The 144,179-nt window shown below is 43.7% G+C and overlaps 3 protein-coding genes across 5 annotated transcripts; 2 read left to right on the forward strand and 1 right to left on the reverse strand.

Annotated features, from left to right (window-relative positions):
- Nucleotides 1-14,525: 14,525 nt before the first annotated feature.
- On the forward strand, nt 14,526-47,149 carry LOC129860361 (ATP-sensitive inward rectifier potassium channel 12-like). The gene is made up of 2 exons (XM_055930697.1): nt 14,526-15,220; nt 41,302-47,149. The coding sequence occupies exon 2, from the start codon at nt 41,475-41,477 to the stop codon at nt 42,807-42,809; it is 1,335 nt and encodes a 444-aa protein (XP_055786672.1). The 5' UTR covers nt 14,526-15,220; nt 41,302-41,474; the 3' UTR covers nt 42,810-47,149.
- Nucleotides 47,150-67,923: 20,774 nt separating this feature from the next.
- LOC129860362 (mediator of RNA polymerase II transcription subunit 24) lies at nt 67,924-102,661 on the forward strand. 3 transcript variants are annotated; one of them, XM_055930698.1, is made up of 26 exons: nt 67,924-68,035; nt 68,810-68,940; nt 69,043-69,125; nt 80,557-80,595; nt 80,707-80,780; nt 81,069-81,292; nt 82,791-82,902; nt 83,008-83,158; nt 83,312-83,425; nt 83,552-83,605; nt 87,688-87,773; nt 87,893-87,979; nt 88,216-88,315; nt 88,612-88,754; nt 88,951-88,988; nt 89,093-89,175; nt 89,570-89,748; nt 90,029-90,128; nt 90,476-90,651; nt 92,288-92,552; nt 96,230-96,411; nt 99,470-99,563; nt 99,713-99,812; nt 101,522-101,602; nt 101,855-102,003; nt 102,191-102,661. In XM_055930698.1, exons 2-26 carry the CDS (start codon nt 68,811-68,813, stop codon nt 102,305-102,307), a joined length of 2,961 nt encoding a protein of 986 aa, XP_055786673.1. In that variant the 5' UTR covers nt 67,924-68,035; nt 68,810; the 3' UTR covers nt 102,308-102,661. The 3 variants fall into 3 exon arrangements, with proteins under 3 accessions (XP_055786673.1, XP_055786675.1, XP_055786676.1); XM_055930700.1 differs by having other exon boundaries at nt 83,552-83,599; XM_055930701.1 differs by having other exon boundaries at nt 83,552-83,599; nt 87,691-87,773.
- A 20,438-nt stretch (nt 102,662-123,099) lies between these two features.
- On the reverse strand, nt 123,100-132,997 carry LOC129860363 (leucine-rich repeat-containing protein 3B-like). Its single transcript, XM_055930702.1, has 2 exons — nt 132,438-132,997; nt 123,100-124,955 (listed from the first exon to the last, which is right to left on the reverse strand). The coding sequence occupies exon 2, from the start codon at nt 124,870-124,872 to the stop codon at nt 124,075-124,077; it is 798 nt and encodes a 265-aa protein (XP_055786677.1). The 5' UTR covers nt 124,873-124,955; nt 132,438-132,997; the 3' UTR covers nt 123,100-124,074.
- Between the last annotated feature and the right edge of the window lie 11,182 nt (nt 132,998-144,179).

Genomic DNA, 144,179 nt, shown 5'->3' on the forward strand with positions numbered 1-144,179 from the left:
AAGAATTCTGAGAAGGTTAGTGAAAAAAATAATATATTTTGGCGATGTTGACGTTATCGCTCTCTTTGGCTAGAATCAATGCTGGGCTGCTATGTGCTATGTGCTATGCTAATATAACGATTTATTGTGTTTTCGCTGTAAGACACTTAGAAAATCTGAAATATTGTCTGTATTCACAGGATCTGTGTCTTTCGATTAGTGTATGCTGTGTATTTTTACGAAATGTTTGATGATTAGTAAGTAGGTAAACACGTTGCTCTATGTAGTTATTCTAGTCCATTTGTGACGGTGGGTGCAATTGTAACCTATGCCATCTACCTGAAATATGCACATTTTTCTAACAAAACCTATCCCATACCATAAATATGTTATCAGACTGTCATCTGATGAGTTTTTTTCTTGGTTAGGGGCTATAAATATCTTAGTTTAGCCGAATTGGTGATAGCTACTGGTGTTGGTGGACAAATAAAAGATGGTGGATTATGCTAATGTGTTTTTAGGTAATAGATTTACATCTTTACATATTGTGTCTTCCCTGTAAAACATTTTAAAAATCGGACATGTTGGCTGGATTCACAAGATCTGTGTCTTTCATTAGCTGTATTGGACTTTAATGTGTGAAAGTTAAATATTTAAAAAAAATATTTTTTTTGAATTTCGCGGCTCTGCCTTTTCAGTGGGGGTGGGGGGGGAGTGCCGCTAGCGGCACCCTCAGCCTAGACAGGTTAATTGGTTCGTTTAAGCCCTTGACATTCCAGGAAGTGAATGTGAGCCCCGCCCCCCTCTCATTTGTAGTTCCTATGGTGGCCTGCATAACTTGTAACTCAATAAAAAGGTAAGAAAGCGCACCAAACCATCACGATCAGCATATGTAGCAGCTACACCCGAGCAGTATCCAACCAGCCCCTCCCCCCCTGCAAGCCCCTTTACTTCCCACCCTGTTCCCCTACTTTCCCCACTATTTACCCCCCCGCTCAACCCACCTTTAACAGGCATACACAAATAGGAGAGAAAATAAAATAAAAATAAAAATAATAAACACATTGTCTGGCCGATGCCAAAAAAGCACGGCGCGACCTCGAACAAGAGGTGAAACAAAAATAAAATCCCAACTGTACGTTCACCTCTCACTATCCTAGAACTTCTACTAACATATGAACTGAGGAGGCTCCCGCGAATAAAGTGTCCAATTAGCATCTAATAAACCTAAAGAGAATAAGTTGCAACCTAAACATATTGCGCACTTAAGCGTCATCTTGGGTCTATCTATCCCTGAGATAAGCAAGATATAGCATCACAAGATTATTTTGCTAAGCACTGCCGGTCTAAACATGAACCATCAGCAACCAACTTAGACAGCCGTACATTTACATATTGTGGGTTAGATCGGAAACAAGAATTTTTCAAAATTAAACGTATCCCCCAGTCAGAAAATAAATAAATAAAAAGGTTATATACATGTATACATACACACACATACACATACTTACCCATATACATATATATATATATATACATATATACATATACATACATACACATACACACACACATATATACATACAAACACATACACACACACACACACATCCCCAAAAAATACATATAAAGGTATATATTTAAAAATATATATATATACATATACACACACACACACACCCATACATATCTACATATGCGCATATACACATACATACCCATACATACAGAAACATTCATGCCCCAGAGTAATAATCTACACTAATTTAAAATATACACATACATAATAGTAACATGCTAAGAGAAAATAATTATAAAGTACAAATAATAATTATATGTACGCACACCTACCTAGACACTACAGAGGGCTGGTAGGGATCTAATCTGGAGAGCGGCCCTCGGCTATATCAAAGGCAGAACGGCACAAAACATCCACTTGCTATCCAGGTGTCTGCCCCTTCCCCACCATCACCCCCAATCCCCTGAAAGCTTTAAATAAATGGTATTGTAATAACAATAAATGTAAGAATTAAAAAATAAATAACGAAACAAAACAAAACAAAAAAATGGGGGGAATATAAGTATATTCATCCGAAAGTGTCAATGATCAAACCTGGAAGGCATCCTAAATAGGCATCGCTCTGAACACAGCCAGAATGAAAGTGACTTTAATTGAGAGCCAAGACCGCCCTCCACAGCATCTTACATGTTCGGTAGCCCTTGTTGAGACCGTTCAATACGGTTTCACCCGTTATGGTTTAGTATGGATTCGATTGAGCAGACCCTAACACACAATGACAAGGCACTCTAACCTGTACGGGGGATTGGCGTATGTTCCCGGATAAACTTCTCTGCGTCCAAAACCGAGGAGAGCCACATCTTCTCACCAGAGGGCGGGGTAATTCTTAGTCTTGCAGGGAAGAGCAAGGCTGGGCGAAGATGGAGTTTGTAGAGTTTGGCCATGACATCTCTGTAGCCGCCACGGTCCTTTGCCACATCGGGCGCATAATCATCATAGACACGGAAGGGGTGCCCTTTATGTAACAGGTTGCCCCTCATTCGGGCCTCGCGCAGGATAAGATCCTTGGTCTTGAAACTGTGACAACAGATGATTACTGGGCGAGGGCGTTGACCCGGTCCAGGCACTGGGACAGGGGCGCGATGTGCACGGTCCAGCTGGGGGTCCGAAGCCAAAACGTCCGATCCCATTGCATCCTTCAATAGCTTGGCGAAGAAGTCGGTGTGGCGAGAGCCCGCCTCTACCCCCTCTGCCAGACCAACAACGCAAAGGTTATTACGTCTGGAACGGCCCTCCAGGTCGACCACTTTCACAGAAAGCCTCTGCACAGTGCCCTGTAGTGACGAGCACAGCTTCTCTAACTCGTTGATCCTACCAGCGCTGAATTCAGAAGCCCTCTCAAGGTCCACAATACTCTGGCCCTGCGAAGCGACCGCTCGAATGGTGCCCTCGATTTTGGTGTCCAGTTCAGCAATAGTAGCCTTAAGATCCTCAACTAAAGCAACACGTAGTTCTCCCAAAGCCTGGGTAAGTTCTTTAAGTGTCACGTTGTTGCCTGTGCCTTCCGCCATGTCTGTCTCGTTGTTTGGTGTGGAGTAGGCCTCCGATGTGGATTTATTGTCCTTTGGTCGCTTATTACTCGGCATTTTTACACAGAAAGTTACGATGTTGTATTAGAAAGAAACGATTGTTGTAAAAAGTATCATAAAGTAGGTTAAGTTAGATTATTTCGCAAAAAAGTTGCAGGAGCCTCTCACACGCAGCCGTTCACTCCAACATGCTAGCTCCGCCCTCCAAAGTATTCCCTTTTGAGATGTAACTTTAAGGCAAAATGTGTAGACTTTCACTGGCAACTCTCACTGCGTGTTACAATAGGGTTGCCTTTCTGCCCCAACGGACAATACATTATCACAATTCCCCATCCCTGGTCGATCATAGACTGGCCAGAACACAGGAGTGCGCGGTAGCTGAGCCACGCTTCTCATCATGAGAGCACTCTAGGCTTTTTCCCACCACAGCAACTTCCTAAATAACATCTCGCCCTCTCGCCTCGCCAGCTCAGTCGCCATAGAATTAACATGGAAGTTACATCGTTTGTATCACAGGTCCGTAGAGGTCAGAAAGAGCCACGGACCATGCTAATGCTAAAGTAACAAAACTTTCAGCCTGTTTATGCTAGGAACTATGCAAATGCTATATGCTACGACAACAACACTTTGAGTTGGTTGTTTACAGTATGCTAGGTAGACCTAATTGTGTGCGGAACAGGTGAACCTTTGGCTGTATCCTGTCTATTCGAGCATTTCAGTCACAATGTTCAGCTTGATGAGGCTAGTTTCTCTGGCGAAAAGTGTCTTGAGGTTCTTTTATGAAAAGTGGCTAATCCATCACCAGGGGAAAGTTTCCTTCCCCATCTTCCCACATTGATCTGAAAATACCATCACTATGGCTCATAATGGTCCCATACTGGTCTAATACTCAACCATACTAAGTCAAAATGGCTTTCAATACGTTTAATAGTATGATATTTTGTAGCACATTCTATTTTCATATTACTAAAAGACAGCTTTAGTGTCTTTTCATCTAATAAACCAATTACAGTCCCTTTTTTTTTCATTATCAAGCTGTAGTCAACGCATCAAGTTTACACATTCACAGATGTGATGAATTCCCAATCTCAAAGCCAGGAAACTGCTTGAACACAGTGCATACATTGTTGACAGAGACTTTGTCAATGAACAGTGAGAGAACTAAAAGATCATATACAGTAACGGCAGTTATTTTTATGACTGAACAGTGAACACTCTTACTGCAGTAGTCATCTATGAGTATTGTTGGGAAATAATCACCTTCACCACACCAGCATCAACCCAACCAAACCAGACACTCAATTTCCTTCAAATGTAATCGAATGGGAACATCCTCTGCTATAACTTTATTTGCAATGAGAAATACTTTTTCAGCTCGTACATTTAGAAACGGTGGTATATTAAGAGCTGTCATATGAATGCAAATGCCGTAACAAGGAGACACAATTAGTTGGATGGAAGATTCTATCGTGGCTGCAGTGTGAGTCCTGGGCAGGACTCAGATCAGTGTTTATGGAGTTGACGAAGCAAGATAATATCTTTTCGACATAATTTAGAGTTGAATGGGAAGAGATTGCATAAGAGGTCAGTGAAAATCCAATGGCCGTGCCAGTGAAGGGCGAGTGGTGTGCAAGGGTTAGTCATAGCAGATAAATGACTAATCGGATCAAACCTTGATCACTATCCTCTTTTTGGACACAAAGTAGAGCAAACAGAGAGAGAGGGAGGAGGGAATGAGAAGGCTTGATGTCATTATGCAATAGCTTTAACCGTCTCTAGCCTCACATGCACGGCTCGTCTGACTTTAATAATGCAGAGTACAGTACACTACACACAAGGTTCATCTTGGCACTTGTCATCAAAACTCCAAAGTGTGGTCAATAGATTCTCTCAGCAGTAAAGTCCCAGATGTATCCTGGCAGTACCATGAACGATAACAACGGTGATGTCACATCATTAATCATGTTTAATTCACACAGCCATAATACAATAATGGGTGAAACGAAATGAAGGGAGTAGAAATTAAATGTCCCTCCAAGCCTGAAATAGCGCTGTCAGACAGGCGGCATGGAGAGTAATGTAATTGGGGTGCTTAGTGACAGCCAGAGCAGGGGAGGGAAGGAGGGGGGACAGTTCAGCACTCTCCTGGGCCTTTACACAATAGAGCTATATCCGGGTGTGGGAAGAGGAGATGATCTGTTTTTTTTTGGCTTTCCTTTCGTCATTTGTAGCAGGTTACTCAGCGCAGATGAAAGGTAAAGGGGGCAGTGTTGGTATTGTAAGAGTTCAGCAGTGTAGCTGTTGAGGAGTGGAAGAGGAGGAGAAGGCGAGATAAGGAAAGACGACACAGTATTAGTGTAGAGTCGTCCACAATTCCAAACTGAGGATACTCCTTAGTGGTTAAAGAGTTCTGATGTCTACACACACCTCCATGGCTTCCATTGTGGTCACATACTTTTGTTCCTTTGTTTACTTAGAAATTGGATATCATTTATAGCGCTTCCCACTGGGCACAGATGTCATTTCAACGTCTATTTTTGAATGACATTTGTTTGAGTTGTCAGCTAACGTGAATTCAATGTGAAATCAACCATGACAGTGAAAGGTTAAAGTTCCCTGACGTTGAGGACTTTTTGCAAATCCAATCAGTTTTGACGTTGATTCTACATCATCACATATATATATATATATTTTTTTTTATGACGTGGAAACAATGTTGATTCAACCAGGTTTTGGTCAGTTGGTTGTGTAAAAGATGTATCGTTTCATTTACAAGGAGGACTTCTGAATATTTGTTATAGTTTTTATTTTAAGGAGGACTGACTACTTCCCTGTAGGAGCCCGCTGAACTGCATACAGCAGTTTTTGAGGCAAAAATAAAGTCAAAATAAAATGGGCACAATAGACAACTTACATCGCAATTAACAACACAACACATCGCAATTAACAAGACACCTACCTGGATGGACAAATAAATATAGATTCCATGTTTATTAGAAGGGCTAAATTGTCCACCTTTCCATGTCTGTGTCAAAGTTCCCAAATGAGATTCCCGGACTATGATTGAGTGGAATACATCCATCAGCCATAATAAATGAATAGCCCTTAGTAGAATGACAGACAGAGTTTGTGTCCCAAATGACATCTTATTATATAGTGCACTACTTTTGACAAGAGCCCTACGGGCCCTGGTCAAAAGTACTAGACTATTAGTGGAATAGGGTGCCACTTGGAATGTAGACAGACTGTTGACTCTGGGGAAAAGGATGACATGACACAATCACTATCATCATTATTATTATAAAATGTTTATTCAAAGGAGCCTGGTTGATTAATGCAAATTAGACCTTGCTGCTGAGTACAGCTGGCTGGCAGAAGTGGGTATCTCTCTTTCATGCCTTGTTCTCCCTCTCTCATAGTCTCTCTCTTGTATCTTGTGCTCTCTCTCCCCTCTTTTTCTCTGTCTCTCTCTTCTCCTGTCCTCTCTCTCTCTCTCTCTCTCTTTTCTCTCTGATGATGAGTCATGGTCACAGTGGGTCTCTGCTTAGGTGAGTGCGGGTTGGCTGTAGCACTCTCTTCTTTTTCACTGTGGTGATATTCTCGTGTTTGACACCAGGAAGAATAACATGGCTTGTATGTTATGGTCATGGTCACTCACACCTCTCCTTAGGACACCAAATCCAATCATGCAGAGGATGTGCGAGGAGTGGATATACCACCTGTCTTCAATTGGTGTTCTTCTCGTTTTCTCTATTCACACTTCATACTGAGGCATTGAAGCAACAATACAGTGAAGTCTAATGCAAACTAACGCGATGGCACATTGAAGAACCCTATGTCCTCTAGACCTCTAGCTAATTTACAGCATGATCGCAATGCAATGACACTAGATGACCATTAAGAAGAAGCAGGCTTTTCCTGACAACATTGAAAGATTCAATTACAGGATAGGCTGAGTTTGGGGGAAAAGAAAGAGCACCCCCAAAAAACATTTATTATTATTATTTTTTAATAAAGAAAAGAGAGTGAACGAGCACCAAAAAAAAGTGTCACTGTGCTGATGATTCATACGTGTTAAAGGTGGGCGGGAGCCCAGTTAGGCTGTATTCAGAACCTTCTCACTCTCCTCCCCCTGAGTAATTGTCATCTCCTTTAGTATTTGACTGATCAATGTGAGAGCGTGCTAGTCTCGCAGAGCGTCATCAAAGATAATAATGTCCCTGCTTGGAGTTGTCAAGGGTAACGCAGAAATATATTTCACAACATCAATAGCCAGAAGAGCTACAGGTTGAAACCGTTGGCATAGCACACCCACCCCCCGCAGCCCCTTCAAGGAGGGTGGGCACGAGCTTTGGAGCCCCCCCCCCCCCCAGATAGTTCATGAACAAGTCGTGAGCCATGAAATAAATGTTTAGCATTACAGGAAATTAGCTCTTAGATTCTTGAAAGTAGGACACTCCTGAAACTTGATTTTTATAGTTTAGCCAAATTTTATAAGTGAAAAGATTTTGGGGGGGAATTTCCCAAATTCTTTCAATATTATTCATTTCCATGTCGTCTCTATGCCTGGACATGCCCTTGTCCAGAGAAAATTATCGCAATTTCAAACTCTCCAATATAGTGTTTAGAATTCTAAAAACGGGCAATAATGGATATTATTAACAGAAAAATGATATAATGTAGTTTCTTGCAATAGCCCTCTGTGAGAATATTTCTCTCAATTGTGATTCCTAAAAGATGTGTCCGGAGATTTTTTAAACTCCGTCAAATTAATAAAAAATTCGAAATGAATCAGTAATGAGCATGGTCAGCTATACCATAAGGCCCCTTTATTCATGTCCTCATTACAGTAGTGCAGCAACCTATGGCCTGTTAACCTGTTGGGGATGGGGGCGCTGTTTAGACTATTTATGCTAATGTGGCTAATTTTTTAAACGGCTTCCCACAAAATCCTTGATCGTACAATATGCATATTATTATTATTATTGGATAGAAAACAGTCTATAGTTTCTATAGGAGTTGAAATTTTGTCTCTAAGTGGAACAGAGCCCATTCTACAGCAATTTCCCTGACATGGAGTCAGATTTGAGAAACGTTGGCCACTTTTCTGAAGTCATTTAAAAGGGCTCTGTCGTTGCTATGACTATACGGACACTTCTTACGTCTTCCCCTGGATGCCTTTACGTGATGACGATTCCAACGGGCTCGATTGCTCGTTCACAGGCCCTACAAATGAAAAAAACCTTTAGCTAGCAAGTCTTTTCTTGCTGCGTAACGCGCGTGGAAGACACCGACCCTCTCCTGTTCCAAGCGTTAGTTTAGCCTGTTATATTTCTCCGGTCATCTTTTCACTCGTTATAGGAGTTACAAACATCACAAAGTAGTTAATTTAAAGCGTTTTATAGCAATTTATATCCGTTTAGTGCGATTTTGGGACTATTATTTTTGCAACGATGTGAAAAGTTGGACACGCTTTTCAGTTCATCCCGAACGTAGTTGACATTTCCACATGGCAAGAGGACAGCTTTCCACCAAAAGACGATTTCTCCCAAGAAAGGATCCTTTGCCCAAGATACTGATGGAAGAACAGCTCAAGGTAGGACATTTTTATTATGATAAATCGTGTTTCTGTCGAAACATTTTAGTGGCTTAGGACGCCATGTTTTTTGACGTAGCTTCGCTTGGCGCAAACTGTATTGAAAAGTAAGGATAAATTAAAAAATGTAATAACGCAATTGTATTAAGAATTAAATTGTCTATCAATCCCTGTCCACCCTATATTTTTTAGTCACGTTTATGAGTATTTATGTATAAGAGTAGATCACTGTCTAAGTGGCGCAAGGACGTTTTCTTTACCAGCTTGTCTACATTTCACATTGTCTAACCATGATTTTGGTGGCTAAATATAAACATTTTCGATCAAACTGTATATGCATGTTGTAATGTGATGTTACAGGAGTGTCATCGGAAGAATTCTGAGAAGGTTAGTGAAAAAATTAATATCTTTTGGCGATGTTGACTTTTATCGCTCACTTTGGCTAGAATCAATGCTGGGCTGCTAATTGCTATGTGCTAAGCTAATATAACGATTTATTGTGTTTTCGCTGTAAGACACTTAGAAAATCTGAAATATTGTCTGTATTCACAGGATCTGTGTCTTTCGATTCGTGTATGCTGTGTATTTTTACGAAATGTTTGATGATTAGTAGTTAGGTAAACACGTTGCTCATTGTAATTATTCTAGTCCATTTGTGATGGTGGGTGCAATTGTAAACTATGCCATATACCTGAAATATGCACTTTTTTCTAACAAAACCTATCCCATACCATAAATATGTTATCAGACTGTCATCTAATGAGTTTTTTTGTTGGTTAGGGGCTATAAATATCTTAGTTTAGCCGAATTGGTGATGGCTACTGGTGTTGGTGGACAAATAAAAGATGGTGGATTATGCTAATGTGTTTTTAGGTAATAGATGTACATCTTTACATATTGTGTCTTCCCTGTAAAACATTTTAAAAATCGGAAATGTTGACTGGATTCATAAGATCTGTGTCTTTCATTAGCTGTATTGGACTTTAATGTGTGAAAGTTAAATATTTTAAAAAAATATTTTTTTTGAATTTCGCGGCACTGGTTTTTCAGTGGGGGGGGGGGGGGGGGTGCCGCTAGCGCCACGCTGATCCTAGACAGGTTAAGTTATCTTCTTTAAAAAACAACAATATTGGAATCACCATGGTCACAACCATAAACTGTCAAATCCATCTGCCTGATAGAATATGCATTTTTTTGGTCAAATATGTTACATTTAATTACGTTTAAAATTAAAAATAATAAATTGCTACTGTGTATAACTGTAATGGGTGCGTGTTGGTGGCAGGGAAGTCAGGCGCAGGAGAACGAACTTGGTATAAACGTAGTCGTTTAATAAGTGCTGACCAAACTCCAAAACCCCAAATATATAAAAATAACAAAGTGGCTACAAAATCCGTCGCACACCAACACATACTAGCACAATCACATACAATAAAACAATCTCCAACAAGGACATGAGGGGAAACAAAGGGTTAAATACACAACATGTGGGATTGGAACCAGGTGTGAAGGAAGACAAGACAAAACCAATGGAAAATGAAAAATGGATCAGTGATGGCTAGAAGGTCGGTGACGACGACCGCTGAACGCCGCCCGAACAAGGAAAGGGACCGACTTCGGCGGAAGTCGTGATAATAACACTTCAATGAAAAATAAAAAAAAATGGTCAACTCCATCAGAGTGCTGTAAGATTTGACAAAATGGTTATGTTTTATTGTGGATTTTCAAATGAGTAATTTCCCATATTTGTTTTGATCTTGAATATTTTTAGAGGCAAAAATATGTCTGTTTTGAGTATCTTTTCTGAACTCCGTCAGTGGTTGTCAACTCAGTCACTGATGGAGTGAATCTTTTTTTGTCAATATTCTAATCCCTGTTTTGCAACATATGCTTAAACAATTGAAATATTTGCTGTGCTAGACCTAAGGGATAATGTTTGCTTTATAAATGTAGCTTAATGTTTTAAATCTAGAAAAACGGACCAAAATGCTAATGAAATTAGCCCTGGAGCATTTAATAATTATGAAAAACAAAACAAAAAGAAGTTTACATATTTGAATAATCTCTTGTTAGAATTAAACAATCAAGACCTTTAAACATTTGTTGGCCAATAATTGTAAAAATGAAATGCCTTTTATCACGTCTTAAAATGTTTTCCTTTCCATGGTGTGATAGCTGATACCTTAGGCTATGAAAATAAATATTTCAAATTTGTTATAATTAAGACATATTTGTGGGAAAAAAGTTGAGATTGTCCCGTCTTTCAAGAATCCCTGAGTTCTAAATGAGCAACATTTTCTCTCAGCCTCATCGCAAAATGTGTGAAATAGCATGAGATTAGCTATAATAGTGCACATTTTTCTCTCAGCCCCATGGACACCTTGCGGGGGCCCCGCAAACTGCGTTACGCCACTTGTTGAAATGGTTCCTAAACACCTTGAGACAAACAAGGCGCTGCCTCATTCTTCTGCTTTCGAATAAGGATAGAAAAGGATTTATGGTAATGTATGTAACCTCCAGACAGACCTCAGACAGAGTGCTTTGATAGAGGCATTTGAAATTGAAAGGCTCTTACTGATGACTCACTGTTTTTCTTTATTCCGGATACAGAAGAGAAGCAAACAGGAGATTAGGCTACCTGTTGATCTCCTTGTAAAACATAATAAATAGAGTTCAACACAGAAGGAAATGACTGCCGTGTTTTTACTTAAATTCCACCTTCAGGAGAGTACTGGTTCAGCTAGGATGCCATACCTGTTGCGAGGATGCCAAAACTTTCATGCTGTCCGCAGACAGACACACACACACACACCCTGGGTCACTACAGATTACACCCTGGAAAAGTGTGAAGGGTGTCTCTCCACACTAAGTCACGCAGCTCAGCAACGTGGTCTATCAATACACTGTATCCACTCCATCGGCACAGCGACATACTCCCACAGAGCACCAAATAATGCATGAGATATATTTAAGGCAGGCATGCATGTTGAAAACAGTCAACGTCCTCACCATCCTCACCCCTGACTGAAAGGGCCAGTGCAGTAACCTGGGAACACAGGTGTTGTTATCCCAACAAGATGAGGCATTCACACACAAAAATATACAACTGTCATGAAGCATCCAAATAAACTCAGCTGATATGACCATGGTGAATGTAGACCTACAGGTAACTGCCAAAGTAAAGGAAACACCAACGTATAACGTCCATAGGGAGTTAGGCCACCACGAGCCGCAAGAACAGCTTCAATGCGCCTTGAAATAGATTCTACAAGTGTCTGGAACTCTATTGGAGGGATGCGACACCCTTCTTCCATGAGACATTCCATCATTTGGTGTTTTATTGACGGTGGTGGAAAACCCTGTCTCAGATGTTGCTCCAGAATCTCCCATGAGTGTTCAATTGGGTTGAGATCTGATGACTGAGACAAACACACACACATCAGTGGAGGCTGCTGAGGGGAGGACGGCTCATAATAATGGCCAGAATGGAGTGTTTGTGCTTGATATCCATTCACTCCATTCCAGCCATTACACTTCATTCTGGCCATTATTATGAGCCGTCCTCCCCTCAGCAGCCTCCACTGACACACACACACACACACACCCTTTTAACCCCTTATTGTCCTTTGAGAGCACTGCTTCAAAGTCACCAAGATCTCTTCTTTTAGCCATGGTAGTCAAAATAATAGACAATTGGGCATTGTTAGGCATTGACAATTACATGAATGATGCAAAGAGTCAATAGTTGCAGTGTTGACCGTTCTTTTTCAAGACCTCTGCAATCCGCCCTGGCATGCTGTCAATTTAACTTCTGGGCCACATCCTGACTGATGGCAGCCCATTCTTGCATAATCAATGCTTGGAGTTTGTCAGAATTTGTGGGGTTTTGTTTGTCCACCCGCCTCTTGAGGATTAACCACAAGTTCTCAATGGGATTAAGGTCTGGGGAGTTTCCTGACCATGGACACAAAATATTGATGTTTTGTTCCCCGAGCCACTTAGTTATCACTTTTGCCTTATGGCAAGGTGATCCATCATGCTGGAAAAGGCATTGTACACCACCAAACTGTTCCTGGATGGTTGGGAGAGTTGCTCTCGGAGGATGTGTTGGTACCATTATTTATTCATGGCTGTGTTCTTAGGCAAATTGTGTGTCACGCTTGACCATGGGAGAGAGAGAGGACCAAGGCGCAGCATGTAAAAAAGACATCTTCTCTTTATTTAGGAGAAAACGAACGAAGCAAAACAACAAATAGACGACCGTGAAGCTAGAACCGAACGAAATGCAAACATGCAACCTAGACACAGACACAGACCTAGACACAGACACAGACACAGACTAAGACACAGACACAGACACAGACTAAGACAATGACTAAATCAATGACCCAACAAACACATGATGCCTATGGCCGCCTAAAATATGGCTCCCAATCAGAGACAAATGAAAGACACCTGTCTCTGATTGAGAAACCACTCAGGCAACCATAGACATACCTAGAAACCCTCACTAAACCATAGACATACCTAGACATACTCACTCAACACAAAACCACACACACAAAACCCAACAACCCCTTAACCATATAACCACCCAAAACGAAACAAAACACAAACATTCCCCATGTCACACCCTGACCTAACTAAAATAATAAAGAAAACAAAGAATACTAAGGCCAGGGCGTGACATTGTGAGTGAGCCCACTCCCTTGGCTGAGAAGCAAACCCACACATGAATGGTCTCAGGGTGCTTTACTGTTGGCATGGCACAGGAATGATGTTAGCGCTCACAGTGTCTTCTCCGGACAAGCTCTTTTCCGGATGCCCCAAACAATCGGAAAGGGGATTCATCAGAGAAAATTGCTTTTCCAATCCCTGTACCTTTTGCAGAATATCAGTCTGTCCCTGATGTTTTTCCTGGAGAGAAGTGGCTTCTTTACTGCCCTTCTTGACACCAGGCCATCCTCCAAAAGTCTCCGCCTCACTGTGCGTGCAGATGCACTCACACCTGCCTGCTACCATTCCTGAGCAAGCTCTGTACTGGTGGTGCCCCGATCCCGCAGCTGAATCAACTTTAGGAGACGGTCCTGGCACTTGCTGGACTTTCTTGGGTGCCCTGAAACGTTCTTCACAACAATTGAACCGCTCTCCTTGAAGTTCTTGATGATCCGATAAATGGTTGATTTAGGTGCAATCTTACTGGCAGCAATATCCTTGCCTGTGAAGCTCTTTTTGTGCAAAGCAATGATGACGGCATGTGTTTCCTTGCAGGTAACCATGGTTGACAGAGGAAGAACAATGATCCGCACCAAGCACCACCCTCCTTTTGAAGCTTCCAGTCTGATATTCGAACTCAATCAGCATGACAGAGTGATCTCCAGCCTTGTCCTCGTCAACACTCACACCTGTGTTAACGAGAGAATTACTGACATGATGTCAGCTGGTCCTTTTGTGGCAGGGCTGAAATGCAGTAGAAATGTTTTTTGGGGATTCAGTTCATTTGCATGGCAAAGAGGGACTATGCAATTAATTGCAATTCATCTGATCACTCTTCATAACATTCTGGAGTTTATGCAAATTGCCATCATACAAATTGAGGCAGCAGAATTTGTGAAAATTAATATTTGTGTCTCAACTTTTGGCCACAACTGTACACTACTACACTGTTCTGGGCATTTGAATGATGCATATATACATCAAGTTGCTGTCCACTGACTGTGCTGTACTGTGGGAGGAAGGGAGAGAGAGAGAGGGGGAGGGAGGAGAGGAGACCACACGGTGGCTGCAAATGGCAGCTTCTGTGACACAACAGAAGAGGGGGAGTGAGAGAAGAGAGGCAGGGAGCGAGTGAGTGAGTGAGTGAGCAAGAGACAGTGAGAGAGTGAGAGAAAAAGAGAGAGAACTGCAGCCAGGAGAACTAGATCAGATTGCAAAGATTGATAGAGGGGCTGTTCAGCTAATAAGCAGAGTTAATTTTCTCTCTTTAATTCTACAGTTTTATGGGAAATGTGACGAGGGACTTAAAATGTCTAAAGATTGTGATTGAATAGAAGTGCTGAAGGAGTTCATAAGATGGGGATACAAAGCCTTTTTTCACATTGGGAAGTTCTTAGATACCTTTTTTTACGTCCAGCAGCAGAGGACAAACTGAGGACGGATTGAATCAGTCAAAAAAAGAAAACGCACCAATTTTTCATAGTTTTGGTCTTTGCGGCGACCGACTGACACCTGGTGCAGTTCACGAATGTGCAATGCATGTCGGGGAAAACTCCCTGACTGAAAACAACAGAGGAAGGATAGAAAGCAGAGATAGAGATCAACAATGAAGAAATTCAAAGGGTTTCTGTGCCTGTGGCTCAAAAGGATGGAGTGGTTCTACCCTTAAGGAATCACAGAGAGAGAGAGACCAGCTCTGGTGGCATAAACTCAGAGGGAAGAATGAGGCTTCAGTTTGGCTAGCTGGTATATGAGCCAGGAGGATACTGTATTTCTGCTCTGAAGTGGGGGAAGAAAAGAACCAGGTGGATAATATATAAGGTAAGACAGGAACTATTCAAACTTCACGTCGAGTTTGATGCTGCTCTTTTGACAACTGCTTTTCCTCATCGTTGGTGCGATGTTGGTTGGAATAGCAGTAACGTTATTGGGTTTAGTGTAATTGTAAATGCAATGTCTCTTATCTTGTCCAATCTAAATTCGTATAGTACAGGTATGCCGCCGTGTACGAGAGAAGGCAACTCTTCAAGTCGATATAGTGACGCTTCCTCATTTAACATCACAGAATATGAGTTGTGTGTGTGACCCTCCTGACACTTGCATACAGTATCACGTCACACCTACGGCTGGTTTGAGATAGGACTGTATGATGCTTAGCATTTACCTGTTCCAGACAGTACTACATAAGAAAAGATGTTGCGGTCTCAAACATGATACACATTCTACCCTCATAATTACGAGTAAATGTCTAAGTCCACTGACGATACATCATTCTCTGAGGTAAATCCATTAACAGAACATAATGATTGAGGACCACTAGTTGCATTTGTGACAGGAGTTTTTGGCAAGATGCGCACTTCAGATTTTCTGAACGGATAAAAGTAGATACAGTTGAAGTCGGAAGTTTACATACACTTATGTTGGAGTCACTATAACTCGTTTTTCAACCACTTCACAAATTTTTTGTAAACAAACTATAGTTTTGGCAAGTCGGCTAGGACATCTGCTTTGTGCATGACACAAGTAATTTTTCCAACAATTGTTTACAGACAGATTATTTCACTTGTAATTCATTGTATCACAATTCCAGTGGGTCTGAAGTTTACATACAACTAAGTTTACAACAACTAAGTTAACTGTGCCTTTAAACAGCGTGGGAAATTCCCAAAAATGATGTCATGGCTTTAGAAGCTTCTGATAGGCTAATTTACATAATTTCCAGACTACGGTTTGCAACTGCGCATTGGAACAAAGATTGTACTTTTTGGAGAAATGTCCTCTGGTCTGATGAAACAAAAATAGAACTGTTTGGCCATAATGACCATCGTTATGTTTGGAGAAAATAAGGGGATGCTTGCAAGCCGAAGAACACCATCCCAACCGTGAAGCACAGAGGTGAGCGCAACATGTTGTGGGGGTGCTTTGCTGCAGGAGGGACTGGTGCACTTCACAAAATAGATGGCGTCATGAGGCAGGAAAATTATGTGGATATATTGAAGCAACATCTCAAGACATCAGTCAGGAAGTTAAAGCTTGGTTGCAGATGGGTCTTCCAAATGGACAATGACCCCAAGCATACTTCCAAAGTTGTGGCAAAATGGCTTAAGGACAACAAAGTCAAGGTATTGGAGTGGCCATCGCAAAGCCCTGACCTCAATTCCATAGAACATTTGTGGGCAGAACTGAAAAAGTGTTTACGAGCAAGGAGGCCTACAAACCTGACTCAGTTACACCAGCTCTGTCAGGAGGAATGGGCCAAAATGCACCCAATTTATTGTGGGAAGATTGTGGAAGGCTACCTGAAACGTTTAACCTGTAACGTTCGTTGTTTGAAAGAGACCAAGGCGCAGCGTAATTTGTGGTCATCATATTTATTTAAATGATCTCCAGCAACAAAATAACAAAGTGAAACCAAAACGAACGTACCGTTACGTAGGCTACAAGAGCTGTACAAAAACAATATCCCACAACATAGGTGGGAAAAAAGGCTACCTAAAAGGCTACCTAAAAGGATTCCCAATCAGAGACAATGATAGACAGCTGCCTAAGATTGGGAACCACACTCGGCCAAACACAAAGAAATAAAGACATAGAATGCCCACCCCACATCACACCCCGACCTGACCAAATAGAGAAATAATACGGCTCTCTAAGATCAGGGCGTGACATGACCCAAGTTAAACAATTTAAAGACAATGCTACCAAATACTAATTGTGTTTGTAAACTTCTGACCCACTGGGAATGTGATGAAAGAAATAAAAGCTGAAATAAATAATTCTCTCTACTATTATTCTGACATGTCACATTCTTAAAATAAACTGGTGATCCTAACTGACCTAAGACAGTTAGGATTTTGGATTGAATGTCAGAAATGGTGAAAAACTGAGTTTAGATGTATTTGGCTAAGGTGAATGTAAACTTCCGACTTCAACTGTATACTTGAATATTCAACTGAGCATAAAACAGACATTTTTATAATCACGAAAATGAAAGGAGTTCATTTTGGATAATGCATACATTGTACCCTTGATAATGTATGGAGCTTTGTCCAGCTGACAGCTGTCATGAATTAAATCCATAGGAATGCTGTATGATCTGAGTGCATCTCCCAAAAGTACTGTACTCAAGATACAACCAAAGAGTTTAAAATACCAAGAGGATTCAAGTTGATGTACAGTTGGGCTCTGTTTCCCCGATGGATAAATGACCACATCCTGCCTGCCTGTTATCTCAATAGCACACCAGCACACCACAAACATTATCTTCATGTTACACTCATAAATGATGCCAATAGAATGTATTAAAATAATGAAGTCATTATACGTACTTGATCTCATATTTGAACATGTGTTCGGATATTAAAAACTCATTTTAAATAGCACTTAAAATGCAGAGTACTTCAGGACATTTCAGATGTGTGTTATTTCTCCTGACCTGCGCAGCATGTTGCACTAAGTGCAATACAGATGTAAATCTATATAAGAGGAGATGCACAATAAAGTTTATATTTTAAAAAGTACTCTGTGGTTCTCTCGGTGAATAGAACATCATATAAAATACTACGTGCAAATGCCCCCTAGTGGGATTGACCTGTAATCACTTAACTGATCAAGAGAATACAGGTGGTTAAAAAACTGACCACAGGAGATATACAGCCAGCTTGTCTTCTCCAGTAATACATAAATAGAAGAGACGATGGAGGATCATCAAATCAAATTAAACGGGGACAAAAAGAACACAGATCTGCCCGAAAGCATTGAATGACTATGATACACGATGCATAAACACAAACACGCCAATGCACGCACAAACACGCGCACGCTTATCTCTCTGGTTCCAGCTGAACAACAACTTCAGATGGCATCTGAAACACAACATATTATCCCAGTCCACGGGACGATAGAGTGTGACTCAATCGGTCTGTCTTTTATCTGGAGAGACACATACTGTTAAAGAAAAGAACTGACTTGATCAAAGGGTGACCTTTCCATTGCCATGGTCAAATCCATCAAACTGTTCATCTTGAATAAAGGTCACTGTGATGGAAAGAGAATAAATGATAGTATTTCTATTTGTCTGTTCACTACATTGTTATATTGTGCAAAGCATTCAATGTAGTAACACACTTCCCATGTAACTGCCCATGGCAGATACTGTACAGTACTGCACCACGGTTAAGATGGGAGCTACTCTATAGGAAAGTACCTGTAGGTCACTTGAGACTGCACTGGTGAAGAGGGTGCATAGGAAAATACACTGACATCTGAACCTGAACTCTTCCGCAACAATGGATTATGGCCTCGATCACAGTCACCGGTTCAATTTCCTACCTCCTTGAGATGGAGTGCCCCCCTTTCCCCTAGGCCTAAACTTCTTCAGATCAATCGAAAGCAATAGCCCTTACCTGCACCCTCAATTCACCTCCATACGTGGTGTGTGTGTGCTAAGAGAAGCAGCTGTACTGAAGTTATATGTGAGTAATGACCACATCGTGCTTTCCATACAGACGCCCTCGTGAGTTCTATCATTTGGTTGCTATTTCAGACACAACAAAGTCATCCCGAAGTCAAGTTATTTTAAAGTGAAAGGAACGACAATGAACAACTTACCGTAAATAGAAATGCAGCAAAATGGCGTCGCACAAGTGTGCGACTTCCGTCACGTGCCGTGGTATTCCTGGCATTGACTCTGCAGACCTGTCATTTCTCACTCACACGCCGTCATACCCCCCCCCCACACACAAACAGAAACATAAGGGAGTCTACTGAATTTTAGCTATAACACATACATTTGCGACAAATAGGACCATAAACATAACTATCATTTGTCTGCTCATGCATGTGTTGCATTTACAACATCAGACAAGGGGATTGGTGACACTATACTTCATAGGCCTAATATACCCTACTTTCAGCTGCGTTCTAAAGATGTCACAAAAACTGTTGATTCTGGAAAAACCCAGGGCATTTTAACAAGGCATACCTTCTCTGATATTTCTGAGCGACTTCCAAATCACAGTCCATTGCCTGAAAACCTATTCATGCAGCACGTTACTAAATGCTTTTTTGACCTGGAGGCACTTATCTAATGACGCGAAACACACACAGGCGGTTTTACTTTCATTTGAACAATTCATGTGTTACCTGATATACTACTACAGTATGATATGGGTGTTGGTAGTCTAAAGGGGATAAGAGGCCAGCCTGGTCATGCATGTACTGCAAAAGAGGATACAGGATAAAAACATAGTGAAATGTTGAAACCATCCGTATACTATGTGTTTTTTGTGATATTGGTGGTCGGTTCAAGTGATTTACAGTGCATTCGGAAAGTACTCAGACCTCTTCCCTTTTTCCAAATTTTGTTACGTTATAGCCTAAAAAAAATTGTTTTTTAAAATCCTCATCAATCTACACACAATACTCCATTATGATAAAGCGAAAAAAGGTATTTTTTTAATATTTTTTTTTAACAAAAAAAAAGGAAATACCTTATTTACATAAATATTCAGTTCCTTTGCTATGACACTCGAAATTGAGCTCAGGTGCATCCTGTTTCCATTGATCATCCTTGAGATGTTTCCACAGCTTGATCGGAGTCCACCTGTGATAAATTCAATTGATTGGACATGATTTGGAAAGGCACACACCTGTCTATATCAAGTTTCAAATCAAGTTTATTTTATATAGCCCTTCGTACATCAGCTAATAGCTCGAAGTGCTGTACAGAAACCCAGCCTAAAACCCCAAACAGCAAGCAATGCAGGTGTAACGACTGTCGAAGTCGTCCTCCTCCTCAGACGAGGAGGCGAGAAGGATCTGAGGACCAATGTGCAGCGTGGTAATTTTCCATGATTTAATTAACACAAAACAAGACACTATACAAAATGACAAAACAAACTAACCGTCACAGTCCTAGCTGGTGCAGACAAAACACAAAGACAGGAAACAACCACCCACAATCCCCAACACAAAACAAGCCACCTATATATGATTCTCAATCAGGGACAACGATTGACAGCTGTCTCTGATTGAGAACCATATTAGGCTGAACACAGAAACAGACAAACTAGACACACAACATAGAATTCCCACCCAGCTCACGTCCTGACCAACACTAAACAAGCAAAACACATAAGAACTCTGGTCAGGACGGGACAGCAGGTGTAGAAGCATGGTGGCTAGGAAAAACTCCCTAGAAAGGCCAAAACCTAGGAAGAAATCTAGAGAGGAACCAGGCTATGAGGGGTGGCCAGTCCTCTTCTGGCTGTGCCGGGTGGAGATTATAACAGAACATGGCCAAGATGTTCAAAATGTTCATAAGTGACAAGCATGGTCAAATAATAATCAGGAATAAATGTCAGTCATAGCCGCTCATTAAGAGTTGAAAACAGCAGGTCTGGGACAGGTAGGGGTTCCATAACCGCAGGCAGAACAGTTAAAACTGGAATAGCAGCAAGGCCAGGTGGACTGGGGACAGCAAGGAGTCATCATGCCCGGTAGTCCTGACGTATGGTCCTAGGGCTCAGGTCCTCCGAGAGAGAGAGAGAAAGAAAGAGAGAAGGAGAGAATTAGAGAGAGCCAAGATTTTCAAAATGTTCATAAATGACAAGCATGGTCAAATAATAATCAGGAATAAATGTCAGTTGCCTTTTCATAGCCGATCATTAAGAGTTGAAAGCATCAGGTCTGGGACAGGTAGGGGTTCCATAACCGCAGGCAGAACAGTTGAAACTGGAACAGCAGCAAGGCAAGGTGGACTGGGGACAGCAAGGAGTCAACATGCCCGGTAGTCCTGACGTATGGTCCTAGGGCTCAGGTTCTCCAAGAGAGAGAAAGAAAGAGAGAAGGAGAGAATTAGAGAGAGCATACTTAAATTCACACAGGACACTGAATATAAGGTCACACAGTTGACAGTGCATGTCAGAGCAAAAACCAAGCCATGAGGTCGAATGGAATTGTCCGTAGAGCTCCGAGACAGGATTGTGTCAAGACACAGATCTGGGGAAGAGTACCAAAACATTTCTGCAGCATTGAAAGTCCCCAAGAACACAGTGGCCTAAATGTAAATGGAAGAAGTTTGGAACCACCAAGGCTTTGCTTGGTCATTATGGGGTATTGTGTGTAGTTTTAGAATAAGGCTGTAACGTAAGAAAATGTGGAAAAAGGTCAAGGGGTCTGAATACTTTCCGAATACACTGTATTGTATTTCTGCAGTAACACTAGTGGTGAATTGTGAGACATTATCAGGGGACAATCAAATCCTTTGGAAGAGGGCACAATAATAGACATGGCTGTCATAATATATTATAGCAACTGAGTGAGGGCTCTGTTTGACGTGGCTGTGTGTTCATAGTGAATGGAATGAGACTAAGAGGCTGTGGTAGAGAGGGGGAAGGACCCGAGGTATTTGATAGTGCACGTCAGTGGGCGGTTGTACAGCATCAGTCAAGCCTTCCCGAGTGTTGATCAGTGGGAGAGCATTTCCATCTAAAAGGACCCATGAGCACCAACATGTGAAGTTTATAAGAGCATGCCAAATTGGGTATCAAATGAAAGCTAAGAGTCTATATTTATTTTTAAATGAAGGCATACATATATTATTCAACCTTTTTACCATCCTAAAAATTAGGAATACGCAAAGGCAGAGACAACATCTACCAGAAAAAGTCTTACAAGTTATCAGAAATACATCAAAACACAATAATGTTGAAGTAAAGACCTCTGCCAATTAATATCAACACATATACTTCGTTTTGGATAAATGATTTGCCTTCTGTAAATTGAAGAAACATTGCCTTGTGACTTGTAATTCTGTTACTAAAAACCCATATATCTTTAATACATTTTAAGATTCCTCACCATCATGAGGGACAATAATGAAAGATCACAGAAGTAACTAGTAATGTTAGACCTACCAGTTAGTTATAGTGTATTAAATAGTGCATATTTACTGATATCAAGTTTGTTTGTGAATTATTAAATGATTCAAACGTGCAATTCCTGTACCAAATTGGTAACGTAATTACAGAAACCTCTGTAACAGAATTACTGCAATTGAATTGGCTACAATGGGAAATCATAGTAGTCACAAAACACAAGTGGGTCACTTGCTACTGTCCTCCCTTCCACTTGCATACTGTTCTGTTCAGCTCATAAGACATTTTTTTAAAATCATTCTGTTGTCTGTTAGTGAAAGCAAGACTGTGAAAACAGTCTGGACAACACCTCCCTCTCAATTCAATTAAATTTGCTTTATTGGCATGACGTAACAATGTACATATTGCCAAAGCTTATATATATGTGTGTGTGTGTGTGTGTGTGTGTGTGTGTGTGTGTGTGTGTGTGTGTGTGTGTGTGTGTGTGTGTGTGTGTGTGTGTGTGTGTGTGTGTGTGTGTGTGTGTGTGTGTGTGTGTGTGTGAGTGAGTGAGAATCATTAGATAAGACTGGATAACCAGATAGGATAGACTGACCATAGCCCACCGGCACATAGACTATTGCAGCATAGATACTGGGGACTGAGAGAGGGGAGGTGGGTGACCCTGTGGTCCCAGACAGGGCCAATCAGTTAGGATATAACCCCACCCATTTTGCCAAAGCACAGCCCCCACACCACTAATGGAATATCAACAGACCACTAACTTACTACCCTGAGACAAGGCCCAGTATAGCCCACAAAGATCTTCCCCACCGCATAAGGGGGCGCAAAACTGGACAGGAAGATCACATCTGTGACTCAACCCACTCAAGTCGAGAATAGGGAAAAAATCCTGGAATGACGTGATGCACCCCTCCTAGGGACAGCATGGGAGAGCGCGGTCGGAGGCAGAGAATCCCAGTGGAGAGTGGAGCCGGCCAGGAAAAAGACATCAAGGGTGGTTCGTCACTTCAATGCCTTGCCGTTCACCTTTGCACCACTGGGCCAGACTACACTCAATCATAGGACGTACTGAAGAGATGAGTCGGATCGGCAGACCATTCCATAAAAATGTAGCTCTGTAGGAGAAATCCCCGACTCCAGCTGTTTGCTTAGAAATTCTAGGAACAATAAGGAGGCCTGCGTCTTGTGACCATAGCGTATGTGTGGGTATATACGGCAGAACCATATCGGAGCGATACGTAGAAGCAAGTCCATGTAATGCTTTGTAGGTTAACAGTACATCTTAAAATCAGCCCTAGCCTTAACAGGAAGCCAATAGAGGCTAGCACTGGAGTAATATGATCATTTTGGGGGGTTCTAGTCAAGATTCTAGTAGCCGTATTTTGCACTAGCTGAAGTTTATTTAGCGTCTTATCCGGGTAGCCGGAGAGTAGACCATAGCAGTAGTTTAATCTTGAAGTGACAAAAGCATGGATTAGCTTTTCTGCATCAATTTGGGACAAATGTTTCAGATTTCTGCAATGTTACAAAGATGGGGAAAAAGCGACTCTAGAATTTTTTTTGATATGTTCGTCAAAAGAGAGATCAGGGCCCAGATTAACGGCAGGTTCTTCACAGTTTTATTTGAGACGACTATCGAGATTCATTGTCAGATCCGACAGCAGATCTCTTTTTTTTGGGGGGGGGGGGTCTAGAACTAGAAACGCAGTTTTGTCCGAATTTAAAGCAAAACATTTTCCGCCATCCACTTCCTTATGTCTGAAAAACAGGTTTACAGGGTGGGCAAGTTTGCGGCTTTACCTTGCTTCATTGAAATGTACATTTGTGTGTTTTCTGCATAGCAGTGAAAGTTGACAATGTGGTTCTGAATGACATCACCAAGAGGTAGTATATATAAAGAAAACAATAGTGGTCCTGGAACGGAACCTTGAGGAACACCGAAACGTACCTTTGATTTTTCGGAGGAAAAACCATCCACAGAGACAAACTGATATCTTTCAGACATATAAGACCTAAACCAGGCAAGAACTCGTCCGCGTAGACCAATAAGGGTTTCCAATCTTTCCTAAAGAATGCGTGACCAACGGTACACGCGACACTAAGGTCTAGGAGCACGATGACAGATACATAGCCTTGGTCTGACGCCATTAAAAGGTAATTCACCACCTTCACGAGTGCGGTCTCAGGACTGTAATGGGGTCTAAACCTGACTGGAGCGTTTTGTATACATTTTTGGGGTTCAGGAAGGGAGTGAGTTGCTGAGCAACTGCTTTTTCAAATAATGTTGAGAGGAATGAGAGATTCGATATAGGCTGATAGTTTTTACATTTTCCGAGTCAAGGTTATGCTCTTTCAGGAGAGTCTTTATAACTGCCACTTTTAGTGAGTTTGGTACAAATCCAGAGGATAGGGAGCCATTTACTACATTTTACATTTTAGTCATTTAGCTTACAGTAGAGTGCATACATTTTATTACATTTTAAATACTGAGACAAGGATATCCCTACCGGCCAAACCCTCCCTACCCGGACGACGCTATGCCAATTGTGCGTCACCCCACGGACCTCCTGGTTGCGGCCGGCTGCGACAGAGCCTGGGCGCGAACCCAGCCCAGCCTGGGCGCGAACCCAGAGACTCTGGTGGCGCAGCTAGCACTGCGATGCAGTGCCCTAGACCACTGCTCCACTACATTCAACATAGGAGGGCAAAGCACAGGAAATAGCTCCTTCAGTAGTTTAGTTGGAATAGAGTCCAGTAGATAGCTGGAAGGTTTTGAGCCCATGACTATTTTAGTGAATATGTCGAGAGATACAAGATTTTAAAAAGTGTAAATGTTTGATTTGTTTTTAGTCTCCTCATTCAGGTTGGAAAAGTGGGCTGATCGAGCAGCAGTGAGGGCTTTTCAATATTGCACGGTACTGTCTTCCCAAACTAGACGGAAGACTTCCAATTTGGTGGAGCACCATTTCTGTTCCAATTTTCGGGCAGCTTGTTTCAGGGCTAGGGTATTTTCTGTATACTATAAGGGAGCTAGTTTCTTGTGAATTTTTGTTTTGTTTTTAGCAGTGCGACCACATCTAGGATATTACGCAACGTTAAGTTTAGATTCTTGGTTAGGTGGTTAACTGATTTTTGTACTCCAACATCCTTGTGTAGGTGGAGGGAGTCTGCAACGGCATCTAGGAATCTTTGGGTTGTCTGACAATTTATAGCGCAGCTTTTGAAAATCCTTAGTTGAGGTCTAATCAAATGATTTGTTGCGATTGCAAACGTAATAAGGTGGTGGTCCAAAAGTCCAGAATTTTAAAGAAAAACATTTAGATCCACAATATCTATTCTACAGGACAAAACTAGATCCAGGGTATGATTTTGGCGATGCTTAGGTCCCGAGACATGTTGGCCAAAACCTGATGATAGCTCCGAAAGCCTTTTCGAGTGAGTCTGTGGACTTGTGAATATTGAAATCACCCAAATTTTTTAAATGATCTCCCATGACTACGAGGTACGATGTGAATTCAGGGAACTCAGTGAGGAACGCTGTATATGTTCCAGGAGGCCTGTAAACAGTAGCTTTAAAAAGTTATTGAGTAGGCTGCATTGTTCCCTTTCAGTCGGTCACTCGGTATAACATACTATGGGGAGTCAACGACAAATCCTATTCACCTGAAGCAAACCGATATCACGCCCAATGGATGCCAAGCACACCCCCGGGAGCCCCCCCTTCCGGGCTCTTAACTGCCCCATTGGAAACATGTCCTGTGAATCATAGTGTAATATTTTTGTCACCCATACCCTTATGTATATCATTTTCAATACTTGTTAATAATTCGTGGAAGAACTTTTCACGCAATTTACAAACTTTTCAAGCACACGAAGGCTACGAGATTCGGCTCCAACTTAGGTGTCTGTTAGTTGGGAGAGAGTACTCGTCCCCCTAGATGTTTCAAGTTTTGGGTCTTGGTATCAGTTTTGTGTTTGCTAAAGGCTTAATACATTCTGGTCTGCTTGGGTAGTTAATGCTTCATTGCTTGGGTAGGATTTGTGTTGGCTAAAAACCCACTACTTTCTGCTCTGCTTGTGTAGCCGGTGCTTCCTTGCTTGAGTAAGATGGCCAGTGGAAAGAGTAAGTTCAAAAAGGCTAACCAGCAGAGTTTGAGCCGCTGACTGTGCCCTAGGGCATGTGGTTTCACAATGAAAATTAAAGATACTCATGAGTGCTGTCCTGTTGCCTGGAGTGGGAACATCTTCAGGAAGCCTTGGGTCAGACCGTTCGTGTGACCATTGTCTCCAGCTGGTTCTGGACACCACCCTCTGCAACTGGATCCTGAACTTCCTGACAGGCAGACCACAGGTTGTGAGGATTGGCAACAACACCTCCTCCACACTGACTCTTAACACAGTCCCCCCCAGGGGTGTGTCCTCAGTCGTCTGCTGTACTCCCTGTTCACACACTACTGCGTAGCCTTGCAAAACACCAACTGCATCAGCAAGTTTAATGACGACACCATGATTTTAGGCCTGATAACTGACAAAGACGAGTCAGCCTATAGGGAGGAGCTAAGTGAACTGGCATTGTGGAGTTATGACAACGACCTCTCCATCAACATAGGCAAAACAAAACTTTAGGAAGCAGATGGAACATGCCCGTTCCACATCAACAGGAATGCAGTAGAGAAAGTCACTTGTTTTAAATTCCTCGGCGTCCACATCACCGAGGACAACACCACCAGACTGGTCAAGAGAGTGCAATAGCATTTCTACTTCCTAAGGTGGCTGAAGAAAGTTTGCATTCCACCCCTGGTTCTCTCCAAATATTACTGCTGCACCATTGAGAGCTTCCTGACCGGTTGCATCAAGTTTCAAGTTTTAATGTCACATCCATATGTACAGTGAAATTCTTTCTTACAAGCTCTAACCCCAACAATGCAGTAATCAATAACGATGTAATAGATAAAACAACAAGGTAGAACAAAAACACAAAAGATATAAGAGCAAGAAATAAGAACACGATGAAGTAGGTTAGCATACTATATACAGGGTCAGTTCCAGTACCCTATTTACAATGGGCAGGGACACTAGATCGATAGAGGTAGATACAGTTGAAGTTGGAAGTTTACATACACTTAGGTTGGAGTCATTAAAACTCGTTTCTCAACCACCACAAATTTCTTGTTAACAAACTAAAGTTTTGACAAGTCGGTTAGGACATCTACTTTGTGCATGACACAAGTCATTTTTCCAACAATTGTTTACAGACAGATTATTTCACTTATAGTTCACTGTATCACAATTCCAGTGGGTCAGATGTTTACATACACTAAGTTGACTGTGCCTTTAAACAGCTTGCAAAATTCCAGAAAATTATGTCATGACTTTAGAAGCTAATTGGCTAATTGACATCATTTGAGTCAATTGGAGGTGTACGTGTGGATGTATTTCAATGCCTACCTTCAAACGCAGTGCCTCTTTGCTTGGCATCATGGGAAAATCAAAAGAAATCAGCCAAGACCTCAGAAAATAAATTGTAGACCTCCACAAGTCTGGTTCATCCATGAGAGCAATTTCCAAACGCCTGAGGGTACCACGTTCATCTGTACAAACAATAGTACGCAAGTATAAACACCATGGGACCACGCAGCCGTCATAATGCTCAGGAAGGAGACGCAATCTGTCTCCTAGAGATGAACGTAATCTGGTGCGAAAAGTGCAAATCAATCCCAGAACAACAGCAAAGGACCTTGTGAAGATGCTGGAGGAAACAGGTACAAAAGCATCTATATCCAGAGTAAAATTATTTCTATATCGACGTAACCTGAAAGGCCGCTCAGCAATTAAGAAGCCACTGCTCCAAAACCGCCATAAAAAAGCCAGACTATGGTTGGCAACTGCACATGGGGACAAAGATCGTACTTTTGGGAGAAATGTCCTCTGGTCTGATGAAACAAAAATAGAACTGTTTGGCCATAATGACCATCGTTGTGTTTGGAGGGAAAAAGGGGAGGCTTGCAAGCCGAAGAACACCATCCCAACCGTGAAGCATGGGGGTGGCAGCATCATGTTGTGGGGACGCTTTGCTGCAGGATGGACTGGTGCACTTCACAAAATAGATGGCATCATGAGGCAGGAATATTATGTGGATATATTGAAGCAACATCTCAAGACATCAGTCAAGAAGTTAAAGCTTGGTCGCAAATTCTTCCAAATGGACAATGACCCCAACCATTCTTCCGGAGTTTTGGCAAAATGGCTTAAGGACAACAAAGTCAAGGTATTGGAGTGGCCATCACAAAGCCTGACCTCAATCCTATAGAAAATGTTTGGGCAGAACTGAAAAAGCGTGTGTGAGCAAGGAGACCTACAAACGTGACTCAGTTACACCAGCTCTGTCAGGAGGAATGTGCCAAAATTCACCCAACTTATTGTGGGAAGCTTGTGGAAGGCTACCCAAAACGTTTGACCCAAGTTAAAACCTGTCTAGGACAGGGGTTCCGCTAGCGGAACTCCGCCCACATTCCACTGAAAAGGCAGCGCGCGAAATTCAAAAAATATTTTGTAGAAATATTTAGCTTTCACACATTAACAAGTGCAATACAGCAAATGAAAGAAACATCTTGTGAATCCAGCCAACATGTCCGATTTTTTAAATGTTTTACAGCGAAAACACCACGTGTATTTATGTTAGCTCACCAAATACAAAAAAGCACAGACATTTCTTTCACAGCACAGGTAGCTTGCACAAAACCAACCAAACTAACCAACAACCAACCAAACTAACCAAGAAACAAGTTCATCAGATGACAGTCTTATAACATGTTATACAATAAATCTATGTTCTGTTCGAAAAATGTACATATTTGAGGTATAAATCATAGTTTTACATTGCAGCTACAATCACAAATAGCACCGAAGCAGCCAGAGTAATTACAGAGACCAACGTGAAATACCTAAATACTCATCATAAAACATTTATGAAAAATACATGGTGTGCAGCAAATGAAAGACAAACATCTTGTGAATCCAGCCAATATTTCAGATGTTTTAAGTGTTTTACAGCGAAAACACAAAATATAGCATTATATTAGCTTACCACAATAGCCAAAAACACAACCCATTTATCAGCAGCAAAAGTTAGCGATCGCTAAAAAACAGCAAAAGATATAATTTTTCACTAACCTTGACAAGCTTCATCAGATGACAGTCCTATAACATCAGGTTAGACAATACACTTATGTTTTGTTCGAAAATTTGCATATTTAGAGCTGAAATTCGTGGTTATACATTGTGAAAACGTAGCAACTTTTTTCCAGAATCTCCGTACTAAAAACTTTAGTACGACATTCAGCTTACGTTATAGCGAGACAGCGCCCAAAATCAGGGCGGAAAATAATACTAAACATTCGACAGAAATACGAAATAACATCCTAAATGGGTCCTACTTTTGCTGAGCATCCATCAGAATCTTTGTCCAGAATAATCGTTGTTTGGATTTAGAATGTCCTTTTCGTCTGTCGAATTAGCAACCAAAGCTAGCCAAGTGGCGCGAAGCTGTCCATCGTCACCAAACGCAGAGAACGGAACACGCCAAAACTCCCGATAAACTTTCAATAATCTGATAAAACTATATTGAAAAAACATACTTTACGATGATATTATCACATTTATCAAATAAAATCAAAGCCGGAGATATTAGCCGTCTATAACGAAAGCTTTTCAGAAGGCAATCCAGAGTTCCTTCCCGCGCCTTCCTGAACAAAGGAAATTGGGGTCATGTCATTCCAAGAGCTCTCTTTTGACCTCAGATAAAGCTAGACACCCCATTCCACCTCTCACTGCCTATTGGCATCTAGTGGAAGGTGTATGAAGTGCATGAGAGTGTTTTCTATCAAATAGTAATAATCATAAGCATATTGTACGAGCAAGAATTGAGTACGAGGCAGTTTAATTTGGGAACGATTTTTTACAAAGTGAAAACAGCGCCCCCATATCCCAAAGAGGTGTTAAACAATTTAAAGGAAATGTAACCAAATACTAATTGAGTGTATGTAAACTTCTGACCCACTGGGAATGTGATGAAAGAAATAAAAGCTGAAATAAATCACTCCACTATTATTCTGACATTTCACCTTCTTAAAATAAAGTGGTGACCCTAACTGACCTGACAGGGAATTTTTACTAGGATTATATGTCAGGAAATGTGAAAAACTGAGTTGGTGTATGTAAACTTCCAACTTCAACTGTATGTATAGGGGTATATGATAAACAGCATACCAGCAGCGTATATGATGATTGTATGTGAGAGGGTGTGCATGTCAGTATATGTATTGGGCATATGTGTGAGTAAATTATGGAGTGAGTGTTTGTAAGTCTGTTTGAGTGTCCGTGTGCGTATGTGTGTAGGGCTCTGTGAATGTCCATAGAGACAATACAAAAATAAAAATAAACTACAAGGGTCAACTGAGATAGTCCATGACGCCATTTTGTTTGATATTTAGTCTATTTAACAGTGTATTTAACAGTCTTATGGAATGGGGATAATAGCTGTTCAGGAGCCTAAGCAGAGAGAGTAGTCCATGGCTTGGATGGTTGAATTCTTTAACGATTTTCCTTCCTTTCACACCGCCTGCTATTGAGGTCCTGGATGGCAGGGTGCTCGGTCCCAGTTATGTACGAGGCTGTCCGCAACACCCTCTGTAGTGCAATGCGATCAAAGGTGGTGCTATTGCCATACCAAATAGTGATGCAGCAAGTCAAAATGCTCTCAATGATACAGCTATAGAACTTTTTGAGGATTTGAGGGCCCTTGCATGCCAAACCTTTTCAACCTCCTAAGGGGGAAGAGGCGCCGTCGTACCTTCTTCATAACTGTGCACGTGTGTGTGGACCATTTTAAGTTCTTAGAAACTTGGACAGCGAGGAACTTGAAGCTCTCTACCCGCTCCACTGGAGCCCCATCGATCACGGCCTGCTACGGGAATTGCTACGCTCACGACCCTAAGGCCCTCCAGCGGGTGGTGAGAGGTCCCAGTACATCACCCATCCAGGACTACTCGAAACGGTGCCTGGGGAAGGCATGCAGCATCATCAAGGACCCCACACACCCCAGGCATGAGTTGTTCTCTCTCTTACAGTCGGGCAGATGGTATTGGAGCATGAGGTCTGAAACAAACAGGCTCAGAGACAGTTTCTATCTACAAGCCATCAGAGTGCTGAACACTTGAGCTGGACTGACCACGTGCTCTGATTTCCCGCGCCTTAGCAAACATGCACTCACTCATGAACACACCCACACAGACAAACACACACATATACATTAATGCTATGCACACATCACACCTGCTGCTACCAGACTCTTATTATACTGCTCAGTTTATCATGCACTCACTCATTTACTTCCGGCGCCAACAGAGATGGCCGCCTCGCTTCGCGTTCCTAGGAAACTATGCAGTATTTTGTTTTTTTACGTGTTATTTCTTACATTGGTACCCTAGGTAGTCTTAGGTTTCATTACATACAGTTGGGAGGAACTACTGAATATAAGAGCAACGTCAACTCACCATCATTACGACCAGGAATATGACTCTCCCGAAGCGGATCCTGTGTTTTGCCTTCCACCCAGTACAATGGATATGATTCCAGCCGGCGACCCTAAACAACGACGCCGTAAAAGGGGCAAATGAAGCTGTCTTCTGGTCAAGCTCCGGAGACAGGCACATCGCGCTTCACTCCCTAGCATACTACTATCCAATGTCCAGTCTCTTGACAACAAGGTTGATGAAATCCTTGAGCAAGGGTAGCATTCCAGAGAGACATCAGAGACTGTAACGTTCTTTGCTTCACGGAAACATGGCTCACTCGAGAGACGCTAACGGAGTCGGTGCAGCCAGCTGGTTTCTTCACGCATCGCGCCGACAGAAACAAGCATCTTTCTGGTAAGAAGAGGGGCGGGGGGTTATTCCTTATGATTAACGAGACGTGGTGTGATCATAACAACATACAGGAACTCAAGTCATTCTGTTCACCTGACTTAGAATGCCTCACAATCAAATGTCGACCGCATTATCTACCAAGGGAATTCTCTTCGATTTTAATAATCACAGACATGAATGAGTGTTCTGCCATGGCCAGCGAAGAGCCTGGATCTCAAACCCATTGAGCACGTCTGGGACCTTTTGGATCAGAGGATGAGGGCTAGGGCCATTCCCCCCAGAAATGTCTGGGAAATTGCAGGTGCCTTGGTGGAAGAGTGGGGTAACATCTCACAGCAAGAGCTGGCAAATCTGGTGCAGTCCATGAGGATTGAGATGCACTGCAGTACTAAATGCAGCTGGTGGCTACACCAGATACTGACTGTTACTTTTGATTTTGACCCCCCCCCCCCCCCCCCCCCCCCAACTTTGTTCAGAGACACATTATTCCATTTCTGTTAGTCACTGTGGAAGTTTGTCTCATTTGTTGAATCTTGTTTTGTTCATACAAATATTTACACATGTTAAGTTTGCTGAAAATAAACGCGGTTGACAGTGAGAGGACGTTTCTATTTTTGCTGAGTTTATGAAAGCTGTGGTGCCTCTGTGACTTTTGTTGATGTGTCTGTTTCAGCGCTGGGTGATTGTCGACAACAGGAGGGTGGTGGCATGAATCAACAGACAGGGTGGGATGTTGTCTCTCTCTCTCCTAAACCTGGCCCGATATCTGCTCGTATGGAGCAGTGCGCATTTTCTGTTGCTCAGGCTTTGGTCCTGGACGCTCTGTGTGAGCCTCTGTTTGAACCATTGGAGTCTGTGGACCTGAAGGTCCTTTCCTAAAAGACTGCCCTGCATATTGTGCATTTATCCAGGTTACCACAGTTAACCTGTTGGTTTGAGCCCTGGGCTGCTGTGGTTCGTTGATGAGGCTGCACGCGAATGCACATTATCAAGTCACAGCAGATGCCCTGTTGTTTTGGACTTGCGGTTCCTTGTGTGAGATCCTCAGATCTCTATGTTAGCCTTTTTGGAACCAGTAGGATCTACGGACTAGGCCTGCCGTGGTCAATGTTACGTAGCTTTTTGTCCAGGTTACCACAGTTGTCCTGTGGGTTTGAGCCTTGGGCTGCTTTGGTGTGTGTCAGCGTGCGAGTACAGTTTCCGTGTTACTGCAGGCTTTCTGTGGGTTTGAGCCTCAGGGTGCCATGGTTCAACACCTCTTGTCGGTTCAGTGTGCATAGCCAAGTTGCAGCAGGTTCTGGTTCCCTATGTGGGGCTATGACAGTTCAGGTTTCTCAGGTAAGTATTAGGGGAAAAAAGGTGGCTTCTGTAATCCCTTTTTAGAGTTGGTGGAACGTGCGTGTGCTGGGCTGCAATAGGCCTCCTAGTTTGGTACCCTCCTGGGCAGGCTTGGGGAGGGATTGTATGTCCCCATAGTATGTTATACAGAGTGACCGACTGAAAGGGAACGTACAGTTATGAATAGCCCAGTATTATTGCCAGGTAGGCGGGGTTTCGAGGGCAGGCTCGGCATCCATTGGCCCATTGGGTGGGATATCTTTGCTTCAGGCAAAAAGGTCACCTGTGTAACCAGGTATGAGAGGCTTCATTTAGTGCAGTAAATTATTCTGGCTTAAGCCAGGTTTCAGTCAGGCCAATCATATCAAGTTAATGATCAGTAATTAGTTAATTGACTATGACTGCCTTGGAAGTGAGGGATTTAACATAAAGTAGTCCCATTTCGAGATGTGAGGTGTTATCACAATCTCTTTAATTTATGACAGGAATGGAGGAAGTCTTTATTCCAGGGAGATTGCTAAAGGGAACACCGCCATGTTTGGTTTTGTCCGACCTATTATAGATCAAGGCAAATCTACTGTGCTCTACTGTGCTGTACTGTGATGTCCAAAATGTGAACCATTGACATCTATGATTATTTCATAGGTATATTTTAGTGGTGGAGCTCATTACAATAATAGCCAGTGTTTAGAATTATACCCAAATATGCAAAAGAAGGATATTGCATATTTCTACCTTTGTGTACCTATTCAGGATACACCACCATGAAGAGAATGATTTTCAAATCCAGAATTATGCATTTCTGTATAGTACAGATCAGGGGCCCACGACATCCTTGAATCTCCAATCGTTTTTGGAAAACGTGGTCACATAGAAAACTGAGGGAGATTTTACCGTAATTCTGCGACCACACTTTGCATCTGCACAGTTTTTCAATTAAATGTGTTTTTGTGAAATGTGCTATGTCAAGTGTTGCTTGTGCATTAGTGTTGAACGTCTAGTCCTTTTTGAGGTCGGTTCGGTTTCGGTTCGATTTCAGGTTTTGATTATTTGGGTTGAATGCTGCAACAACACAGAATTAAACAATAATACAAGTCCCATGATGGTAGTAACTGCTAATTACTGCTTATCACTTATTAAAACCTCTACGGGATTGGTGTCCCTATACCGGGACGGTTGATGTTAACGTGTGCTAATGTGACTAGAATGACGTTGTAAGGAACAGCAAACTTTCCGGGACATAGACATGTCTTATATGGACAGAAACCTTAAATGTTTGTTAATCTAACTGCACTGTCCAATTTATAGTAGCTATTACAGTGAAAAAATACCATGCTATTATTTGAGGGGAGTGCAACAACACGGCAACTGGTTTGATACATTCACCTCTGAAGGTAAATAATGTACTTACATTCAGTTATCTTGCTCTGATTTGTCATCCTGAGGGTCCCAGAGACAAAATGTAGCATAGTTTTGTTTGATAAAATCTAGTTTTATATTCAAATGTAGGAACTGGGTTCTACAGTTTGAACCCCTGCTGTCTCTGGCTCCACACCCATCTCGCCGGCCATCTAGATGTGTGAAAGTTAGTGTATAAGCTAACTCATCTCTGTTGTTGTCGTCTTAGCTGATTAGCTGTTGTTGCCTTACCCGTTGTCTTAGCTAGCTCTCCCAATCAACACCTGTGATTGCTTTATGCCTCACTTTATGTCTCTCTCTAATATCAATATGCCTTGTATACTGTTGTTTAGGATAGTTATAATTGGTTTAGTTTACTGCGGTGCCCCTAGTCCCACTCAACATGCCTCAGATATCTCTTTTGTCCCACCTCCCACACATGCAGTGACTTCACCCAGCATAACTAGTGCGTCCAGAGACGCAACCTCTCTTATCGTCACTCAATGCCTAGGTTTACCTCCACTGTACCCGCACCCTACCATACCCCTGTACATTATGCCCTGAATCTATCCTACCACACCCAGAAATCTGCTCCTTTTATTCTCTGTCCCCAACGCACTAGACGACCAGTTTTGATAGCCTTTAGCCGTACCCACATCCTACTCCTCCTCTGTTCCTCGGGTGATGTAGAGGTTAACCCAGGCCCTGTGTGTCCCCAGGCGCTCTCATTTGTTGATTTCTGTAACCGTAAAAGCTTTGATTTCATGCATGAAGCCTCCTCCCTAAGTTTGTTTTACTCACTGCTTTAGCACACTCTGCCAACCCTGACGTCCTTGTCGTGTGTGAATCCAGGCTTAGGAAGGTCACCCAAAATTCTGAGATGTCCATCCCCAACTACAACATTTTCCGTCAAGATAGAACTGCCAAAGGGGGAGGAGTTGCAATCTACTGCAGAGATAGAGGTTGTTCCAGGTCTATACCCAAACAGTTCGAGCTTCTAATTTTAAAAATGTATCTCTCCAGAAATAAGTCTCTCACTGTTGCCGCCTGTTATAGACGCCCCTCAGCTCCCAGCTGTGCCCTGGACACCATATGTGAATTGATTGCCCCCCCATCTATCTTCGGAGTTAGTTCTGTTAGGTGACCTAAACTGGGATATGCTTAACACCCCGGCAGTCCTACAATCTAAGCTAGATGCCCTCAATATCACACAACTGATCAAGGAACCCACCAGGTACAACCCTAAATCCGTTAACATGGGCACCCTCATAGACATTATCCTGACCAATTTGCCCTCCAAATACACCTCTGCTGTTTTCAATCAGGATCTCAGTGATCACTGCCTCATTGCCTGCATCCGTAATGGGTCCACTGTCAAACAACCACCCCTCATCACTGTCAAACGCTCCCTAAAACACTTCTGCGAGCAGGCCTTTCTAAGGATATTGACCTCATCCCGTCAGTAGAGGATGCCTGGTCGTTCTTTAAAAGTAATTTCCTCACCATCTTAAATAAGCATGCCCCTTTCAAAAAATGTAGAACTAAGAACATATATAGCCCTTGGTGTACTCCAAACCTGACTGCCCTCGACCAGCACAAAAACATCTTGTGGCGGACTGCACTAGCATCAAATAGTCCCCGTGATATGCAACTTTTCAGGGAAGTCAGGAACCAATACTGACTGCATAGTCAGTTAGGAAAGCAAAGGCTAGCTTTTTCAAGCAGAAATTTGATCCTGTAGTTCTAACTCCAAAGAGTTTTGTGACACTGTAAAGTCCATGGAGAATAAGAGCACCTCCTCTCAGCTGCTAATTGCACTGAGGCTGCACTGAGGCTAGGAAACACTGTCACCACTGATGAATCCACGATAATCGAGAATTTCAATAAGTGTTCTCTACAGCTGGTCATGCTTTCCTCCTGGCTACCCCAACCCCAGCAAACAGCTCCGCAACCCCCGCAGCTACTTACCCAAGCCTCCCCAGCTTCTCCTTCACCCAAATCCAGATAGCAGATGTTCTGAAAGAGCTGCAAAACCTGGATCCGTACAAATCAGCTGGGCTAGACAATCTGGACCCTCTCTTTCTAAAATGATCTGCCACCATCGTTGCAACCCCTATTACCAGTCTGTTCAACCTCTCTTTTGCATCACCCGAGATTCCTAAAGATTGGAAAGCTGCTGCGGTCATCCCCCTCTTCAAAGTGGGTGACACTCTAGACCCAAACTGTTACAGACCTATATCCATCCTACCCTGCCTTTCTAAAGTTTTCAAAAGCCAAGTTGACAAACAGATCACCGACCATTTCGAATCCCGCCGTACCTTCTCCGCTGTGCCATCCGGTTTCCGAGCTGGTCACGGGTACACCTCAGCCACACTCAAGGTACTAAACGATATCATAACCGCCATCGATAAAAGACAGTACTGTGCAGCCGTCTTCATTGACCTGGTCAAGGCTTTCGACTCTGTCAATGACCTTATTCTTATCGTCAGACTCAACAGCCTTGGTTTCTCAAATGACTGCCTCGCCTGGTTCACTAACTACTTCTCAGACAGAGTTCAGTGTGTCAAATCGGAGGGCCTGTTGCCCGGACCTCTGGCAGTCTCTATAGGGTACCACAGGGTTCAATTCTCGGGCCGACTCTTTTCTCTGCGTATATCAACGATGTCGCTCTTGCTGCGGGTGATTCCCTGATCCACCTCTACGCAGACGACACCATTCTGTATACTGGCCCTTCTTTGGACACTGTGTTAACTAACTTCCAAACGAGCTTCAATGCCATACAACACTCCTTCCATGGCCTCCAACTGCTCTTAAACGCTAGTAAAACCAAATATATGGTCTTCAACCAATCTGCTTCTTTAATCAGCACAACAGTTTTCAGCTGTGCGAACACAATTGCAAAAGGGTTTTCTAATGATCAATTAGCCTTTTAAAATTATTAACTTGGATTAGCTAACACAATGTGCCATTGGAACACAGGAGTGATGGTTGCTGATAATAGGCCTCTGTACGCCTATGTAGATATCCCATTAACAATCATCCGTTTCCAGCTACAATAGTCATTTACAACGTTAACAATGTCTACACTGTGTTTCTGATCAATGTGATGATATTTTGATGGACAAGAAATGAGCTTTTCTTTCAAAAAACATGGACATTTAAGTGACCCCAAACTTTTGAACGATAGATACAAATTAAATATGATTGAACCCTTAACCATCAGAAAGGTTTCTATGTTGCTAAATGCTATAAATCTTACACCATCCTTGTTGACTGATGAATACTATAGCAAATTGTACAGAAGGAGGTCAAGTAAATAGAGCTTGAAACCTGGCTAAGTAATGACAGAAAATGAAACAATTTAGACCAAGTGCATCTCTCCCTCTGTCCCTGTCCCTGTGCGTAGCATCTGGGATGGCGCAACCATGGAAACCGTGGCATGCACAGGAGTCCCCTGGGAAACTCACACACACACACACATACACGCACACAAACACCCACACACAGGCAAAAAACCCAGACACATGCTCAAATCGAATGCAATTCTGACACGGCAGCCAGAAGAACTCAAGACATCAATGAACATCAAATCAAATCAAATGTATTGGTCACATACACAGATTTGGCAGATGTTATTGCGGGTGTAGTGAAATGCAGCAAAATAGGAAGCTTTACCATGTTGGACTTTCCACTATGTCCTAGTGTTGGTGTAACTGAGATCTGCTGACGTCTGCTGATCATGTGTATTGTAGTGTACGGAAGGCCACCATACTTTTCCAAAATCCATAAACAACTAGTGAATGATGTCTGGTAGCATCTCATCAGGACTTAGCAAGTACATGGCAGATAAAATCACAGGAAATGTCTTGCAATAGAAGTGTCTGCATCTAGCTAGTTCCTCTCCACTTTGCCCAGCAAACAACAAAAATACTTCTGAAAGTGCCATTTGGAATGAACGTTTGAGTTGTGATCAGACTCTAGAAGCAGGATGTGAAGGAAAGGGGTGGGGGTGTGAGTGATGCCACTCATATTGAAAATTATTCATGATAATAATCTAGCATTTTGTCAAGAGTCAAGGTAATAACACTAAGGCCATAACAACGTTTTTTTCAATCGCTGTTTCACAAGTAGCCTATGTGGTGAATTTTCAAAACACTTAATGGGTGATTCCATCGCTATGGATGTTACATTTGCATGCAGATTCACAACTTGAATGTCTCACAAAACAAAATATAAATGTAACTTTTGATGTGTGTATGTCTATAATACCCTTGGAGGGAGTGTATACCCAAAAAAGCCACTTCTAAATATTAGCATGTTGGCATGTTGGAGAAATTAAGCAAATAAGAGGCTGCATTATGGATGCTACATGAAATGGACAAGCTTTTTGGGGAGACTGAACATATTAGCACCATTTCTTTGAGTTTGTAAGTCTTAAGTCAAAACATGGACAGCGATTTCGTGGGAAAGGCTGAACACAAAAACGATAATTTTGAAAAGATTCTAATTTCCATTTTACTTTAGAGAGGAAAAACAACCATAATGGTTTTTACACCCTCCGTTAAGGATGTTACAGAGTCTGAAATAGACAGTCAAATCTGAAAAATTTCTTGATCAAAATCTATTAAAATATGTTTAAAAAAATTCTGCAGAAGGCATAGTACCTTAGGATTGCATATTTACAGATAGCCTGAATAGTATACAAGACCAAGCTCCTCACCATAAGACGATAAACGATGAACATTAACAAATAACAAAAGTGAAAGCCGAGACAGTCCTATCTGGTGCAGACCACAAACACAGAGACAGGAAACAACCACCCACAATCCCCAACACAAAACAAGCCACCTATATGTGATTCTCAATCAGGGACAACGATTGACAGCTGTCTCTGATTGAGAACCATATTAGGCTGGACACAGAAACAGACTAACTAGACATACAACATAGAATTCCCACCCAGCTCACGTCCTGACCAACACTAAACAAGCAAAACACATAAGAACTCTGGTCAGGACGTTACAGATATTGATGTATGATAGCTTCAGAAGCTTGTGCATTCGCCACTTTTTTCCGTGCTTGTTTTGAGATGTATTCTTCAGACTTAAAAGGAAACAATTGTTGATACATTGAAAATGATGTGTTCTAGCTAAGATTCTCTTAGAACATATATGATTAAATGCATGTATCATACATTACATTGCAGTACTGTTGTTTAGAAAGAAAGTTGAGAGGAGTCTTTATCAACAATGTATAAATTGTTCAGCAGTGTCCTTTTCCAATGAAAGCCCCCCAAAATATAGTGACTAAAGTGGATTGGACATGTGTATATAGTCTAATTTACACATTTTGTTACATGTTGTTACAATGTTTCAGAAAAGTTGTAACACACAAAAAAAACATTATATTTGTGTCTACATTCAACTTGTAATGATATTTATAAAGATTAAAAAAAATACCCTATTATTAAACATGTTGAACAATAACCGCGCTGCATTTTGGTCCTCTCCTTCATCCCAGGAAGAAAGCTGTTACAATATCCAAATCAAATCTACTGTAAGTTTATTTGTCACGTACATAGATTTGTAAATAGTAAAAGTAAATGAAAGTAAATAGTAAAAGAAAGAAATTAAGAAATGTCAGAACAAATCCAATTAACAACCAAATGCAATATATATCTACACATAATTAACTTCACAAGATATACTAGGAATGATATATACAGCAATAGACATATTAGAATGAGCTATTTCGAGAATAAAGTGTATACAGTACATTTGGAAAGCATTCAGACCCCTGACTTTTGACACATTTTGTTATGTTACAGCTTTATTCTAAAATGTATTAAATACTTTTTTTTTACCCTCATCAATCTACACACAATACACCATAATGACAAAATGAAAACAGGTTTTTAGACATTTGACAAGTCACGTAGAAATGGTGAACTTGTTACGTTTTTACAATAACCAACTGCTTTACAAAACCCCTATTTATAATTTATTTTACATGTGTTTTGTTATTTTTTGTTGGGGGGTTACTTAAGCAATAAGGCACGAGGGGGTGTGGTGTATGGCCAATATAATCCGTTTCGATTTTTGTGCAAATGTACCACATGCTTGTGAAGAGTTTTCATTCATTGGAATTTTGACCAATCAGATAAGCGTCGAAAATATCTGATGTGAAAAGATCTGATGTGATTGGTCAAAAGACCAATTAGTGGAAAAAATATCAGAATTTGGTTGCCTGTCTTAACGCAGCCTTTGTAGTGCAGTTTCCCAGAGTCTTCATGGTGGAGTATGTTGATACTGACATGCTGTGATATACTGACATCCGTATCCCTTTTCTCTTTCCTCAGGGAGTGGTCTGCCAAGAGTACAACACCCAAAAGCACACCTTCTTCCTGGCTATGACCGGCTGAGATGGGGCTCTGGCAGTGATACCCCTGGGAAGGGCCTTTGAGTGATCACACATTGGGACTACGGGATTGCCCACCTACTCCAACACTGCAGCCCGGCCTACGTGGCCAGCATGAGCGTTGGGCGGATCAACCGTTACAGCATCGTGTCGTCCGAGGAGGAGGCGCTGCGCCTCACCAATATGCACAGCAGCAGCGGTGGCGGCATGAACGGCTTCGGCAACGGCAAGATCCACACACGCCGCAAGGTTCGCAACCGCTTTGTCAAGAAGAATGGCCAGTGCAACGTGCAGTTCACCAACATGGAGGACAAGTCGTCGCGCTACATGGCCGACCTTTTCACCACATGCGTGGACATCCGTTGGCGCTACATGCTGGTGCTGTTCACACTGGTGTTCGTGCTGTCCTGGCTGGCCTTTGGCCTGGCTTTCTGGGTTATAGCGTTGCTCCACGGCGACCTGGACAACCCGGCCGGAGACGACAACTTCACGCCTTGCGTCCTGCAGGTCAACGGCTTCGTGGCCGCCTTCCTGTTCTCCATCGAGACCCAGTCGACCATCGGCTACGGCTACCGCTGTGTGACAGAGGAGTGTCCCGTCGCAGTCTTCATGGTGGTCTTCCAGTCCATCGTTAGCTGCATCATCGACTGCTTCATGATTGGCGCCATCATGGCCAAGATGGCAAGGCCCAAGAAACGTGCACAGACACTACTGTTCAGCCACAACGCAGTGATCGCTTTACGCGACAGCAAGCTGTGCCTCATGTGGAGGGTGGGGAACCTAAGGAAGAGTCACATCGTAGAGGCCCATGTCAGAGCTCAGCTCATCAAACCCCGGATCACTGACGAAGGGGAGTATATCCCCCTGGACCAAATAGACATCAATGTGGGCTTTGACAAAGGCCTGGACAGGATTTTCTTGGTTTCTCCCATTACGATTATCCATGAGATCAATGAGGATAGTCCACTCTATGGGATCAGGAAAAATGACCTGGAGACGGCAGATTTTGAGATCGTGGTCATACTGGAAGGGATGGTCGAGGCAACCGCCATGACCACGCAGGCCCGCAGCTCCTACCTGGCCACGGAGGTACTGTGGGGTTACCGGTTCGAGCCAGTGCTCTTCGAGGAGAAGGACCTGTACAAGGTGGATTACTCTCACTTTCACAAGACCTACGAGGTACCGTCCACCCCGTGCTGCAGTGCCAAGGACATGGTGGAGAACAAGTTTCTGGTGCCCACCTCCAACTCCTTCTGTTACGAGAACGAGTTGGCCTTTCTCAGCCGGGATGAGGATGAGGAAGAGGAGGTGGTGGGCATGGGTAGTGGTACGTTCAGAGCACTGGCCAACCTGAACAGTCCTGACCGGAACAATCGTCACGAGTTCGAGCGGCTACAGACCACCAGGGGACTGGACCAAAGGTCGTACCGCAGGGAGTCGGAGATATGACCTCTGCCCTACCTGGGGTCAACTTCAATACATTTTCTTTCCTTCCAAGGGTAAAAATGCAGAACAATGCGCAGTGCCATAGGAAAAGCTGACTACTGTAATAGGATGTAAAGTAAATGAGGGGACAGTGAAAGGGAAAGCGGGACACTGGAAAAAGTGGATGCTAGCAAACGTATGCAGCATGCAAAACTGTGGTAAAGAATTTCCACAGGACCACAACAAAAGGAAAATGGCCAGTGAAGGACATTATTCCTTCGTGGAAACTTGAATCTTCATTTTTCATTTGAGTTGAGCGTGTTTAATGATGCATCGAACAGGTATAATGACAAGACCTAATAATCAGGTCCCAGGTGTAAATATTATTCCGTAGATAAGTTATGTTTCATGTGGAGTATTATTTAAAAAAACATTTGTAAAAAAATGATTTTTAGCTATTTCAAGTTGCTACTGGGCACAAATGGCAGCGTTACAGTTTAAAGCTACATATAAGTGATGGTTGCTGATAATAGGCCTCTGTTCATTGCTGTAATTCACAATCGCTGGAACTGAGTTCGATGACACATTGAAAATTCCTGTGAAAGTGCACTGCAACATTCAGAAGCAATGAGCAAATGATCTAACCATCCACGAGCCACTGAAGCACAACATCGTTTCACAACTTGGACTTCCTTTTAACCAGTTGTGATGAATCCGTATCATTTGCACTATAAGCAGAACTTAAGAGTTGGCCCTATAGTAATGCAATACATTCATTTAGAATGGGCAATACATTTTATTGTTCATTTTGATACCCCTTGTTTCAAACATTAAAATAACACAGGATTATTCTGACCTCAATGAAGTTTTGAAACTACTAAGTTGTTGATATGGAAAATATCATTACATTTCATAGTTCTTTTGATTATTCTCTTTTACAACGAATCTATGCACATCGTTAATGTTATCAGGAGACAGAAACTCAATGGAGATGATGCAATCCAATCATCATTGCATAATTCTACAAAGAGAACGGGTTTGATGAAAGTTTGTCTGAACTCAATGGGAATTGAAGGGCTTCACATGTAAAAAGCATTTACCCTCTATTACACTGCATGACCAAAAGTATGTGGACACCTGCTCGTTGAGCATCTCATTCCAAAATCATGGGCATTAATATGGAGTTGGTCCCCCCCCTATGCTGCTATAACAGCCTCCACTCTTCTGGGAAGGCTTTCCAATAGAAGTTGAAACATTGCTGCAGGGACTTGCCTCCATTCAGCCACAAGAGCATTAATCTGGTCGGGCACTGATTAGGCGTTCGATGGGGTTGAGGTCAGGGCTCTGTGCAGGGCAGTCAAGTACTTCTACACCAATCTCGACAAACCATTTCTGTATGGACCTTGCTTTGTGCACCGGGGGCATTGTCATGCTGAAACAGGAAACGGCCTTCTGCAAACTGTTGCCATGAAGTTGGAAGCACAGTTGGAAGATTTTCATTCACTGGAATTAGCCAGAACCATGAAAAACAACCCCAGACCATTACCCCTCCCCCACCAAACTTTACAGTTGGCACCATGTATTCGGGCAGGTAGCGTTCTCCTGGCATCCGCCGAAACCCAGATTTGTCTGTCGGACCGCCAGATGGTGAAGTGTGAATCATCGGTCCAGAGAATGCGTTTCCGCTGCTCCAGACTTCAATGGCGGCGAGTTTTACACCCCTCCAGCTGACGCTTGGCATTGCGCGTGGTGATCTTAGGCTTGTGTGCGGCTGCCCAGCCATGGACTTGCACTGATGTTGATTCCAGAGGCAGTTTGAAACTCAGTAGTGAGTGTTGCAACCGGGGACAGACCATTTTTACGTGCTACGCACTTCAGCACTCGGCGGTCCCATACTGTGAGTTTGTGTGGCCTACCACTTCGCGACTGAGCCGCTGTTGCTCCTAGACATTTCCACTACACAATAACAGCATTTCCAGTTAACAGGGGCAGCTCAAGCAGTGCAGAAATTTGACGAATTGATTTGTTGGAAAGGTGGCATCTTATTACAGTGCCATGTTGAAAGTCACTGAGCTCTTCAGTAAGGCCCATTCTACTGTCAATGTTTGTCTACAGAGATTGCATGGCTGTATGCTCGATTTTAAGCACTTTCATCAATGGGTGTGGCTGAAATAGCCGAATCCACTAATTTGAAGAGATGTCCACATACTTTTGTATATATAGTGTATCTTTACAGTAAATAGCAGTTATTGTATGTTATAAAATCCCTTTTGATAGCTAAGTTCAAATAATATGAGGTGCATGCAGAAGGAATGGGACTTTACCAGGTACATGGATGTGAGTTAAGTTTTACTTTGCACAAAAACTGTCATCGTTATATTCATAATGGCCTACCAAGGATATGCGTGTGGGACAGGACATTCCCTTATTATGTTACAATTATTCATCCAATTCTTTTAGAAAAATATGGGCAAAAATATGGGCACCACTTCTTGAGTCTAATGACTCTCCATTTTTTTTGTGGTGCACCTGTTAGATAACAGCACCACACTCGTCTCTCTGACAGCGATGTTTTGAGTTTGAGTTGCACAGACATCCTTCATCCTTCATTTACTGGAGTGCTCTCCAAAGTTAGATCACTCAAGAGGTTGCTGAGCAGCTGAGTTAAGTTGGAGTTGGTACAACATTATATTAAGAATGGTATGGACAAAATGATTTGTAAGGAGCGTTGTTGATCTGGAATCCTACACCCACTGCGCACAGACGTGAGTTCAACATCTATTCCACATTGGTGCAGTGTCATTTCATTGAAATGACGTGGGAACAACGTTGAATCAACCAGTGTGTGCACAGTGGGAAGCTACCGAAACTCAACTTGGAATTCGAATTGGACAATGATAGAAGTAACAAAAGTGGAAGTACTGGAAGTAACAAAAAGTAGTCATAATTGAGAAAGGTAAAAAAGTGTCTTGAATGGAAATCATCTAGGTTCAACTTCAAGCACAATACCAGGCAAAACATTTCTAAATGGGGGCGGCAGGTAACCTAATGGTTAGAGTGTTGGGTCGGTAAATCAAAAGGTTGCTGGATTGAATCCCCGAGCTGACAAGGAAAATGTCTGTCCTTCTGCCCCTGAGCAAGGCAGGTAACCCACTGGTGCCGTGGATGTCGATTAAGGCAACCCCCCTGCACCTCTCTGATTCAGAGGGGTCGGGTTAAATGCAGAATACACATTTCAGTTGAAGGCATTCAGTTGTACAACTGACTAGGTCTCCTCCTTTCCCTTAAAACCAAATAAATGTATTCTTTTAGTACACACAGATTTGCTTTTGTCTTCGTTACACTAGATTGAGTAGTTCTATCGGTATCTAAGTAAAGCAAGAAAACTAAGGTGCATGACAGACACATTGGAATATTTGGCATGAATCGTAGAATTTGAAATGTAATTTATGCCTACACATAATGCACTGCTCTACGAAATAGCACACAATTTATTATGCTGTGTCATGGAGTTAATGTCCCCTATGATACTACTTTTCTCTGTTTCCTCTGACACCAAAATCACTGCCCTTCAAAGCAAGAAAACAACTATGAGATGGTCATTCAGCTGGCTACAATGACTGATATTTTCCTAGTGGTTCTGTTATTCCTTAGGTATACTTTGCTCTAAATAATCCTACATAATGTTTTGCTTTTTAGATTTTTTAAGAAAAGAGAGATTTTTTGGGAGATGAATGAATGAAACCTTTTCGTCCCAATCCTAGACTTTATGCTCATTGCCTTCTGGGAAGGTTCTGGTATCCCATGTGTGACACCTTTGTACCTACTTACAATGTTTCAGTGGTATCCATGGTAAAGCATAATCAGCTTCTATGCTGCGTCATCGGAATGCAAAGTTCCATCATGCCTTTTAAATGTTGTATTTAATTTTTCCGGAAGGATTTTATTCAGTTTTAATGTTACCCAATCTGACCCCATTAAAACAGAAAAGGCACTATACACATGTATCAAAGGTGCACAAAGTCAACAAAGCATATTAGGTAACAGCTAAACATACACAAAAATCAAAACATCTATTTTTATATTAAGTTGTTTTTAATATGACAGCATTTCCTGGAGATACAGTATAACAAAGTCATCCATATTTATCAATTTTGTACCAGAAAAAAAGTCAGATTAGATTGTTTTTCATTTCAGCTTTTGATTAAACAGGTATTTCTCTTAAAGGGATGATTGGAAAACCTTTGACCTCTGTAGAAGTCTTTCTATGGCCCAGGTGAAGAAATGTGTCCTGGGCTTTTTATTTGAATGGATAATGCAAAGCCAATTAAATGATTCAATTAAAACCTAATTGTAAAAGAAAACTGGAGGGAGTGCAATTTTTTCCAATGTACCTATCATTGTAAAACACTGAGAACATTAGCATAATACTGAACAAAAATATAAATGCAACACAATTTCAACGATTTCACTGAGTTACAGTTCATAAACTCAGCAAAAAAAGAAACGTCCTCTCACTGTCAACTGCGTTTATTTTCAGCAAACTTAACATGTAAATATTTGTATGAACATAACAAGATTCAACAACTATCACGAATCCTGCCGAAGATGGTGCCTCTTCCTGTTCGGGCGGCGCTCGACGGTCGTCGTCGCCGCCGGCCTACTAGCTGCCACCGATCCCCTTTTTTGTTTCATTTAGTGTTGTCTGAGTAGTTGCACCTGTTTCTTGTTTAGGTTTTGGTTTTGGGCTATTTTAACCCGGTAGGCCCGCCGGCTTTTGTGCGGGCTTGTTTTTCTGTTATTTGGTGTGTGTGAGTTCTGTGGATGTTATTTTTTCCCGAACCGTTTCGTCGTGTTGTTTTGGACTGGGTCGTTTAGCGCCCGTGTGTGTGGCGTTGACCGAAACTGTTGCTTTGGGAATAAATTATCCACGTATCTACTACCCTGCTCTCTGCGCCTGACTCATCCACCCACTACGTCTAGAAGTACATGACAACAACTGAGACATAAACTGAACAAGTTCCACAGACATGTGACTAACAGAAATTGAATAATGTGTCCCTGAACAAAGGGGGGGTCAAAATCAAAAGTAACAGTCAGTATCTGGTGTGGCCACCAGCTGCATTAAGTACTGCAGTGCATCTCCTCCTCATGGACTGCACCAGGTTTGCCAGTTCTTGCTGTGAGATGTTACACCACTCTTCCACCAAGGCACCTGCAATTTCCTGGACTTTTCTGGGAGGAATGACCCTAGCCCTCACCCTCTGATCCAACAGGTCCCAGACGTGCTCAATGGGATTGAGATCCGGGCTCTTCGCTGGCCATGGCAGAACACTGACATCCCTGTCTTGCAGGAAATCATGCACAGAACGAGCAGTATGGCTGGTGGCATTGTCATGCTGAAGGGTCATGTCAGGATGAGCCTGCAGGAAGGGTGCCACATGAGGGAGGAGGATGTCTTCCCTGTAACGCACAGCATTGAGATTGCCTGCAATGACAACAAGCTCAGTCCAATGATGCTGTGACACACCGCCCCAGACCATGACGGACCCTCCACCTCCAAATTGATCCCGCTCCAGAGTACAGGCCTCGGTGTAACGCTCATTCCTTCGACGATAAACGCGAATCGAACCATCACCCCTGGTGAGACAAAACCGCAACTCGTCAATGAAGAGCACTTTTTGCCAGTCCTGTCTGGTCCAGCGACGGTGGGTTTGTGCCCAAGGCGACGTTGTTGCCGGTGATGTCTGGTGAGGACCTGCCTTACAACAGGCCTACAAGCCATCAGTCCAGCCTCTCTCAGCCTATTGCGAACAGTATGGAGGGATTGTGCGTTCCTGGTGTAACTCGGGCAGTTGCTGCTGCCATCCTGTACCTGTCCTGCAGGTGTGATGTTCGGATGTACCGATCCTGTGAAGGTGTTGTTACACGTGGTCTGCCACTGAGAGGACGATCAGCTGTCCGTCCTGTCTCCCTGTAGTACTGTCTTAGGCGTCTCACAGTACGGACATTGCAATTTATTGCCCTGGCCACATCTGCAGTCCTCATGCCTCCTTGCAGCATGTCTACGGCACGTTCACACAGATGAGCAGGGACCCTGGGCATCTTTCTTTTGGTGTTTTTCAGAGTCAGTAGAAAGGTCTCTTTAGTGTCCTAAGTTTTCATAACTGTGACCTTAATTGCCTACTGTCTGTAAGCTGTTAGTGTCGTAACGACCGTTCCACAGGTGCATGTTCATTAATTGTGTAAGGTTCATTGAACAAGCATGGGAAACAGTGTTTAAACCCTTTACAATGAAGATCTGTGAAGTTATTTGGATTTTTACAAATTATCTTTGAAAGACAGGGTCCTGTAAAAGGAATGTTTCTTTTTTTTCTGAGTTTATAAGAAAATCAATCCATTGAAATAAATCCAGTAGGCCTTAATCTATAGATTCCGCATGACTGTGCAGAGACGCAGCCATGGATGGGCCTGGAAGGGCATAGGCCCACCCACTTTGGAGCCAGGCGCACCCACTGGGGAGCCAGGACGAGCCAATCAGAAAGAGTTTTTCCCCACAAAGGGAGTTTATTACAGACAGAAATACTCCTCAGTTTCATCAGCTGTCTGGGTGGCTGGTGTCAGATGAACCCGCAGGTGAAGAAGCCGGATGTGGAGGTCCTGGGCTGGCGTGGTTACACATGGTCTGTGGTTGTGAGGCCGGTTGGATGTCCTGCCAAATTCTCTAAAGCTTATAGTAGAGAAATTAACATTCAATTCTATGGCAACAACTCTGGTGGACATTCCTCCAGTCAGTATGTCATTTGCACGCTTCCAAAAAACCTAAAACATCTGTGGCATTGTGTTGTGACAAAAGTGGCCTTTTATTGTCCCCAGCACAAGCTGCACCTGTGTTATGGTAATGCTGTTTAATCAGCTTCTTGATATGCCATACCTGTCAGGTGGATGGATTATCTTGGCAAAGGAGAAATACTCACGAACAGGGATTTAAACAAATTTGTGCACAAAAGTTGAGAGAAATAAGCGTTTTTTTTGCGTATGGAACATTTCTGGGATGTCTTATTTCACCTCATGAAACAAGGGACCAACACTTTACATGTTTTGTTTATATTTTTGGTCAGTATACATTACTGTAGTAGCCCACAACACAACAGTGGTCATGCATGAACATAACATTCCACCATTTTGTTGCTCCCACATAGAAAATGTCTGTGTTGTGAAACGACCCTAAACACAGGCAGTAGTCTACTTATAAGGTCTGACTAATCAATCCACCAACCGTCAGCGAGATGGATCATGACGACAAATGTGATCAAACTGAGGTCACAGATCAACATCTTTGTTGCTGCGTTGACAAAATGCCTGGAGAGACCAGGGGAATTTTGGGCCCCCAGGGACCCCAGGAACCAGAACTGGAGGCCAGCCAGAGACAGATTTAAAGAGAGAGATCAATGGAGGATTATTGTTACAGCATGTAAAGGGTGCACTCGCACAACATGGGGGAATGTAAGCTCTGTAACTAAGACTAGTGAGACCAGGGTTACTTTAATCTCAGATATGTCAGAAACATGCCACTATGCAACACACTGACCTAAAAAACCTATTCATAGATAATGTGTCCAAGCATTTGGAAGGGTTACAAATATACTTTGGTTAACAAGAATGATACAGTGTATTTCCTGAGCGCTCTGGAGCAGGTTTTCATCTCTGTACTTTACTCCGTTCATCTTTGCCTCGATCCTGACTAGTCTCCCAGTCCCTGCAGCTAAACAACATCCCCACAGCATGATGCTTCCCCACCATGCTTCACCATAGAAATGGTGCCTGGTTTCCTCCAGACGTGACGCTTGGCATTCAAGCCAAAGTGCTCAATCTTGGTTTCATCAGACCAGACAATCTTGTTTCTCATGGTCTGAGAGTCTTTATGTGCCTTTTGGCAAACTCCAAGCGGGCTGTCATGTTCCTTTTACTGAGGAGTGGCTTCTGTCTGGCCGCTCTACCATAAAGGCCTTATTGGTGGAGTGCTGCAGAGATGGTTGTCCTTCTGGAAGGTTCTCCCATCTCCATAGAGGAATTCTATATCTTTGTCAGAGGCCCTTCTCCCCCGATTTCTCAGTTTGAGAAAGGCCAGCTCTAGGAAGAGTCTTGGTCGTTCCAAACTTCTTCCATTTAAGAATAATGGAGGCCTCTGTGTTCTTGGGGACGTTCAATGCTCCGGAATTTTTTTTGGTATCCTTCCCCAGATCTGTGACTCGACACAATCCTGTCTCAGAGCTCTTGGTGCCGGAGGAGATGGCTGCCGCTTTACGGCCTCCAAACCAATTGTGCTATTGTGTGTGCTTTTTTCGTGTTATTTGTAACTTATTTTGTGCATAATATTTCTGCCACCGTCTCTTATGACCAAAAAGATCTTCTGAATTTCAGTACATCAATTACTCACCTCGTACTGGATGAAGACTTTTTCTTTAACGAGTCGGACGCGAAGGATTTACTTCAGACGCCCGACAAGGCCCAAATCCCAGTCATTCGCATGAGAAAGAGACTGAGATATCGGGGACGTACGTCGAGGTGCCTTGTAAGGATTCGACGGTAAGTTGGCAATCTGCCTCTACCATCAGCCCTATTGGCCAACGTACAATCATTGGATAACAATATAGACGTATACATGACGATGACATGAACGATGACATGGATAACATACAGCTGGTGTTTTTTACGCTTCATCGGTAAGATAGAACAGCTGCCTCCGGTAAGACAAGGGGTGGCGGTCTGTGTATATTTGTAAACAACAGCTGGTGCGGAAATCTAATATCTAATATTAAGGAAGTCTCAAGGTCTTGCTCGCCTGAGGTAGAGTATCTCATGATAAGCTTGTCACAAGCCGGCTCATAGCCTGTGACAAATGAGAGGACACGAACAACAGGTATAGGCCAATTCAAAAGTGTTCTTTATTATTAAACAAACTATTAACTTAAACTAAGAAACAGGAATGAGGTGTGGATGTATCAGAATGTAAGGTGTATGTAAAGTGCACGGGTGCATGAATATGTGTGTGTGAACATGACTGAGTGAAAACTATGCAAAACTAAAAAGGAACAAACAAATCATGAGCATACCTGGAGGAGCAGAGAGAGAGAGAGAGAGATGATTAGTAAGCAGTTTTATACCCTGAGCCCAGGTGGCTCCAATCACTTAACGACCCTCCTCTGCCTGCAGGAGGAACCGCCCCCTGCACTGCAGAGGAGGAGCCGTGACACCCCCCTCCTTAAAATGAGGGTCCCACCCTCAACCCAAATTCCTCCAACATATTCAAAATAATTCAGATTTCCCAAAAAACAAATAAACAACAAAAATACCAATCCCGGCTCCTAGCAGTAGCCCCGTGTCCCCCAGCTGACTGTCCGCCCCTCAAACTCAGCAGCCCTGGTACCTGGGGAGCAATTTAAGAGAAAAGAGGCGCAGACAGCCCGTAGGGGTCAGCAGAGAAAAGATACAAGCTAGGTTAAAGGAGCACGGGACAGAGCATCAGCAATGATATTATCCTTACCACTAATGTGCCTAATATCAAGGTTGAAAGGTTGCAAGAACAAAGCCCAACGCATCAGGCGCTGGTTTGGGTTTTGCAGAGACCTCAGAAAAACAAGTGGGTTGTGGTCAGTGAACACAGTTAAAGGGGTCAAACCAGAACCAACATAGACCTCAAAGTGCTGTAAAGCCCAAATGAGACCTAAAGCCTCCTTTTCAATTACAGAATAGTTTTTCTGATACTTATTAAATTTTCGGGAGAAGAAACTGACTGGACACTCAACCTTGTCGTCATTCTCCTGGAGAAGCACAGCCCCAGCACCGATTTGACTGGCGTCTACCTGCAATTTGAAAGGTTTCCCAAAATTTGGTGCTGCCAATACAGGTGCCAAACACAAAAGAGTCTTAACTGCATCAAATGCCTCTTGACACTGGGTGGACCAGATAAATTCAGCCTTGGCCTTCAACAGATTGGTCAGTGGGGACACTACTACCGAAAAGTTTTTACAAAAAGCACGGTAGTACCCCGCCATTCCCAGGAAGCGCATCAGTTCTTTCTTTGTAGAGGGCTGTGGGAACTGCCTCACAGCCTGAACCTTGGCTTCCACGGGACAGACAAATCCCTGACCCACAACCTTGCTTAGGTATGTGACTGTAGCTTTGGCAAACTCACATTTTGCCAAATCAATACCTGTGTCCAACATAGACTGCATCTCTGTTTCCAGTTTTAGTCTCTTCTCCTCAGATACACGATCAAATCTGTGTTTGATAGGCTTAGCATCTCCGATGTCTATATCATGTTCAATTAAGTGGGTTTGTGATGGAGTGTCAGAAAACAAAACAGGGTAGTTTCTAAGAGCTACCAATTCATCACGTTTCTCAGAGTCTAAATGATCTACCAAAACCCCAAGGTTTTGCAAAGTCTGGGAGTTTTTCAACCGTCCTTGTAAGACCTCATCTGAAACTTTAACTTCCTCTTCTCCCCCCTCCACCAAATTAAAGCCACAAGATGCAGGGACTGGGGCAGCAGTCAACACTGACCTCACTGCTGGAGTGCCTTCAACTTTGCTTAGATCACGGGAGTGATAAAATTTTAACAGGTTCACATGGCATAATTTAGAGGACTTCCTATGACTAGGGGTTTCAATAAGATAGTTCAAATCTGACACTTTACGCAACACAGTGAAAGGACCACAGTATTTTGCCTGAAAAGGTGAACTTACAAGAGGCAGAAGAGCAAGTACCCGATCACCGGGACTAAACTCACGCAGCTCAGCCTGTCCGTCATATTTCAGTTTCATTTTCCGTTGAGAACATTTTAGTTTTTCTTTCGCTAGTTCACCAGCCCTATACAACTTCAACCTAAAACCATTTACATGGTCAATAAGGTTCCGAGGTGGTTCCCCAGCAGGGGGCGGTTCCTCAGGCAAACAACCATCCTGCAACACTGCTAAAGGCCCACGCACCTTATGGCCAAACACTAAGTCATTTGGGCTAAACCCTGTGCTTTCCTGCACTACTTCACGAGCAGCTAGTAACAGCCAAGGTAACCCCTCCTCCCAGTCGGCAGACAGTTCCGTACAATATGCACGAAGCAAGGATTTTAAAGTTTGATGAAAACGTTCCAAAGCTCCCTGGCTCTGGGCATGGAACGCAGTAGACTTGTTGTGTTTAACTTTAAGCTGTTTGAGAACCTGAGCAAATAAATGAGAGGTAAAGTTAGACCCCTGATCTGACTGGATGGTTTTTGGAATCCCAAATGTTGAAATAAATTGAGTTAAAGCTTTAACTACTGATTTTGAAGTTATGGTACGCAAGGAAAAAGCTGCCGGATATCTGGTTGCTTGACACATAACAGTTAATAAGTAGCTATGACCTGACTTGGACCTTGGTAATGGCCCAACACAATCGATAATAAGATGCTCAAAAGGTTGCCCTACGGCTGGTATTGGATACAACGGTGCAGGCTTTACAACCTGATTTGGCTTGCTTGTGCGCTGACACGTATCACAAGTTTTAATAAACTGAGATACATCCCGCTTTAAACGTGGCCAGAAAAAATAACGAAGTATACGATCATACGTTTTACGAACACCCATATGACCTGCCACATCACCATGTGAAGTTTGCAACACTTTATTTCGCAAAGTAGTAGGTACAACTATTTGAAAGACTGGTTCTCCTAAACCCTTATCATAGTGTGGAACCCATTTCCTGACCAACAGCCCATCAAGAAGAAAATAACACTGAGCACTATTCCTCACCACTGAATCAGGAACCCCTTTATCAAACAGATCAGCCAAAGTAGTATCGGCTTTTTGCTCAGCCATCAATGAATCTCTAGAACTAGTCAACTGTTCTGTCTGGAGTTTGACTGGCAACTCAAGACTTTCTGGCTTACTCTCAATCTCCTTACGAGAGGCTGCGCGGGTAACCGCACAAACTGGAAATATCTCAGGAGACACACAGTTCTGATCCGGAGATTCCCTTGCAGGGGACACTGAAGGTTGCTTCTTACAGATGTTTAATTTGCCATCTGCCCACACCTTACTACCTGCCAAGTCATTCCCCAAAATCATGTGGACTCCCTCTACTGGCAACTGAGGTCTAACCCCAACATCTACATCACCCTCTATCAGACCACATTTTAGGGTAACTTCATGTAAAGGACAAGAGAATGGAACTAAACCCATACCACATACCATTACACAACGGCCAGTATCAGACTCTTTAGAGAACGGCAAAACAGATTCCAGAATAAAAGAATCTAAAGCTCCAGTGTCTCTTAGGATCTTGATTTTAACATTCTGGTTGCCATCTACCAGGGACACTACACCATCTGAAATAAAGGCTGAAAAATCACAGCGGGAAAACTGAGAATCAAACTCAACTAGTGGCTGAAACAGCTCACCCTGGTGGTCAGAGGCTGTAACAGGACTTGCCATCACAGCAGGTTTAACTTGAACTGACTGTTTTGATTTAAGCAGAGGACAATTTTTCTTCCAATGTCCTTCAACTAAACAGTAGCGACAGGTATTAGCATTAACCGGTGCTTTAAGTCCTCCAGACCCAAACTTCTGCCGAGGCCTTTTGAAAAAATCTCCAAAAAAAAGTGACCTCCTATTCCTAGGAGTAAAGTTATTTTTATGGTACATATCACTGTTTGACTCAAAATGGCTTTTATGTGTTAGCCTGTACTCATCTGCAAGGATTGCTGCATCACTTGGAGACTTAACTTTACGTTCATTCATGTATGTAGCAACCTGGTCAGGAACAGAATTTTTGAACTGTTCTAACACAATCAAATTAGACAGACCCTCAAAAGTACTAACTTCAGAAGCTGTACACCAACGATTAAATGCAGAAGTTAAATCACAAACAAACTCAGAATAGGTTTGTGAATCTAACTTTTTCCTGTAACGAAAACGTTGACGATATGCCTCTGGCACAAGCTCGTAGACCTTCAGAACTGCTGATTTAACTTTAGCATAAACTTTACTGTCAGCTACACTCAGTGCTGCAAAAGCCTCACGTGCTTTACCTGTAAGTACACATTGCAACAACGTAGTCATGTCCAAATCTGACCAAGCTCTAGCTTCCGCAATACGCTCAAATAAAGTAAAGTATGTGTCTGGATCTGACTCATCAAATTTAGGCAACAAACGAAGATTCTGTGAAACATCAAACTGTGGTAGTCTTTCCGGTCTATTAGCATTTCTCAATCGCTCTATCTCTAATTGCATTTGCATTTGCTCTAATTGCATTTGCCTTTGCATTTGCAACAGTTCCCTCTGCTGCTCAAAAGTTAATGAAGGGCTAGCCTGAAAACTTGCACCCTCACTACTAGCAGACTGACCGCCAAAAACACCCATTTCCCTAAGACCCTGCTTTAAGCTAGTTTTAACAGTCTCTTTAATTTTTTTATCAACAATCTCAATCTGATAATGTTCAGCAATTTCAATTAACTGCTCCTTAGTACACAATTCTAAGGCTACCTCTGAAGGAGCTTGAACAAAACTACTCAAAATGGAAGACATTTTCCTCAACCAATACAACTATTACAAATGCTCAAAAAAAACACAACTCACCTGCTGTCAATCTGGGTTCAAGGACAAGAGCCACACCCCACTATCCTCCAAAAACTACTAACTAACTGGCCCTGGTCTTCGTGCAGTCACATGTGGTGGGGTTTTATGCACACAAAACCAGTGGAGTGGAAAAGACAACCAGAAACTGGCGGCCCTCCCATAACCACGGAGGTGCTCCCGAGCCGATGTAGGGGAAAAGGGAAAAGGATGCTCTACCCACGTTCACTGCCACCTAAAACAAAAACACCACAAGCCTCCTATTGACACTTGCTGATATGCCTGAACAGGAGAGGACTCCCACCTGAACAAAACCCAGAAAAACACACAGTGAATTGCTTAGCTACCAAGCTAACTGAACCAAAAGAACACATGGCTCTCAACGCTCTCTTCAACAAAATTGGCCCAACCAAAACATCCACTCAAACAAAAAAAATTGTCAATCTGAACTAAACTAACCCAAGTTAACTACTATCCCGGACGAGTCCCCACTTGTCACAAGCCGGCTCATAGCCTGTGACAAATGAGAGGACACGAACAACAGGTATAGGCCAATTCAAAAGTGTTCTTTATTATTAAACAAACTATTAACTTAAACTAAGAAACAGGAATGAGGTGTGGATGTATCAGAATGTAAGGTGTATGTAAAGTGCACGGGTGCATGAATATGTGTGTGTGAACATGACTGAGTGAAAACTATGCAAAACTAAAAAGGAACAAACAAATCATGAGCATACCTGGAGGAGCAGAGAGAGAGAGAGAGAGATGATTAGTAAGCAGTTTTATACATGAGTGCTATGGTCCCGTGTGGCTCAGTTGGTAGAGCATGGCGCTTGCAACGCCAGGGTTGTGGGTTCAATTCCCACGGGGGGCCCAGGATGAATATGTATGAACTTTCCAATTTGTAAGTCGCTCTGGATAAGAGCGTCTGCTAAATGACGTAAATGTAAATGTAATGTTATACCCTGAGCCCAGGTGGCTCCAATCACTTAACGACCCTCCTCTGCCTGCAGGAGGAACCGCCCCCTGCACTGCAGAGGAGGAGCCGTGACAAGCTGTAGACCACACTATTTACCAATAAAGTTTTTTTCTATAAACCACAAATCAGTACTGGCACTAAGACCGCACTCAATGAGCTGTATAAGGCCGTAAGCAAACAAGAAAGTGCTCACCCAGATGCGGCACTACTAGCAGCCGGGGACATTAATGCAGGGAAACTTAAATCCGTTTTACCTCATTTCTACCAGCATGTTAAATGTGCAACCAGAGGGGAAAAAACTCTAGACCACCTATACTCCACACACACAGATGCATACAAAGCTCTCCCTCGCCCTCCATTTGGCAAATCTGACCATAATTCTATCCTCCTGATTCCGGCTTACAAACAAAAACTAAAGCAGGAAGTACCAGTGACTCGCTCAATAAACAAGTGGTCAGATGACGCAGATGCTAAGCTACAGGACTGTTTTGCTAGCACAGACTGGAATATGTTCTGGGATTCTTACGATGGCATTGAGGAGTACACCACATCAGTCACCGGCTTCATCAATAAGTGCATCGATGCCGTCGTCCCCACAGTGACCGTACTTACATACCATTACATACCCCAACCAGATACCCCAACCAGAAGCCAACAGGCAACATCTGCACTAAGCTAAAGGATAGAGCTGCCACTTTCAAGGAGCAGGACTCTAACTCGTACGCATATCAGAAATCCCGCTATGCCCTCCGACAAACCATCAAAACGGCAAAGAGTAAATACAGGATTAAGATTGAATCGTACTACACCAGCTCTGATGCTCGTCGGATGTGGCAGGGCATGCAAACTATTACAGACTACAAAGGGAAGCACAGCCGAGAGCTGCCCAGTGACACAAGCCTTCCAGAGGAGCTAAATCACTTCTATGCTCGTTTCGAGGCAAGCAACACTGAAGCATGCATGAGAGTATCAGCTGTTCCGGACGGCTGTGTGATCACACTCTCTTTAAACAGGTAAACATTCAAAAGGCTGCAGGGCCAGACGGATTACCTGGACGTGTATTCTGAGCATGTGCTGACCATCTGGCAAGTGTCTTCACTGACATTTTCAACCTGTCCCTGATTGAGTCTGTATTACCAACATGTTTCAAGCAGCCACCATAGTCCCTGTGCCCAAGAACACTAAGGTAACCTGCCTAAATGACTACTGACCCATAGCACTCATGTCTGTAGCCATGAGGTGCTTTGAAAGGCTGGTCATGGCTCACATCAACACCATTATCCTAGAAACCATAGACCCACTCCAATTTGGATATCGCCCCAACAGATCCACAGATGATGCAATCTCTATTTTACTCCACACTGCCCTTTCCCATCTGGACAAAAGGAACACCTACATGAGAATGCTATTTATTGACTACAGCTCAGAGTTCAACAACATAGTGCCCACAAAGCTCATCACTAAGCTAAGGACCCTGGGACTAAACACCTCCCTCTGCAACCGGATCGTGGACTTCCTGATGGGCCGCCCACAGGTGGTAAGGGTAGGTAATAACACATCTGCCACGCTGATCCTCAACACGGGGGCTGCTCATGGGTTCGTGTTCAGTCCCCTCCTGTACTCCCTGTGCACCCATGACTGCATGACCAGGCACGACTTCAACACCTTCATTAAGTTTGCCGACGACACAATAGTGGTAGGCCTGATCACCAACAAAGATGAGACAGCCTATAGGGAGGAGGTCAGAGACCTGGCCTTGTGGTGCCAGGATAACAACCTATCCCTCAACGTGATCAAGACAAAGGAGATGATTATGGACTACAGGAAAAGGAGGACCGAGCACGCCCCCATTCTCATCAATGGGGCTGTAGTGGAGCAGGTTGAGAGCTTCAAGTTCCTTGGTGTCCACATCACCAACAAACTATCATGGTCCAAAGACACCAAGACAGTCACGAAGAGGGCACGACAAAACCTATTTCCCGGCTGGAGAATGACAAGATTTGGCATGGCTCCTCAGATCCTCAAGAAGTTCTACAGCTGCACCATCGAGAGCATCCTGACTGGTTGCATCACTGCCTGGTAAGGCAACTGCTCGGCCTCTGACAGCAAGGCACTACAGAGGGTAGTGCGTACGGCCAGTACATCACTGAGGCCAAGCTTCCTGCCATCCAGGACCTCTATACCAGGCGGTGTAAGAGGAAGACCCTAAACATTCTTCTTAATAACAGCTTCTACCCCCAAGATAGAACACTCCTGAACAGCTAATCAAAGGGTTACCCAGAACACTCTTTACTCTGCTGCTACTCTCTGTTTATTTTCTATGCATAGTCACTTTAAATCTACCTACATGTACATATTACCTCAATTACCTTCACTAACTTGTGCCCCCGCACATTGACTCTGTACCGGTACCACCGGTATATACACTCACTACTGATATTATACTGCTGCTATTTAATTATAATTATACATTTTTTTACTTATCTATTTTTTACTTAATTAACACTTATTTTTCTTAAAACTGCATTATTGGATAAGGGCTATGGGCTTGTAAGTAAGCATTTCACTGTAAGGTCTCTACACCTGTTGTATTTGACGCATGTGAAAAATTCAATTTGATTTGATTTGATTAGAATTCCTTTGACCTCATGGCTTGGTTTTTACTCTGACATGCACTGTCAACTGTGGGACCTTATATAGACTGGTGTGTGCCTTTCCAAATCATGTCCAATCAATTGAATTTACCACAGGTGGACTCCAGTCAAGTTGTAAAAAACGTCTCAAGGATGATCAATGGAAACAGGATGCACCTGAGCTCAATTTTGAGTCTCATAGCAAAGGGTCTGAATACTTACGTAAATATGCTTTGAAATGTGCCCCCGTCAACGGAGTGGACATGGCAAGTTCAAACAAACATACAGTGGGGCAAAAAAGTATTTAGTCAGCCACCAATTGTGCAAGTTCTCCAACTTAAAACAACGAGAGGCCTGTAATTTTCATCATAGGTACACTTCAACTATGACAGACAAAATGAGAAAAGAAAATCCAGAAAATCACATTGTAGGATTTTTTATGAATTTATTTGCAAATTATGGTGGAAAATAAGTATTTGGTCAATAACAAAAGTTTATCTCAATACTTTGTTATATACCCTTTGTTGGCAATGACAGAGGTCTTTTTAAGTGGGAGAACTTGCACAATTGGTGACTGACTAAATACTTTTTTTGCCACACTGTATACCGTGCCTTCGTGCTGGGAACCAAACACAGCAGAATATTACAAGGAAAAAAGGTTGAATGTCTCCTATTTGTTCTTAATATTTGGCAAAAGGTAAGTTAAAAAAAATGAAACTACGGAGACAGTTCTTCAGATTCCAGCATGTTCCTAGCGGTACACCCTGTAGCTGAAAAGGCTTGAATTCAATAATGGTCTATTAGCAGCAGTCTGAGCCCCTCGGCTGAGTGTCACCACTGCTCCGGCCTGCTCCCTTGACACAGGGTCCCTGCAAATGAGACCTGTTAACTACCATACGGAGGCTGCTCCCTTCCACGTGACACGCCGGCCCCCAAAAAATAGCCCACAGCTGGAGAACCAAAGACAACCTAAACACTGAGGCCCGCTCACCAATGTGTGCCTTCCTGGCCCTACCCTTTATACATTTTTCCACTGCTTTTTGAGGCAACCAGAAAATATATTGTCAAATAACTACATATTTTTATTTTTACAATAGTTGTCATATCATCAGGTTTGGACCTTTAATGCACTTTTTAGAGTGAGGAAGACACCCATGACACCCAAGGGAATGGCTGCCCCTTCTGTAGTCCAAGTTAGCATGTCCACACACTTCCCGGCCAGCAGTGGGCTTTGTTTCAAATGCTATGAAATAAGGAACAACCCAACAACACAAAAATTCCTTTGAAAATAGGAGACTGACTGACTGACAGACTGACTGACTATGGGTGCCAGAGTGTGTGGTAGAGTACATGCTCTCTGTGAGCCTGCCTATATAGCTAAGTTAATTAGCCGCACATCACACTCCCCAGTGGCTGTGGCTCTGGCATGGGCTTTTGGTGAGAGTAAAACAACGGGCTCTCGCTCAATGGGCAGTCGTGTTGAAGGGGCTGCCGTCAAGCTGTGCGGATCTCCGGGTCACTTTCACTTCTCAAAAGTTCTTACTGTTAGTTATTGAGATTATATCACTCAGCGATAAACTTTTAGCTTGGAGGTCTTTAGCTATTGAATCAGCATACCTCCGCTTTGAAAGTAACACAGTAATAAATACATGGTTCAACTGCAAATCCTCCACCTTGTGAGGGGAGTATTAGATGCCACAAGGCACACTGGATTATTATAATTATGTAAATAGTTTCTCGAGTCCAATTTTTTTTAATCACATTTAACCTTGACACAGGAAACCTTACTAAGTGGTAAACATACAGCAGCCCTGAATCCAGGGGCTTTGCACCAAGGTAGCAAAACATGAGTCATTTCTTCCAACATGAGAAGCATTGGCCAACTTCATCACAATGAAATCCAGTATCAATGGCTTCTTGAGTAACCTTAGTTATCTCTATTGGAGCCTAGAATAGTGCCCTGTGTGGTGAAGTCATGAGAAAAGACCAGCAGCTTTTTGGTCTGTCTGGTGAGTGGACTGGCCTCCGTCATCACCTGCTCTAATAGCCCTTTTACTGGGAGAGAGCAGGGATGGGATTCTCATCTCTCTATCCCTCCCTCCACCCTCCTGTCTCTCCATCCATGCCAGCAAGAGTACTGTCTCTTTATAACCATCCTCTGCAGGGTCTGAGACAACCGGATGCGTCCGTTTTTCAGGGGAAATGGAACGAGAGCCTGTGGCACGACTTCCGCTTTTGGATGTTAAAACCTCTCTTGGGGTTGTGGGACACTACCCACCTGCCCAACATCCAGTGAAATTGCAGAGCGCCAAATTCAAAAACAGAAATACTCATAAAAATTCATAAAACATACAAGTGTTATACATCGGTTTAAAGACCACGGTGTCAGATTTCAAAAAAGGCTTTACGTCGAAAGCATACCATGTGATTATCTGAGAACAGCGCCCAGGGGACAAATCATTACAAACAGTTACCTGCCATGTAGAGGAGTTACAAAAGTCAGAAATAGCAATAAAATTAATAACTTACCTTGATGATCTTCATATGGTTGCACTCACAAGACTCCCATTTACTTAATAAATGTTCGTTTTGTTCGATAAAGTCCCTCTTTATATCCAAAAACCTCAGTTTTGTTTGTGTGTTTTGTTCAGTGATCCACAGGCTCAAAGGCAGTCACAACAGGTAGACGAAAAATCCGAAAAGTATCAGTAAAGTTCGTAGAAACATGTCAAACAATGTTTATAATCAATCCTCAGGTTGTTTTTAGTCATAATAATCAATAATATTTCAACCGGACAAAAGCTTTGTCAATATAAAAGGAAAACAAGAAAGGCACACTCTCGGTCGTGCGCATGAAAAACCTCTGGGACACTGCAGTGTCCACTCATTCAGTGGTCTTACTCCCTCATTTTTCAGAATACAAGCCTGAAACAATTTCTAAAGACTGTTGATATCTAGTGCAACTTGAGTCCTAAGTCAATGGATACTGTAATTGCATTCAAAAGAAAACTACAAACATAAAAGAATCCCACTTCCTGGATGGATTTTTCTCAGGCTTTTGCCTGCCATATCAGTTCTGTTTTACTCACAGACATTATTTTAACAGTTTTGGAAACGTTAGAGTGTTTTCTGTCCAAATCTACCAATTATATGCATATCCTAGCTTCTGGGCCTGAGAAGCAGGCAGTTTATTTTGGGCACGCTTTTCATCCGGAGGTGAAAATAGTGCCCCCTACCCTAGTGATGTTTTAACAAGGTGACACTATATCTTAACTCCTCCTCCACATTTACTGGATTAGTTCAACAGTGCAGAAAAGAACCTCCACCGACTATTTTCTTATTTCGTCAAGACCAGAAAGGAAGAAACGCTGCTCTGGCGTTTCTTTTACGGCTGATAACTTAGGTTACTCTATCAATCACATCACTGTGTCCCCAGTGGACACAGGTCCTGCTTCGGCCCAGACAGTGTCTCCTGTGTCAGGCAGAATGGGAGCCATTGTGGAGGGGGGCTCTGGGGAACAGAACGTCCACACAAAGACAGGCTGGGTTGGAGGCGTGGGGTATTAGGGGGAGACAGCATCTCGCCCAACCTGACATTGTCTGTGACTATGCCACTTTAAGCCAGGCACAACAATAACCGAAGAGTCCTGCATTTAACCAGGGAGTTCTGCATTTAATGCAATGCACTACACTACCTCTCATCTTCAATGGTTTTGTATGGTAACTATGGGCCCTTAGGGATGGGCCACTGACAGGACTAATATGGCGTCTGAGATGGGCACACAGAGGACAGAGGACATTGCTGCTGACAAAGACAAGTGAAACCGGAGACACACAGTGACAGGTCCCCACTACTACAGACAAGGACCTTACTGAGAACCCCCAAAATGAATGCCCCTATTACATAAGAATTCCATTCTTTCTCACGTCATTCATTCACGCTTTGCTAATCTACTGTGGTAAATTAAATAGTTACATTATGTAAGATATCAGATAATAACACGTATGGTTTTACATATACCTAAGTATCAAAAGTAAATGTAATTGCTAAAATATACTTAAGGTAAGTATTGAAAGTGAAGTAAAAGTATAAATTATTTCAAATTCCATATACTAAACAAACCAGATGGCACGATTTATTTTTATTTTTATTATTTAGGGATAACCAGGGGAACACTCCAACATTCAGACATAATTTACAAACAAAGCATTTGTGTTTAGTGAGCCCGTCAGATCAGAGGAAATAGGGGTGACCAGGGATGTTCTCTTGATAAGTGGGTGAATTGGACCATTTTCCTGTCGTTAGCCATTCAAAATGTAACGAGTACTTTGAGTGTCAGGGAAAATCTGTGGAGTAAAAAGTACATTGTTTTCTTCATGAATGTAGTGAAGTAAAAGTAAAAGTTGTTAAAAATATATATAGTAAAGTAAAGTACAGATACCCCAAAAAATGACTTAAGTAGTACTTTAAAGTATTTTTACTTAAGTTATTTACACCACTGGCATTATGTGGGTTGAATGCTGTAACAACACAGAATAAAAAAATGTATTCAAGTCCCATGATGGTGTTGACAGCCCATTACTGCTTATCATTACTGCATATTAACCATCATTTTTTCACATTACTTTACGTTAATATAATATTTCAGTTGTGTATATTACATTTGTTTTATCTGATGACTTTATTATTTCATTCCAAGTCACCATCTCATCTCCATAGAGCTGCTGCCTATGCTTTCTGACAAAAATCACTATTTTGAAGTTCTACAAAGTAAATAAGGTATACTTTAATGATTGTTGAATACCAACTATCAATCACTTAGATCATGTATTTTCAGGTAGAGATACATTGTGAACAGTGGAGGCTGATGGGAGGAGCTATAGGAGGATGGGCTCATTGTAATGGCTGGAATGGAATCAATGGAACGGAGTCAAACGTGGTTTCCATATGTTTGATGTGTTTGATACCGTTCCATTCATTCCATTCCAGCCATTACAATGAGCCCATCCTCCTATAGCTCCTCCCACCAGCCTCCACTGCTCACGAAGCAACAGCTGCTCTCTACATCCCCCTCACAATACTGCATTCTTCTCTCTCTTCCGTAGCAGGCGTAAAAGAAACACAGACGTAGATGCTTAATGGATTATGGTCATTGTAGTTAATTACTACGTTTTAACCATTACTCTATGTACAATATTGGTCATGTTGGAATCTACAACTCCATACTACATCGCACAGTTCAGGCACAGTTCAGGCTGTAACTCATTTATCTCTTGAGAAACGGTGCAATGTGCACATTGAGCTCAGAAAAAATACAGAACAACATGGATTTCAAATAATTGAATCGGTCTGTCTATTAGTTGTTTAAAAAACAAAAAATAACCAACATTTCGGTTAATGTCTCAGAACTAGTAGGCCTATTGTGGCCTTTTTAGTGTGATATGTTACCATTAAATTAGTAATTGTGTTTCCATATCATCTTTGTTTGTTAATTTACACCTAACCCACTGTATTCTCTGTGAGGATTTGTCATAGACATAGACAGATGACACATCTCTGTATCTTTCCTATTGTGGCGCCTGTGAGAACACGTGCAGCCCCATTGAGCCCATCTCCATTTTGAAGTAGTCCATTATCTTCCTCCATTACTGCTATGAGTTGGCGATTTACTGCCACATGCAGTAATGGTTGGAATGTTTGTTCACGAGTATAATTCATTGGCTGACCTCTCCTGGTGAACTGGATGGAATTATGTGATCCTGTCTTTAACCCATAGGAAGTCCCACCCAGTTGACTACTTCAACATGTGAAATTCCTCAATGGCTAAAATGCTAAAATGGGCTTTTTGGCACTAGAATTGTCTAAGTCTATGTGATTTGTTACTCTAAGCTCTCAGCCAAACCAAAAAATGTAATTGTTCTGTGGCAAGGAGCTCATCCAACATACAGTACCAGTCAAAAGTTTGGACACACCTACTCATTCAAGGGTTTTTCTTTATTTTTACTATTTTCTACATTGTAGAAAAATTGTGAAGACCTCAAAACTATGAAATAACATATATGGAATCATGTAGTAACCAAGAAAGTGTTAAACAAATCAAAATATATTTTAGATTCTTCAAAGTAGCCACCCTTTTCTTGATGACAGCTTTCCACACTTGGCATTCTTTCATCCAGCTTCACCTGGAATGCTTTTTCAACAGTCTTGAAGGAGTTCCCACATATGCTGAGCACTTGTTGGCTGCTTTTCCTTCACTCTGCAGTCCAACTCATCCCAAACCATCTCAGTTGTGTTGAGGTCGGGTGACTGTAGAGGCTAGGTCATCTGATTCAGCACTCCATCACTCTCCTTCTTGATCAAATAGCCCTTACATAGCCCGGAGGTGTGTTGGGTCATTAACCTATTGAAAAACAAATGATAGTCCCGCTAATCGCAAACCAGATGGGATGGCGTATCGCTGCAGAATGCTGTGGTAGCCATGCTGGTTAAGTGTGCCTTGAATTCTAAATAAATCACTGACAGTGTCACCAGCAAAGCACCCCCACACCATCACACCTCCTCCTCCATACTTCATGTTGGGAGCTACACATGCAGAGATCATCTGTTCACCTACTCTGCATCTCACAAAGACACGGCGGTTGGAACCTAAAATCTAAATTTGGACTCATTAGACCAAAGGAGAGATTTCCACAGGTCTACTGTCCATTGCTCATGTTTCTTGGCCCAAGCAAGTCTCTTCTTCTTATTGGTGTCCTTTATTAGTTGTTTCTTTGCAGCAATTCGACCATGAAGGCCTGATTCACGCAGTCTCCTCTGAACACTTGATGTTGAAATGTGTCTGTTACTTGAACTAATTTATTTGGGCTGGAATTTCTGAGGCTGGTAACTCTAATGAACTTATCCTCTGCAGCAGAGGTAACTCTGGGTCTTCCTTTCATGTGGCGGTCCTTATGAGAGCCAGTTTCATCATTGCGCTTGATGGTTTTTGCAAATGCACTTGAAGAAATGTTCAATGTTCTTGAAATGTTCCACATTGACTGACCTTCATGTCTTAAAGTAATGATGGACTGTCGTTTCTCTTTGCTTATTTGAGCTGTTCTTACCATAATATGGACTTGATCTTGGCTATCTCCTGTATACCACCCCTATCTTGTCACAACACAACAGATTGGCTCAAACGCATTAGGAAAGGAAAGAAATTCCATAAATTAACTTTTAATAAGGCATTGAAATGCATTACAGGTGACTACCTCATCATACTGGTTGAGAGAATGCCAAGCGTGTGCAAGCTCTCATCAAGGCAAAGGGTTGCTACTTTGAATAATCTAAAATATATTTTGATTTGTTTATTAACAAATTGTTTTATTTTTATTTCACCTTTATTTAACCAGGTAGGCCAGTTGAGAACAAGTTCTTATTTACAACTGCGACCTGGCCAAGATAAAGCAAAGCAGTGCGAAAAAACAACAACACAAAGTTACATATGGGATAAACAAACGTACAGTCAATAACACAATAGAAAATATGTATACAGTGTGTGCAAATGAAGTAAGGAGGTAAGGCAATAAATAGGCCATAGTGGCGAAGTAATTATAATTTAGCAAATAACACTGGAGTGACAGATGTGCAGATGAGGATGTGCAACTAGAAATACTGGTGTGCAAAAGAGCATGATTCCATATGTGTTATTTCACAGTTTTGATGTCTTCACTATTATTCTACATTGTAGAAAATAGTACAATTAAGAAAAACCCTTGAACGACTCGGTGACCAACATTTTGACTGGTACTGTAAGTGGGATTGTGGTGACATCTAGCGGCAGAAATTGGTCACGACAGGTTTGAACGAAAGAAACCAATGGGCTTGCTGTTTACTCAGAACTGTTTCTCTTGACCAATCAATGCTAACGATGTTTTTATAATACAAAAAAAGAGAAAAAGATGAAAAAGATGGCGTTCATTGTCTTATAAATCTCTCTGAGTACCACGTTAGGCTAACGTTACATTTATACATTCTCGACGTTTCATGTGAGTATTAATTTAACTGGTAGTTTATCTATCTAACGTTACGTATATCATAGTATTCATATTGAATACGACAGGGCTCTCGTTTAACTTCACCCTGCCTGCACAGACAGACAGCTAGCTGTAGCTAGCTAGCCACTTTGCTGAGGAAGACAGATTGCTAGCTTGTCATGTTTTTGGTAGATAATTATATTTCTCAAATGTACATTATAATTAGTCAACAACTGTCGTGCAAACATAGTCTACACGGGGGAAAACAATACACGAGCTAGAAAGTCTCATCCGGTACGGTAGAGTGTGTATGTAGGAGTTATGCCCGGTTCTGCCGGTTCATGGGTATAGCGACGCGTTACGTGCGCCTGAGTATTCTTTGACATATCCTTTCCAGATTTCTTCAATACTTTTGTTACTTCTCACCATAGCAACGATGTTGGTTGAGCGCGGGCAAATTATCTGTGTGGGCAGGGTGTAATTTCTCCAAAATACGAATAAACAACTTTAACACTTTAAAGGCAGACTGGTTCTGGTTCATGCATGCGTGTCGGATCTGCACTACAAGCATCATTGCGGTCCGACGCATATTACATGAACCAGAGGTACATGCATAGCATCTAAGTCGTGAGCCAGCAGTGTCGACTATGCACAACTTTGTTGCTAGTTTCACCAAGAAAAACGTACATCATGGAGCTTATGACATTGACATATGCAAAAAAAAACGAACTCTTGAATTCCATGTAAGGCATGTGGTTGATAGATAATGTGTGTGCCACTTGTCAGTATGAAGGTGGTCAATTTGAAACAAGCCATCCTCCAGGCTTGGAAGGAGCGCTGGAGCGACTATCAATGGGCCATCAACATCAAAAAGAACTTCCCAAAGGGAGCCACATGGGACTACCTCAACTTGGCAGGTCAGCTGATTTATGTTGATCATCCATTTAAATGCACGGGAAGTGGAAAGTATACAATGAATGTGTATGATTTCATTATTGTTGCATTTCCCTATGTTCCAGAGGCTCTCATGGAGCAGGCAATGATTGGCCCTTCTCCCAACCCGCTCATCTTGTCCTACCTCAAGTATGCCATCAGTTCCCAGGTAAGGTTCACATTTTGAAAAACATATTTTACCATATACAACCTCAAAATACACACACATTCCAGACGATATGTGTAAATTATAACTTTTTGATAAAAGCATGAAAGTTGGTTCACCTGTACTGTTTGAGGCCCTTAACATTTTCAGATATGGAGCCATCACAAAAACGACTCATAGCGGCCATTTTCCATTTCACCATAACCAAATAATGTATTTTGCGTCATATCTCCTGAACCAAACATGAAAACATAGAACGTGTAATGTCTAACCCTATGTTTTGATGGTCAAGGATTACAATGGTGCCATGTACTACATCATAAACAGGTCAGTATATTATATAATGGTGGACTGCCATGGAAAGAAATGTACGCAATAGAATATTATTTCTGTGGCATACCGTTGACTATTGCTGTCGTCGTCTCCCCTGCCTTTAAATGTGGATACTGTGTGTAGGGTTCACACAAGGTGCTTAACCTGTCTAGGATCAGCGTGGCGCTAGCGGCACCCCCCCCCCCCCCCCCCCCACTGAAAAACCAGTGCCGCGAAATTCAAAAAAAATATTTTTTTTAAATATTTAACTTTCACACATTAAAGTCCAATACAGCTAATGAAAGACACAGATCTTATGAATCCAGTCAACATTTCCGATTTTTAAAATGTTTTACAGGGAAGACACAATATGTAAAGATGTACATCTATTACCTAAAAACACATTAGCATAATCCACCATCTTTTAGTTGTCCACCAACACCAGTAGCCATCACCAATTCGGCTAAACTAAGATATTTATAGCCCCTAACCAACAAAAAAACTCATTAGATGACAGTCTGATAACATATTTATGGTATGGGATAGGTTTTGTTAGAAAAAAGTGCATATTTCAGGTATATGGCATAGTTTACAATTGCACCCACCATCACAAATGGACTAGAATAATTACAATGAGCAACGTGTTTACCTAACTACTAATCATCAAACATTTCGTAAAAATACACAGCATACACGAATCGAAAGACACAGATCCTGTGAATACAGACAATATTTCAGATTTTCTAAGTGTCTTACAGCGAAAACACAATAAATCGTTATATTAGCTTAGCACATAGCAATTAGCAGCCCAGCATTGATTCTAGCCAAAGTGAGCGATAAAAGTCAACATCGCCAAAAGATATTAATTTTTTCACTAACCTTCTCAGAATTCTTCCGATGACACTCCTGTAACATCACATTACAACATGCATATACAGTTTGATCGAAAATGTTTATATTTAGCCACCAAAATCATGGTTAGACAATGTGAAATGTAGACAAGCTGGTAAAGAAAACGTCCTTGCGCCACTTAGACAGTGATCTACTCTTATACATAAATACTCATAAACGTGACTAAAAAATATAGGGTGGACAGGGATTGATAGACAATTTAATTCTTAATACAATTGCGTTATTACATTTTTTAATTTATCCTTACTTTTCAATACAGTTTGCGCCAAGCGAAGCTACGTCAAAAAACATGGCGTCCTAAGCCACTAAAATGTTTCGACAGAAACACGATTTATCATAATAAAAATGTCCTACCTTGAGCTGTTCTTCCATCAGTATCTTGGGCAAAGGATCCTTTCTTGGGAGAAATCGTCTTTTGGTGGAAAGCTGTCCTCTTGCCATGTGGAAATGTCAACTACGTTCGGGATGAACTGAAAAGCGTGCCCAACTTTTCACATCGTTGCAAAAATAAATGTCCCAAAATCGCACTAAACGGATATAAATTGCTATAAAACGCTTTAAATTAACTACTTTGTGATGTTTGTAACTCCTATAACGAGTGAAAAGATGACCGGAGAAATATAACAGGCTAAACTAACGCTTGGAACAGGAGAGGGTCGGTGTCTTCCACGCGCGTTACGCAGCAAGAAAAGACTTGCTAGCTAAAGGTTTTTTTCATTTGTAGGGCCTGTGAACGAGCAATCGAGCCCGTTGGAATCGTCATCACGTAAAGGCATCCAGGGGAAGACGTAAGAAGTGTCCGTATAGTCATAGCAACGACAGAGCCCTTTTAAATGACTTCAGAAAAGTGGCCAACGTTTCTCAAATCTGACTCCATGTCAGGGAAATTGCTGTAGAATGGGCTCTGTTCCACTTAGAGACAAAATTTCAACTCCTATAGAAACTATAGACTGTTTTCTATCCAATAATAATAATAATATGCATATTGTACGATCAAGGATTTTGTGGGAAGCCGTTTAAAAAATTAGCCACATTAGCATAAATAGTCTAAACAGCGCCCCCATCCCCAACAGGTTATTAAGGTACTCGAGTTTGGCACTCTGAAATTCAAGTACTGGAATACCTTAAATCAGACATTTTCTCAAGTTGGCACTTTAATTCAAATGAGAGGAGAACAGAAAATGAGGAAATGCGTTAATATTAGAAATGCCTTGGTCTAGCGAATTTATTTCCAGGCAGACTACCGAGTTTGATAAGTTTGTGTTTTGCGCTCTGGTTGCCAAGCGAGCTCGCTCATTCCACCCACACTGCCACTCAGACAGGCAGGTACAGAACTGACTGATTAGGCGCCGCCAAACGTCACATTGATGGTTAAAATGCCAGGCAAATATAGATTCAATCTTGCCTGGCGGGATATTGATGTTTATGAATGGGTTTTGCCAGACCCAAACAGGGACGTAGTGGTGGGTAAATGCCGTTTACGCACCTTAGTTTATTTTGTTCATTGTCGTTTACGCACTTATTGCATTCCCAGTGTTGCTCAAGGCTTCTTGATTGGCGTTCTAATCGCGCCTAACTCTGTGAATGATTCATGTATGCTCGTTATACTTGTCAGCTCCCCCAGCTTTGCCTTGTTAGCAGCGCATTCATTCGCCACCTTGTCCAACGGGAAACTCTGCCGTGTCAACAGAAATCCCCCAAACAAAAACCCTCCTTTGACTCGGAGAATGAGTAAATAGTCTGTGATATTTCAATCAGATGTCTAGCCAGCTAGATAGAAAGGCTTGAACCTAGGATTAAACCTAGAGGTGAACCAGACTCTGAGGTGTGGCCAGTCCTCTTCTGGCGGGTGGAGGTTATAAGAGTACATTGCCATTTTAAGGCCAGATTGTTCTTCAAGATGTTCATAGATGACCTGCATGGTCAAATAAAATTCACAGTGGTTGTCGAGGGCAACCGGTCAGTACCTCAGGTTTAAATGTCAATTGGCTTTTCATAGCCGAGCATTGAGTTAGAGACAGCAGATGCGGTAGAGAGGGGGAGTCGAAAACAGCAGGTCCGGGACAAGGTAGCACATCCGGTGAACAGGTCAGGGTTCCCTAGCCGCAGGCAGAACATTTGAAACTGGAACAGCAGCACGACCAGGTGGACTGGGGACAGCAAGGTGTCATCAGGCCAGGTAGTCCTAGGGGATCCTAGGGCTCATGTTCTCCGAGAGGGAGAGAGATAGAATTAAAGGGAGCATACTTAAATTCACACAGGACACCAGATAAGAAAGGAGAATTACACCAAATATAACAGACTGACCCTTGCCCCCTGGCACATAGACTATTGCAGCATATATACTGGAGACTGAGACATGCAGTGGGTCAGGGGACACTGTGGCCCCGTCCGACAATATACCCCCAGACAGGGCCAACCAGGCAGGATACAACCACACCCACTTTGCCAAAGCACAGCCCCCACACCACTAGCGGGATATCAACGGACCACCAACCGACTACCCTGAGACAAGGCTGAGTATAGCCCACAAAGATCTCCTCCACCGCACAAGCCAGAGGGGGAGCAAAACCGGACAGGAAGATCACGTCTGTGACTCAACTCACTCAAGTGATGCACCCCTCCTAGGGACTGGATGGAAGAGCACTACTAGTAAGCCAGTGACTCAGCCCCCGTAATAGGGTCAGAGGCAGAGAATCCCCGTGGAGAGAGGAGCCGGCCAGGCAGAAACGGCAAGGCCAGTTTGTGATTCCGTTGTCTTGCCGTTCACCTTCGCAACCCTGGGCCAGACTACACTCAATCATAGGATCTACTGAAGAGATGAGTCTTCTGTAAGGACTTAAAGGTCGAGACCGAGTCTGCGTCTCTCACATGGATAGGCAGATCATTCTATAAAAATTGAGCTCTGAAGGAGAAAGCCCTGCCTCCAGCTGTTTGCTTAGAAATTCTAGGGACAATGGGCCTGCGTCTTGTGACCATAGCATACGTCTATGTATGTACGGCAGGACCAAATCGGAGAGATGGGTCGGAGCAAGCCCATGTAATGTTTTGTAGGTTAGCAGTAAAACCTTGAAGTCAGTCGTAGCCTTAACAGGAAGCCAATGTAGAGAGGCTAGCACTGGAGTAATGTGATCAAATATTTTGGTCCTGGTTAAGGTTCTAGCAGCCGTGTTTAGCACTACCTGAGGTTTTTTAGTGCTTTGTCCGGGTAGCCGAGAGTAGAGCATTGCAGTAACCTAATCTAGAAGTGACAAAAGCATGGATTAGCTTTTCTGCATAATTATTTTACAAAAAGTTTCAGATTTTTGCAATTTTACAAAGATGGAGAAATGCTGTCCTTGAAATATTCTTGATATGATTGTCAAAAGAGAGATCAGGGTCCAGAGTAAAGGCGAGGTCCTTCAGGTTTATTTGAGACGACTGTACAACCATCAATATTAATTGTCAGATTGAACAGCAGATCTTTGTTTCTTGGGACATGAACTAGCATCTCTGTTTTGTCCCAAGTTTAAAAGTGAAACATTTGCCGCCATCCACTTCCTTATGTCTGAGACACAGGCTTTCGGGGTAGGCATTTTGGGGTTTCACCATGTTTCATCGAAATGTACAGCTGGGTGTAGTCGGCATAGCAGTGAATGTTGACATTGTGTTTCTGAATGACATTACCAAGAGTTAGAATATATAGTGAAAACAATATTGGTCCTAATAGGGAACCTTGAGGAACGCCGAAACTTACAATTGAGTTGTCAGAGGACAAACCATCTACAGAGACAAACCGCTATCTTTCCGACAGATGAGATCTGAACTAGGCAAGAACTTGTCCGTGTAGACCAATTTGGGTTTCCAATCTCTTCAAAAGAATGTGGTGATCGAGGGTGTCAAAAGCAGCACTAAGGTCTAGGAGCACGAGGACCGATTTACCACCTTTACGACGGCAGTCTCAGTGCTATGATGGGGTCTAAAACCAGACTGAAGCATATACATTATTTGTCTTCAGGAAGGCAGTGAGTTGCTGCGCAAAAGCTTTTTAAAAAGTATTGAAAGGAATGGGAGATTTGATATAGGCCGATTTTAGTTTTTTATATTTTCCGGGTCAAGGTTTGGCTTTTTCAAGAGAGGCTTTAATACTGCCACTTTTAGTGAGTTTGGTACACATCTGGTCGATAGGGACAGGAGGGCTTCAACAGGAGGGCCAAGCACAGGAAGTAGCTCTTTCAGCACAACTGAGCTTTGGAGAAATACGCAGATTCAAAGTGGAGTCTGTAATTAGTTTTTTAATGATCATGATCTTTTCCTCGAAGTTTGAATTTATCACTGCTGAAGTGAAAGCTAACCTCTGTTGAATGCTGCTTTTTAGTTAGCTTTGCGACAGGATCAAAAATACATTTTGGATTGTTCTTATTCTCCTCAATTAGGTTGGAAAAATAGGATCGAGCAGCAGTGTTAAGCAACTGTTAAGGCTACGATTGACTCTTCGATATTGCACGGTACTGTCTATCCAAGTTAGTTGGAACGGAAATGGTGGAGCACAATCACAGTTCCAATTTTTTGGGAAGCTTTCTTCAGGGCTCGGGTATTTTCTGTATACCAGGGAGCAAATTTCTTGTGACCAATGTTTTGTTTTTAGGGGTGCGACTGCATCTAGGGTATTACGCAAGGTTAAATTAAGATCCTCAGTTAAGTGGTTAACCGATTTGTGTACGTCGATGTCCTTGGGTAGGTGGAGGGAGTCTGGAAGGGCATCTAGGAATCTTGGGGTTGTCTGAGAATTTATAGCACGGCTTTTGATTATCTTTGGTTGGGGTCTGAGCAGATTATTTGTTGCGATTGCAAATGTAATAAAATGGTGGTCCGGTAGTCCAGGATTATGAGGAAAAACATTAAGATCCACAACATTTATTCCACGGGACAAAACTATGACCAGAGTGTGGCAGTGAGTAGGTCCGGAGACATGTTGGACAAAACCCACTGAGTCGATGATGGCTCTGAAAGACTTTTGGAGTGGGTCTGTGGACTTTTCCATGGGACAATTGAAGTCACCAAAAATGTGAATATCTGCCATGACTACAATGTCTGATTAGGTATTCAGGGAATTCAGTGAGGAACGTTGTACACGGCCCAGGAGGCCAGTAAACACTAGCTATAAAAAGTGATTGACTAGGCTGCATAGATTTCATGACTAGAAGCTCAAAAGACAGTCTTTTTTTTCTGTAAATTGCAATTTGCTCTCATAAGTGTTAGCAACACCTCCGCCTTTGCGGGATGCACGGGGGATATGGTCACTAGTGTAACCATGCGGAGAGGCCTCATTTTAACACCTTACATTCATCAGGCTTGGGCCATCTCTCAGCCAGGCCAGTCACTTCAAGATTATGATTAGTGATTAGTTCATTGTCTACGACTGCCTTGGAAGTGAAGGATCTAACATTAATTAACCCTATTTTGAGATGTGAGATCAATCTCTTTCAATAATGACAGGAAGGGAGGTCTTTATTCCAGTGATATTGTTAAGGCGATCACGTATGTTTTGCTCAACCTAGATCGAGGCACAAACATGGTCTCAATGGGGATAGCTGAGCTGACTACACTGACTGTGTGCTAGTGGCAGACAGAGTTCACTAAGCTGGCAGGCTATCTCATTGTAGCGCTAGAGGAGTTACACGGGGCTCTATGTTCATAGATGAGAGCACCCCTCCAGCTAGGATGGAGTCCGTCACTCCTCAGCAGGACAGGTGTGGTCCTGTTTGTTGGTGAATCCCAGAAAGAGGGCCAATAATCTACAAATTCTTATCTTTTGGGAGGGGCAGAAAACATTACAGCCTCAAGTAGAGGTCGAACGATTATGATTTTTCAACACGATACCGATTATTGGAGGATCAAAAAAGCCGCTACCGATTAATCGGCCTATTTTATTTGTAATAATGACAATTACAACAATACTGAATGAACACTTATTTTAACTTACTATAATACATCAATAAAATCCATTTAGTGAAACATGTTCAATTTGGTTTAAATAATGCATAAACAAAGTGTTGGAGAAGAAAGTAAAAGTGCAATATGTGCCATGTAAGAAAGCTAACGTTTAAATTCCTTGCTCAGAACATGAGAACATATGAAAGCTGGTGGTTCCTTTTAACATGAGTCTCCAATATTCCCAGGTAAGAAGTTTTAGGTTGTAGTTATTATAGGAATTATAGGACTATTTCTCTCTCTACGATTTGTGTTTCATGTACCTTTGACTATTGGATGTGCTTATAGGCACTTTAGTATTGCCATTGTAACAGTATAGCTTCCATCCCTCTCCTCGCCGCTACCTGGTCTTGAAGCAGGAACACATCGACAACAGCCACCCTTGAAGCAGCGTTACCCATGCAGAGCAAGGGGAACAACTAATCCAATTCTCAGAGCGAGTGACGTTTGAAACGCTATTAGCGCGCACCCCGCTAACTAGCTAGCCATTTCACATTGGTTACACCAGCCTAATCTCGGGAGTTGATAGGCTTGAAGTCATAAACAGCGCAATGCTTGAAGCATTGCAAAAAGCTGCTGGAAAAATGCACGAAAGTGCTGTGTGAATGAATGCTTACGAGCCTGCTGGTGCCTTCCATCGCTCAGTCAGACTGCTCTATCAAATCATAGACTTAATTATAACTTAATAACACACATACGAGTCTTAGGTCATTAATATGGTCGAATCCGGAAACTATCATCTCAAACAAAACGTTTATTCTTTCAGTGAAATACGGAACCGTTCCGTATTTTATCTAATGGGTGGCATCCATAAGTCTAAGTATTCCTGTTACATTGCACAACCTTCAATGTTATGTCATAATTCTGGCAAATTATTTCGCAATGAGCCAGGCGGCCCAAACTGTTGCATATACCCTGACTCTGCGTGGAATGAACGCAAGAGAAGGGACAAAATTTCACCTAGTTAATATTGCCTGTTAATAACCTGGATTTCTTTTAGCTAAATATGCAGGTTTAAAAATATATACTTCTGTGTGTTGATTTTAAGAAAGGCGTTTATGTTTATGGTTAGGTACACGTTGGAGCAACGACAGTCCTTTTTCGCGAATGCGCACCGCATCGATTATATGCAACGCAGGGCACGCTAGATAAACTAGTAATATCATCAACCATGTGTAGTTATAACTAGTGATTTATGATTGATAGATTTTTTTTTTTTATAAGATAAGTGTAATGCTAGCTAGCAACTTACCTTGGCTTCTTACTGCATTCGCGTAACAGGCAGGCTCCTCGTGAGGCAGGTGGTTAGAGCGTTGGACTAGTTAACCGTAAGGTTGCAAGATTGAATCCCTGAGCTGACAAGGTAAAAATCTGTCGTTCTGCCCCTGAACAAGGCAGTTAACCCACCGTTCCTAGGCCGTCATTGAAAATAAGAATGTATTCTTAACTGACTTGCCTAGTTAAATAAAGGTGTAAAAAAAACAACAAAAAAAAACATTTCCGATTGAAATCGGCCCTAATTAATCGGCCATTCCGATTAATCGGTCGACCTCTATCAAGTCTTGGGTATGATGCTACAAGCTTGGCACACCTGTATTTGGGGAGGTTCTCCCATTCTTCTCAGCAGATTGTCTCAAGTTCTGTCAGGTTGGATGGGGACCGTCGCTGCACAGCTATTTTCAGGTCTCTCCGAAGATTTCCGATCAGGTTCAAGTCCGGGCTTTGGCTGGGCCACTCAAGGAGATTCAGAGCCTTGTCCCAAAGCAACTCCTGCGTTGTTGTGGTTGTGTGCTTATGGTTGTTGTCCTTCTGGAAGGTTCTCCCATCTCCACAGAGGAGCTCTGTCAGTGACCATCGGGTTTTTGGTCACCTCCCTGACCAAGGTCCTTCTCCCTTGATTGCTCAGTTTGGCTGGGCGGCCAGCTCTAGGAAGAGTCTTGGTGGTTCCAAACTTCTTCCATTTAAAAATGGAGGCCACTGTGCTCTTGGTGTCCTTCAATCCTGCAGAAATGTTTTGGTACCCTTCCCCAGATCTGTGCCTCGACACAATCCTTTCTCGGAGCTCTGCGGACAATTCCTTTGACCTCATGGCTTGGTTTTTCCAATCAAGTTGTAGAAACATCTCAAGGATGATCATTTGAAACAGGATGCATCTGAGCTCAATTTCGAGTCTCATAGCAAATGGTCTGAATACTAATGTACATAAGATTTTTATTTTTAATAGATTTGCAAACATTTCTAAACCTGTTTTCACTTTGTCATTATTGGGTATAGTGTGTAGATTAATGAGGGGGGGGGGGGGATTTAATCCATTTTAGAATAAGGCTGTAATGTGATAAAAGTTGATCTGAATAATCTCGGAATGCACTGTAGTTGTTCTGTGGGTGTCACTGAGTAGGCTGATACACCATTTCATGGGGGCATAATCTATAGGTTAGGCCAGGGTTTCCCAAACCCGGTCCTGGGGCCCCCCCTGGGTGCAAATGTTTTAACCTCGCACTACACAGCTGAATCAAATAATCAATGCTTGATGATGAGTTGGTTATTTGAATCAGCTGTGTGTAGTACTAGGGCAAAAAAACGAAACGTACACCCAGGGTGAGCCCCAGGACCGAGTTTGGGAAACCCTGGGTTAGACTGTACAGTGCAATATGATTGTCCAATGCACACAATCTACTGACTTTGAAGGTGATTTTCCACAGTCATTGTTCTGCAATAAGAGCTAAGACGCTAATATTTGTTTATACTCTTGAGAATTGTTTTCTGTGGATGTCACTGAGTACGCTGATACCCCATTTCATGGGTGCACAATCCGTAGCTAAGGCTTTACAGTGCGTAGAAGTATGCCCCCAATGCAATTATGCAGTTTAATGCTTCCACAGTTGGATTTCAACAGTTTTTTGGTCCAACTAATGAATCATTGTATTTCATTTTAAATGATGTAACAACATTCCAATCTAGTCCAAATATGGCATGATTTCCCTGTGTATTTGTTTGCTTTGCTTTCAATGAGGGAGTTTTTTCTAAAGGCAAACTGCAAATTCTACTTTTGTGGCTAATCGTTATTGTGGCTAGTGTTCAGCAGGAGGGACAACTTTGGCAAACGTTTAGATGGATAGAAATGTATTATGTAGAACAAACATGCCTCTGATTAAAATCAATCATGTCAGTTCTATTAATAACATTTCTATCTGCACTGTACCAAAACAGTTTTGTACTAAACATGCCCACTGAGCTACATACGAACCCCACTCTGCCCATCGCTTGTCTGTCTGGAAAGCTTCCTCAAATGAACACGTGTGGTGGGCAGGGTCGGAACAGGCTGACCCCACCCACAGCCCATACCGCCCGTTCCGTGGCGTAGGGTTTCTCTCTAGCGGTTAGAGCGTTTGGCCAGTAACTGAAAGGTTGCTAGTTCGAATCCCCGAGTCGACAAGGTGCAAAATCGGTCGATGTGCCCTTGAGCAAGGCAATTAACCTTAATTGCGCGAGTCACTATTAATAATTGCAGACCCTGGCCGTTACCCTACTCTCCGAGGGTGTCTCATGGGGAGTGAGATGCAAAAAAACACGTTGTGAAATAGGACACATATTAGCATCTACCCAAATTAATATTATAAAATCTATGTCCAGATATTTTCATAGGCCTTCCTGTGTTCCTTGAATTTACACAGTATCCACTTTCACAACAGCGGCGGCAAGACGACAGCTGAAATAATATTATTTTGCGTACGTTGTCAGGAAGTGTTTTTATTGGAATTCTTCCCGTTGCTTACCATGGCTCTTTACCATTGTTATATAACAATCAGAACTGTTTCTGGTGTACATGGCACCGTTGGGATCATTGACCAACAAAACATAGTTGCAGACCTCACCCTTTCTGTGTTATCATGTTTGGTTCGGGAGATACGACACAAAATAAATGTTTTCGTTATGGCGGAATGGAGAATGTTTCTGCGATGGCTCCATATCTGAAAATGTGCAGGGCCCCAAACAGTACAAGTGTACTAAGTTTCATGCTTTTATGAAAATATGAACATCTCAAATTTGTTTCATATTGCTTGACTAATGTAAGATCTGTCTTTGGTTGTTGGATTATTGAAGAGTTATTCTGCATATTCTTCCCATGGTAGGAAAGACAGTGTTGGAGATTTGCTGGTGAAAAGTGACAAGCGGTGCTTGATTATTTATTAATAGAAATGAATTATTATTAATAGAAACCATTGTATTTCCTCAGATGGTCTCTTATTCAAGTGTACTCTTAGCCATCAGTAAGGTGAGTTGGGTTCCTCTTTCTGTCACCAATAACAACTGTCTGACCGCTCCCAGACATGCATGCTTTCATCGGATGACAACTTGTCTGACATGCTCCTTTTTGTTCCCGAAGTTTGAGGACTTCTCCAGAGAGCTCTGCGTCAAGTCCCTGTTGGAGATAATGGACATGTTCTGCCACCGTCTCAGGTACTACACACTTGCTTTATCCCGTCCCACTCCCGTCCTGTTATATTCTTCCTTCCTTTAAATTTGACAATGGCGTTAGCCCTAGAAAACGTTTCATCCTGGCTCTGCCGAGAAAGAGATGCAACTCTCTTTTTTTGTTATTAAATATGGTTGAAGCACTAATAGTTATGAGTCTGCCGGTTGAATGATTATCTCAGAGCGTCAGAGTGAGTGCATTTCTGACATCAAGTCATCTTTCACTTTGAAAAATAATACCCCAGAATAATCCCTAACCTCAATTCTACCCAGCTGCCACGGGAAGGCAGAGGAGTGCATCGGGCTGTGCCGGGCCCTGCTGGGTGTGGTAGTGTGGCTCCTGACGGGCTGCGCCTGCTACTGCGAGAGGCTCAGGGAGCTGGGGCCGTCGGCCAGCACCGAAGCCAACCTGAGGGCCTGCCTGGAGAGGCTGAGGGATTTGGTGAACAGCCAGAAGAACAGGGCCCTAGTCCACATCGCTCGCCTGGAGGACCAAGGTCAGTCAGGGGATACAGAATCTTCTAAGTGGTTTTCTTATAACTAAACTCAGCAAAAAAATGAATGTCCTTTTTTCAGGACCCTTTCTTTCAAAGATAATTAATAAAAATCCAAGTATCTTCACAGATCTTCATTGTAAAAGGTTTAAACACTGTTTCCCATGCTTGTTCAATGAACCATGAACAATTAATGAACATGCACCTGTGGAATGGTTAAGACACTAACAGCTTACAGACAGTAGGCAATTAAGGTCACAGTTATGAAAACGTAGGACACTAAAGAGGCCTTTCTATTGACTCTGAAAAATACCAAAAGAAAGATGCCCAGGGTCCCTGCTCATCTGCATGAACGTGCCTTAGGCATGCTGCAAGGAGGCATGAGGACAGCAGATGTGGCCAGGGCAATAAATTGCAATGTCTGTACTGTGAGACATTGCAATGTCTGTACTAAGACAGCGCTACAGGGAGACAGGATGGACAGCTGATCATCCTCGCAGTGGCAGACCACGTGTAACAACACCTTCACAGGATCGGTACATCCGAACATCACACCTGCGGGACAGGTACAGGATGGCAACATCAACTGCCTGAGTTACACCAGGAACGCACAATCCCTCCATCAGTGCTCAGACTGTCCGCAGTAGGCTGAGAGAGGCTGGACTGAGGGCTTTTAGGCCTGTTGTAAGGCAGGTCCTCACCAGACATCACCGGCAACAACGTCGCCTTTGGGCACAAACCCACCATCGCTGGACCAGACAGGACTGGCAAAAAGTGCTCTTCACTGACGAGTCGCGGTTTTGTCTCACCAGGGGTGATGGTCGGATTCACGTTTATCGTTGAAGGAATGACCGTTACGCCGAGGCCTGTACTCTGGAGCGGGATTGATTTAGAGGTGGAGGGTCCGTCATGGTCTGGGGCGGTGTGTCACAGCATCATCGGACTGAGCTTGTTGTCATTGCACACAATCTCAATGCTGTGCGTTACAGGGAAGACCTCCTCCTCCCTCATGTGGTACCCTTCCTGCAGGCTCATCCTGACATGACCCTTCAGCATGAAGGTACAATGCCACCAGCCATACTGCTCGTTCTGTGCGTGATTTCCTGCAAGACAGGAATGTCAGTGTTCTGGTGCAGTCTATGAGGAGGAGATGCACTGCAGTACTTAATGCAGCTGGTGGCCACACCAGATACTGACTGTTACTTTTGATTTTGACTCCCCTTTGTTCAGGGACACATTATTCAATTTCTGTTAGTCACATGTTTGTAACTTGTTCAGTTTGTCTGTTGAATCTTGTTACCTATATTTACACATGTTAAGTCTGAAAATAAACGCAGTTGACAGTGAGCAGACTTTTCTTTTTTTGCTGAGTTTACATGTAGTTAGCTGCATATTATTTGGATAAAACTGAAATGACAATATATTAATATTGTTATAGCATTTGATTTGAATGTATTTCATTGGTATGTTTGACTCCACATCATATGATATGTTTCCAAAGCTTCCTGGACCAATGTGGAGCAAGCTTTGCTCAAAGTGGCAGAGGGGCTCAACAGTCTGACCAATCAGACACTGAGAGGCAAGCTGGAGGAGTGCATTTCATTGGTGAAGAGGTGAGAATGTAGCACTTACGGGGTACAAGCCAATGGCCTTTGTAAACAATAATTGAAGCCACGATGGCTGTTTTTTATAATCATCTGACCAATCTTCCCCCTCAGTATTCCTACGATTCTGTCTGAACAGTCAGACCCTCCGCAACACTCGTTGTTCCCGTCGGTCCACGCCTTCATCATGCTGGAAGGAACCATGAACCTGACAGGGGAGACTCAGCCACTGGTGGAGCAGCTCATGATGATCAAGAGGATGCAGGTGAGCCTTAATTGGTCGAGAGTTAACGTATGCAAAGCGTATGCAACTTTCACTTTGAGTTTCACTTTTAGTTGAGGGAAATTGTAAATCGGTTTACTTCCCGAATTGAAATGGAATATTGACCCCCCAAGCCTGGCTCATTCCCCTGTGCAGCGTATCCCCGCGCCACTCTTTGTGTTGGAGATCTGGAAGGCGTGTTTCACTGGCCTCATCGAGTCACCAGAGGGCACCGAGGAGCTCAAGTGGACCGCCTTCACCTTCCTTAAGGTGCTTAATGCCGGATAGTTACAGTATATAAATGTTTTATGGTCCTTGGCGCAAGCATTTGAATGTTTTCTTTTCATGGGAGCCCATGAGATGTCACCATCTTACTGATGATCCTCTCATCTCTAGATCCCCCAGGTTCTCCTCAGGCTAAAGAAGTATCCCCAGGGTGAGAAGGTACAGGTATAGTACTGAGTTATTCTCTTTACATCCATAACAATCAATGGTTATAAGATCTGTTTCAAGTTTATTTACCAGTAATATACATTTGGAAATATGAAAGGGATAATCAACGAGGGGCTATGCGTTCTGTGGAAAATAATAGACGACAACTAACCATGCACGGAGGTGCGTTGTTTTTCTGAGAACGCACAGAGCGCCGAGTTGATTATCCCTTTTATACCAAGGCTATAATTGAACACATTTGCTGGTAGAAATGTGTTCCAAAGCTCACCGAAGTAGCTAGCAAGTTTATGGGATAGCTATAGTAGTTGCCTCGGTAACCGAACAGACTTGCTAGCTTGGTTAACCAAGCCATCCGTCCTAGCTTGCTATTATGAAAATCGAGCAATGCCAGTAATTAAGCAATGCCAGTAATGTTTTCAGTTGGACTTTTTTTGCTTTCAAAAGCAGCTCAAACATCGAACATGTAAGAATGAACTTCGTAGCCATTGAATTATGCTGTGTATTGTAGGGAAATAATGCACACTCTAGAACAGGGGAGGTACTGCAGGGAGTCTGCAGCCAGATAAATAAATAAATGAAACTACAAACGTTATTGAATACAGGGCTGACATCTTTTGAAGATACCTTGGAGTGAGATCTCTCCTGAATGTGGGAGTATGGGCGTCCCGTCCCAGGAAAAATACAGTTTTAAAGCTATTTCCTGCAATTCATATTTTCACATGGCCCATGACCAGGGTGGAATCAAATGTTTTAAAAATCACAGGTCAAGTGTATTTAGGATTCTTTTAAAGTTGAATATACACTTAAAACACACTGACTTGGTTTGAAATTACTTTGAAATGATTTGGGCATGAAATTTAGAGTGTGCTTTCTGGGGAACATTGAATTATGTTCGGTTTTTGGTTAGAAAATGCTAATATTAATGGTTTGGTTGAAGTGGCTAACCATATGATGGATTGCAGTCTCTCCTTGTCCATAAGAAAAGCATGGAAATATGGTGAACTATCCCTTTTTTTAAATAGTACCGTAGGAAAAAAGAATCCTGCCGAGAGATAGCTCTCCGAGGGGGTTGGCCGTCCCTGATCTATGTTTCCCAAATACTGGGGCTTTGAATATGTTCATCTGACAAATTATCCCACATTCAAAAATCTAATGAATATCAATCTGCAGGTGGTTGAGGCTGATTTGCAAAACCTTTCCATCTTGCCTACATCAGCAAGCTCTTATAATTTATGCCTACCATTTCTGCCCAGCAGCTTGTGCACAGTACAACAATGACAAAATAGGATAAGGGGCATTTCAATATAGCCTATTCTCATATTCTTACCGTCTATATTCATCACTGTCCAGCACTACCCCCAAAATATTTCTATATTTTCAAGGACACAAGTTGGCATTAGATTTCAAATAACCTAATTGCACCAGCAAAATTGATTAGAAGTGAATAAATTCAAGTATGGGGATTAACAGTAGTGTTCTTGCTGAGATGAGGACACTAATTAGTCTGTTAGCCCATTGAAACGGATAATATAATCTCCTGAAGACCAGATGACACAGCCTGCCCCTACACCCAACCCAAAATTATATTTCAATGTATTGCTGTCCCCACTAGAATCAGTTACACATGTGGGTTCACAATCTGTTAGAGCAAAATAATGTTCATCACACAGTTATACAAGTCGTGTCACTACCAGAATTCCTGCTCAATGCTGCCTTTTCCTTGTTACAGCCTAATGGACCTAGTGCTGAATTGCAAATGAGCACAGGGGGTGAATAATGTAGCCTTGCTTCTCTTAACTTCTTATGGCTGCATCCCGCTACCGGGGTTGATATGACAGCAGCCAGACAAAGTGCAGGGCGCCAAATTCAAACAACAAATCTCATATTAAAATTCCTCAAACACACATGTGTCCAATATCATTTTAAAGGTGTTCTTGTTGTTACTCCCACAAGTGTCAGATTTCAAATATGCTTTTCAGCGAAAGCACTACAAACGATTATGTTAGGTCACACCAAACCACAATAAGCACAGCCATTTTTCCAGCGAAAGTTGTCAGTCAGAAAAAGCAGAAATAGAGATAAAATTAATCACTAACCTTTTATCTTCATCAGATGACACTCATAGGACTTCATGTTACACAATATATGCATGTTTTGTTTGGTAAAGTTCATATTTATAACAAAAAATCTGAGTTTACATTGGCGCGTTAAATTCACTAGTTCCAAAAACATCAAGTGATTTTGCATAGCCACATCGTTTCAACAGAAATACTCATCATAAATGTAGATGACAATACATGTTATACACATGGAATTATAGATATACCTCTCCTTAATGCAACTGCTGTGTCAGATATATATTTTTTTAATTACGGAAAAAGCAAATCATGCAATAATCTGAGACGGAGCTCAGAACAATAGCCAAATTAGCCGCCATGTTGGGGTCAACAGAAACCATAAAATACATGATAAATGTTTCCTTACCTTTGAACTTCATCAGAATGCAGTCCTAGGAATCCCAGGTCCACAATAAATGCTTGATTTGTTCGATAATGTCTGTTATTTATGTCCAATTAGCTACTTTGGTTAGCGCCTTTGGTAAACAATTCCAAAGTCACAAAGCGCCTCCACTATAACGTGACGAAATGTCCAAAAGTTCCGTAACAGTCAGTAGAAACATGTCAAACGATGTACCGAATCAATCTTTAGAATGTTGTTAACATGCATCTTGAATAACGTTCCAACCGGAGAATTAGATTGACTTCAGAAGAGCGGTGGAACGGACGTCCTCATGTGAAGGCGCATGGTGAATGCGTGATCAGCTCGTGGCAGTGATTACTCATTCCTGTCTCCTTCGGCCCCCCTTCACATTAGAGTCATCAGACAAAGTTCTGTTGACTGTTGACATCTAGTGAAAACTCATCCATATCTCGCTGTAATTTCATTGAGAGCTTGGTTGAAAATCTGCCACCTCAGAAAATATTCAAACAGGAAGTGGAACTTCTCAGGTTTTTGCCTGCCATATGAGTTCTGTTATACTCACAGACATAATTCAAACAGTTTTAGAAACTTCAGTGTTTTCTATCCACTATGAATAATAATATGCATATATTAGCAACTGGGACTGAGGAGCAGGCCGTTTTAATATGTGCACCTTTCATCCAAGCTACTCAATACTGCCCCTGCAGCCATAAGAAATTAAGATAATTTAGGTCATAAACTTTGATCAGTGGCGAACGAATGTGCCTGTCCAGTCTGCCGTGGCTGCTCTCATTTTTAAAAAAGCTTGTGATTTCGAAAAAATGTTGAGGTTCAGTTGAAAAGTTAACGCACTGAGTATGTTAATCCGAAAATAAAAGCAGTTGGCCTACTTTTTCCCAATGTGTTAGAAATAAGAGACGTGGCGTGTGAAGAGGGCCCAATGTGTGGAAGTTGGCATCACTGTTGAATATTACTAACAGCAGATTAAACAACCTTTGGCAAAGGGATCCGTGGGATAAGTTTAAAGTGTGTAATACAATACAACGCTGTCATTATTAATCTACAATTTATGTTCTTAGTCCTGGTAAACATGGGCCTGGGAAGCTCGGTGATATTGGTATTCACAGTATTTCACTAATTATCCATTTGTCAATTCAATACTTGTATCCCCTATTATTTTTGTTTTTTCTACATAAATGTACTGTAATTTAAGCTTTAAAACTGCAACGTTTTCTCTCTGCCTAATGGCAGAATGTGAAGAATTGCAGCACATTAGCTTGAACTGCAACATTTTCTCTTTGTTGCCAAGAGATGGGCCTTTAAAATGTTACTTCCCAGCGCCGAAACTTGGTTTTTCCGGCAATGCACTGCCAAAGTCATAGTAAAACTCATGTTTTGATCTCACTCAAGTCTTGTCATGATTATGAAGGGGTTGCTGATGAATTTGCTAGAATGCCCTTTAAGCCAATCAGAAACGAGTATTCAACAATACCATGGTATAATACTCAATATGAATCACCCCTGAATGATATGAATGTAGGATAGTGAAGAGTGCTGGTCTAGTCTCTGTCTTGACATGCATTATGGTCAATCTGCAGCAGGACTTCATGGATGACGTGAACATTGCCTTTGAGTACCTGCTGAAGCTCACACCACTGCTGGACAAGGCGGACCAGAGATGCAAGTGAGTGATAATGGAAAATGCTTCCTCTGTTCAGTTATGTTATAAGCATGTTTATAACACGCTGACAGGTTATACAGTGTCTGACAAGCTTTTTACTCCATGTCTGTTTTTTTTCCCAGCTGCGACTGTCTAAGTATGCTACTGCAGGAGTGCAATAAGCTGTCTCTCCTGTCGGACTCCAACACGACCAACCTCACTTCTAAACGGTACGGGTAGCCATCCTGCCTCTTCATATGTGTCACATCACTGAAAGAGAATGATACAGTATAAATACATCAAGTTTGCCACTAATATCTTTCATTCTGTCTCCTCTCACTCTTTCCTATCACTACATTGCTCTTTCTCTCTTTGCTTGTATGTCGGTGTCTTGCTCTCCTTTCACTCTCCTCTGTCTCTCCCTTTCCCCTCTTGTGTGTAACTTTTTCTTGAGGGCTGAGGACAGGGAGTATGCTCCACGGCTGAAGACTGCAGAAAACGCCAACATCCAGCCCAACCCAGGCCTCATCCTGCGAGCCGAGCCCACTGTCACCAACATCCTCAAGGTCCTCGTTCTCCCCATGCCAACCCTACCTAGCTTTACAGTCGGGGGGGGGAGGTTCTATTCCAACTTGTCTAATAGAAATTCCAATTTAAAATGTTTAGCTACAATGTGCACTAATGAACACGATGCTGACTTTTATCCTTTACTATATCCCTGAGTAAGTACTGATGTAAAGACAGTTAGTTCACCTCATCATAAAGCTATTGCAGAGCTCCAACTTTTGCTAAACAACTTCCAAGTCACCCATATCACACTCTCATTACTGTGGTCTATGTCTGTCTTCTCCTTTTGTGTTAGACGGTGGACGCAGACCACTCCAAGTCTCCAGAGGGCCTTCTGGGGGTGCTGGGACACATGCTCTCTGGGAAGAGCCTGGACCTCCTCCTGGCTGCAGCCGCAGCCACGGGAAAACTCAAGTCCTTCGCCCGGAAGTTCATCAAGTGAGACACGCATCAAGCCACGTTAGCTACAGTGTGCCCAACAGTCCATCAGGACTGTTCAATACAATTTATTGACAGACTCCAACCATATTACTGTGGAGTTTTTTCTAAAGGTCAAAATGGGGAAAAATATACATGATGTAAGGTCTGTGTTTAAAGGCGATTTATTTATTGGTGCTCTGTCTTTGCTTCTCAGGCTGAATGAGTTTCCGAAGCACATCAGTGGAGAAGGATGTGAGTATGGGACTTTTTGAAGAACATTTAACATTACGAGTGTGGGACTTTTTGAAACGGATTTGATTTTGACATCGAGTCTTGTTTTTTCTACCTCGTTGCAGCCAAGTCGGCCTCAGTGCGAGCCCTGCTGTTCGACATATCCTTCCTCATGCTGTGTCACGTGGTGCAGACCTACGGATCAGAGGTTGGTCTCACACCTAGTACTAACGCTATCTATGTAAGTGATCTAGGTCTAGGTATTCAGAAGGTGTCTTAGAGCAGGAGAGCTGAACTAGGGTCAGCCCCCCCCCCCCCCCCCTTTCACTTCTCCTGTAGATTTTTCATCATTGTCCTGCTCTTTCAGCACAGCTCCACTAGGTGGCCAAAACACGCAATAGCTTTCTGCTTGTGCTATCGAATGGCACAGCTGTGATGTCTTTGCCACATTTCTATAATGGGTAATATGACTCATGTTACATACGTTTCATGGTCAGAACCTGTCCCTCATAGATTTATATCATATTTAAATAAAACAAAAAATGATTTAAGAAATATCCCCCGCTCCATATTATATCATACGACTCTGTGACCCCCTCCAGGTGATCCTGTCGGATCCCAGCCCCTCGGGGGAGACCCCGTTCTTTGAGACGTGGCTGCAGACCTGCATGCCAGAAGAGGGCAAGACCCTGAACCCAGACCACCCCTGCTTCAGGCCCGAGTCTGGCAAGGTAGAGAGCCTAGTGGCTCTCCTCAACAACTCCTCTGAGATGAAGCTAGTGTGAGTGATCGCGTACTTACTATCTTTTCACTCTAGGGTCAGAATCAGACTGGAACTCGGTGTTTCTCTGCTGCTGGGTTAAAAAAGAACAGAGGAAGAAGTCCAGGCTATGGTTGAAATGTTGTCCGCCATGTTCAAATTTCTCTTTTTGAGGAGCCAGTGGGGGGGGGACATTATTTAAACTGGAGTCCTTTGTGTACCATCTCTTATCCTTCCTTAAATGTATTTATTGGCATTGTTTTCTTGAAGCTGTACCGATTTATATACCACTGTGTGTCAGTCAGATGAAGTGGCACGAGATTTGTCTCAGCACGCCGGCGGCCATCTTGGAGGTGTTGAATGCCTGGGAGAATGGCGTGCTGTCTGTGGAGGCTGTACAGGTGTGTCCCGTATTATGTGTCGTCTATTTTGTCCTACTTTGAGCTCAATACTACGTAGACAGTGAACCGTTGAATCACAGAAGTGAACTTGCTCTTGACATAGTGGAAAATGATTGGCCATAGCGTGTAGGTCTAAATGGCTCTGCTGACATAATGGTTAGAGCTTGCATGTATTTAATTTTTGGTCTCTTCCTCGTTTAAACCATTCATAAAGTTAATTAATTTGTCATACAAGTGGCCCGGAAGCATGCGCAGAGTTCACACACACACTCACTCATCTTCCCCTCTTCTCCTTTTTCTTTCTCCTCTTCTCTCTCTCGCTCACCCCCCTCCCCTCCCGAGTGTAGAAGATAACAGACAACATCAAGGGCAAGGTATGCAGCATGGCTATCTGTGCTGTGGCCTGGCTGGTAGCCCATGTGAGGATGCTGGGGCTGGATGAGAGGGAGAAGCCCCAGACCATGATCCGCCAGCTCATGACCCCGCTGTATGGGGAGAACACGCTGCAGTTCTACAATGAACGGTACACACACTAGACTTGGGTGTGAAATACAGAAAGGATTCAGACACATTGACTTTTTCCACATTTTGTTACGTTTTACAGCCTTATTCTAAAATAGATTAAATAAATACAAATCCTCAGCAATCTACACACTAACCCATAATGATAAAGTAAACTTTGCACACAAAAAAGCATATTTGCGTAAGTATTCAGACTCCTTGCTATGAGAGTCGAAATTGAGCTCGGGTGCATCCTGTTTCCATTGATCATCCTTTCTACAACTTGATTGGAGTCCACCTGTGGTAAATTCAATTGATTGGACATGATTTGGAAAGGCACACACCTGTCTATATAAGGTCCCACAGTTGACAGTGCGTGTCAGAGCAGAAACCAAGCCTTGAGGTCGAAGGAATTGTCCGTAGAGCTCTGAGACAGGATTGTGTCGAGGCACAGATCTGGGGAAGGGTACCAACACATTTCTGTAGCATTGAAGGTCCCCAAGAACACAGTGGCCTCCATCACCACCAAGACTCTTTCTAGAGCTGGCCTCACGGCCAAATTGAGCAGTCGGGGTAGAAGGGCCTTGGTCAGGGAGGTGTCCAAGAAACCGATGGTCACTCTGACAGAGTTCTAGAGTTCCTCTGTGGAGATGGGAGAACCTTCCAGAAGGACAACCATCTCTGCAGCACTCCACCAATCAGGCCTTCATGGTAGTGTAGCCAGACGGAAGCCAATCCTCATTAAAAGGTGCATGACAGCCCGCTTGGAGTTTAAAGACTCTGACCATGAGAAACAAGATTCTCTGGTTTGATGAAACCAAGATTGAACTCTTTGGCCTGAATGACAAGCGTCACGTCTGGAGGAAACCTGGCATCATCCCTACTGTGAATCATGGTGGCGGCAGCAGCATCATGCTGTGGGTATGTTTTTCAGCGGCAGGGACTGGGAGACTAGTCAGGGTCGAGGGAAAGATGAATGGAGCAAAGTACAGAGATCCTTGATGAAAACCTGCTCCAGAGCACTCAGGACCTCAGACTGGGGTCAAGGTTCATCTTCCAACAGGACAACGACCCTAAGCACACAGCCAGGACAAAGCAGGAGTGGCTTCGGGACATTGTCCTTGAGTGGCCCAGCCAGAGCCCGAACTTGGGGGGGACTTTTTAATCCATTTTAGAATAGGGCTGTAACGTAACAAAATGTGGAAAAGTCAAGGGGTCTGAATACTTTCGGAAGGCACTGTACATGTATTTGTTATTTAAATACATATTTTCTGTGTTAGTATTTTCTTATGTGGCCCGAATCAACTACTTCTTGTGAAAGTAATTGATATATTTGAAATAGTATTTGAACCATGGTCTGACACACACACATGCACTGCTGCTGGACAATGTTTTTCAACAACCAAAGCATTAGCCTGATTATTTAGCCACTGAGCAGATGTCTAATCAACCAGACAAATTCTAGTTAACGCTGACGTTTTAAAAGGTGGGTCAGCCGACGATGATGACGACAGATTGAATGATTTGTATCACCTTCCTTAGTGTTCAACCCGTTTCACTTTGTAATCGGGCAACTCCCATAATTCACCACCAGTGTATAGCAACCAGACTGAAAATCACGTAAGCACAAGCCCATTAACCCTTCATCTCTCCCTCAGGGTGGTGATCATGAGTTCCATCCTGGAGAACATGTGTGCTGACGTGTTCCAGCAGACAGGCCTGGCCCTGCGGCCGCCCATGGAGGGCCAGGAGCCCATCCCCTACCGCAACCTGCTCTCGGCCAAGGAGCCCATCCACGAGGCCCTCCGCAAGCAATTCCGCTCGGTGCTGTGGAAGGGCTGGGTGGACAGTGGCGCGCTACACCTCTTTGAGAGCCTGTTGCACACAGGAGGGGTGTTCTGGTTCACCAACAACCTGGTCAAGGTTAGTGAATGTTATGAGATGGGGTGGGGGTAAAGGGGCGGTTGACCTATACAACAGTGGAGTTACTGTACTTTGGTCTTTTGGAAACCTTGCAAGGGGACAATGGGCCACGGTTTCTTTTGATGTGTTTTCACGCCTACAAGATTCATCAAAGATATAGTACTAGTTAAACATTTTTTATGCTTAATGTCTTCTAGCACAATATGAATTGGACATCTTTTTTTTCTTTCTACTTTGACCAAAGTATAAAGTAATTCCCTGGTAATCAAATGGCCTATTAGCAAGCATAGCTAAACTAGTTTTGACTAATGCAGATGCACTTAATTCTCAAATCAAATGGCGAGAACAAGGATGCCAACTAGTCACCTTTCTGCAAAATTTGCTGTTTTCCAAAATGGTTGACCTACGTGATTCATGTAGATCCGATGAAAAGTTTTGGGGGGGGCTTTGGATCACTACTGGCTGTAAGTGAACGAGTGATGCACGTTGGGAGCAATACTGGCTGTATCCAAGATTCAGCCAATCGTTCACATAACAGAATGCAGCACATGACTGAAGAGAGAGCCATTTTGCTAGTTACAGCATCAGCGCACGCTCTGGAAAGACAGCGGAGAGTGGCAATCTGCCTTTTCAGTTACAGCAGCGCGTCCCCTGATTGATAATGAAGAGGTAACGTTACGTGAGAAGCCTGACCACAGAGACGGGGGTGACAAGGTGATGAAGCGTACTTCATGAGCTATAACCGAAAACTGGCATTTGGAAAGTTTGAGGTGAGGGAGAAAGTGTGGTGGAAGAAGTATTGTTAGTATTAAGTATCTTGCTAGCTGGATCGAATTCTCCATTAGCTAGCCAGAGAAATGTTGAGCAACATTAGCCAGCTTAACGGATTTAAATAATTGAGTTTATGGTGTGGAAATTAGCTGGCTAATAAAGTCAGACAGCTAATGTTAACGGTAGCTAAAGTTACAACATTAGATGAGCTAATGTTGAGTAAGCGGCTCATCTTCTATCTGGCTCTCGTTCTTCAGCTGGAAGAAATAATGCAGGTCCGTGCTCATCTGGAGCATGTTGCCACTCATCAGGTTGATGATAGACAGGCAGCTCTCCCAGAAGATGTCCCTGGAGCTCTCCACCAGGAAGGGTCTGAGTGGGGAGGTCTCGTTGCCCAAGTAGGAGCAGGTCAGGTAGAGGCAGGTGATCACCATGGCCTGCAGCTGGTGCTCGGTGACTGCCCCGGAGGAGACCACCTTCCGGCAAAGCATGTAGACAAACACCACGTTGGCTGGGGTGAGGAAGCTCTGATTACCCCAATCGTGGTGGAGCAGGAGCGGGTCCACGCTCTGCAGCCACAGCCCTAGGTCGTTAGGGACAGGAAGCGCAGCAGCTCGCCGGTGAAGGCCTGGGCCATCACCCTCTTGGGCGCGTCAGGGGGGCCTTCTTGTCCGGCTAGGAGGCGTTGTCAGAGCTCTTGACGAGGTCTGAGGTGCTCTGATCCTGGGTGTGGGTGTACAGGTTGGTGCGGGATTGAGACTTCCCCAGGTTCTCATTGTTGAGGTGGGTCACACTGTTCTGGTTGTTCCCGTAAGGCTGCGCCCCCTTGGAGCCCTTCTTTCGCTTTATGTTGATGAGCAAGTGATCCTTCAGGTTCTTATCTCTGGCGTTCTTGCTGTTCTGAACTGTTGTGTCGTTGCCCAACGTTGCGGGCCCATCTCCAGCCGCCTTCTGATAGCTGGGCGAGAGAGAATACACATTTCCCATGGTGACTGGGTAGTGATCAGGAGACCTTTCGAGTAGGTTCTCTCTTGGAACTTAGCTCTCATCATAAGCGTCAATAATGCCTGTGGGAAACTAAATGGTACATTTTTGCAAAATGAAATGTATAGCCAGACTACATTTTCCCACATTCAACAGCATTGTGCATTGACAATAGGTTTGTGTGTTTATTGATTTGAAGATGTCTTGGTTGTGATTTTTCATTTTACTTACTGATTTCAAGTCGATGTAAAAAAAATCCAAAGATGTATCAGTCGTTTCTTTGTTGATTTTAAAAGACAGACGGGCTGTTTTTCTTTCTCTGTAAGCATTGAGTTTAAGGCTGTTATTGTTGTCTACATCAACTGCTGTCCAGGGTTCTGAAATCGAGCGTCCCGTCGTAATAAAGGAGCATGGGATAGCGTTGCAGGGAAAGATGAAGCCGATGTTCGCTATGATAAAAACCTTTTAACGTCATGTCGCACTGTCTGAAAATAATACTTTTTGTACGCCATGTGTTCTTGCCTCATTTTGCTATGTTCCTGTCTTGATTAACTAAATGACTTTTGGGTGGCTGCCAGTGCTAGCAAGCCTATAGCGTTGCATTTCAGTCGGCAGCGTATTTTGCCCCCAGTTTCTAAACCCAGTGACGCAACTTCGCGAGACTTCTCTCGAGACTTCTGGGAACGCATGCGAAGCAGACTCGTCCAACCAGGCCTGGGTTTGGAAAGTCAATGGGGAAGTGAAACATTTCCCTGGATCTTAATTTTCTCAGTCTAAATGCAAAACCTAGATTCGAGCCAATGTCTTAATTAGCTGAAATTGTTATTGTCACTTTCACAAGGTTGTAACTGACACGTTTTCATCAAAAACAGCTTTATATCGAAGGGGTGCCTTGATTTAATGCCCTGCACATGCGCAGTTTCGCACGACAGACCGTTATACCTGACGACGTTTTTCTGCGCATGAGCTTAGCTAGCTAACGTGGCCATGACATCGCCTACATGCGTGATCGAGGATTTCTATTGGTGAAGCAGTTTCTGTGTATCTTCATACTGGACTATAATTGGTTTGCTGAATTTGGAACTGTGTCAGATAATAATCGCTCTATTTGAAGTGGGGAAAATGGCAAACAGTTGTAGTGCGTCAGGCCAGAGGGATAAATGCGCGCTTCCAAAGTACATTTACCTTTTCATGTGAAATGCAACATGAGAGAAAGAAAATGACAATCACTTTGTGGTCACTAAAACCGCCAAAAAGATGCAGCCTTATTGTAAACAAAGCCACCTGCTGTCTAAAGCCGCAGTTGCTCAATCTCAAATAACTACATTTCAATGTGTTTTCGTTTAAAAAAACTATTTGTAATGTGATGGTATATCCTTGCATGTAACAAAAGTCACATGGATATTTTTTTAATTTAGACCAAACTTTTACATTAAAAAAAACGGCACTTTCCTCCAAAATCTGACTACTCAACTTGAATATTCAAAAATCACTTATGTGAGCATTTACTCTAACTGTAAAGGGCAGGGGTACTCGACTACTATTTGAGAAGGTCCGGTCACAGGCATTTCCTAGGTGGGAAAGGTCCGGATGGATAATGTAATTTATCAGCGTAATAACAAACCCCAACCTCGCAACCCATGTGACCCCAAACTGTTCACACCCCTCTTGTTGGCGGAGACAATTTTGCTGTTTTAAAGTTAATTTTCCACAATTCTACACATTTCGCATGGGGCAGAGATTTGTTTTGCTATTTTTTTTAAAGATAATTTTCTTCAATTATGTACATTCTTCCATGTCTTATGTGTGTTTATATGATACCAGGGGTCGAAGCCCTACCGAGTCCATATCCAGCCCGCCAGTTGAGTATGGAGGGTATAGGGTATGTATCATTCCATTCCTAATTTCTGTGTGTGATTCAGGAGCTGCTGAAGGAGACTCGCCAGGAGTGGGCCAACCGGGTGGTGGAACTGCTCTACAGCATCTTCTGCCTGGACACCCAGCAGATCACTCTCACCCTGCTGGGCCACATCCTGCCCAACCTGCTCACAGACTCAGCCCACTGGCACAGCCTGGCAGACCCGCCCGGCAAGGCCTTGGCAAAGTAAGACAGTCCTCCTAGTGTAGTCTCTCTGGTTCTCAGTGACTATGTGATGTCTGTGCCATGTGCTAGCTAAGTCATAGGGACTGTATATTGCTAGCTACCTGGCTTAATAGGTGACTGAAGGGGCCAGTTTCCAGAACACTGATTTTAAGCCTAGTCAAAAAAATCACTTTCAATTGAGATTCCCCATTGAGCATGCTTTTTAGACCTCATGAGCTGTCCTAACCACTTAAGTGTTACCACCAGGTAACTTGTTAATTATAAAGGGCAGTGATTTAAGTGGTTCCTGCGCCACACGCAATTTGCTTTGGAGTTGTTGAATGACTATTGATATTTCTATATGATCAATCCATAAATTGGGTCTCCCGAGTGGCGCAGCGGTCTAAGGCACTGCATCTCAGTGCAAGAGGCGTCACTACAGTCCCTGATTCGAATCCAGGCAGTATCGCATCCGGCTGTGATTGGGAGTCCCATAGGGCGGTGCATAATTGGCCCAGCGTCGTCCAGGTTTGGCCGTCATTGTAAATAAGAATTTGTTCTTATCTGACTTGCCGAGATAAAGGTTAAATAGACCTACATTCAGAGCTTTTGACAATAATTTCACGAGGTGCCTATATAGACTTATAACCACTAGGCTAATAAATAACCTACATCTTAGTTTTTCAAAAAGATGCCTAAATTGGCCATGCCAATAAATTAAGCAATTGAAGGCATCTAGGGCCTATGTTAACGTTGATTGTGTTTGATGAAAATGATCGACCTTTCAAACGTTTTATGCAACATTCGTGACTTGACGCCTACTGTGCCAAAGCAATTTAGTTGTTAAACGGGAATGACGACTGTATATAACAGTGATGTTAGAAAAATTCTGCTTTTAACAACCATCCGAATTGGTTAGAAAACGGTTATGCATGCTAATATATTAGGCAACAAGGGGAAAATTCTATCAAATGTTTCACCATTGCAACATTTTAATGTACAGTCACATTCACCGTGGTTGTCTGAAGCATGCTGTAAGAGTTCACAGCTGGCGATGCCTCATCGCGATTGGTTATTCCCCATGCGCAACAATGTCAATGAGCGTCATCACCGTCCTTTGTGGTACCTGTTGTGCTTACCAGCTGAGAACCTTTTATTAATTGATTTTACTCCTGGCTCAGTTTGTCTGAGCAGTGGCTTAAAAAGGTCCATTGCAGGTGTTTTTATCTCCATATCAAATCATTTCTGGGTAAAAGTTAACATGGCAGATAATGGACCCTAACAGATATTTATGGTGTTGTATATGAACTAATATACAGTACATGGGTTCTAACTTGAAGTATTTGTTGGTTTATAATTGTACAATTTATGCTCCCGAATGAGGGGGGGAAAAAACTGACTGCCAGAAAGCCCTGAAGCCCTACACCCCTTTCAACCTACATGACGAACAGATGTATAGAATGGGTCACAAGGTTAAGATTTGTATGACAGATACTTAGAATTCAGGTATCTTTCATTGTACAGACCAGTGTCTGGCCCTGGGCTCATCTCTCCCTGGTACCATATAGAACAGAAACATTAACTCATGCTCTGGAATGTGATATCTCTAGGTTGTATCACCCAAAAGACATTGTAAATCTCCTGTCAGTGTTATTTCCCAGAGGTCCATCCTCAGTAGAACGCACACATACAATAGTTATAAGAATCCTCTATTCTGTTGCATAAAACAACCATTTGATGCAATTAAAGTACTATAACATAATCTTGCAATTTTTCACCATAAGCTTCTCTGAAATGCCACCAGATCTGTTATCGGATCCATGGCCGAAGTCTGGCATTTCAGTTGAGCCCACACTCGGTGGGCTGTATATAAAACTTCTCCTGGGTCACAGAACGGCTGAATTACATGGAAACCTGCCTAGTTACCTCCATCGTGGCCAAAACGACTCTTTCCCATTGTACACGCCTATCTATAGTATAACAGCATCAGCAGTTAGCCACCAACAGTTAGCAGTCATGTTTACATTTTAATCTGTGTTATTTAGATGGATGACATGAGCTAAATGCGCTGTAGCTAGCTAGAGTTAGCATAGAGATAGCAAGCTAGCCCTTTCATTGACCCGGTTCACTTCCATGCTCACTGAAGCCCATGATAATGGTCGGTCTCTGCTGGTGCTTCTGGCTGTTTGAGATGCCTCATTCTCACATGTATCCTGCTTTTTAATACGTTTTTTCCATTCATTGTGTGATGCTGTCGGCGGGGTGTTGGCTTGTTTCCGAAGTTGGAAGATCTCAAACCCAACTTTCAGAACATCTTTATGGTGTATATAACAAGTGATTGTAATTTGAGAGTGTTTTCTTGCGGTGCTCTAAGTTACTATTATATGTGTTTCTGGCATTGGGAAATGGGTGCTACACTTCCTTTTAAGTACCTTACAATGATTTGTTTTAAATTAAAATGGTCGAAAAGCAAGAATTTTCATAGGACTGTATGGGAGTGGTCTGAGTGAGGAAGGGAACTGAACTAGCTGTTATTGGCCGAGGTTTGGAACTCTCTTTCTTATTGGCTTATCTAATTTACCGCCTGGTTATGTCACCAAAATAGGTATATTTAATGCCACCAAAACTGGTGCAAATTTCAGGCGGTCTTTTCAAACCGCTTTTACACTAAAAGGGCATTATCCAGATTTTTCACAATTCTTGATTTCACAGTATTATTCCAACCTCCACAGTATGGAATACTGTATAAAAAAAACAGGAAAATCACATTTTTGACTGAATTAAAACATACTCTGAGCTGGGAGTTTTTGTTATGGTCTTAAAACAGGTTTTAACATTATTCCTAGGACCTTTTCTGAGATGCTTTGTGGATATGGCCCCAGGACTAGGCTTAATCTTTGCCTGTGAAGCAGGCCCTAGTTATGTATCTTCCATGTACAGTATATATGTAACCAATTTACTCCGTAATTCATTATCTTTTCCTGAATCCTATTTTAACAAATATATTCCTCATCTCTGCATCTTTACTGTTGGTTTTGGCATGATCCATTGTTGACAGTCTTGTCCTCTTGTTCTCCAGGCTGTCTGTATGGTGTGCTCTCAGTTCCTTCTCCACTCACCACAAAGGCCAGGCCTCAGCTCGACAACGCAAGAGGCAACGAGAGGATATCGAGGTAACAACACAGACCAAAAATCAAATCGCAATTTATTGAAAGTTACATTTAATGAAGTTACAACACACTTTATGCGCACACAAACTATATTGTCATGTTTCCTCGGTGCTATGGGTAATGTAGTCTAACATGCCTCTTGTTAACCCCAGGACTACAGTAGCTTGTTCCCTCTCGACGACACGCAACCCTCCAAGCTCATGCGCCTGCTCAGCTCCAACGAGGACGAGCCGGTGGTCCTTTCTAGTCCAGGTCAGTTTTCTGGTGTCGAAGAAAGTACATCAGCGGCAGGTTCAGTTGACAAACGTTGTTGAATGTTGTAAATAAAAATGTTATGAATAGAGCTGATATGGTTCCTTATTCTTGTCAGAGATGCATGTTTATTCCCAGCATAATATATTTCTGTCTGAAATGTTCCACAACGTTGTGCCTGCTGAATGCAGCCCTGCATATAACGATAATAGTTGATAGTATTATTGTTATATTCTGCTCACTGCAGGAGAGCGCAAGTTTCAAAAGTCTTTTTATTTATTTATTTTATTTTTATTTTTTCCTTACGTGGCTTTTTACTGTGACGTTGTGAATATACGATCTTTTCACTGACATCCCAATTGCCTCGGGATGAATGCCTTCACCCAGATTCTATGAAGGTTAAGACAGACTAAGGTGTTGAACCCCCGTCAACAGCAAGTAGACACAAGTTCTCTCAACCAAATGACAGGCAAACGCAAATGAGCTTGCGCCTGAGCCTTCCAAGCAGTGTAAGACTTTTGTGAAATACTGTCTTGGGGTCCTCACTTTGTCAGCAAGTTGACGCTTGCATGGCTCATGGTTCATCAAGGCTTTTGTAACATTGAAACAATTCATGTCACTAGGGTGATGGGTGCATTTGTAAAAACACCACTAGTGTAATTAAACTAATTAGTGTCTGGTAGAAACCCAATGTGCAAAAAGGGGGTGTAGAGGGACATTTTTGGGCAAACACACACTTTAACTGAAGTGGGATGTAATGTGTAGAGGATGGAGAACAGTTGAAATAGGAAGGAGTGTCCTTAAAGACTCATTTCACCAGTCCTTTTTACCCGTTGTATCCTACACCAGGGCGGCAGGTAGCCTAGTGCTTAGATTATTGGGCCATAACCAAAAGGTTGCTGGATCGAATCCCCGAGCTGACAAGGTAAAAATCAGTCGTTCTGCCCCTGAACAAGGCTGTTCCCCGGGCGCCCGACGACGAGGATGTCGATTTGAATACAGCCCCCCGCACCTCTCTGATTCAGAGGGTTAAATGCTGAAGACACATTTCAGTTGAAGGCATTCCCCCCATTCCCCCCCCCCCCTCTACATCCAACAAGAACCCGAACAAAGAGCAGGCCAAACTATCCCCCTCAGCACTGCCTGGACTGCGCCAAAATGCAAATTCCTTCCGTTTGAGTTATGTTATAATTGTATTTTTTTTTTATTAAAAACGTATCCGTTGGATATGGTTAAATGTCCTGCCCTATACGTCCTCTCCACACTATTTCCAACCTTTCCCTCAATCCAAGATTTAATTACACCCTTTCAGCTGTAAAAACCCGATTCAGTTGTACAACTGACTAGGTATCCCCTTTTCCCCTCCCCCAGTCCTTCCTTTCATTTCTGACATCGGTCCTTTTACACCCTCCTTTTCTGACTCCCGTCCTTTCCTTTTGAAATCCATTAAGGGAAGTGGACCAGTGCCAACTTAGAGCAGGAGGTTATGGATTTGAGACGTAAAGAGATAGTCTTTGAATACGGAAGTTATCAGAGCAGTGACGTGTATTGATACATTGACAACTTCCATATGGGGTCTTTAGCCTTGGCTGCCTATAACCCCCTACTCTCTTGACTTTGCTATTGAAGACCTTTTCCCCTTCTCCTTTCCTATTGACTGTCACTATAATGACCTTTGATCTTTACCGTGTCTCCTGTGGTTGTGTTAGGTGACCGGTCCATGTCCACCTCCCTGTCGGCCTCCCAGCTCCACACGGTCAACATGAGGGACCCTCTCAACCGCGTCCTAGGTTAGAACCACGCACCTGTCTCAAACCTTTAGCACCTCGCAGGCATCATGGTTTACCAATATGGCTTACCAGGGCATGTTCTCTTACTAAGCAATTGATAGTTTTCCCCGCTTTTGATATTTTCATAATTTTAAATGTGCCTTTTATGTAATGATCATTTTACGATTTAATTTTTTGAAATGCTTAATAAATCTGTCCCCTTGTCTCTAGTTGACCTCTCTCTTACATCTGCCATGCTCTTTTCCTCTGAAGCCAACCTCTTCCTGCTGATCTCATCCATCCTGGGCTCCAAGACGGCAGGGCCACACACCCAGTTCGTGCAGAGCTTCATGGAGGAGTGCGTGGAGTGTCTGGAGCAGGGCAGCCGCGGAAGCATTCTGCAGTTCATGCCTTTCACCATGGTGAGTAGTGAGAGGGAAGCTAGGGTTATCCATGTGATGGCAAGTTGTGATGAACCACTTTGATAGTAATTGTGACCTCCAGCTTGAGATGTTTACGGAATACAAGTTAGATTACTGCCATGATGGGTTTTAGTGGTGTTGAACAGCTGTGGCATTCCACATTCTTCATGTGTGTCTCTGTCCCCAGGTCTCAGAGCTGGTGAAACTTCCTGCGCTGGCCAAGCCCAAGGTGGTCTTGGGAATCACAGACTTGACTCTGCCCCTGGGGAGGAGGGTGGCAGCCAAGGCCATCTCGGCCTTATAGACCCCTAATGGTGTCCACTGCACGGGAACTCACCGCCGCCTCGTCCATGGATTCTATTCCACCAGTCACTCAGGGCCGAACCCAACTTCCACTTACATTATTGCTCCTCTAAACTTGGCCCCTGCTATTTTAGTTTCATCACCCTGGCATAGAAATGCCTGTTTCAGCATACTCCTGAGTTGGTGACCAAATAGCTCTGTTATTAAACCATGGTTGCATCCATCATTCATTCGAAGGTAGTTTGTCTTTCATTTTGATCTCTATGGTTGCTATATCAGTGTTTTACTCCCCTGGCATCCTATCGATACAATGTACATAATGTCTTTTTATAATAAAGAATCATGTAAAATGTAAGTACTTTTGTATGTTAATGTATGCTGATATTTTTCAGATTTCAACGTATACACAAAGTTGAATATAAGTTAATTGACCTTGAGCACTTGTAAGAGAGTAATAGGTTACCAGTATCATTGTTAGTGACGTCCTGCCTTGACTGGCTTTGAATTTTGTCATAAAAAAATATGGCTGGTGAATGTCACGATCACATGACATTGATATGTAATTCTCGAAATTAACACTGTTTTAGGGCACACTGTAGCAAAGCATTTTATAACAGAAAATCAAAACGAGTGTTTCTTATTGGACAAGTTTAGTTAATCCGTCCCTGTTTCAGTCTGTTTGGTGCCTATTGAACACGACCCAGCAACCATAATCCCACATTGCAGAAGATGCTTACTCACTGTGTTGAGTAATCCTGAAATTACTCTGTATATGATCAACTAAGCATCTATACACAAGGATTTTAAGGAACTAGTGCTTTTACTAGACACCCCCTGTCCTACTTTGCCATTGCAAATACAAAAAAAGTCAGTTGCAACCGAGGACAGATTAATTTTTACGTATCAGCACTCGGCTGTCCCGTTCTGTGAGCTTGTGTAGCCTACCACTTCGCGGCTGAGCCGTTGTTGCTCCTAGACGTTTCCTCTTCACAATAACAGCACTTAGAGCTGCCCCGGTAAACTATCAGGGCAGAAATTTGACAAACTGATTTGTTGGATAAGTGGCATTCTATGACGGTGCCACATTGAAAGTCACAACTCTTCGGTACGGGCCATTAAAAATGCCAATTTTTGTCTATGGAGATTGCATGGCTGTATGCTCAATTTTATGCACCTGTCAACAACGGTGTGGCTGAAATAGCCAAATCCACTAATCTGAATGGGTGTACTTTTGTGTATATATAGTCAAACAGTTTCATCATAAGATCCCTGCTGACTTAAAAAAAAAAGTAGGGCTTCTTACTTCATAAATACAAAATGAAAAAATGTACCAATATTCCATAGATGGACAACATACTGTAGGATATTGCACTTCCCTGTGGTTATCAGATACGTGTGTGGAATTGTCACTATAAAAATATATTTTCTACCTTATGAAATATCAGAAGCTTCTAAACAAAATTTTCTGGAATTGTCCAAGCTGTTTAAAGGCACAGTCAACTTAGTGTATGTAAACTTCTGACTGACAGAATTGTGAAAAAGAAACTCCACAAGAAATTTGTGGAGTGGTTGAAAAATGAGTTTTAATGACTCCTACCTAAGTGTATTTAACTTCCGACTTCAACTGTACTTAAATCTCTACCCGGTACAGCCTGCAGAGTATTTACTTACCACCCCTCGGAGTCTGGTTCCTCTCAAGGTTTCTTACTAGGTTCCTGCCTTCTACACTCTTAGGAAAAAAGGTGCTGTCTAGAACCTAAAATGTTTCTTTGGCTGTCCTCAGATGGGAACCCCTTGAAGAACCCTTTTGGGTTCCATTCCCTTTTCACATGGGACAAAACACAGATAATTTTTTGTGTTTTGTCATCACTTGTCAACCATGTCTTGTATATCCATTCCTCCTTAGCAGATCGGTTTCTCTTCATCAATCAATCAAATCTATTTATAAAGCACTTTTTACATCAGCCGATGTCACAGTGCTATGCAGAAACCCAGTCTAAAACCCCAAACAGCAAACAATGCAGATGTAGAAGTACGGTGGCGAGGAAAAACTCCTTAGAAAGGCAGGAACCTAGGAAGAAACCTAGAGAGGAACCAGGCTATGAGGGATGGCCAGTCCTCTTCTGGCTGTGCCAGGTTGAGATTACAACAGTACATGGCCAAGATGTTCAAACTTTCATAGATGATCAGCAGGGTCAAATTATTATAATAATCACAGTGGTGTGTAGAGGGTGCAACAGGTCAGCACTTCAGGAGTAAATGTCAGTTGGCTTTTCATAGTCGTTAGAGTTAGAGACAGCAGGTGCGGTAGAGAGAGAGAGTCGAAAACAGCAGGTCCGGGACAAGGTAGCACATCCGGTGAACAGGTCAGGGTTCCATAGCCGCAGGCAGAACAGTTGAAACTGGAGCAGCAACACGGCCAGGTGGACTGGGGACAGCAAGGAGTCATCAGGCCAGGTAGTCCCGAGGCATGGTCCCAGGGCTCAGGTCCTCCGGGAGGGGAGGGAGAGAATTAGAGGGAGCATACTTAAATTCACACAGGACACCGGATAAGACAGGAGAAATACTCCAGATATAACAGATTGACCATAGCCCCCCTACACATAAACTATTGCCGCATAAATAATATAGGCTGAGACCGGAGCTGTCGGAAGACACTGTGGCCCCATCCGGCGATAACCACGGACAGGGCCAACCAGGCAGGATATAACCCCACCCACTTTGCCAAAGCACAGCCTCCATACCACTAGAGGGATATCTTCAACCACCAACTTACTACCCTGAGAAAAGGCCGAGTATAGCCCACGAAGATCTCCCCCACTGCATGAACCCGCGGGGGGCGCCAACCTGGACAGGAAGATCACGTCAGTGACTCAACCCACTCAAGTGACGCACCCCTCCTAAGGACGGGATGGAAGAGCAGCAGTAAACCAGTGACTCAGCCCCCAGTAATAGGGTCAAATGCAGAGATTCCCGGTGGAGAGAGGGGAACCGGCCAGGCAGAGACAGCAAGGGCGGTTCGTTGCTCTAATGCCTTTCCGTTCACCTTCACGCCCCTGGGCTAGAATACAATCAATCATAGGACCTACTGAAGAGATCAGTCTTCAATAAAGACTTAAAGGTCTAGACAGAGTCTGCGTCTCTCACATGGATAGGCAGACCATTCCATAAAAATGTAACTCTATAGGAGAAATCCCTGTCATCAGCTGTTTGCTTGTAAATTCTAATGACTATAAGGAGGCCTGCGTCTTGTGACCGTAGCGTACGTGTAGGTATGTACGGCAGGACCAAATTGGAGAGATGGGTAGGAGTGTTGTAATGTAATGCTTGTAATGCTTTGGTGAACAGCAGTAAAACCTTGATATCAGCCCTATCCTTTACAGGAAGCCAGTGTAGAGAGGCTATCACTGGAGTAATATGATCACATTCTTTGGTTCGTGTCAAGATTCTAGCAGCCGTGTTTAGCACCAACTGAAGTTTATTTAGTGCTTTATCCGGGTAGCCGGAAAATAGAGCATTGCAGTTACATCTGTTACAACGTTACATCTGTTACAAACTGGATCGTTACATCTGGCCATGGTTGGTAGCACAGGAGGCCGGCACCTTAATTGGGAAGGACAAGCTCATAGCATTGGCTGGATTTGAATAAATGAAATCAGAAGAATGGTTGATACCATTCCATTCAAGACTGTGTTAGCACACCAAGCTATTGTCTAGGGTTTTAGCTCCGGGAGCTACCATGAATCATTAGTTTCTTAGGCAAGGTCACTCATCACACATCAAAGGACTGGTTACACTTGATGTACTTACAGTAAATGGGTAATCTTGGTGGATACAACTCTACAGGAAGTGTGCAGCGTGGAGAGGTTGCCATTTCTCCCCTGTTTGAGTGTAGGGTGAAGCAGCTTGATGTACACGATGGCCCCCAGGACATAGGGTCTGGGTATAGAAACATTGGTCTCCCAGTAGGCCTATACAATGTGCTCCCTGATAGCAACACAAGTAACGTGAAAAAATGGTCCAACCAGTTTGTAATCAAAAACTCGAATGTTGGGATTCGGGTTTTCTTTAACTTAGGAATTTTCAATTCCTACAGCCACATACACTTTGATCTCTGTGACATATCCTGTGAGAATTAGAATGTGCTTTCCTGCAGTCTTACGGTAAAGACTGAGTAGATAGGGGAGCTACTGCTCTGTGCTGGAAGATACAACAACATACACCCCAATTGGAATGATGTACAGTTGAAGTCAGAAGTACATACACTTAGGTTGGAGTCATAAAAACTAGTTTTTCAACTATTCCACAAATTTCTTTTTAACTAACTATAGTTTTGGCAAGTCGATTAGGACATCGACTTTGTGCATGACACAAGTCATTTTTCCAACAATTGATTACAGACAGATTATTTCACTTATAATTCACTGTGTCACAATTCCAGTGGGTCAGAGGTTTACATACACTAAGTTGACTGTGCCTTTAAACAGCTTGGAAAATTCAAGAAAATGATGTCATGGCTTTAGAAGCTTCTGATAGGCTAATTGACATCATTTGAGTCAATAGGAGATGTACTTGTGGATGTATTTCAAGGCCTACCTTCAAACTCAGTGCCTCTTTGCTTGACATCATGGGGAAATCAAAAGAAATCAGCCAAGACCTCAGAAAAAATTGTAGACCTCCACAAGTCTGATTCATCATTGGGAGCAATTTCCTAGAGGTACCACATTCATCTGTACAAACAATAGTACGCAAGTATGAACACCATGGGACCACGCAGCAGTCATACCGCTCAGGAAGGAGACGCGTTCTGTCTCCTAGAGATGAATGTACTTTGGCGCGAAAAGTGAAAATGATTCCCAGAACAACAGCAAAGGACCTTATGAAGATGCTGGAGGAAACAGGTACAAAAGTATCTATATCCACAGGTAAACAAGTCCTATATCGACATAACCTGAAAGGCCGCTCAGCAAGGAAGAAGCCACTGCTCCAAAACCGCCATAAAAAAGCCAGACTACGATTTGCAACTGCACATGGGGACAAAGATCGGGTTTTTTTGAGAAATGTCCTCTGGTCTGATGAAACAAAAATAGAACTGTTTGGCCATAATGACCATTGTTATGTTTGGAGGAAAAAGGGGGAGGCTTGCAAGCTGAAGAACACCATCCCAAACATGAAGCACATGGGTGGCAGCATCATGTTGTGGGGGTGCTTTGCTGCAGGAGGGACTTGTGCACTTCACAAAATTGATGGCATCATGAGGTAGGAAAATTATGTGGAGATATTGAAGCAACATCTCAAGACATCAGTCAGGAAGTTAAAGCTTGGTTGCAGATGGGTCTTCCAAATGGAAAATGGCCCCAAGCATACTTCCAAAGTTGTGGCAAAATGGCTTAAGGACAACAAAGTCAAGGTATTGGAGTGGCCATCACAAAGCCCTGACCTCAATCCCATGGAAAATGTGTGGGCAGAACTGAAAAAGCGTGTACGAGCAAGGAGGCCTACAAACCTGACTCAGTTACACCAGCTCTGTCAGGAGGAATGGGCCAAAATGCACCCAACTTATTGTGGGAAGCTTGTGGAAGGCTGCCCGAAACGTTTGACCCAAGTTAAACAATTTAAAGGCAGTGCTACCAAATACTAATTGAGTGTGTGTAAACTTCCGATTTCAACTGTATGTGACATAATTTGGTGTAATATCCAAATCATAAGATAAGATCCAGCAAATCAAAATTGGTTGTTGTTCCCATCCTCTTCATCTGCTGTTGTCACGTCCTGACCATAGTTCTTATGTGTGTTGCTTGTTTTAGTGTTGGTCAGGACGTGAGCTGGGTGGGCATTTTATGTTGTGTGTCTAGTTTGTCTGTTTCTGTGTTCAGCCTAATATGGTTCTCAATCAGAGGCAGCTGTCAATCGTTGTCCCTGATTGAGAATCATATATAGGTAGCTTGTTTTGTGTTGGGGATTGTGGGTGGTTGTCTTCTGTCTTTGTGTTCTGCACCAGATAGGACTGTTTTTCGGTTTTTACATTTATTGTTTTGTTGTTTGTAGTGTTCACTTATTCTTTATTAAATTATGTTGAACACTAGCCGGGCTGCGTTTTGGTCCTCTCCTTCATCCCAGGAAGAAAGCCGTCACAGCTGTGTACTTGTAACACTATATTTGAGGATTTTCTTTCTTCATCACAGTGATTTTTAGTTGGATAGAGCTTCCTTTAAATAACTTGTTTTCATATGCTTCTTAAATACACAGAACCTTCAAAGTAAATAAGAAAAGAATTTGACCTTTTATCACTTTCAATCAAAATACATACAACTGCACGCAAAACCCATTCTGAAAAATGAGGACACAATAAATATACCAAAAAACTACTCAGGTTCAATTCAATAATATTTTATTGATTTAAAGATCCAATGCATCTGTTTCTATCTCAATATCAAGGGATTTATTTAATCCGTATTGCAGGAATTCAGCATTACAGCGTGATTGAAATTTAAAGGCAAAATGTGTTTGCATAGACTGCATTCATGGTAGATGCTGCATATGTCGGCTCAACCGGAAATTACCTTTAAATTTCTATTGCGCAGTCTGTAACTCTTCAGCGTTACAGATTGAATAGAGCCACAAATAATTTCCGGGTAACAACTAAGTACCTTACCAATTTTTATTGAAAACAACAACAAAAGCGCAATAGCAAAGAGCAAAATCATAAAATACAGTGTTACAAGTACATTTACATTTACATTTAAGTCATTTAGCAGACGCTCTTATCCAGAGCGACTTACAAATTGGTGCATTCACCTTATGATATCCAGTGGAACAACCACTTTACAATAGTGCATCTAACTCTTTTAAGGGGGGGGGGGTTAGAAGAATTACTTTATCCTATCCTAGGTATTCCTTAAAGAGGTGGGGTTTCAGGTGTCTCCGGAAGGTGGTGATTGACTCCGCTGACCTGGCGTCGTGAGGGAGTTTGTTCCACCATTGGGGTGCCAGAGCAGCGAACAGTTTTGACTGGGCTGAGCGGGAACTGTACTTCCTCAGAGGTAGGGAGGCGAGCAGGCCAGAGGTGGATGAACGCAGTGCCCTTGTTTGGGTGTAGGGCCTGATCAGAGCCTGAAGGTACGGAGGTGCCGTTCCCCTCACAGCTCCGTAGGCAAGCACCATGGTCTTGTAGCGGATGCGAGCTTCAACTGGAAGCCAGTGGAGAGAGCGGAGGAGCGGGGTGACGTGAGAGAACTTGGGAAAGTTGAACACCAGACGGGCTGCGGCGTTCTGGATGAGTTGTAGGGGTTTAATGGCACAGGCAGGGAGCCCAGCCAACAGCGAGTTGCAGTAATCCAAACGGGAGATGACAAGTGCCTGGATTAGGACCTGCGCCGCTTCCTGCGTGAGGCAGGGTCGTACTCTGCGAATGTTGTAGAGCATGAACCTACAGGAACGGGTCACCGCCTTGATGTTAGTTGAGAACGACAGGGTGTTGTCCAGGATCACGCCAAGGTTCTTAGCACTCTGGGAGGAGGACACAATGGAGTTGTCAACCGTGATGGCGAGATCATGGAACGGGCAGTCCTTCCCCGGGAGGAAGAGCAGCTCCGTCTTGCCGAGGTTCAGCTTGAGGTGGTGATCCGTCATCCACACTGATATGTCTGCCAGACATGCAGAGATGCGATTCACCACCTGGTTATCAGAGGGGGGAAAGGAGAAGATTAATTGTGTGTCGTCTGCATAGCAATGATAGGAGAGACCATGTGAGGATATGACAGAGCCAAGTGACTTGGTGTATAGCGAGAATAGGAGAGGGCCTAGAACAGAGCCCTGGGGGACACCAGTGGTGAGAGCACGTGGTGCGGAGACAGATTCTCGCCACGCCACCTGGTAGGAGCGACCTGTCAGGTAGGACACAATCCAAGCGTGGGCCGCGCCGGAGATGCCCAGCTCGGAGAGGGTGGAGAGGAGGATCTGATGGTTCACAGTATCAAAGGCAGCCGATAGGTCTAGAAGGATGAGAGCAGAGGAGAGAGAGTTAGCTTTAGCAGTGCGGAGCGCCTCCGTGACACAGAGAAGAGCAGTCTCAGTTGAATGACTAGTCTTGAAACCTGACTGATTTGGATCAAGAAGGTAATTCTGAGAGAGATAGCAGGAGAGCTGTCCAAGGACGGCACGTTCAAGAGTTTTGGAGAGAAAAGAAAGAAGGGATACTGGTCTGTAGTTGTTGACATCGGAGGGATCGAGTGTAGGTTTTTTCAGAAGGGGTGCAACTCTCGCTCTCTTGAAGACGGAAGGGACGTAGCCAGCGGTCAAGGATGAGTTGATGAGCGAGGTGAGATAAGGGAGAAGGTCTCCGGAAATGGTCTGGAGAAGAGAGGAGGGGATAGGGTCAAGCGGGCAGGTTGTTGGGCGGCCGGCCGTCACAAGACGCGAGATTTCATCTGGAGAGAGAGGGGAGAAAGAGGTCAAAGCACAGGGTAGGGCAGTGTGAGCAGAACCAGCGGTGTCGTTTGACTTAGCAAACGAGGATCGGATGTCGGTGACCTTCTTTTCAAAATGGTTGACGAAGTCATCAGCAGAGAAGGAGGAGGGGGGAGGAGGGGGAGGAGGATTCAGGAGGGAGGAGAAGGTGGCAAAGAGCTTCCTAGGGTTAGAGGCAGATGCTTGGAATTTAGAGTGGTAGAAATTGGCTTTAGCAGCAGAGACAGAAGAGGAGAATGTAGAGAGGAGGGAGGGAAAGGATGCCAGGTCCGCAGGGAGGCGAGTTTTCCTCCATTTCCGCTCGGCTGCCCGGAGCCCTGTTCTGTGAGCTCGCAATGAGTCGTCGAGCCACGGAGCAGGAGGGGAGGACCGAGCCGGCCTGGAGGATAGGGGACATAGAGAGTCAAAGGATGCAGAAAGGGAGGAGAGGAGGGTTGAGGAGGCAGAATCAGGAGATAGGTTGGAGAAGGTTTGAGCAGAGGGAAGAGATGATAGGATGGAAGAGGAGAGAGTAGCGGGGGAGAGAGAGCGAAGGTTGGGACGGCGCGATACCATCCGAGTAGGGGCAGTGTGGGAAGTGTTGGATGAGAGCGAGAGGGAAAAGGATACAAGGTAGTGGTCGGAGACTTGGAGGGGAGTTGCAATGAGATTAGTGGAAGAACAGCATCTAGTAAAGATGAGGTCAAGCGTATTGCCTGCCTTGTGAGTAGGGGGGGAAGGTGAGAGGGTGAGGTCAAAAGAGGAGAGGAGTGGAAAGAAGGAGGCAGAGAGGAATGAGTCAAAGGTAGACGTGGGGAGGTTAAAGTCACCCAGAACTGTGAGAGGTGAGCCATCCTCAGGAAAGGAACTTATCAGGGCGTCAAGCTCATTGATGAACTCTCCAAGGGAACCTGGAGGGCGATAAATGATAAGGATGTTAAGCTTGAAAGGGCTGGTAACTGTGACAGCATGGAATTCAAAAGAGGCGATAGACAGATGGGTCAGGAGAGAAAGAGAGAATGTCCACTTGGGAGAGATGAGGATCCCAGTGCCACCACCCCGCTGACCAGAAGCTCTCGGGGTGTGCGAGAACACGTGGGCAGACGAGGAGAGAGCAGTAGGAGTAGCAGTGTTATCAGTGGTAATCCATGTTTCCGTCAGTGCCAAGAAGTCGAGGGACTGGAGGGAAGCATAGGCTGAGATGAACTCTGCCTTGTTGGCCGCAGATCGGCAGTTCCAGAGGCTGCCTGAGACCTGGAACTCCACGTGGGTCGTGCGCGCTGGGACCACCAGGTTAGAGTAGCAGCGGCCACGCGGTGTGAAGCGTTTGTATGGTCTGTGCAGAGAGGAGAGAACAGGGATAGACAGACACATAGTTGACAGGCTACAGAAGAGGCTACGCTAATGCAAAGGAGATTGGAATGACAAGTGGACTACACGTCTCGAATGTTCAGAAAGTTAAGCTTACGTTGCAAAAAATCTTATTGACTAAAATGATATAGTACTGCTGGCTGGTGAAATAGTCTAGCTAGCAGTGGCTGCGTTGTTGACTTTGTTTGAAAGTGTAGCTGGCTAGGTAACCTCTAACTGGCTAGGTAACCTCGACAATTACTCTAGACTACACAATTATCTTGGATACAAAGACGGCTATGTAGCCAGCTAAGATCAAACAAATCAAACTGTTGTACTGTAATGAAATGAAATGTAATACTACCTGTGGAGCAAAGCGGAATGCAACTACTCGCTCCAACCCGGAAGTGCGTATCGTAGAGGGAGAGGCAATAGAAGTGTTGTTTCTTGTATTATTGTCTTTTGTGTCTTTAGAGGACTGCTTCACCTTAATGTCCCCTTTCCCCCCTTTCCCTTTTCTTCTGTCCTTATTTTGTCCCACTTTGTCCCTTCTTTGTCCCTTCTTCTCTTCTGCCAACTAGACACTCCTTGTTAGCTAGCTAGCTTCTTCCAGGAATGTCCCTAGCAACTGCCTAGCAACAGGTAAACAACTTAGCTAGCTAAGAAAACGGTATAATTTTATGAAAAAATTGTTACTTTTTCAAAAGCCTTTCTTCTTTGTTTGCTGCTTGTTAGGTCTCCTATTCAGTTTGCAGTTTTCTTTTGATTTTTTCGATGTACTTTACTCTAAAAAAACATTTAAATTTCAATATTTGTAGGAGCTCATCTTTTCAGCTGCTGCTGCTTAATTTGGAACTCCGGAATTTAATTCTTGATGACTTTTGTTTTATGGGAGAATGTGCAGCTCGGTTTCCTTAACCATAGTAAAGATAAAGAACAACAATTTTACCTCAAATCTAATTGTGCTAATGGGAAAATGTCATATTCATAAATGTAAATTCACGAATAAAAGACCACTCTTGTGTTTTCTATAAGGAATTCGAGCAGTACATTAAGACCATTCTACATTCTTCTAAAAAGAAAGCTGTCACAGCAATCAATATGTGTTTCTTTTAAGGTTTTTGTATAATCTGTCATTTGTTGTACCCCCTAGCATATGTTATCATTGTCTGGTTGTATACTGGTTAATCTGCAATAAAATAAAAAAAGTACACAGCATATGAAGAGGACGGGAACATTTGAATAACTAAGAAATTGCGTTCTGTGTCCTGATTGAGCATATTAGAAAAACATGAGGTCACAGCTATTCCCTGGTGGTGCAGAGGGTTAATGATCTGTTTGCATTTCCAAAGACTGCAGGTTCATTCTCACATATTCTTTAACCATGTGGGATTATTTTGAGAGAGAAAAAAAACCTTGAGAGATTGAGGCTGATGCAGTACACTACTAAAAGACAGGAAGTCTTTATTATTTTTTATTATATTATATATTTATCCCTCCAGTCAGAAATTCAGAATTTAGACTTACTGTAAAAAAATGTAACGTGTAAAAATGTACTTTTAATAAAACACTCCCATAGTAATTCATACTTTGAAGCACTTGACATGGTCCAGAAGTATGCACCATGTAAAGAGGATGGTTGAACTGATGATGAATAACTCAGAATAACTCTGAATAACTATGATGAATAAGTAACCCTGGGTTACTTATGTCTAAGTAGGCTAAAAAGGAAGCGAGTAATTCCTGATTGATCATACTGCCGTGGCTATATACTGACAAAATAAGCACCCTAGTGGCACAGAGCATAGGCTGAAAATAATGGAAATCCTGAAGTCGTTCCTAATGTTGGTATACTCAGTGTATAATGTCATGTCATTATACAGCACATTCGGAAAATATTCAGACCCCTTGAATTTTTCCAGATTTTGTTACGTTACAGCCTTTTTCTAAAATGGATTAAATAATTTTTCCCCCTCATCAATCTAAACACAATTCCCCAAAAACAGGTTTTTAGGTTTTTTTTTGCAAATGTATTAAAAATAAAAAAAAGAAAGAACTTATTTACATAAATATTCAGACCCTTTGTTATGAGACTCGTAATTCAGATCAGGTGCATCTTGTTTCCATTGATCATCCTTGAGAGGTTTCTACAACTTGATTGGAATCCACCTGTGGTAAATTCAATTGATTGGAAATGATTTGGAAAGGCACACACCTGTCTACATAAGTTCCCACAGTTGACAGTGCATGTCAGAGCAAAAACCAAGCCATGAGGTCGAAGGAATTGTCTGTAGAGCTACGAGACAGGATTTTGTCAAGGCTCAGATCTGGGGAAGGGTATCAAAAAATATATGCAGCATTGAAGGTCCCCAAAAAACAATGGCCTCCATCATTCTTAAAGCAAAGAAGTTTGGACCACCAAGATTCCCGGGCAAACTGAGCAATCTGGTGAGAAGGGCCTTGGTCAGGGAGGTGACCAAGCACCCGATGGTCACTCAAATTTCAAAAAATCTGTTTTTGCTTTGTCATTATGAGTTTTCTAGGACAATTGTGCTGGTACATTGGGTTATTACACCAGTGGAGGCAGCTGAGGTGAGGACAGCTCATAATAATGTCTGGAAAGGAGTGAATGGAATGGCATCATACACATGGGAACCGCGTGTTTCGTGTATTTGATACCATTCCACTTCAGCCGTTACCACGAGTCCTCCCCAATTAAGGTGCCACCAACCTCCTATGTATTACATTAACTGGAAACCTAATGAGATCTTTTGGGGAACGTTCTGTGGTTGTTGTTACAGATGTTGTGCACAACATTTTTGTGAATGTTAGGAGGATATTCCAAGGATATTTAATTTAAAACCCCAAAAATGTACACATTTTTTGGGGGGGGGTGGACGTTATCATCCTAATGTGAGATAAAACCCTAACTAAAACTTCATGGGAATCTTAGCTAATGTTCTGGGAACATTCCCGGTTTGCTGGGGAGGCATGGAGGAGTTGAGCAAGAAGAATTGGTTACTGTGGAGTGTATTGGGCAAAACGATGGCATCGACTTCTTGAAATGGGAGACAACATGGCAGGCACTACCCATGGGCTTCGCTGTTCTGATCAAATGTCGTCCTTTTAGTAGACCTTGAATCGGTCTGTTCTGAAGCAGATGGTTTATCCCCACTCTTCCTTCCTCTTTCCCTCAAAAAACATTCAACTGACCCATATTTTTCATGCATTTATTTATTTTATTTTACCGTTATTTTACCAGGTAAGTTGACTGAGAACACGTTCTCATTTGCAGCAACGACCTGGGGAATAGTTACAGGGGAGAGGAGGGGGGATGAATGAGCCAATTGTAGACTGGGGATTATTAGGTGACCATGATGGTTTGAGGGCCAGATTGGGAATTTAGCCAGGACACCGGGGTTAACACCCCTACTCTTACAATAAGTGCCATGGGATCTTTAATGACCTCAGAGAGTCAGGACACCCGTTTAACGTCCCATCCGAAAGACGGCACCCTACACAGGGCAGTGTCCCCAATCACTACCCTACACAGGGCAGTGTCCCCAATCACTGCCCTGGGGCATTGGGATATTTTTTTTTTTAGACCAGAGGAAAGAGTGCCTCCTACTGGCCCTCCAACACCACTTCCAGCAGCATCTGGTCTCCCATCCAGGGACTGACCAGGACCAACCCTGCTTAGCTTCAGAAGCAAGCCAGCAGTGGTATGCAGAATGTGCAACTTCATCTGAGTAGACTGGGCATAACCTGGCAAAAGCCTTGTTGAAACTGATCAAAATGAATTGCTATCTATCTAGTTGCGAAATTGACCCTGCTGTGAGCAACATGACTGGTATAGTTGTAAGTGTCGGTGTTTGGCTTAGATGATCACACAGTTGAGGTTTGGAAATGTTGATCAAAACTGGGGAAGTCTTTTTACTCTGCCCTCATTTTACACATACTCCTCGGGGACAGGGGGATCTGTTGTCCACCAATAGAACAGAGAGAGAGTAAGGAAATGGGAAGAGAAAAGAGTGTCATGGTTTCACCTGTCACCAGAGGAGGACAGAGACCGTCCTAGAGACATTAACGACACTCAGGTGTGTCCAATGTGTGTTTTCTGTTGTCCTTTGCAGAAGCTGGAATTGTTTTCCTGATTGAGTTGTCGAGACTTTAAAAAAATATATATTATTAAGTGTACTGGGATTCTGCGACTACCGTTTCTCAGTAAAGTATTATGTTTATCCTTAACCACTGATTCCTCGTCTGTCTCTTCTCTGCATTTGGGTCCAACCTTACCACGTCACAGCAAGCTTCTGCCTCAACATGGACCCAGCAGAGATAGCCCAGATCAAGAATGTTGAAACCCACCAAGGAGCACTGCTGGAGCGGCAGCAAGAGCAACTCTCCAAAATATCAGAGACCCTCCCGGCACCTACCGACTCCCTCCAACCACAGTCCAACCTCGCCCAGTGCTATAGCCGTTGCCGCAGTTCCTCCAGGGAACCTGCACTGGGAAGCCAAGATCCCTGCCCCCGAGCGGTATGACGGCCACCCAGGAGGAAGCAAGGGGTTCCACACAGCAGGCACCACGTAGCTCCACATTAACCTTTATTGCCGAGCTGCGACGAGTCTTCGACCAGCCAGTCGACGGATGAGAAGCGGCCAGCCGACTGTTCAACATCCGCCAAGGGGCCAGACCAGAGGCTGACTTCGCCATTGAGTTCTGCACCATCGCCACCGAAAATGGGTGGAATACGTAGGCCCTGGTCACCGCTTTCCACCAGGGTTTGTCTTACTCCATCAAGGATGAACTGGCCTCTTGGGAACAGGGAGAGGACCTCGAGTCCCTGATAACGCTTGCAATCAGGATCGACAACCGCCTCCGAGAGAGCGTGAGACAGTGCCTTTTTGACACCACTCCAGGAACCCCCCGACCCTAGCATTGAGAAGCCCATGCAGCTGGGACACACACGTCTGAGCCCACAGGTATGTGACAGGCGCATGAACGAAGGCTGATGCCTCTACTGCGGAGGTCTTGGCCATCTCTGTGCCACATGCCCAGAGCTGATGGGAAACGCCAGGGCTCGCCAGGACAAGGGGAGACCCTGACGAGCTGTGCAGTTACCCCTGGCTACCCTGTCACCGTCTGTCACTTCCCGCAATCATCCACTGGTACAACAGTCAGCACCAGATTTAAGCCTTCGTCGATTCCGGGGCTGCAGATAATTTCATTGATCAGGACTTCGCCAGAGAATTAGAAATCCACTGCAGATTCGAGCCCTCAACGGATGGCCCATTGGCTCCGGTCAGGTGGAATATCAGACCAAGCCAATTCTACTGCAGCTCGGTGTGAACCACTCAGAGTTTGAGTTTTCTTTTGATCACTGCTCCTGAGAACCCCCTCATTCTAGGGTACCCCTGGCTAGCGCTACATAACCCACTATTCTCCTGGTCCACAGGACACCTACTAGACTGGGGCAAGGACTGCCAGACTAAATGTCTAAGATCCCCACCAAGAGCCTTACCGTGTTCTCCTGCATCCATTGAAGACCAAGACTCCTCCGCTATCCCTCCCAAATACTTAGACCTCAGGGAGGCCTTCAGTAAGAGGCAAGCCACCACCCTTCCCCACCATCATCCATACGACTGTGCCATAGAACTCCTACCCGGCTCCACACCTCCCCGAGACCGTCTGTACTCCCTCTCGACCCCTGAAGCAGCAGTCATGGACAAATGCACCCGGGAGTCGCTGGAGGCAGCTTTCATTCACCCCTCTACATTACCCAGCTGGTGCTGGCTTCTTCGTGGGTAAGAAGGATGGAGGTCTGCCTCCTTGCATCGATTACAGAGGGCTGAACTGGATTACGATCAAGAATCCTTACCCCCTACCCCTGATGTCCGCCGCCTTGGAGTTGGCTCAAGGAGCCAAATTCTTCACCAAACTGGACCTCCGTAATGCTTACAATCTGGTGAGAATCAGGGAGGGAGATGAGTGGAAAACTGCCTTTAACACCCCTAGTGGTTACTATGAGTATTTACTCATGCCCTTCGGATTATCGAACTCACCGGCAGTCTTTTAAGTATTGCTCAATAACACTCTTAGGGATGTTTTGAATCTGTTCGTCTTTGTTTACCTCGATGACATCCTGGACTCCAAAATCCTTCCGGAACACGTACTGCATTTCCGCCAAGTCCTGAGACGCCTCCTGCAGAGCCAACTATATGTCAAGATAGAGAAGTGTGAGTTCCAAGTTTCCTTCCTGGGTCACATTATCTCTATCTCTACCAGACTCAATAGCCTTGGTTTCTCAAGTGACTGCCTCGCCTGGTTCACCAACTACTTCGCAGACAGAGTTCAGTGTGTCAAATCAGAGGGCCTGTTGTCCGGACCTCTGGCAGTCTCTATGGGGGTACCACAGGGTTCAATTCTCGGGCCAACTCTTTTCTCTGCATATATCAACGATGTCGCTCTTGCTGCGGGCGATTCCCTGCTCCACCTCTACGCAGACGACAGCATTCTGTATACATCTGGCCCTTCTTTGGACACTGTGTTAATTAACCTCCAAATGAGCTTCAATGCCATACAACACTCCTTCCATGGCCTCCAACTGCTCTTAAACGCTAGTAAAACCAAATGCATGCTTTTCAACCGTTCGCTGCCCACACCCGCCCGCCCAACTAGCATCACTACTCTGGACGGTTCTGACCTAGAATACGTGGACAACTACAAATACCTAGGTGTCTGGCTAGACTGTAAACTCTCCTTCCGGACTCATATCAAACATCTCCAATCCAAAATCAAATCTAGAATCGACTTCCTATTTCGCAACAAAGCCTCCTTCACTCACGTCGCCAAATTTACCCTAGTTTACCCTAGCGAGAAAACTGGATGCAGTCTATCACAGTGCCATCCGTTTTGTTACCAAATCCCCTTATACCATCCACCACTACAACCTGTATGCTCTAGTCGGCTGGCCCTCGCTAAATATTCGTCGCCAGACCCACTGGCTCCAGGTCATCTATAAGTCTATGCTAGGTAAAGCTCTGCCTTATCCCAGCTCACTGGTCACGATAACACACACCCGTAGCACGCGCTCCAGCAGGTATATCTCACTGGTCATCCCCAAAGCCAACACCTCCTTTGGCCGCCTTTCCTTCCAGTTCTCTGCTGCAAGTGACTGGAACTAATTGCAAAAATTGCTGAAGTTGGAGACTTACATTTCCCTCACTAACTTTAAACATCAGCTATCTGAGCAGCTAACCGATCGCTGCAGCTGTCCATCTGTAAATAGCCCACCCAATCTACCTACCTCATCCCCATATTGTTTTTATTTACTTTTGTGCTCTATTGCACACCAGTATCACTATTTGCACACCATCATCTGCTCATCATCATCTGCTCATCTATCACTCCAGTGGTAATCTGCTAAATTGCAGTTACTTTGCTACTACGGCCTATTTATTGCATTACCTCCTCATGCCATTTGCACACACTGTATATAGACGTTCTTTTTTTCCTATTGTGTTATTGACTGTACTCTTGTTTATTCCGTGTATAACTCAGTGTTATTTGTGTCGCTTGCTTTATCTTGGCCAGGTCACAGATGTAAATGAGAACTTGTTCTCATCTAGCTTACCTGGTTAAATAAAGGTGAAATAAATAAATTAAATAAAACTCAAGCAGGTCCAGCAGTTCCTCAGGTTTGCCAATTTTTACAGGCGTTTCCTACGCAGCTTCGGTGAGAGAATGCCAAGTGTGCAAAGCTGTCATCAAGGCAAAGGGTGGCTACTTTGAAGAAACTCAAATATAAAATATATTTTGATTTGTTTGGCACTTTTTTTTGGTTACTACATGATTCCATGTGTGTTATTTCATAGTTCTGATGTCTTCACTATTATTACACAATGTAGAAAATAGTAAAAAATAAAAGGTGAAACCTTTTAAGGATTAGGTGTGTCCAAACTTTTGACTGGTGCTGTAGGCGAAGGAAAGCAGACAAGGACAGGAATGAACTTGACACTATTGATTTGTACCCAGGCACATCCTCACTCACTGTTCATCAATATTCTTCACTTCAGGCCGGAAGAGGAAACAATCTGTCCATCCAAGCCCTCACTGTGAGCCCCCGTGCTACCAGGCCCCCGCCGGACACATTTTAATCTGCAACCCAATTCCAAGTGGGGCTGTGGAGCTGCGCTCTGTGGGATTGGATGTGTCACCCTATCCCCCACTTTGTGTCCCATTACCCAGCAGTTGTAATGCTCACACCAGTGTGACGTGTCTGGGGGTAGCGGGCGGGCAAGGTGAGCTGAGCTGGCCTGAAATGTACATTTAAATTAACCACAGCGACAGCTAGGGAACAGGGGGTGTTACATTACACGTGTGCCGCCCCACATACTCACAAAGAAATACATGCAGATACACAAATACACAACACAGAACTCATTTGTGTCACGCACTCATTTGTGTCACACACACAAACACACACAAAATTTCTTTCTCCTCTACCCCCCCCCCCCCCACACACACACAAGCATACAAGCATGACAGGCCACCCAGCTGTGTGTGTGGTAGGAAATGTCAGCGAGGGAGGCTCACCATTTATATTTCAGTGCTGTTGAACCTCCTGCTGTATTTGGGCTTCCTTGAGGTAACCTCTGTTAGGATCAATAATACTGCCCTGTAAAGCAGCCAGGAGGAGCAGTGATGCGGAGAAACGCTGATGCCTAAGAGAATATACTACATGTGCTCGCATCACAACAAACAAATGACAAAGGCACTTATTAAAGAATGTCTTAAGAGTGTCCTTGAGACGATCCTCTATAGTAAGAGGATGCGAAATGGATGAACAAGCTACCGGAGAGAGAGGACCCTTAAAGCTAAGGTGTTGCCTTAGGGACTAGGGAAGAGTTAGAAGGATGTGACAATGGATGCCCGCTCTGCTGGGCAGCTGAAGGTCACTCGGAGCGAGCTCTACCCAGGCAGGTCATCTCCTGGCCAGGCAACACGGAGAGGGCCCGGTGGTCACGCTTTTCCCTCCTCACCACCAGAACTGGGTCACCCAAGTTGATGGATTCCTTCCCAGACTTTCTCTCAAGTCTTTTTATGGCCATCATACATAGTTTATCGGCGTGCTCTGCTCTGGAGGCATTCTGTATTTTTGATGCAGGGATACCCTTGTTGACAAACCCAGTTGTAGGGTATACTGCTCTAACAGCCAATTTCATTATTCATCATCGTGTCCTGTGTTGAATCTCACCAATTCATGTAGAATAGACACAAATGCAGCATTTTACATGTGTTCCTTTACTTGTTCTAATAAGAGATTAACGTATGTACATTATTTTGTGTCCTTTGTAACCTGCATAGTAATCATAAAGTTATTAAATGCAGATTGGAGTTTTCCTTATTCCATCTGCCTCGAGGGCAGGTAACTTCATTTGGTTAAGTTTAGGGTTAGGGGTTGGGGTGGGCTTTTAACTAGCGTCCTTGTGTGTGGCAAATTGTTAATTTCAATCTCAGTGTGCTGGTTGTTGAGCTTTCATTCAACCAATCACATTCAATCTGCTCTGGAGGCAGAGCTGCCCTCGGAACAAGAATGAATAAGGAGTTTTCTCTCTTGGTGTATTTTTTTAATGTACCTTTAATTAGCTAGGCAAGTCAGTTAAGTCTTATTTACAATGATGGCCTACCCCAGCCAAACCCTCCCCTAACCCGGACGGCGCTGAGCCAATTGTGCGCTGCCCTATACTACTCCCGATCGCGGCTGGTTGTGATACAACCCGGGATCGAACCAGGGTCTGTAGTGACACCTCTAGCACTGAGATGCAGTGTCTTAGACCACTGCGCCACTCGGGAGCCCACTGCTGTCTTGTTCATTTTGTTTTATTTCACTCTACTTCACTCCCCTTTCCCTATTTACCTCTCTTCTCTTTCCTCTCCTATCAGAATACACTGAGGGGAAATGGACATGCATGCTCGAGTCTGTCTTATTAGGCAATTCATATCTACCGGGGCAGCAAATGGACCGGCAGGACATGGAACCCTGCAATGCAGCTTGAGAAAACCCAGGGGAATGGCCTCGGCAGACAGCTTGGCTCCCACCATGACCCCAGGTCACCTCTCAGAGACACTAGGGGGAAGACGAGGGCAGGAGGCGTCCCAATAGTCTAAATCTTCCTATTCCCTTTTCTCCTTTTATTTGTTATATGTCTGGGATGTTTTCCTGATCATGTGACCACTAATGTCATGGCTGCCAGTAGTGTGAAGTTTGTGTATTTTCAGCTACCGGCAGACTGACTGCGCCCTTCACCCCTAGGTAATGATAAGTCAGTCATGGTGTTTCCCTCACCACAGAGGGATGGACTACCACTACCTCAGAGGTTCACAAACTTTCTCACGAGGACTACCTGAGTGTCCCAGCAGCTTTTTTCCCACCAGGGTATGACAAGCTAATTTCATTCCTTTGGGGATGAATAAAGTACAATCTCATATCTCATCTCTTTCTGTTTCTGTTTCTTGGAACCCACCATGTTCTGCTGAATATTAAAAAAATCGAAACATTTACTTATTAAAAATTTTTTTAAGCCTTTGTTTTCAAATATTCTATCCAATGAGTGTGAGTATGAGCTCTTTCGGACAATTTTAGTCCCGGCGGACTCGCACCACAGTTTTTGAAGCATCGCGAGGAACAAGAGGAAACAGAAGCGAACTGAAAGGAACACAGTAGGAACACAGCAGGGATTATTTATGCATGAAGGATCATTGTGTCGTAGTACGTAGAGATGGCGGTTTCTTTGTCTTGGTGAGAATAATAAAGGATCTTACAGTACAGCTAGGAGGGGTTTCCTGTACAGACCTTCCACTGTAAAGTACATAACAGAAATGCAGCTTGTAGGTGTACTGTTTAATGTGTGTGTGTGCGTGCGTGTGTGCGTGCGTGTGTGTGTGCGAGCGATCATGCATGTGTGTAAAATAATGCACAGTACAGTACATCAATCAGATCTCTAAGCCTTTACCTGTATGAGTGTTTCATTGATTAATTCTTAATGTGCATCACATTCTAGTACGGTGGCCTGAATACAGTATAGGCAGATTCTAGTACAGTGGCCTGAATACAGTATAGGCAGATTCTAGTACAGTGGCCTGAATACAGTATAGGCAGATTCAATTGATGGTCTAGTTCACACATGCACATACATTTGCTGAATTTCTTGAGGTAGAAATAGACAAATCAAATTTCGAACCAACAATAATTTAAAAAAATGAAACCCATGAAATACATGATTTAATTGAAAATAACCACATTTCCCTGTTTATAGACTCTGTACACTGCGTGGATGTTGGACGTAAAACAATAATACTACATGGAAGGATATGAGTGACAGTTGTTAATAGAGTTTGTGTTGCTGCTTGTTGCTATACTGTTGTTATTGCTGTTTGACGTGTCCAAAGGACCCATCACAGGCCCCTTGAGTGGCCCCCTTTTGATGAGAGCGCATCAAGGTGCATGCACCACTGGATGAATCCCATTTAATCCATTTTCAATCCCAGACAGACTCTCCACTCAGCCAACAGAAACTCTTCACGGGCCACTTCTGGTTGAATTATTCATCTGGATTACGTACTGGATGGTGCCCAGGTCTGGACAGGCTTCCTGCATACATGGGCACAAATCCTGTAGCCGCTGTGGCACCCACGTAACAGCCAGGCAGAACTGTCCTTGGCTTGCACTGAATGGCCTGGGCTTGTGGGTGCAGCTAGGTTACGGCCCTAGAGCTAGTTCACGGCTCTATACGAGTGTGCGGCTCTCCTTTCTTTTTGAAGTGTTCTACTCTGCTAGCCAGCACCTCGCCTAAACAGGTGTGCGGTTGCTTTCGCCTCCACATACGGCCCTGTAACCACCTGTCTTAGCACTCCAGGCTTATCCCTCCAGCCTTAGCGCCCCTCGGGGTTCTCCTGGCCCTGGGCTATACGACAGTGCTGATGGTAGAAGAGGCCTCGGACTGTTCCTGCTTGGTGGGCAGAGACTTGAGGTACTCCAGGTGGCGGCGGGCGTCCTCTGTGTTGTTCCGGACGTAGTAGACCAGGTAGGAGATGACCATGGTGAACCATCCGAACATTGTGACCAGCATGGCCACGTCCGTGGTCTTCTTCATCACCACGCACAGGTCCAGGTCCTGGGCCAGCAGGAAGGGCACGCCCTCTGCCCCCACGTCGGGCGGCTCTGACGTCTCGCACACGATGCCTGTCAGCGACAGGGGCTCCAGGTCGATGAGGGGCATGGCCAGCTGCAGGTTGCAGTCGCAGTGCCACGGGTTGTTGGTCAGGTTGGTGCGCGCTCGCAGCCCCTCGAAGGCTTCGGGGTTAAAGTTGACCAGCTTGTTGGAGGACAGGTCCAGAAAGGTGAGCGAGGGCCCCAGGCCCCTGAAGGCCCCTGGCTCCAGCTGGGCCAGCTCATTGTTTGAAAGGTCCAGCTCGCTGAGCATGGGCAGGTCCCAGAAGGCGTTGCTGGGGACCACAGTGAGCAGGTTGAAGTCCAGGTAGATGCGTTGCGTGTCATTGGGCAGGTCCTGGGGGATCTCCGTGAGACGCAGGTTGCTGCAGCGCACCGTCTTGCCACGGCCGTCGCTCTCAGAGCAGTAGCAGCCCTGGGAGCAGCTGGTGGCGGCGTGGTGGAAGCAGAAGGTCATCAGCACCAGGCTGTGCAGCAGCAGACACATGACCACCGAGTGGCGCAGTAGCCAGCCACTCTCCAGAAGGGGCATGGTGCGATATGGGCATGTTCCAGAGAAGACCAAGCTGGGAGAAGGGGCGAAGCCAGTGTCAACCTCCCCAATAGCTGTCAAGCCTATAGAGAAACAGGAAGAAGGATTGGTGGAGGGAGACAACACAACCTACTGACAGGAGAGGTACAAATGAACACCCTCGAGTAGCTGCAATTCATCACCAACCATGCAAAAAAATCTATGATAAATAGTGTTTGGCCAGTAACCGAAAGGTTGCTGGTTCGAATCCCGAGCTGACTAGGTGAAAAATCTGTTGACGTGCCCTTGAGCAAGGAACCCTTATTGCACCTTTATGTCAGTTTGGATAAGAGAATCTGCTAAATGACGCAAATGTCAATGTAAAAATGTTAAAAGTAGATGTGCTCAAGAAAGTTATTTCATACACAGATGCAGGATAACTAGCCCCGTGGTGAAGAGGCAGAGGGGATCTCGCAGTCTTGTTTCAGCACAGTTGGTTGACTAGACCGTGTTTATACTTCTAGCTTTAGGGAAAGGACGAGGATCAAAATCAAAAATCACACTGGCAAAAACAAGCATCAAGCAAAGAGAGCTTTGGTGTCACCGTGAGTCTATGATAATTGACATCCCTGCAGTGCTGGCCTATTTCAGTGCAGAGCTGCTGATACCATTAACATAATCCATGTCTGCACCACAGTGACAGGGAGATGAACAAAATGTCTTGGTCCTTAGACATATTTCACAAAAATACCCTCCACATTATATTATACACAATGGGAATGCCGTTTGTACTATACCTCTAACATTCTACCAACAAGGACTCCAGAATCTATCATTCTCTTTGAGCTTTGTATGTTCTTTGTGCGATGACGAAATTGTTTAGCGTATTTAGTAACATTGTCAGAGCCGTTTGGCCATTTGATCATTCAGTACCCCCACTGTGTTCATGAGGCGAATCAATCAACTGCTTATGCGCTCGGAACCAGGGTCATTTTGTCTGAAGTGCAAGTAACACTGAGGTGACAACTTGTTTGTGTGTCCTGTAATTTACACTTTTTATTTTGCATGTAAGCCTCTAAAAATATTCTGTCCTCCCACCTTAACACACTTCATTAATTCCTGAACACCAACCATCTGCTATCAAATTACTAATCCTCTTAGGGAAAAACGAACGTAATGTCAATGGAACGTCATTGTATGTTGGCCATCCAACATCATTGTAAAGCGTAATGCTAAAACAGCATCAAAGGCCATCAAAACAGCCTTAGCATGTGGCGCTAGCAGCCACATCCTCTCCTGGAAAAACAATAGAACTTAAACTCTCTGACTTTGGCCGGTTCTTCAAAATGGCCGGAGACCCGGGCAAGATCCACTTACCCAGATTAAAAAAATGAAATCGATCTCTAAGTACCTCTTAGTATCACATGACGGAGGGAGCCGCCTGAGGGACGCATCCTAATAAGACTCATCGCAATAGACCAGACCAGTTGAAGGAATGCCAGGGCAATAGCCCTTGTAATGAGTCTGGGGAGAAAGAGAGATATACCCAAAGCACCCAGAGTAGATCAAGGCCCTATCAGCCCTGCCCTGTACTTCCTCCTCACAAAGACCCACTCACATGATTATCCCCAAATCTTCCTTAGTGCTAAACAAAGAAGCCCAACGTATTTTAGTCTGCAGTCTGCACTTATTGAAAGGGTATGATATAGTGGAACAGCACTGACTACAGATAACACCAAATGACCAAGGATATGAAAAGGCTGCCTAAATTGAATGGGGTTGTAACACGCTGTTCCTGTGTAAGACAAGTGGTCGTTTTCCCATCATGCTCCATGTCGCCCTGACATTTCACTGACTGGGGGAGGGAGGGCGGCGGAGGTATGGAGCCCCAAGGAAATTGGACACATGAGGACAGAGTTGTGAGAGTCCAAAGAGAGAGAATGACATAGAGAGAGGGAGAGATCGGAGGAGAGGAGGTAACATTACAACGACAACGGAGAAGAACACAGAGGAAGGAGCACTGAAGAGAGATGAATGAAATGTATAGCGGAAAGAGGGAAATATTTGCGTGTCATGGGCTGAGGAGGATAGCTGTCAGTGAAAGGTGGAGGATGGATGACAGAGGGATGGATATGGTGATGGGGGAGATAAGAGTGAGTACGGGATAAAGCTATGGGACAACAGGAGGAGAGAAAGAGAGCAACAAGAACCTGATTAAAGGTCCAATCCGTTTATCTCAATATCAAATAATTGGCAGTGAGTTTTAGAACTATTTCTTATTGGTCTGTTAACTAATTTAACACATGGTGATGTCACCATGGATGGTCAAAATTCCCTCCCATCAAAACAATTTTTTCAAACAGCTCTTACACTAAAAGGGCCTTATTGTAATAGCTGTCGCTCTCCTCATCCTCGGATGAGGTGAGGAGAGAAGGATCTTCGGACCAAAATGCGGAGTCAGGGAAATAAGCCATTTTTATTACAAATACGACGTAGACTAAACAAAACAAAACACTTTCAACACTTACAAAATAACAAAACGACGTTGACGCAACCTGAACATAAACTTACATAGACAAACGTAAACTCACGAACAGGAACGGACATCGAAACATACGAACAGCCAAACAGTCCCGTTTGTGAATATATATCGAACAACACGAAACATCACAGGAGACAATCACCCACAAACAAACAGTGAGAATGCCCTACCTAAATATGACTCTTGATTAGAGGAAAATGCAAACCACCTGCCTCTAATCAAGAGCCATACCAGGCAAACCGAAACCAACATAGAAACAGATAACATAGACTGCCCACCCAAAACACATGCCCTGACCAAAAACACATAAAAACTAACATAAATAGGTCAGGACTGTTACAGTACCCCCCCCCCAAGGTGCGAACGCCGGGCGCACCAGCACAAAGTCCAGGGGAGGGTCCGGGTGGGCAGTTGACCACGGTGGTGGCTCAGGCTCCGGGCGCGGTTCCCACCCCACCATAATCCATCCTAACTTCCTCCCACAAAGAATGTCCACCCTCTTTTTTCCCCCACACAATTCTCTTAATAATATATTTAATAAGGATAACACCGGGACAGAGAGATAAATCAAGATAGAGGGATAGATAAGACTATAGAGATAGATGAAGATAGAGAGGGAGATTAGGATAGAGGGGCAACTCCGGACTGAAAGGCAGCTCCGGACAGAGAGACAGCTCTGGACTGATGGGCAGTTCTGGGTATCCAGCCTTTTCAGGCTGAAGGGCAGCTCATGGCTGACTGACGACTCTCGATGCTCATGGCTGGCTGACGGCTCTCGACGCTCATGGCAGGCTGACGGCTCTCGACGCTCATGGCAGGCTGACGGCTCTCGACGCTCATGGCAGGCTGACGGCTCACGACGCTCATGGCGCTCTGACGGCTCTCGACGCTCATGGCGCTCTGACGGCTCTGGCTGCTCATGGCGCTCTGACGGCTCTGGCTGCTCATGGCTCTCTGACGGCTCTGGCTGCTCATGGCTCACTGGCGGCTCTGGCTGCTCATGGCTCTTTGACGGCTCTGGCTGCTCATGGCTCTCTGACGGCTCTGGCTGCTCATGGCTCGCTGGCGGCTCTGGCAGATCCTGTCTGGTTGGCGGCTCTGGCAGATCCTGTCTGGTTGGCGGCTCTGGCAGATCCTGTCTGGTTGGCGGCTCTGGCAGATCCTGTCTGGTTGGCGGCTCTGGCAGATCCTGTCTGGCGGGCGGCTCTAGCGGCTCCTGTCTGGCTGACAGCTCTAGCGGCTCCTGTCTGGCAGATGGCTCTGTAGGCTCATGGCAGACGGGCGGCTTTGCAGGCTCATGGCAGACGGGCGGCTTTGCAGGCTCCTGGCAGACGGATGGCTCAGATGGCGCTGGGGAGACGGATGGCTCAGATGGCGCTGGAGAGACGGATGGCTCAGATGGCGCTGGGGAGACGGATGGCTCAGATGGCGCTGGGGAGACGGATGGCTCAGATGGCGCTGGGGAGACGGATGGCTCTGGCCGGATATGGCGCACTGTAGACCTGGTGCGTGGTGCCGGAACTGGAGGCACCGTGCTAATGACAAGCACCTTCCTACTAGTGCGGGGAGCAGGGACAGGGCACACTGTATTCTCAGAGCCTACTCTATCCCTGATGCGTGGTACCGGCACTGGTGACGCCGGGCTGAGGACAAGCACATCAGGATTAGTAGGGGGAGAATATACAGTGTGTACAGGGCTCTGGAGACGCACTGGTAGCTTAGTGCGTGGGGCCGGAACTGGAGGCACCGGGCTAGATACACGCACTACAGGGAGAGTGCGTGGAGGAGGAACAGGGCTCAGGATACGCACTGGTAGCCTAGTGCGTAGTGTAGACACTGTAGGTACTAGGCTGGGGCGGGGAGGTGGTGCCGGAAATACCGGACCGTGGAGGCGTACTGGCTCTCTTGAGCATTGAGCCTGCCCGACCTTACCTGGTTGAATGCTCCCGGTTGCCCGACCAGTGCGGGGAGGTGGAATAACCCGCACCGGGCTATGTAGGCGAACCGGGGAAACCATGCGTAAGGCAGGTGCCATGTATGCCGGCCCGAGGAGACGCACTGGAGACCAGACGCGTTGAGCCGGCCTCATGACACCTGGCTCAATACCCAATCTAGCCCTCCCAGTGCGGGGAGGTGGAATAACCCGCACCGGGCTATGCACTCGTACAGGAGACACCGTGCGCTCTACTGCGTAACACGGTGTCTGCCCGTACTCCCGCTCTCCACGGTAAGCCTGGGAAGTGGGCGCAGGTCTCCTACCTGCCCTTGGCCCACTACCCTTTAGCCCCCCCCCAAGAAATTTTTGGGAGTTACTCACGGGCTTTTTCGGCCTCCGTGCCAGACGCGTTCCCTCATAGCTCCGGTTCCTCTCTCCGGTAGCCTCCGCTCTCCTCAGTGCCTCCAGCTGTTCCCATGGGAGGCGATCTCTACCCGCTAGGATCTCCTCCCATGTGTAGACACCCTTTCCATCCAGAACATCGTCCCATGTCCATTGCTCCTTCTTCTGTCCCTTACTCCGTTTATTTTTCCCATACCGCTTGGTCACATTTTGTTGGTGGGTGATTCTGTAATAGCTGTCGCTCTCCTCATCCTCGGATGAGGTGAGGAGAGAAGGATCTTCGGACCAAAATGCGGAGTCAGGGAAATAAGCCATTTTTATTACAAATACGACGTAGACTAAACAAAACAAAACACTTTCAACACTTACAAAATAACAAAACGACGTCGACGCAACCTGAACATAAACTTACATAGACAAACGTAAACTCACGAACAGGAACGGACATCGAAACATACGAACAGCCAAACAGTCCCGTTTGTGAATATATATCGAACAACACGAAACATCACAGGAGACAATCACCCACAAACAAACAGTGAGAATGCCCTACCTAAATATGACTCTTGATTAGAGGAAAATGCAAACCACCTGCCTCTAATCAAGAGCCATACCAGGCAAACCGAAACCAACATAGAAACAGATAACATAGACTGCCCACCCAAAACACATGCCCTGACCAAAAACACATAAAAACTAACATAAATAGGTCAGGACTGTTACACTTATCATCATTTTCACTTTCAACCTCAGTGTGGAAATAGATCTATAAACACAGGTAAATCCGTTCTTGACTCCACTGGGACTTTAAATCAATAGGTCAATAAGTCAGGTTCAGTTCATTCTGTCCACAACCCACTGGGCACGGACGTCATTTCAACGTCTAGTTTCGATTTACATATGGTTGAATTGTCAACTAAGGTGACTTCAACGTTAAATCAGCAGAAATTGTCGCCATGCCATTGGATTTAGGTTCAAAGTTGGGTGAGGAAAAAAGGTGGACAATCTGTCAGTGTGCCCTCGAGCAAGGCACTTAACCCTGGCTGTTCTTGTAATTCGCTTTAGATACGAGCGTCTGCTAAGTTACGGAAATGTAATTCAACGTCATCACATCGAATGTTTTTTGAGTTGAAATGACGTGGAAACATCGTTGATTCATCATTTCATTTGACAAGACTCTCAAGACAAGAGCCCACAGGTCAGTTTTGTCAGTTCATAAATTGACTGCAGTCAATAGTACAATAACACATCTCAGGCGCCAAGTGCGCAAGAGCAATCATTTAAACAGGTCCTAAATTTGCTCCATCACTCAGCCAAACAACAGCTTGAGCCGAATGAGATATAGGTTCCCTTTTCATTATTAATCAACATAATAATCCTTGAGGAATTAAACTACGAAGTCCTCAACGCAAAGGGTTGTCAAAGGTGTTCATGTATGATTTGGGGTGATTGTTAATTGTATTATCTTTCTGCCCAGACAACCAATGATAGGCCGAGAGAGAGAGAGAGAGAGAGAGAGAGAGAGAGAGATATCAATATGTTATTTTGAGATGCAGACACTTAGATATGAGTCTAACCTTATTACCATGCTCTCCAAACACCACTCTTCGGGTCCCTATCCACCCAAATTACGAAAACATTTGTGTCTGATTAGGGCCTCAGATGGTTGTTGAATGCCTGCCTGATTTCCATTGGAAGCCCTCGTGCATTTATTTACAGAATAATATATTCTGGTAGAGAAACAGGAAGACACGTTTTCATTAAAGGGGCAATATGCAGTTCAAACTATGATAAAGAGTCACCACGCTACTGTTTAAGTAAACAGCTAAGGGATAAGGCTGGAGAAATGTAACCACTCACAAATTCATAGACATACCTATGGATACAAGGACTGACCATACTTGCTATTATATATCAAAGTATAGGGCTATAAAGTTAGTGTTTTTTTTATTACATTGTTTACAAACAATGGAGTAAAACAAGCTTATATTTTGGGTTGTGATGGGGTAAGCTTGAGGCATGTATAAGTTATATTCTTCAAGAATCAATGGGTACCATACATATAAGTAATTGTAAAAATTTAATCACAGATTAAGCAGAACATAATTTTGATTTATTAGTCCATATAATAATGCACAGCTGCAGGAATTAATTTACATTTTTGAACGTTTACCCCTGCCTTTGAAATTTTTTATCAATTCAAATGAAAGCAATGAAGGAATTATTTAAGGATTGATCACGTTTTTTATTAAATTGTTCACTTTGAAGGGTATTCAGACATACAATACATTCATACATAAAATGACTTCATCATAAATAATGACATGATTACCACTTAGGATATTATTAAGCTATTCTTTGCTGTTATTTACACACTCACAAATAGTTGTCCTACTCCTTTTCTCTGCTTTAATATTCAGAAATGTCATTGTAAGCAAAAAGCGTGTCACCAATGCCTCTTGAGGAATTTATAGCTTTTTGATAAGCTAATACTGTTTGGTTGATTCTTAAACAATACTTTTCTGAGCCTGAATGCATTAATTACGCCGCAGTTATTTATTTCCCGTTTATAGGCTAAGTGTAGCTCAAATAAATAGCCTACAAGACACTGCATGCTGTATTTAAAAGTAGATGTTAATATCTGTATATTGATGTCACAGTAAAATGCATGCATTTTGAATAAGAACACGCACAAGCATCACTTACGTCTTTAGCGTTCTTCCTCTCCTTCGCATGGCGGGTGGCACACAACATAATCACTTTAGTTTCAAGACAGTTTCAAATGGTCAAAATATATCAGAATTCATTCCACTCCGAACTGCAATCCGACGATATTTTCGATCGCATCAATGAGGTCCTCTGTTGCAAATTCGGCCAACTTGTGCGAAGAGCCACACTGACAACGGTGCGCACAGCACACAGTAACGTACCTTAACTTGGGTGCTCGCTCAATGCAGCCTTTTAGTTTCCACGCAACCAGAAAACTAAGCAACACCGCCGTAGCAATCGGAAATTGGCAGGGACACGACGCGCAAGGTGAGGCCGCCTATGGATGGCTTCATCCAAGTGTGTGATCCTGCCAATTACGACGAATAATGATAGTGCAAGCGGCAGCCACGGAGCGCAATGCATTTACACACGGAAAGGACATAGGCTACTGACATCTGAAATCATTTCCCCTACATAACAATGAAACTCCATTTGTTTGGTATTATAACTCGTCTTCCAAAAGCTTGTATTTTGACCAACAGCTTTACCGATTTCAGGTACCCCACCTGTGCTCCCATATATTCTCTCTAGTAAACTGAGATTATTCAACATTCTCAGAAGAGTTATGACACCGTTGATATGGGAGCTGTATTAGAACACACTGCACACATACACACAGCCATTGATTCTTGAATACTATAACTTATACATGCCTCAAGAGCTTATTTCAACTGTTGTCTCTCATCAATATTAGGAATTTGTTCCTAATGTTTTCTACACTCAGTGTATAGGGAAAATTAAGCCATTTTGGAGGCAGTAAGGAAGAGGAGAGAGCATTACCAGTCAGTTAACTACCTTACATTCTCCATGTAGCTTGCTTCACTCCAATAACAATGTCATTGTAAACAAACAGCGTAGCAAAACATGGGTCGAACTGGCATTTCGTTTCAGTCCTTGCATCTAAGAGCTCCACCTATGAATTTGAGAGTGGTAACATTTCTCCGGCCCCAGCTATTTACCAAAACAGTGTCGAGGCACCTGCTTTGTCACCGTTTGAACTGCAGATTGCACCTTTAAGAAAAGTGGGGTTGACTAATCATGTTTGATCTGCAGATTGCACCTTTAAGAAAAGTGGGGTTGACTAATCATGTTTGATCTGCAGATTGCACCTTTAAGAAAAGTGGGGTTGACTAATCATGTTTGATCTGCAGATTGCACCTTTAAGAAAAGTGGGGTTGACTAATCATGTTTGATGTGCGGGTTGTTGTTTCAGTACTGCGTTGCCCGCTGCCAGGGCTGTGGATATTTGGCTGTGTCCGGGGTCTCTTCCTGCCTGCTGCCAACCGATAAGGACGCCGTCCAATCCAAAGCACACCGTGATAACAGACATAGGCTGGGGCCCGAGAGTGGCTGCCAAGCAAGCAGTCAGAAGGTATTAAATGGAATTTAAATCAATAGAAACTAACTTCCCCCACAATGTCCCCTCAAACCACCAAATCAATGTTAATGACAGAGTGTTGTGTGTGACTGAATAATGGACTGAATGTATTTGTGTTTGTGAAATAGATCAAGAATGGACTTCATTTGTATTTAATCCCCCGGGGAGACTACAGTTGCTATTGTGATGTATTTGGACACATCATTGAGGCTGGATTATGAAGTATATGAAGCTGAAAGAGCAGAAAATGTGACTAGTTTCTCATCGTCGAGAGACGATCGGGACGGCATCCCAAATGGCACCCAATTCCATGTATCAGGGACGTCACTAGAGATTCATGGATAGCGGGGCTAAGCCTCTTTTAGGGGGGTCTGGGCATACTCCCCCAGGATTTGTTTTAAAGCCCCCAGAACGTCTTTTCGTCATGTATTTTTAGTGTAACAACGGGTGTAAAATCTATCAAAATAAGCTGATTTTTGGTCAAGGTTGGCTAAAAGTATACCTGTCTCATAGTTTGTGTTAGACACTGATCTAATATGACTTACTTCAATTCTATCCAAATAAAGAAATTAAAGTCCACTTTGTCCCCATCCATCCAACACCAACAAAAGCCACAAAAAAATACTTTTTGGATGTTATTTTGAGAGAGAGAGAAAAATGTAAAGACATGCAGGTCATATTATACCAGTAGAAAAAATCTTTATTTAAATTTCACCGTTTTGTTAATTGTTGCTCATAATTAACCCAATAATTCAGAAACATGGAACATCTTAAACAATATCATCCACAATGGGGCAAAACTAAATGCATCTAATGAGCTAAATATATTTTTTTTTTAAGCTGAAAAATTAGGAATAAAATCTGATAAAAAAGTAAGATCCTAAACAAATATTACAACCTATATTACAGAACTGCTTCTCCTGCTTCTCTCTTTTGATGCTTATTTCCTGATTGGACGCATCAAAGTGTACCTCCTATTTTTAAAGGTGGCAAAGTGGTCAATATCACTATTGTGGCTTATTTCCCCAAGCACTTCACCCTTAATGGACATGGCTGCAAGACTTGCAAGTCTTTTCTTACCCATTTTCTTACGCAACCGGGAGTGCAGCCGGCGCAGTGCACAAAAGGACCTTTCACAGGAGCAGCTGCTCACAGGAATTGTGAAGGCAACCTGAATGATTTCCTTCAGAGAAGGAAACACATCATCATCCAGGAGGTTATGCACAGCAAGCATATCTTTGGGAGGACGTCCAGCCTCTCTTTTCCGGGCAAGAAAGTTTCTGGCCGCCAACATCTCTTCTGTTTTAATATCAATACCGTAGTGCTTGGCAAACTCAGTTAATAAGCATGTCTAGGAAGTTTGAGTTGGGGCTGCATGCCTGTACGCCTTTGAGCAGACCTGCATCTACAGTCGAGAATCGCTGGTCAAGCTCACAAACCATCCTGTCCAACCAGGGGAGCAACAACTCTGTTTTCATTGGTTGGGAACATGACAATTCTGTGCCTAAACCCAAGGAGGTCTCCACCACAAAATCTCCCGTTTTTCCTTTGTTTGCGCTTTCTTGCTGCATCTGCCTCTGGAATAGTGTGAATTTCACAGAGTGCTTTGGTTCTGTCATAAAGTTCTGTGGCAAATGCATCTGTGTGGCTCTTAGACAAACAGCCATGGGGGATCCAATGGCAGATAGACAATCAAAAATAGCAGTTAAAGTGTCCAGGACTGCATTTATGGACCGCAGCTGGAATGCCCAGCGAGTGTTTGAGAGCTGTACAAGTTCAGCTGATGCTATTCTAAGTTTGGACTGAGCTTCTTTGAACTTGTGGTGGTTAACTAGGGATGTACTGATAAACGAATAGACATTCTCCAAGAAACTGAAAAACTCAGCAAGCCACCGGAATAGCCCTGCAAGTATGACACAACACCAAATTAAGCTCATGAGCGTAGCAATGTCCATAATTAGCCACCGGATGCAGCACTCTGAAATGTGCTTGCACACCTCCTTTGGGGCCAGCCTTTACAGCAGCACCATCATAGGTCTGTGCAACCCACTTTAGACCTGCTACCCCTCTCATTTGGAGCTGCTGTTGCAACTCATTTGCTATCGATTGGTCATCAAATGACTTGATTTCTGCTCGTGCTAGTAAACGCTTCTTAACTGTCACCCTCTGTCACATACCTAACACACAGAGCCAACTGTTCAGACTGCCCATCCCTGGCCTCATCCGCCAGAATGGCATACATTCCAGACGTTGACATCTCAGAGACCACGGCGTCCATAATCTCTTGAGCACAGCATTCGATCATGTCATTCTGAGATTCTGGAGAGAGATACGTTGCATTTGATGGAGTATTGTACCTTTTGCAGGAAAGGGTCAAACTCCTTCGAAAGCTCCATGCATTCAGGAAAGTTCCCTCTATTTGTGCTTTCACTAGATGCATCATTGGCACGGAAAGAGAGTCCCTGTCTTCCGAACATTTCTCCTCAGATACTTCCTTCTCTCCGCAATATCACTAGCATGGGCAGATGTTAAAATCTGAGCAATGTTCCCATTACTGCCAGTTGCCTGGTAGCTTTGCCATGCCACAACACTGGCTCTGTGTGTTCATGCCATTTCATGTTTACCAAAGATAAACAAAGCTTTTTCCCAATTTTTGCAGCCATCACTGACAAAATAATCCAATTGAATGTTTTTGCCAAAAACTCTGCATGGAAAGCAAAAAGCTGCATTTTTGTGGACAGAGTACTCTACCCAATTGTATTTCTCAAACCAGCATTGCTGAAATGCCCTTTTCTGTGTACCAAAACTTTAGTGTGGGTAGCTATTCAGCTTCACTTGTCGGGGCCCAGTGTCTTTGTCACCTAAATCAGGAGTTGCTGCAGCGACTTGACTACTTTCCCTCTCTGGACCTGGTTGTTGTCCCTCTCTCTCTGGATCTGTTTGTTGTCTCTCTCTCTCTGGATCTGGTTGTTGTCCCTCTCTCTCTGGATCTGTTTGTTGTCTCTCTCTCTCTGGATCTGGTTGTTGTCCCTCCCTCTCTGGATCTGTTTGTTGTCCCTCTCTCTCTCTGGATTTGTTTGTTGTCTCTCTCTCTCTGGATCTGTTTGTTGTCCCTCTCTCTCTGGATCTGTTTGTTGTCCCTCTCTCTCTGGATCTGTTTGTTGTCCCTCTCTCTCTGGATCTGTGTGTTGTCCCTCTCTCTCTGGATCTGTTTGTTGTCCCTCTCTCTCTGGATTTGTGTGTTGTCCCTCCCTCTCTGGATCTGTTTGTTGTCCCTCCTTGTCTGGATCTGTTTGTTGTCCCTCTCTCTCTGGATCTGTTTGTTGTCCCTCTCTCTCTGGATCTGTGTGTTGTCCCTCTCTCTCTGGATCTGTTTGTTGTCTCTCTCTCTCTGGATCTGTTTGTTGTCCCTCTCTCTCTGGATCTGTTTGTTGTCCCTCTCTCTCTGGATCTGTTTGTTGTCCCTCTCTCTCTGGATCTGTTTGTTGTCCCTCTCTCTCTGGATCTGTTTGTTGTCCCTCTCTCTCTGGATCTGTTTGTTGTCCCTCCCTCTCTGGATCTGTTTGTTGTCCCTCCCTGTCTGGATCTGTTTGTTGTCCCTCCTTGTCAGGATCTGTTTGTTGTCCCTCTCTCTCTGGATCTGTTTGTTGTCCCTCTCTCTCTGGATCTGTGTGTTGTCCCTCTCTCTCTGGATCTGTTTGTTGTCCCTCTCTCTCTGGATCTGTGTGTTGTCCCTCCCTCTCTGGATCTGTTTGTTGTCCCTCCCTCTCTGGATCTGTTTGTTGTCCCTCCCTGTCTGGATCTGTTTGTTGTCCCTCCTTGTCTGGATCTGTTTGTTGTCCCTCCCTCTCTGGATCTGTTTGTTGTCCCTCCCTCTCTGGATCTGTTTGTTGTCCCTCCCTGTCTGGATCTGTTTGTTGTCCCTCCTTGTCTGGATCTGTTTGTTGTCCCTCTCTCTCTGGATCTGTGTGTTGTCCCTCCCTCTCTGGATCTGTTTGTTGTCCCTCCCTATCAGGATCTGTTTGTTGTCCCTCCCTGTCTGGATCTGTTTGTTGTCCCTCCCTGTCTGGATCTGTTTGTTGTCCCTCTCTCTCTGGATCTGTTTGTTGTCCCTCTCTCTCTGGATCTGTTTGTTGTCCCTCTCTCTATGGATCTGTTTGTTGTCCCTCCCTGTCTGGATCTGTTTGTTGTCCCTCTCTCTCTGGATCTGTGTGTTGTCCCTCTCTCTCTGGATCTAGTTGTTGTCCCTCTCTCTCTGGATCTGTTTGTTGTCCCTCTCTCTCTGGATCTGTTTGTTGTCCCTCTCTCTCTGGATCTGTTTGTTGTCCCTCTCTCTCTGGATCTGTTTGTTGTCCCTCTCTCTCTGGATCTGTTTGTTGTCCCTCTCTCTTTGGATCTGTTTGTTGTCCCTCCCTGTCTGGATCTGTTTGTTGTCCCTCCCTCTCTGGATCTGTTTGTTGTCCCTCTCTCTCTGGATCTGTTTGTTGTCCCTCTCTCTCTCTGGATTTGTTTGTTGTCCCTCTCTCTCTCTGGATTTGTTTGTTGTCCCTCTCTCTCTGGATCTGTGTGTTGTCCCTCTCTCTCTGGATCTGTGTGTTGTCCCTCCCTCTCTGGATCTGTTTGTTGTCCCTCTCTCTCTCTGGATCTGTTTGTTGTCCCTCTCTCTCTGGATCTGTTTGTTGTCCCTCTCTCTCTCTGGATCTGTTTGTTGTCCCTCTCTCTCTGGATCTGTTTGTTGTCCCTCCCTCTCTGGATCTGTTTGTTGTCCCTCCTTGTCTGGATCTGTTTGTTGTCCCTCCCTCTCTGGATCAGTTTGTTGTCCCTCCCTCTCTGGATCTGTTTGTTGTCCCTCTCTTTCTGGATCTGTGTGTTGTCCCTCCCTGTCTGGATATGTTTGTTGTTCCTCTCTCTCTGGATCAGTTTGTTGTCCCTCCCTGTCTGGATCTGTTTGTTGTCCCTCTCTCTCTCTGGATCTGTTTGTTGTCCCTCTTTCTCTGGATCTGTTTGTTGTCCCTCTCTCTCTGGATCTGTTTGTTGTCCCTCTCTTTGGATCTGTTTGTTGTCCCTCTCTCTCTGGATCTGTTTGTTGTCCCTCCCTCCCTCTCTGGATCTGTTTGGTGTCCCTCCCTCCCTCTCTGGATCTGTTTGTTGTCCCTCCCTCCCTCTCTGGATCTGTTTGTTGTCCCTCCCTCCCTCTCTGGATCTGTGTGTTGTCCCTCCCTCTCTGGATCTGTTTGTTGTCCCTCCCTGTCTGGATCTGTTTGTTGTCCCTCTTTGTTAGCTAGCAGTCTCAAGCTACGTCAGGAGCTAACGTTAACCAAAATGTTAGCTACAAGTAGATCTAACTGTCACTAGCTCGAGCAGCAGCAGCCCCCCCCAGGTCCTAGTGCCCGCCCGGTAAGCAGTTTAAGATGCGATGGAACGGTTGACCGAAAAAAAAGAAATCACAGAGAAAATATATTGACTGATATATTTATTTATTTAGGGGGGGCTAATGAATATTTTAGGGGGGCTAAAGCCCCACTAAAATAAGCCTAGCGACGTCCCTGCCCTGTATACTGCACTATACACTGAGTGTAGAAAACATTAGGAACACCTGCTCTTTCCATGAAATAGACTGACCAGGTGAATCCAGGTGAAAGCTATGATCCCTTATTGGTGTCACTTGTTAAATCCACTTCAATCAGTGTTGATGAAGGGGAGGAGACAGGTTAAAGAAGGATTTTTAAGCCTTGAGACAATAAAGAGATGGATTGTGTATTTGTGCCATTCAGAGGGTGAATGAGCAAGGAAAAATATTTAAGTGCCTTTGAACGGGTTATGGTAGTTGGTGCCAGGCGCACCGGTTTGAGTGTGTCAAGAAACGCTGCTGGGTTTTTACGCTCAACAGTTTCCCGGGTGTATCAAGAATGATCCACCAACCAAAAGACATACAGCCAACTTGACACAACTATGGGAAGCATTGGAGTCAACATGGGCCAGCATCCCTGTCGAACGCTTTCGACACCTTGTAAAGTCCATGCCCCGACGAATTGAGGCTGTTCTGAGGGCAAAATGAGGGGCAACTCAATATTAGGAATTTGTTCCCAATGTTTTGTACAGTTAGTGTGTAGGGTAAATGGTGCCATTTGGGAGGCAGTAAGGAAGAGGACGAGAGAGCACCACCAGTCAGTCACCTTACCTTCTCCATGTAGCATCAGATCCCTCCAAATGCCAGGTATCATGTGTGAATGCCTTCTGCATTAGCAGAGTATACTTAACATTTACAACTGGTACTGGGGAACTTCATATGAGTCTTGTGAGGCCTGTGGGCTTCCTGGAGCAAAACAACGAGGCTCTACGTGTTCGAGAGTCTCACCTTTCCACAGAGGAGTCCTATTAGTGGCCTAAACTGTTCGGACGAAACCGACAGAAGTTGGTAGATCGTGTGTACCGACGTCAGACGAGTCCCAATACGCTTGTGGGGGTAGTAGAGCAAAAGGGAGACCACCATTGTGTTCGTGAGAGTCATCTTTTGGATGTTAGGGGTAAGGGAAGGGTTAAGGAACATGCTAAGTAATTGCAAAGTAGATAGAAAGTAGTGGCAAAGTTGCTTATCAGCTCAAAAGTGTTTTTTTGTGATGAGATTTCGAAAACCTTGTGAGAAGACCCATTTTCAGGATGTCTCATGGTCTGACAAACATTGCTCTAGCTCTGTCGCCTCTCACCGCAGATGCGGAAGTGCGACATAGGCGGATGCGGTGGATTGAGACGCATCCAATGCAAAACTGATATCTCTAGTTTAAACTGACTGATTCTTCTGGGGATTTTTGTACTATGCCAATTACATTTTTGCGGGGGATCAAATCACATTTTATTTGTCACGTACGCTGAATACAACAGGGGAGACCTTTTTAATGAAATAGGTATTAGGTGAACAATAGATAAGTAAAGAAATAAAAACAACAGTAAAAAGACAGTAGCGAGGCTATATACAGTCACCGGTTAGTCGGGCTAATAGAGGTAGTATGTACTGTACATGTAGTACTGTACAGTAGCAGTAGCGTAAAAGAGGGGTTGGCCGTTGGTGGGTGGTGGGACACAATGCAGATAGTCCGGGTAGCCAATGTGCGGGGGTACCAGTTAGTCGGGCTAATAAGGTGGTATGTACATGACTGTATAGTTAAAGTGACTTTGCATATATGACAAACAGAGTAGCAGCAGTGTAAAGAGGGGTTGGGTGGCGGGACAATGCAAATAGTCCGGGTAGCCATTTGATTATTTGTTCAGGAGTCTTATGGCTTGGGGGGAAAAACTGTTGAGAAGCCTTTTGGTCCTAGACTTGCAGTAGTAGAGAGAACAGTCTGACTGGGATGGCTGGGGTCTTTGATCATTTTTAGGGCCTTCCTTTGACACCGCCTGGTGTAGAGGTCCTGGGTGGCAAGCAGCTTAGCCCCAGTGATGTACCAGGCCGTACGCACTACCCTCTGTAGTGCCTTGCGGTCGGAGGCCGAGCAGTTGCCATACCAGGCAGTGATGCAACCAGTCAGGATGCTCTCGATGTTGCAGCTGTAGAACCTTTTGAGGATCTGAGGACCCATGCCAAACCTTTTTAGTTTCCTGGAGGGGAATAGGCTTTGTCGTGCCCTCTTCACGACTGTCTTGGTGTGTTTGGACCATTCTAGTTTGTTGGTGATGTGGACACCAAGGAACTTGAAGCTCTCAACCTGCTCCACTACAGCCCCGTCGATGAGAATAGGGGCGTGCTCACCATTCCTTTTCCTGTAGTCCACAATCATCGCCTTAGTCTTGATTATGTTGAGGGATAGGTTGTTATTCTGGAACCACCTGGCCAGGCCTCTGACCTCCTCCCTATAGGCCGTCTCGTTGTTGTTGGTGATCAGGCCTACCACTGTTGTGTCGTCTGCAAACTTAATGATGGTGTTGGAGTCGTGCCTGGCCACACAGTCGTTGGTGAACAGGGAGTACAGGAGGGGACTGAACATGCACCCTTGAGGGGCTCCAGTGTTGAGGATCAGCGTGGCAGATGTGTTGCTACCTACCCTCACCACCTGGGGGCAGCCCGTCAGGAAGTCCAGGATCCAGTTGCAGAGGGAGGTGTTTAGTCCCAGGATCCTTATCTTAGTGATGAGTTTTGAGGGCACTATGGTGTTGAACGCAGAGCTATAGTCAATGAATAGCATTCTCACGTAGGTGTTAATTTTGTCCAGGTGGGAAAGGGCAGTGTGGAGTGCAATAGAGATTGCATCATCTGTGGATCTGTTTGTGCGGTATGCAAATTGGAGTGGGTCTAGGGTTTCTGGGATAATGGTGTTAATGTGAGCTATTACCAGCCTTTCAAAGCACTTCATGGCTATGGACATGAGTGCTATGGGTCTGTAGTCATATAGGCATGTTGCCTTAGTGCTCTTGGGCACAGGGACTATGGTGGTCTGCTTGAAACATGTTGGTATTACAGACTCAATCAGGGACATATTGAAAATGTCAGTGGAGACACCTGCTAGTTGGTCAGCACATGCCCGGAGCACACGTCCTGGTAATCCGTCTGGCCCCGCGGCCTTGTGAATGTTGACCTGTTGAAAGGTCTTACTCACATCGGCTACGGAGAGCGTGATCACACAGTCGTCAGGAACAGCTGATGCTCTCATGCATGCATCAGTGTTGCTTGCCTCGAAGCGAGCATAGAAGTGATTTAGCTCGTCTGGTAGGCTCGTGTCACTAGGCAGCTTGCGGCTTTGCTTCCCTTTGTAGTCTGTAATAGTTTGCAAGCCCTGTCATATAGGACGAGCGTCGGAGTCGGTGTAGTACGATTCAATCTTAGCCCTGTATCGACGCTTTGCCTGTTTGATGGTTTGTCAGAGGGCATAACAGGATTTCTTTTAAGCTTCCGGGTTAGAGTCCCGCACCTTGAAAGTGGCAGCTCTACCCTTTAGCTCAGTTTGAATGTAATCTATGGCTTCTGGTTGGGGTATGTACATACAGTGGGGCAAATAAGTATTTAGTCAGCCATCAATTGTGCAAGTTCTCCCACTTAAAAAGATGAGAGAGGCCTGTAATTTTCATCATAGGTACACGTCAACTATGACAGACAAAATGAGAAAAGAAAATCCAGAAAATCACATTGTAGGATTTTTAATGAATTTATTTGCAAATTATGGTGGAAAATAAGTATTTGGTCACCTACAAACAAGCAAGATTTCTGGCTCTCACAGACCTGTAACTTCTTCTTTAAGAGGCTCCTCTGTCCTCCACTCGTTACCTGTATTAATGGCACCTGTTTGAACTTGTTATCAGTATAAAAGACACCTGTCCACAACCTCAAACAGTCACACTCCAAACTCCACTATGGCCAAGACCAAAGAGCTGTCAAAGGACACCAGAAACAAAATTGTAGACCTGCTCCAGGCTGGGAAGACTGAATCTGCAATAGGTAAGCAGCTTGGTGTGAAGAAATCAACTGTGGGAGCAATTATTAGGAAATGGAAGACATACAAGACCACTGATAATCTCCCTCGATCTGGGGCTCCTCGCAAGATCTCACCCCGTGGGGTCAAAATGATCACAAGAACGGTGAGCAAAAATCCCAGAACCACACGGGGGGACCTAGTGAATGACCTGCAGAGAGCTGGGACCAAAGTAACAAAGCCTACCATCAGTAACACACTACGCCGCCAGGGACTCAAATCCTGCAGTGCCAGACGTGTCCCCCTGCTTAAGCCAGTACATGTCCAGGCCCGTCTGAAGTTTGCTAGAGAGCATTTGGATGATCCAGAAGAAGATTGGGAGAATGTCATATGGTCAGATGAAACCAAAATATAACTTTTTGGTAAAAACTCAACTCGTCGTGTTTGGAGGACAAAGAATGTTTCAGTTGCATCCAAAGAGCACCATACCTACTGTGAAGCATGGGGGTGGAAACATCATGCTTTGGGGCTTTGGACCAGGACGACTGATGAAAGAATGAAAGGGGCCATGTATCGTGCGATTTTGAGTGAAAACCTCCTTCCATCAGCAAGGGCATTGAAGATGAAACGTGGCTGGGTCTTTCAGCATGACAATGATCCCAAACACACCGCCCGGGCAACGAAGGAGTGGCTTCGTAAGAAGCATTTCAAGGTCCTGGAGTGGCCTAGCCAGTCTCCAGATCTCAACCCCATAGAAAATCTTTGGAGGGAGGTGAATTTCCGTGTTGCCCAGCAACAGCCCCAAAACATCACTGCTCTAGAGGAGATCTGCATGGAGGAATTGGCCAAAATACCAGCAACAGTGTGTGAAAACCTTGTGAAGACTTACAGAAAACG

This window comes from Salvelinus fontinalis, chromosome 8 (assembly GCF_029448725.1).
Source record: "Salvelinus fontinalis isolate EN_2023a chromosome 8, ASM2944872v1, whole genome shotgun sequence".
Taxonomy (NCBI): Eukaryota; Metazoa; Chordata; class Actinopteri; order Salmoniformes; family Salmonidae; genus Salvelinus; species Salvelinus fontinalis.

Coding starts and splice junctions, on each gene's coding strand:
- LOC129860361 (XM_055930697.1), top strand. CDS start 41,475: ATGAGCGTTGGGCGGATCAACCGTTACAGCATCGTGTCGTCCGAGGAG.
- LOC129860362 (XM_055930698.1), top strand. CDS start 68,811: ATGAAGGTGGTCAATTTGAAACAAGCCATCCTCCAGGCTTGGAAGGAG. Junction 83,426..83,551: donor CCGCCTTCACCTTCCTTAAG/GTGCTTAATGCC, acceptor TCTCATCTCTAG/ATCCCCCAGGTTCTCCTCAG. Junction 101,603..101,854: donor CCCTCTCAACCGCGTCCTAG/GTTAGAACCACG, acceptor TTTCCTCTGAAG/CCAACCTCTTCCTGCTGATC.
- LOC129860363 (XM_055930702.1), bottom strand. CDS start 124,872: ATGCCCCTTCTGGAGAGTGGCTGGCTACTGCGCCACTCGGTGGTCATG.